The 144,179-nt window shown below is 43.6% G+C and overlaps 1 protein-coding gene across 1 annotated transcript; it reads right to left on the minus strand.

Moving 5' to 3' along the window:
• Positions 1-50,045: 50,045 nt before the first annotated feature.
• On the minus strand, positions 50,046-107,406 carry MAPK1 (mitogen-activated protein kinase 1). The gene is made up of 9 exons (XM_040416353.1): positions 107,073-107,406; positions 67,504-67,686; positions 65,383-65,572; positions 63,722-63,838; positions 63,113-63,227; positions 62,894-63,025; positions 58,112-58,221; positions 56,174-56,301; positions 50,046-53,405 (listed from the first exon to the last, which is right to left on the minus strand). Exons 1-8 carry the CDS (start codon positions 107,201-107,203, stop codon positions 56,191-56,193), a joined length of 1,089 nt encoding a protein of 362 aa, XP_040272287.1. The 5' UTR covers positions 107,204-107,406; the 3' UTR covers positions 50,046-53,405; positions 56,174-56,190.
• Between the last annotated feature and the right edge of the window lie 36,773 nt (positions 107,407-144,179).

Raw genomic sequence — 144,179 nt, forward strand, 5'->3', positions numbered from 1 at the left:
TCAGGATCCTAGATCCCTTAGATCACTTTGTGCATTTAGGAATCAAGATCGGCGGTAGACTACAGGATTTTGATAGTTTCAATCTCTCACCATTAATCGATAAAATCAAGGGTAAAATAAGAGTATGGCAGAAGTTAACATTAAGTCAATCTGACAGATTGACCTTAATAAAAAATGGTCCTCCTTCCGCAAATTTTGTATACACTTACTGTTCTGCCCATTTTGTGCATAATGAATGTGTGTAATGTGCTGTAAAGATTATACTGAAATGTTATGTTTGACGTTGCTGCCATCTAGTGGTCAAAGTTAGTTTCTACTTCGCCAGAACTTTACAGGAAGTGTATTTTTCTCAGAGTCAAAGGCAGTAACCTTTAACCTGGAACTGTATTTCCTCCATTTCATGACTGCTCCTGGATCTAGCAGGCTGCATGCAGAGGAGCTCTTGATCTATTCCTGGACTAATGATGGAATTGTCTGTGAGTGAGGCTGCTGTATTATGTGTAATGTACTGACACATATGTTTTGTTTATGTTTATATTGTAGTTTTACAAAGTTATTCAGAAAAGAGAAAACATACAGATCTGATGTCTCACGTTTCTTGACTTCTGAATTATTGTTAAGCTGTCTGACTAGTGTTATACAACAGTTCAATAACGCGAAGCAGAACACTTACCGCTTGTCCAATTTGGATTAAAGATTCTTTCTTTAATCTACTTGAACAGATAATAAACGACTTAATTTGGGGAAGAAAGACAGTCCAAATTAAACAGATATTCCTCTGGCTTGCAGAAGAGCAAGGGGGGTTATCGCTCCCATATATGCAGGAATATTTCCTAGCGGCCCAAATCCAATCTTGTATGGGACAGGGGTTGGGTAGCCCTGTTTAATGTCTCATAAGGGACTTTGAGGGTTCTCAACGAGATATATTTAGTGTACTAGAATATGGGTATTTGGGCCTCATCGGAAAACAATGTCCAATTTGCAGTGTGCTTCATAAGGTTTGGCTAAAAATCAAGGGTGTTCTTGGTATCTTAAATGGTTTAAGTTTTTCTCCACTATGGCATAATTATAATTTAAGTGAGCTCAGGTCTTTAGATTATAAATTTTGGGAAAAGAAGGGTATTGTTCGACTATCACAAAATGTTAATTCATAAGGTATTAGACCTCTCGAGGAAATCTGGGTAGATAGCGAGATTAACAAATTAATCAAGTTTAGATACGCACAATTAAAACATGCTTTTAGCTCTATAAAAATAAAAATTACACTCTGATCAAATATGATGAATTCACTCATTTTTGTTATAACTTTAAAGATACTAGGGTTACTAATTTACAAATATATAAGAGAATAAAGATAGGATTGGGTAGGGTTACTAAATTTAAGAGTGAAAATAAATGGCAAGCAGAGCTCTGGCATGATATTGCACTTAACGGGGGTGTTATTTATAGGAATAATAAAAGGGCACCAATATCCAGTAATTATAGACTTATTCAATATAAGATAGTCCATCGTTTATATTACAATCCCTTGCTACTCTCTAGGAAATATAGAAACTCGGATTATAGATATTTAAAGTGCCAGAGTGAGCAAGCAGATTTCATGCACTTGATATGGAGCTGTCCTAGAATTCAGCTGTTTTGGGCCAAGATATTTGAGGAAATGGGTACTAGGACCTCTCTAAAATATCCCCTAGGAACGAAATTAGCAATATTTGGACAATTTTCTCCTGCAACCTCGGGGAAGAAGTTAAATAATCTTTGGCTTAAAGGCTTGTTTATTGCCAGAGTGGTAATTGTTCAAAATTGAGGATCGGATAAATATCCCGAATTTGATATGTGGAAATGATTAATGAATAAGATCAAGAGTTATGAAAGGGTTCGATAGGAGGGCAAACAACAGCTTAGACCGTGGGAAATGATTTGGGCAAATTGTATCTAGCGATATATGTGTGGTGTTGTGCATGCTGGATTGGATCAACCGGAGCAGAAGTAAACTCTATACAAAAGTTTATAGTGGTGCTCACGGACTCTCGAGTTGACGATGGGTAATTGGGTGGGAGGAGAGGTTTAAATTTGAGGACACAAATGGAATGGATTAAAGTGGAGGGTAGTCTGGCGCTCATTGTTTTTGTTATATAATAGCAGTGAGGTGATATGCTAGAAGTATCTTTGCAATGAGTACTAGTCCCCTATTTATGAGCTTTTCCCTTTTGTGTACAAGTATATTGTAAAGCTATTTGTAATGGTATTTTTCTTTAATAATAATAAAAATAAAATAAACACAAGACAAACATGCATTTATTTGTTATGTCGTTTTTTTCCGATTGAGGTGCATTTTTTCATGTCAGTGGTGTTTTTTTTTATTACACCATGCTCTGGGTCTGGAGTCTTTCCCTCATTGCCTGGCATTTTTCTTCTATAGTCCTCCATTTTTTAAAAATTTTTTTGTGCCTTCAAAAAACACATATGCAATGTGTGTTGGCAATCTGTCAGCAGATTTGTACCTATGAAACTGTCTGACCTGTTCCATGTGCGCTGGGAAGCTGAAGGCATCTCTGTTGGTCCCATGTTTATATGTGTCCACATTACTGAGAAAAGCCTAATTCACATGTCAGTGATTTTCATCAGTGATTGTGAGCCAAAACCAGGATTGGAGCCTCCACAGACATAAGGTATAAGGGAAAGATCTGCACCTGTTCTGTGTTTAGAGCCGCACATGGTTTTGGCTCACAATTGACCACGGCATCTAGAGGGTAAATGTCTGTGATCACAGACATTAGCCCCAGGCGTCTACTGGGGAACAGCAGAAATGCGGTGGCTATGGCATGCACTGTGCTCACGAGAGGGTGCCATCTTTAAAGACCCCTTCTGCCGTACATGGTGGTCGGAAAGGGGTTAACTTGTGAACAGTGATTTGTATATATCACCATCAAAGTTGGTAAGTAGCTGTTTTTTGTGGAGGGGGCAGTACATGTAATTTACACTGGGGTACTGGGTTGAAATCCAACCATGGGAAAACGTTTGCATTGGATTTGTATGTTCTCCCCGTGTTTGCAGGGCTACATTGGTTTGCCTCTATACCTCAAAAACATAGTGAGAGGTTACTTGGCTTTCTATATATGTATATAATTAATGGGAATTAGGAACTGGAAGCCCCACTGAGGACAAGGACTAATATGACGTGAACTGAGAAAAACTCTATAAGGTTGCAGAATATCAGCAACAGGAAATTAAAAAAAACTATAGTTAGGAGAAAAATGTGACATAAAGGTCCTTCTATCATTTTAAAACACAAGACTAAAATAAAAATGTGACAATATTAAATAAAATTTTCTGAAGATGCACATGAAGTAATGCGTGCTTCTTTCTCACTGCACGGACCATCCTGTCAGAATTTGGGTAAGGGTGTGTTCACACTACCGTTAGGGATTCCGTTATGGCTTTCTATAACGGAAAATAATGGAATCCATAAGATGGAAGGACGGATCCGTAAGACTTGTATTATGAAGGAATGCAGAACGGAAGCCTTTAAAAGGCATTCCGTTTGCTTTCCATCCTAATAAAAGTCTATGGGAAAGCATAACGGATCCGTCTGTGTCCCGTTATGCAAGACGGAAAAGAAAGTCCTTTATAAAGGGCTTCTGTTTTTCATTCCGTCATAATACAAGTCTATGGGCGGAAGAACAGATCCGTCCTTCCGTCCTATAAATTCCACTATTTTCCGTTAAAACCATGTTATAACGGAAAGCCATAACGGAATCCCTAGCGCTAGTGTGAACCCACCCTAAGATTCTTGACTTTGAGAAAGGATTGCCCTAAATCCAAATGAAAAGCATGTGTTATAGCTAAATGGTTTGTTAGTTTGATCTTCACCGTATTGAAGTAAACCCATTTTTTTTCTTTTTAGGACACTAAAGTGTTAAGATATGAGTTCTCAAGCAGCTTGAAGTCTCAAGGATTACACACTACATTCTTCTGTGACTATTAACCCTGCTGCTTATCAAAGGTGATACAGGACCTGACACCACTTCCGACATGGCAAATAATGGTAATAATTGGTAAATAATTGCATTTCTCATGAAATTACAATTCTGAGGCATTTTTTTATGACGGTATGTTGTGCAGTCCCTCTATTATTCCTACAATAAGTTTACAAATAAATGGACAACTGGGTGTTACCAGTTGGGGATATGTTCCTGCACAGCCTAAGGCCCCTTGCAGACGAGCGTGTCCGGATAAGGTCCGGATGCGTCGCGGCAAACCTGCGCGAGTAGGTACCCAATTGCAGTCAGTTTTGACTGCGATTGCGTTCCGTTGTTCAGTTTTTATCGCGCGGGTGTAATGCGTGCAATGCGTTTTGCACGAGCGTGATAAAAAACTGAATGTGGTACCCAGACCCGAACTTCTTCATAGAAGTTCAGGTTTGGGTTCAAGGTTGTGTAGATTGTATTATTTCCCCTTATAACATGGTTATAAGGGAAAATAATAGCATTCTGAATACAGAATGCATACTACAATAGGGCTGGAGGGGTTAAAAAATATATATCTTTTTCTTTGAGGAATAGGACCTTTGATGACGGCACTGCGCTCATCACATGGTCCATCACGTGATCTTTTACCATGGTGATGGATCATGTGACGGACCATGTGATGAGCGTAGTGACATCACCACAGGTCCTTTTCCTGTGCACAGCAAAGATGAAGACAGAAGAGAAGCCGGGCTGCTAGAGCAAGTGGATTAAGGTGAGTTAAATTATTATTATTATTATTATTTTTAACCACTCCAGCCCTATTGTACTATGCATTCTCTATTATGAATGCTATTATTTTCCCTTATAACCATGTTGCTTGCGGATGCTTGCGATTTTCACGCAGCCCCATTCACTTCTATGGGGCCGTAAAAATCACCGCTCATGTGCACAGCCCCATAGAAATGAATAGGTCCGGATTCAGTGCGAGTGCAATGTGTTCACCTCACGCCTAAGGCCCCTTTCACACGAGCGAGTATTCCGCGCGGATGCGATGCGGGAGGTGAACGCATTGCACCCGCACTGAATACCGACCCATTCATTTCTATGGGGCTGTGCACACGAGCGGTGATTTTCACGCATCACTTTTGCGTTGCGTGAAAATCGCAGCATGCTCCTCTTTGTGCGTTTTTCACGTAACGCAGGCCCCATAGAAATGAATGGGGTTGCGTGAAAATCGCAAGCATCCGCAAGCAAGTGCGGATGCGGTGCGATTTTCACGCACGGTTGCTAGGAGACGATCGGGATGGAGACCCCATCATTATTATTTCCCCTTATAACATGGTTATAAGGGAAAATAATAGCATTCTGAATACAGAATGCATAGTAAAACAGCACTGGAGGGGTTAAAAATTAAATAAAAAATCATTTAACTCACCTTAATCCATTTGCTCGCGTAGCCGGCATCTCCGTTAGTCTCTTTTACTGTATAGGACCTGTGGTGAGCATTAACTATAGTTCAAGGACCTGGGATGACGTCATTCCGGTCATCACATTGTACGTCAGATGATCTTTTACCATGGTGATTCACCATGGTAAAAGATCATGTGACGTACCATGTGATGACCAGAGTGACGTCATCCCAGGTCCTTGAACTATAGTTAATGCTCACCACAGGTCCTATACAGTAAAAGAGACAAACGGAGATGCCGGCTACGCGAGCAAATGGATTAAGGTGAGTTAAATGATTTTTTATTTTTTTTTAACCCCTCCAGCGCTGTTTTACTATGCATTCTGTATTCAGAATGCTATTATTTTCCCTTATAACCATGTTATAAGGGAAAATAATACTATTTACAGAACACCGATCCCAAGCCCGAACTTCTGTGAAGAAGTTCGGGTTTGGGTACCAAACACGCACGATTTTTCTCACGCGAGTGCAAAACGCATTACAATGTTTTGCACTCGCGCGGAAAAATCGCGGGTGTTCCCGCAACGCACCCGCACATTTTTCCGCAACGCCCGTGTGAAAGAGGCCTAAGGCTCCTTTCACACAAGCGAGTTTTCTGCGCGGGTGCAATGCGTGACGTGAACGCACAGCACCCGCACTGAATCCTGACTCATTAATTAAAATGGGTCTATGTACATGAGCATTGCATCAGTTCTGCGTTGCGTGAAAAACGCAGCATGTTCTAAATTCTGCGTTTTTCATGCAGCCCTTGCCCCATAGAAGTGAATGGGGCTTCAGTGAAAAAAGCATTGCATCCGCAAGCAGGTGTGGATGCATTACGTTTTTCACTGATAGTTGCTAAGAGTTGTTGTTTGCAAACCTTCAGTTTTTATCACGCGCGTGAAAAACGCATTGCACTCGCGCAGAAAAAACTGAACGCAATCGCAGACAAAACTGACTGAACTTGCTTGCAGAATAATGCGAGTTTCACTGAACGCATCCCGACCTAATCCGTATAGTTCGTGTGAAAGAGGCCTAAGGCCTCATGCACACCGGTCGTGTGCTCACCACATCCGGAAGATGAGGGGCGGAACAGAGGCACGGAACCACTACTGCTTCCGTGCGGTTTCTTTCCGTGCCTCCGCACTGCAAAAAAAATAGAAATTTTTTAATTTTTTTGCGGTGCGGACGGCTTTTGGACCCATTCAAGTTGAATGGGTCTGGATCCGTCGCGGAAGCTGCATGGATAGTGCCTAATGTACGGAATGACTGGCCAACAGCCGTTTGCATGAGGCGTAACGCTGTCCAGTCAGTGGTAGCAGTATCAGACTGGACAGGGACACAGCCCGTTGACAATTTATTCTTACATTTATAGTAGGAACAATAGAGGAATATCACAAAATAAAGTGATAAAAAAAAGATGCTCCAATTGTTATTACATGGGGAATGCAATTACTTACTAAAACAGATATCGCAGTAGAGGAGACAGGTCCTCCTTAAAGGAACACTGACAGGCCCAATAAGCATAATTATCTATATATATGCATGCACAGGTCTTCTAATATGTATTAAAAACATATAAGTATAACCCCTGTCCACCTTATAAATACAGCAAAATCATGTTTTATAACCTGATGTAATCGCTTTTCTTTCTGCCCAAGGGGCGGCGTTTCAGCTTCACTTCAGCCCAGCCAGCCGCCTCCCAAACCGCCATTTTGAAGCGCCGCCCAGCTCATCAATATTCACTTCGCTGGGCGGCTTCTGCTGTCCCCGACGTTCCGAGATCCCGCGCATGCCCAATAGAAAGCTTTTAAAAAAAAAACAGAACCAAGCAACGAGAAAAAACCAATAACCCCAGAAAAATAGGAGAACACACATATAAAATATATACGTAGTTTATTAAGACACAATACAATAAATATGACATGAAGGCACAGGGTAAAGGACGGTGGGACGCCCCGTGTAGCGGGACCGTAAACAACCACCCTCACATATACCCGACTAACAAGGAAATGTCATAAACACTGGGTATAAAAACACATGAGAATGGGAGAGCTGTAAGTTTGCCCAAAGTAACATATAGACATATGTATGTTGCATGTATGTAAAGGATCAATAAGGTCACACATAGCAAACTTGCCCACCACTAGTAACGTACATGGCCATCACGTAAATACAGACAACCAAACCACTTCATGAAGTGGGGCGAGGCAAGGATGCTATGTGCAAGCAGTGACACTACAATAGCAAACTAACCATACATGGAACAAAGCATAAGTTACCCATGATGTGCTGGAACCTAAAGTGTATGACCAGAGCTGCACCTCTGGTCACTCTAGCGGTGCATCAGGGGGGCTTCAAATGGGACATGGTGTCAAAAAAACAGTCCAGCAAAATCTGCCTTCCAAAAACCGTATGGCACTCCTTTCCTTCTGCGCCCTGCCGTGTACCCGTACAGCAGTTTACAACCGCATATGGGGTGTTTATGTAAACTACAGAATCAGGGCCATAAATATAGAGTTTTGTTTGGCTGTTAACCCTTGCTTTGTAACTGGAGAAAATCTGCCAAAAAAGTGACATTTTGAAATTTTATCTCTATTTTCCATTAATTCTTGTGAAACACCTAAAGGGTTAATAAAGTTTGTAATATCAGTTTTGAATACCTTGAGGGGTGTAGTTTGTAAAATGGGGTAATTTTTTCGGTGGTTTCTATTATGTAAGCCTCACAAAGTTACGTCAGACCTGAACTGGTCCTGAAAAAGTGGGTTTTAGAAATTTTCTGAAAAATTTTAAGATTTGCTTCTAAACTTCTAAGCCTTGTAACATCCTCAAAAAATAAAATGGCATTCAGAAAATGATCCAAACATGAAGTAGACATATGGGGAATGTAAAGTAATAACTATTTTTGGAGGAATTACAATCTATTATAAAAGTAGAGAAATTGAAATTTGGAAATTTTTCTAAATTTTTGGTAAGTTTGGAATTTTTTTATAAATAAAAAATAAAAATTTTGACTCAATTTTACCACTGTCATAAAGTACAATATGTGACGAGAAAACAATCTAAGAATGGCCTGGATAAGTAAAAGCGTTTTAAAGTTATCACCACATAAAGTAACACGTTAGACGTGCAAAAAATTGCCTGGTCCTTAAAGGGTTTCTGTCACCCCGCAAAACTCATTTTTTTTTTTTTTGGATAGTTAGATTCCTCATAGTGCGATATAGGAGAATATAATGCTCTTACTTACTTTCATGCGGCCGATTCTTTATAAAACGAACTTTTATAATATGTAAATGAGGGCTCTACCAGCAAGTAGGGCGTCTACTTGCTGGTAGCTGCTGCAGAAATCCGCCCCCTCGCCGTGTTGATTGACAGGGCCAGCCGTGATCTCCTCCTCCGGCCGGCCCTGTCAGTAATTCAAAAATCGCGCGCCTCGCGTCATTCGGCGCAGGCGCTCTGAGATGAGGAGGCTCGTATCCTCAGCACTCCCTCAGTGCGCCTGCACGTCTTCTCTTTCGGTGATGTCATCGGCGCAGGCGCACTGAGGGAGTGCTGAGGAGACGAGCCTCCTCATCTCAGAGCGCCTGCGCCGAATGACGCGAGGCGCGCGATTTTTGAATTACTGACAGGGCCGGCCGGAGGAGGAGATCACGGCTGGCCCTGTCAATCAACACGGCGAGGGGGCGGATTTCTGCAGCAGCTACCAGCAAGTAGACGCCCTACTTGCTGGTAGAGCCCTCATTTACATATTATAAAAGTTCGTTTTATAAAGAATCGGCCGCATGAAAGTAAGTAAGAGCATTATATTCTCCTATATCGCACTATGAGGAATCTAACTATCCAAAAAAAAAAAAATGAGTTTTGCGGGGTGACAGAAACCCTTTAACCGCCTCACGTCCGCCCATAGGATATAAACGTCCTATGGGTGGACGTCTATTTCTGACAGCACGTTTTAAAACGTCCTGTCAGAAATAGCAGCTGCACGCTAATCGTGCAGCTGCTGATCGGGTTGCCCGCTGTCAGTGACAGCAGGGCAACCCTAAGACAAGGCAGGGACAGTGCCCAGGTGTCCCTGCCTTCACGATCGCTGCAGACACAGCGCTCACCGAGCGCTGTGTCTGCAGAGCAGGAAGCGCTGTGCGCTTCCTGTTCCGGCCCGGCGGTCATGTGACCGCCGTGACCGGAGAGTGCAGGGGCTGTGTGAGGTCTCTCAGAGACCTCGATCAGCCCTGCTGTGAGGCTGTACAGCGCTGGATTGCTGCTGTACAGCCTCTATAGGGGTGCATTTGTCCTGTAACTGGGGCTACTATGTCAGCCCCAGTTACAGGAGAAATCAACTGTGAAAAAAAAAAGAAAAAGTGAAGTAAATGTCCCCCAGAGGTCTTGTATGACCTCATGGGGGACGAAAAGTGTAAAAAAAAATAAAAAAAATAAAGGGTTGAAAAAATAAAATAAAATAAAGTTTCACATGTAAAAAAAAAAAAAGTTCCCAAGTTAGGAATAAAAAAAAAAAAATTAAAATAGAAAAAATAAAGTAAAATAGACATATTTAGTATTGCCGCGTCCGTAAAAACCAGCTCTATAAAAATATCACATGACCTAACCCCTCGGATGAACACCGTAAAAAATAAATAAAAAAAACTGTGTCAAAACAAGCAATTTTTGTCACCTTGCATCACAAAAGGTGCAACACCAAGTGATCAAAAACGCGTATGTCCCACAAAATGGTACCAATAAAACCGTCACCTCATCCCGCAAAAAATGAGCCCCTACATAAGAAAATCTCTCAAAAAATAAAAAAACTATAGCTCTTAGAACATGGAGACACTAAAACATAATTTTTTTGGTTTCAAAAATGCTATTATTGTGTTAAAGTGAAACAAATAAAAAAAAGTATACATATTAGGTATTGCCGCGTCCGTAAAAACCAGCTCTATAAAAATATCACATGACCTAACCCCTCGGGTGAACACCGTAAAAAAAAAAAAAAAAAAACTGTGTCAAAACAAGCAATTTTTGTCACCTTGCATCACAAAAGGTGCAACACCAAGTGATCAAAAACGCGTATGTCCCACAAAATGGTACCAATAAAACCGTCACCTCATCCCGCAAAAAATGAGCCCCTACATAAGAAAATCTCTCAAAAAATAAAAAAACTATAGCTCTCAGAACATGGACACATTAAAACATAATTTTTTGGTTTCAAAAATGCTATTATTGTGTAAAACTTTAATAAATGAGAAAAAGTATACATATTAGGTATCGCTACGTCCGTAACAATCTGCTCTATAAAAATGTCACTTGACTGAACCCCTAAGGTGAACGCTGTAAAAATAAATAAATAGAAACTGTGCTAAAACAACCAATTTTTTGGTCACCTTGCCCCATAAAGTGTTATATTGAATGATCAAAAAATCATATGTACCCAAAAATAGTACTAATAAAACTGGCACCTTATCCCCTAGTTTCCAAAATGGGGTCACTTCTTGGGAGTTTCTACTGTGAGGGTGCATCAGGGGGCTTCAAATGGGACATGGCATCTAAAAACCATGTGGAGTTCCTTTCCTTCTGCGCCCTGCCGTGTGCCCATACAGCAGTTTACGACCACATGTGGGGTGTTTCTGTAAACCGCAGAATCTGGGTAATAAATATTGAGTTTTGTTTGGCTGTTAACCATCGATGTGTTAGAGAAAAAAATTGATTAAAATGGAAAATCTGCCAAAAAAGTGAAATTTAAAAATTTGATCTCCATTTTCCTTTAATTCTTGTGGAACGCCTAAAGGGTTAACAAAGTTTGTAAAATCGGTTTTGAATACCTTGAGGGGTGTAGTTTCTACAATGGGGTCATTTATGGGGGTATCCACTATGTAGGCCCCACAAAGTGACTTCAGACCTGAACTGGTCCTTATAAAGTGGGTTTTGGCAATTTTCTTAAAAATTTGAAGAATTGCTTCTAAACTTCTAAGCCTTCTAACGTCCTAAAAAAATAAAATGACATTTCCAAAATGATGCCAACATAAAGTAGACATATGGGGAATGTTAAATAATAAATATTTTATGAGGTATCACTTTCTGTTTTAAAAGCAGAGAAATTGAAATTTAGAAAATTGCAATTTTTTTTACATTTTTGGGTAAATTTGGGATTTTTTCATAAATAAAGGTGAAATATTTTGACTCAAATTTATGACTATCATGAAGTACAATGTGTCACGAGAAAACAATCTCTGAATGACTTGGATAAATAAAGGCGTTCCAAAGTTATTACCACATAAAGTGAGATATGTCCGTTTTGCAAAATTTGGCCTGGTCAGGAAGGGGGCAAAGGGCCCAGATGGGAAGTGGTTAAGGTGAAAAATGGCAGGGTCCTGCAGGGGTTAAAGATTAATTCAGCGAGGGCTCACATCTGTACTTGAACTCCTAAGGCCTCTTTCACACCAGTGAGTTTTCCATCAGGGCGTGATGCGTGAAGCAAACACATAGGACCCGGACTATATTCTGCGTTTTTCACGCAACGCTGGCCCCATAGAAGTGAATAGGGCTGCGTGAAAATCGCAAGCATCCGCAAGCAAGTGCGGATGCGATGCGTTTTTCACAGATGGTTGCTAAGCGATGTTGTTTATATACCTTCAGGTTTTTAATCATGCGCGTGCAAAACACATTAAATCACATTGCCCCCGCGCGATAAAAGCTGAACAACTGAAATCAATCGTAGACAAAACGGAATGAACTTGCTTGCGAAATCGCGCATAGTTCACTGAACGCATCCACAACGCATCCGGACCCAATCCGCTCACGCTTGTCTGCAAGAGGCCTTAGGGCTGTTTCACACGAGCGGATGCCGTGCGTGGCATCCGCTCCGTGAAAGAGTGCCAACACCCGATGCAGACTGCAGAGGCACGGAGCATTATCAGTCATGTTAATGCTCCGTGCCTCTGCAGTCTGCATCGGGTCTTGGCACTCTTTCACGGAGCGGATGCCACGCACGGCATCCGCTCGTGTTAAACAGCCCTTATTCTTCCAGTTTTTTTCACATGCGTGGAAAAAACTGAAACACTGAACGCAATCGCAGGCAAAACTGACTGAACTTGCGTACAAAACCACATTTTTTTCCTGAACGGACCCTGAGAGAGTCTGTAACGCTTGTGTGAAAGAGACCTAAGGGTGCCCATACCCAGTGTGGCCTGTCCAATGGTAACTACATGTGCATTACCACTGATTGCTGGGATGCCCCTGTACTTTCAACTTAGGATAGGTTCACACCTTCGTTTCACTGATCCGGCAGACTGTTTCACCAGTTACATTACATTAATGTAACTCTATTTTATAATTACTATAATTCAGTTTTGCTGTGTTTTCCCTTTGCTGGAAGAAGTTGAATTTTTTTAAATCCACATGTGTTCTTTATGCCATATCCAAAACGCAGCACAGCCGCGACATGTGCCAGCACCATAAGGCCTCTTTCACACAAACAATACGCAAGTTCTGTCAGTTTTGTCTGTGATTGCGTTAAGTGTTTCAGTTTTTTCCGTGAGGGTGCAATCAGTTTAGGGTCAATTCACACGTCCGTAGTGTATTGCTGATCTGCAATACACCCGGCCGGCACCCCCATAGAAATGCCTATTCTTGTCTGCAATTGTGGACAAGAATAGGACATGTTCTATTTTTTTCCGGAGCCGCAGACCGGAAGATTGGCGGCGCGCTCCGGAAATGTGGATGCTGTCCGCATCCATTCCGTCCCTATAGAGAATGAATGGGTCCGCACCCGTACCGCACAATTGCGCAACGGATGCGGACCACAATTGCGGACGTGTGAATGGAGCCTTAGGCTGAGTTCACACGGGCGAGATTTCCGCGCGGGTGCAATGCGTGAGTTGAACGCATTGCACCCGCACTGAATCCGGACCCATTCACTTCTATGGGGCTGTGCACATGAGCGGTGATTTTCACGCATCACTTATGCGTGGCGTGAAAATCGCAGCATGCTCTATATTGTGCGTCTTCCACGTAACGCAGGCCCCATACAAGTGAATGAGGCTGCGTGAAAATCGCAATCAAGTGCGGATGCGGTGCGATTTTCACACATGGTTGCTAAGATGATAGTCTATTCACTGTATTATTTTCCCTTATAACATGGTTATAAGGGAAAATAATAGCATTCTTTAATACAGAATGCTTAGTAGGTGGTCAATTGAGGGTTAAAAAATAAAAAATAATTAACTCACCTTCTCTTCTTGATCCCGTAGCTGCCGGTCTCTTCTTACTTCTTTAATCATGAGCTGCCAGCTAAAGGACCTGTGGTGACATCACATGGTCCAATCACATGGTCCATCACCGTGGTGATGGACCATGTGATCTGACGTCACCACAGGTCCTTTAGCCGGCAGCTCATGATTAAAGAAGTAAGAAGAGACCGGCAGCTACGCGATCAAGAGGAGAAAATGAGTTAATTATAAAAAAAAAATGTAACCCTTAATTGACCACCTACTAAGCATTCTGTATTCAGAATGCTATTATTTTCCCTTATAACCATTTTATAAGGGAAAATAATACAATCTACAGAACACCGATCCCAAGCCCGAACTTCTATGAAGAAGTTCGGGTCTGGGTACCACAGTCAGTTTTTTATCACGTGCGTGCAAAACGCATTGCACCCGGGTTTGCCGCAACGCATCCGGACCTTATCCAGACACGCTCGTGTGAACTCAGCCTTAGGATGTGTTTTCCACACGCGTGGGAAAAAAAACTGAAGAATAACAATCTACCTCTCCTAGCAACCATCAGTGAAAAATGCATTGCATCCGGATGGAATGCGTTTTTCACGCAAGCCCCATTTATGGAGCCAGAAAATAGAACATGCTGCGATTTTTCCTGAACGCAGAAATCATGCGTGAAAAACAATTCTCGTGTGCACAGACCCATTGAAATGAATGGGTCAGGATTCAGTCCAGATGCTATGCGTTTGCTTCACGCATTGCGTCTGGACGGAGAACTCGTTCGTGTGAAAGAGGCCTAAATGTGGACGCTCATTATTCCTAAAATACCGCTGCCCCAGGCTGGAAAGCTTACACATGTAGGCCTAGAGGTTTTCATAGTTAATTATCCCCATTTTCCAAATTAGAAAGCAGAATATCGGGTTCGCTTTGATGTATACTTGGTTTCTATACCAACAGATTTGCTTCCCACTGCAGTTTCTTCAGCCAATCTGTCGCCAGCCACCTGTTTCATTTATCTTGTATCTAATCAAGCTCTGATGCCACTTTCTGGCTTCGCTGCATTATCTGCATGGGTTTTGAACATTTAAAAAAAACGTGGCGATCGGCGGTCAGGTTTCATTGAACGGTAAACGTAATCTCCCTCTTTCCATCCACTTCACACCTTGTTTCGGGCAAATAATAAAAAAAACGTACAAAATAAAAAGCACCTCTGAATGTAGACAATTCCCTGATGCAGCTGCTGTATCCAAGGACATGACGCTGCCACAGCAACAAGTGCCGTGCTCCAGCCTCTAGCAACAAAGACTTGTAACCCAGTGAGGTCCGGAAAAGCCACCGCTCTATGGCTCTGTGCTATTAAGTAAAGGATAGAGCGGTAGAGAGTTAATCCATCTACAGAAGAAGAGGAGGCTGCTTTTCTTTCCCTCATGTGACAGGTTTTTTTTCCTGCAGCGTGTTGCCATGCCAGCGAACCATTTGTTGAAAGTGGCAGTATTATTTGGTGTAATTCAGAAAACTGCAAAGCTATTGTGTTCCAGGACACCCCCTCCACACTTTATGAAAGTGCTCAAGCTGGTGCCTGTATCACAACAGATTTTCAATATAGAATTTAAATAAATATTATTTTACACATATATATGCAAACCATACCATACAACCTACATGTTTATACCAGCCATATGTTCTATGCATCATATACACCGCCGAAACTGTACGGTATTTAAATGAGGATGAGGAATGCAGGACAACTACAGGACACAACATGTCAAAAACGTCACCGTTTAGCTTTCCGTTCCTCTGATCCGAAAAAAAAAAATGGATCCTTTAGGCCAAACGCAAACGCCCATGCTCCGTTGGCGAAAGCGGTCCGTGGTATGCCGGGCTGGATTCCTGTTCAGAGCAGGAGCGCACAGAGTCATTGGTTGCTATACACTATACGAGTGTATTACTGTAGTGCAGCGGCGGCATGAAGCGCACAGCGTCATAGCAACCAATGACGCCGTGCGCTCCTGCTCTGAACAGGAATCCAGCCCGGCATACCACGGACCGCTCTCGGCCGCGGGAACACGGCCGTGTGCATTCAGCCTTATTTTGGGCATCAGTTTGCACTTAAAATAACTGATGCCTATTTTTTTTTGAGCATCAGTTTTGATCCGTTTGTGTCATTTCCATCACAGATCAGTTATTTTTGATGGAAGAAAAAGTACTGACTTTTTCTCCATTCCAAAATAACTGATCTGTGATGGAAATGACACAAACGGATCAAAACTGATGCTCAAAATAAGGGATCCATTATTTTTTTTTGTTCTTCTGACAGGTCAGAAGATTGGAAAGCTAAACAGTGATGTGAACTGAGCCTTAGTGCCCCTACACACATGATTTTGCTCTGGCAATTTTTATTCAATAAAAAAAAACACCACTGAAGATGGTTTTTCAGTGTGTTTTTTTTTTTCTAAACAACTGTGTGAACACAGTTTTTTTTTTTCTGCCAGAAACTTCGCCTCCAGAACTTTCAACATACAGGGCCAGATTTATCATTACTCTGACAGCTCACTCCACTTTCACATATGGCTAAAGTCACTTTTGGCTAAGGCTACTTTCACGCTAGCGTTTTTCTTCTCCGGCACTGAGTTCCGTCCTAAGGGCTCAAATCCGGACAAGAACTGATCAGTTGTATCCCCATGCATTCTGAATGGAGAGCAATCCGTTCAGGATGCATCAGGATGTCTTCAGTTCAGTCTTTTTGACTGATCAGGCTTTTCAGAAAACCGTAGCATGTTGTATTTTTACCTCCGGCCAAAAATCCTGAACACTTTGACTGAACGCCGGATCCAGCCTTTTTCCCATTGACTTGCATTAACGCCAGATCTGGCGCTGTGTGTTCCGTCAAACCGGATCCGGCTTTTGCATGTTAAACCCGAAAAATGTGAAAAAAAAGTTAAAGTCCATAAATGGCGGATCCGTTTTTTCCAATGCATTTTTTTCATTGTGATCAAAATCCTGATCAGGATTCAAATGTAATCCGTTTTCACACGTTTTTCCGGATCTGGCGGGCAGTTCCGGTGTCGGAATTGAACGACGGATTCAAACAACGCTAGTGTGAAAGTAGCCTTAGTCAGATTTATGAGCGGGCCTTTAAGACTGTAATAAATGTGGTTTGACGGTAGCAGTTTATCCGTCAGTAAGAAGCTTTACAAAAGTCGCATGTTCTAATAAAAAGTCTCCCAAGATAAGCATGGTCCTCACTGGAGTGAAATTGCGCATTTTTTTGCGACTTTTTAAATAGTCGCATCAGTAAATCTGTCTAGAGATTCATTTACATAATAAAACACGCCCACTTTCAGAAAACTGGCGAGCATAGTGCAGAGCAGAAAAAAGTCTAAAATTTTTGCGCAGTTTTAGCGATTGTGCAAAAATTTACAACTTTTTCACTCCATTATTCTGACTTGAGCTAATGATAAATCTGGCCCACTGTGTTTTAAACCAGTGTCGGAAATCCATATATCCAGCTTACCAGTATTAACAAAAAGACTAGTAACAGAATAAAATCTTTGCGTTTCATATTTCCCGAAGATTTTCAGCTAACATCTGAAGCTGTTTTTATTGAACCTGTGTGTGAACCCACCCAAAATGAGATGCATAGCATGAATTAAATGGGTATCCCATCTCAGTTATTAGGCTACGTCTACACGACGACATTTGTCGCGCAACAGATAGGGCACAACTACACTGCAACATTTGTAGCACAACATTTTGTTGCACTAATGTCGCGCGACAATTTTTATAATGGCAGTCTTCGGTGTCGCACTGCAACATGCTGCGACGCAACAGTCGCAGAAAAATCCATCTCGAATGGATTTTCGGCGACTGTTGCGTCGCAGTCGCAGCATGCGTCAGTGCGACACCATAGACTGCCATTATAAAAATTGTCGCGCGACAAATGTCGTCGTGTAGACGTAGCCTAACAGCTCATGCACACAGCCGTAGTTTTGGTCGCATCCGATACACATTTTTGGCAGATCGGATGTGGACCCATTAATCTCAATGGGGATGTAAAAGATGCAGAATACACACCTGTGTGCTGTCCGTATCCGTAAGTCCATTCCGCAGCCCTGAAAAAAAAATAGAACATTTCCTATTCTTGTCTGTTTTGCGGACAAGGATAAGACATTTCTGCAGGAGTTAAAAAAAAAATGGTGGCATGCACTCGGCTGGTATCTGCGATTTGCGGACCGCCCCTTTCACACAAGTGAGTGCATGAATTGAACGCATTGCACCCACACTGAATCCTGACTCATTCATTTCTATGGATCTGTGTACATCACAGTTGTTTTTCACGTATAATCTCTGTGGTACGTGAATATTAGTGTTGGGCGCGAATATTTGAATCACGAATATTCGTATCGCAAATATCGCTACTTCGAGAATTTGCGAAGATTTAGAATATAGTGCTATATATTTGTATTCATGAATATTTTTGATTTTTTTTCATCTGAACCCTCTCTGCTTCTTGCTTGTGGGCCAATGAGAAGGCTGAAATGTCTTTGTCTGAGCTTAGCAACATCCCTAGCAACCAATAGGAAAGTTGCCTACAAGTTGCCTACCCCTTACTATATAAGAACCTCCCAAGCCGCCACTTTCTGCAATTTTTTGCAGTTCTGAGAGAGACAGCAGTGTCATTGCTGTGCTCTGTGCTTTGCTGTGTCATTCCATTAGATAGTTAGTTAGCTTATATATATAATACAGATAGTCAGTGTAGGTTAGAATGTGATATAGTGTAGCTCATAGGTTCTGCTGTCCATACATACATGCTACAGACATAGTGCAGTGATGTCACAAGTTCACAACAATACTTAGTGCACCAATCAGTAATAGGTAGTCAGACCTGCTAAAATGTGAAGTTTCACGTATTGCGCCAAAATATGCGCATCATTAATTGTCGATTAACGCAGTCTCGAATATATTGGAGCACTCTAACTGCATATAAAGCCATTTTTAATGTTCTGCCGTGCCAACCATTTTCTCCAGTCTCAGGAAACTTCGAGCAGCTTGCAAAATGTAGCAAAAGTGACCCACGCCTGTATTGCGCGTGCATTACGCGAATATTACATTGCCGATTTTCTCAATCAAGAAAATAATCGCAAATTCTTGAATTCGCGAATATATGATGAATATTCTACAAAATATTCGCGGAATATTGCCCCTGCCGCTCATCACTAGTGAATATCGCAGCATGTTCTATATTCTGCGTTTTTTCACGCAGCTCTGGTCCTATAGAAGTGAATGGGGCTTCAGTGAAAAACGTATTACATCCGGATGCAAAGCATTTTTCACTGATGGTTGCTAGATGTTGTTTGTAATTCTTCTTTTTTTTTTTTTTAACGCATGTGTGAAAAAAAAAAAACTGAACCACTGAACGCAATCGCAGACGAAACTTAAATAATTTGGTCCCAAAATTGCGCGAGTTTCACTGAACGCATCCTTGAGGCAATCCGTAACGCTCATATGAAAGAGGCCTTAAAGCCTTGTGCATGAGCCCTAAGTCATAGTTAGGAGCTAGAGCTAAGTGAATGAGTTTCCAGAACTTGGGGGCTACAGAAGCAGTGTAGCTTCGATTCAATTCTATGGGAGTTACGGAAAAAGCATAGCACAGCCGCCTCTGTTGTTTGCGTAACTCTGGCCACCGTAAACGACACAGGTATTCCCATCTCAGCGATAAATGGCTAAGATATGAATACCACACACTGCTTTTTGTGGCAGTTTCTGTTGTTGTTTTTTGAGCCAAAGCCAGCCGTGGATCCAAGAGGAAGTAGGAGTTCTCCTTTTTTTCTCATTCTCCATCTCCTCCAACCCACTTCTGGCTTTGGCTCAAAATACTTCCACAAAAAGCTGTGTGTGACACGAACATGTGTGCCCCATTCTGCGGGCCGCTATGCACGGGTACTGACCGAGTGCACGCCATTTGTGGACCCATTCACTTGAATGGGTCCTCGATCCACAAGATACGTTACCCACTGCAAAGAAATAGAACATGCAGTATGGCCTACACAGGGCCAGTGCCTGTATATTGCAGACCCACTGTTTGCGGGCACGGGGCACTCACAGTTGTGTGCATGAGACCTTAGGCTACTTGTACAAGTTGCAGATTAAACATGTTTTTCCATGCAGATTTTTGTGCGGAAAAACCGTACCATAATACAGCACCAGCAAAGTGAACGAGGTTTGAATATTTTCGTGTACACATTGCAAATATTTTCCATGCGGAAATTGATCTGCCGTGCAGGTTTTGGAATCTGCAGCATCTAAATCTTTTCTGCGGATCTTTAGTGCAGATTTTACCCTTTGCAATGCAAAGGGCAAGATCATGGCAAATCCACATCAAAATCTGCAAGTAAAACGTGGATTTTGGTGCAGAAATGCAGAGAAATCCACATGGAAAATCTGTAAATACGCTCGAGTGTGCAGGTAGTCATACACATTAGATAGAGCTTGGTTGATGGTTGAACAGTAGTTGAACTCTGGTGAACGATCATTGCGCAGACACATTTTAGTCCATGTTGGCCATCACAGTTGACACCAGAAAATGGACAAAAGATCTTTCTGGGAATATTCTTTCAAAGAAAGATATTTCATCTATTATTGGGTGAAAATATTAAACACGGGCGACTTCTTTTCAGACAATTCTGGTCTATCATCAGCTGGCTAAATAAAACAAAGGCTGTTTGTTCAATTTCAACTGATGACTGTTCAATTTGGTTGAAATTGTCAACTTTAGACTAAGGCCTCTTTCACACGGGTGAGATTTCCACACGGGTGCAATGCGTGAGGTGAACGCATTGCACCCGCACCGAATCCGGACCCATTCATTTTCACGCATCACTTGTGCATTGCGTGAAAATCGCAGCATGCTCTATGTTGTGCGTTTTTCACTCAACGCAGTCACCTTAGAAGTGAATGGGGCTGCGTAAAAATCGCAAGCAAGTGCGGATGCAGTGCGATTTTCACGCATGGTTGCTAGGTGACGATCGGGAGGGGGACCCGATCATTATTATTTTCCCTTATAACATGGTTATAAGGAAAAATAATAACATTCTTATTAAAATAGCGATGGAGGGGTTAAAATAAATAAATAATTTAACTCATCTCATCCAGCCGCACAGCCCGGCTTCTCTTCTGTCTTCTTCTTTGATGACAGGAGGAAAAGGACCTGTGGTGACATCACCACAGGTCCTTATCCTCCTGTCATCAAAGAAGAAGACAGAAGAGAAGCCGTGCTGCGAGAACAAGTAGATAAGGTGAGTTAAATTATTATTATTATTTTTTTAAACCCCTCCATCCCTATTTTACTATGCATTCTGTATTAAGAATGCTATTATTTTCCCTTATAACCATGTTATAAGGGAAAATAATAAAATCTTCACACTTCTGTGAAGAAGTCCGGGTTCGGGTTTGGGTACCAAATATGCAGATTTTTCTCACAAGCGTGCAAAACGCATTAAAACACTTTGCACTCGCGGGGAAAAAAATCACGCATTTTCCCGCAACGCACCTTCATCTTTTCCCGCACGTCACCTGCAACGCCCGAGTGAACCCAGCCTAAGGCTTTCACACTGGTGTTGGGATTGCCCGGCAGGCTTTTTCAGCAGGGGAACAGCCTGCTGGATCCGTACTAACGTTTGCACATGTGTGCTGTCGGAAGTCCGCCCCGTCCCTGTTCACTATAACGGGGACCTTCAGCCTGATCCTATTATAGTGAATGGGGCCGGGGCAAACTTCCGGCAGCACACATGTGCAAACGTTAGTACGGACCCGGCGGGCTGTTCCCCTGCTTAAACAGCCTGCTGGACAATCCTAATGCTAGTGTGAAAGAAGCGTAATGTATATGGCCACCTTCAGGCCACCTGTACACGGGTGTGGGCTGTCTTGCATAAATTTGCATTGCAAAGGCTGAAAACTGCATAAAGAATCGACATGCTGCGGATTTCTAAATCTGCACGGCAGGTCAATTTCAGAATAGAAGAAAAAAAACTAATTGTACATGAGATTTGTCTGTTACTTGATTACGCAGTTTTTGTTTTTTTTTGCATGAAAATCCACCTGGAAAAAACGTACATAATCCGCAAATAGAGCAGGTACCATTAGGGGGTGTAAGGGTCCATTCAAGGGTCCGTGTGTGTTTTGCGGATCAGCGGATCCACAAAACACGAACACCGGCAATGTGCGTTCTGTATTTTGCGAACCGCACATCGCCGGCACTTAATAGAAAATGCCTATTCTTGTCTGCAATTGCAGACAAGAATAGGACATGCACTATTTTTTTCGCGATCGGAATTGCGGACCCGGAAGTGCAGGTCCGCATTTCTGGATCCGGGCCACACATCGTGCAGCCCCATAGAAATGAATGGGTCCACAATTCCGTTCCGCAAAATGCAGAACAGAATTGCGGACGTATGAATGGAGCCCGAGGCCTCTTTCACACGACCGTATGGCTTTTTCAGTGTTTTGCGGTGCATTTTTCCGTATGGCATATACAGTAATTACATAGAAAAAATTGGGCTGGGCATAACATTTTCAATAGATGGTTCCACAAAAACAGAACGGATACGGAAGGCATTTTTTGCGGACCCATTGACTTGAGCCACGGAACGTGATTTGCAGGCAATAATAGGACATGTTCTATCTTTCAACGGAACGGAGAAACGGAAATGCGGAAACGGAATGCATACGGAGTACATTCCGTTTTTTTTGCGGAACCATTGAAATGAATGGTTCCGTATACGGAATGCAAAAAACGGCCCGTAAACGGAAAAAAAAAACGGTTGTGTGAAAGAGGCCTAATACAGTAACAGAAATTTGCCCAATCTCATGTAAACGTTTCATATTTTTATACGTGCAGACACTGACCTGCCGTGCAGATTTAAAAACCTGCAGCATATCAATTGTTTCTGCAGATTTTTTATGTGGATTCCATCCTTTGCAATGCAAAAGGTGAGATGAGGGCAAATTCACATCAAAATCCTCAACAAAAGTGACAGGTAAAACGTGTCTTTTAGTGAGGAAACGCAGAGAAATCTGAAAAAAACATCCATGTGGAAAAGCTGTAAACATGCATGTTTTCTGAGATTTCTTTTTTTTTTTTTTTAACTCTCAAAACGTGTATACCCTAAAGAATATGCATACACCATTGCTCAAAAATAAATACAAATCATTTTTACTGCTGAAATTAAATATGGTGAATTTAATTGTATTGTTTTCATACTCACATATCCACTCAGTTTTTCCCTCTGTCATTAAAAGGTTTGGGGTGTTGAGGACGTCAAGTGCTGTTTCCACTACACGCTACTGAGAGCTCGCACCACATGCAGTACGTATGATCCTGACAACTCAAGGCTCCATAACTGCACATCATTCATGATGTTCAATGTACTAGGGAGTTATTATCAGGAACTGTGGAATGTGACATCTTCATGGAGATGGTAAAGCAGCGGTCACAACAGCAGGTGGTTTTATTAAACCAAGGGGCACTATCACTACAGTGAGTGCATTGAAAAGTTGTTTTGCACACTTTAGGTACAGTGGTATGTGAAAGTCTGATCTTGGAAAAAAAAAACTTTAAACAGTAAAAATCATTTTCTCAATGAAAAGTTGTAAGTGCTAGAAAAAGTGATGTGTATGGGGGAGGCTTTCAACATGAACACTATACTTTGCAGAGTACAGTTCTTATGCATTAATTTTCCCAACTGCTCCACAAATACTTAAGGGGGTTGTCCCATGAAAAATATTCTAGTTTTCAAACCACCACCTGGATCTGAATTCTTTTGTAACTGCATGTTATTTAAATTTAGCATAGCCACTGAGTTATTCAATAAAATGTATCTGTGTAGCGCCACCTGCTGTTTGTTTGTTTTTTATGTCTTTGTCCTGCTCACTGAGAAGGCCGCACATGCTCAGTTTTATCCTTCAACTGCCTCAAGAGCTGTGATTGGGAGAGCATGGACACGCCTCCTTAGCTGCAGCAGAAAAGACACTCCCCTTGAGCTGCCAGCTTGATAGAAATCTATAATCAACCAAATAGGATGGTGCTTCCCCTTTTTTATATTTGTGAATTATTTTAATTGTGGATTTAAGAAAGCTTATATATTTTTAATACATTTATGGTCGGTGCATTATTTATAGGTTGGGGTTGATTTAAATCTAGCAGAGCAATGAATGTGGAGATTTCTGGACCTAGGTGAGGTACAGGGCTGGTTCTAGCTTTGTTAGAAAGAGATTGTCATGTACTGTATGATGTCTGATTTTTACTTTTTACATTAGTAAAACTGGATAGCAGTAGACTTGTAAAAGTTGGACAGAACCGGCACTCAAACAATTCGGAATACACGTGGGAATCAAATAAAATTATTTATTAAACAATCAACGTGTGTCCTGTGTGCACCAGGGTAAAATTCATAAAATGACATAAAACGTATATATAGCTTATGTGTAAGCTAGAGAGATGGGTATCTCTAATGTATCAAGTTCTGACTGCCAACCGCAGCAGGCTGCATCCGTGTCCCTCCTATTAGGTAGGGCTATTGGATCACAGTCGTCTGCGAAGCAAACAGAAGCCGATAGATATTGCACTTCAAATAAATTCAATAATGATTATCTGATACAGATGTATTCAACACTTCATAGTCTCATATGAAGCCACACAGTCCTAAATGCGTAGCAATTGAGGTCTTATAACATCATCTGAAATATTGAATGGTCTAGGATGAAATATTATTTTAGACCGAGATCAGATTGTCCATCATCTATAGCGGTATTGGGGTCTCAGTATGTTAGATGTACAAAGTCAATTGTCCAGCACGTTTGTAATCACAGTGCTGATACCGCTTTTCTTGTAGCGTTTTTTTCCACTTGTATTTAATATTACTCACTGCGTCCTCTGTGGGCTCACTCACTCAGGTCTGCGGGAGGACTTCTGCCGTGGCGTCCCACGCTTCAGCCTTTCTCCGCTACGCTTGTCTCGAGTCCGGTCTTTGCTTGGATCCCGTCTCAACTCTCGTGAGAGACCTGGATTGCCTACTGCGCTTGCGTGAGTCTTCCAACACTTCGTTTGTCTTTCGTGGGTAAGTGGATATCGTCTCCGTCCTTTAGTACATGGCCATGTACCGCTGATATAATTTTTCACAGGTAATACGTCCAGACGCGTTTCGAGATACCTTATCTCTTCCTCAGTGGGTATGACCTGTGAATGTTAGTCTCGTATCTTATATACTCTCTTCTCAATTGGCTAATTGAGTACACCTGTTTCGAAGTTTCTATGGGAGAATGGACACTTTGCTTTTCATTAACCTATTCTTTGCCATGTAGTGTTTCTATTTCAAAAGTCCTCTTTCAAAGAAGGTTATAATACTTCCAGATATCTTAGGATAAATATATATGCACATATAACAGCCATATATTCGAATATTTAAAATAGATAAATAATTACACAAGTTTATTACACAGATTTAAAACATAAAAATATAAAAATAATAGTGTGTCGATCCCGACATATACCATTAATATTATAAAATATATTGCCAGACATTTGACATCCTATAATACAGGGAGATATCTTTCTATCAGTCTTCTAAACTAAAGAACAGTCTACATGTTCCAATATATGTATACCAGGTCTCTAATTTTGAGGTGTAACTATCCACAGTTATCTCATAAGAGATCTGTTACATGTCAGTGCTATGGGTTTGTATCGTTCACTATCCTCTTGAGGGCTGATTACCTCATTCTAAAACTGCTGTGACAGCCTTAACAATTTTCTTTCCTATATATTTCTTTTGCCGTAACCTTTATTTCTTAATTTCAATATGATTTGTGTATGCAACTAATCCGCAATTTTTATGCATATTGCGTTTTCGTTGCGTTTTTTTTCTTGCGTTTTTTTTTTGTTTGCGGTTTTTTGGGATGCGTTTTTTGAAAAAAAAAATTTGAAAATTTTCAAAAAATAATTATTCCATTAGTTATCTTATCTCCTTTCGATTTGTTAGATCTTTTTACTTTTATATTCTATTTTTATTTTTCTATTTTTCTCATTATCCAGATCTTTATTTATTTTTCAACTTTTTTTGTTGTTTTTCATCTATACTACTAAAGGAGAATTTCGCCCTAACAATTTAAATAAAACCAAAAATCTCCAAATCTGAATTTAACCCTGCAGGGAGAAGACTGCCAAAGTCATAAATTCTTCTGGACTCAGCCCGCGACATCCTCATAATGTGATTTCCTCCTCTCCAGTGTACATCTACCTTCTCCAGGGCCACAAAAGAGAAACCCCTGGGGTCACTATTATGCGACACTTTAAAGTGTTTGGATAGAGAGTGGTTCTCATATCCTTTTCTGATATTATTTAGATGTTCCGTAATTCTCACTCTCAGGGGTCTCTTGGTTCTGCCAATGTACTGTTTTTGGCAGGGGCACTGGAAAAGGTAGATTACACTGGAGGAGTCACATGTCAGGCAACCCTCAATATCCAAAGAAAATTGATTTTGAGTAGATTGGACCCTACTTGTCTTTTTTGGGAATGTTGAGTTTTTACACCCCGAACACCTCCCACCTCCCGTTTTATGTCATTTTATGAATTTTACCCTGGTGCACACAGGACACACGTTGATTGTTTAATAAATAATTTTATTTGATTCCCACGTGTATTCCGAATTGTTTGAGTGCCGGTTCTATCCAACTTTTACTATATCCATTAGAACCAAGGGGGTGTTTCTTTGAACCTGTGCACCTATCGTGACAAATCAGAGTGAGCCACCTGCTTATCACTTTTTGTATAGCAGTAGACTTGTGTTGTAGTACTCTGTGGTACTTAGTATATGGGAATAATCTGGCAGGAGATTATCACCTCCAGAGTCTTTGCTGAAACACGTTGAGGTGGACATCATCCTTGTTGGTAGCTATACTTTACAATATGGTCCATATCTGCTGCTGTGGTATAATTGCACTGATGTACTTTATGTACCCTGTTGCATGTTAATATTAGAGAGGAGTACATTTCTTGAAATTAGTTTTGGTTCCAATTCTATGGATTTGGTCATCATATTCGATTTGGGCTGAATGAATTTGACCCAAATCGAAAGTGCACCAGTGGCCCTGAAAAGCTGTGTATGACACTGTGGGGTATCGTAGGAGCGATCTACCCACTTTCAAGCTCTTTATCGAAACATTAGTAATGTCAAAGTGACAACAACATATGGCTGTGGGAGCCAATTAGAGATGAGCGAATTTCCGCTTATGGGGAGACAAAGTAGAAGTACTCTACCATGCTAGCTCAAGGCGTCTACGGACATCAGAAGAAATGTGGCTCACTTCATGGCAGGTAATTTAACACCACCAGCTACCACATTTAAAATCTATGTATGTAAATGTTTGCTATATGGAAACTTCCAAAAATTGTGAGCCAATAAATATACAATAAGAGTCTGTGCTCATAATAATCACCATGCAAAAAAAAAGTATGTGCACCCTTTGGAATGATATGGATTTCTGCACAAATTGGTCATAAAATGTGATCTGATCTTCATCTAAGTCACAACAATAGACAATCACAGTCTGCTTAAACTAATAACACATGAAGAATTAAATTTTACCATGTTTTTATTGAACACACCATGTAAACATTCACAGTGCAGGTGGAAAAAGTATGTGAACCCTTGGATTTAATAACTGGTTGAACCTCCTTTGGCAGCAATAACTTCAACCAAACGTTTCCTATAGCTGCAGATCAGATGTGCACAACGTTCAGGAGTAATTCTTGATCATTCCTCTTTACAGAACTGTTTCAGTTCAGCAATATTCTTGGGATGTCTGGTGTAAATTGCTTTCTTGAGGTCATGCCACAGCATCTCAATCGGGTTGAGGTCAGGACTCTGACTGGGCCACTCCAGAAGGCGTATTTTCTTCTGTTTAAGCAATTCTGTTGTTGATTTACTTCTATGCTTTGGGTCGTTGTCCTGTTGCAACACCCATCTTCTGTTGAGCTTCAGCTGGTGGACAGATGGCCTTAAATTCTCCCGCAAAATGTCTTGATAAATTTGGGAATTAATTTTTCCTTTGATGATAGCAATCCGTCCAGGCCCTGACGCAGCAAAGCAGCCCCAAACCATGATGCCCCCACCACCATACTTCAGTTGGGATGAGGTTTTGATGTTGGTGTGCTGTGCCTCTTTTTCTCCACACATAGTGTTGTGTGTTTCTTCCAAACAACTCAACTTTGGTTTCATCTGTCCACAGAATATTTTGCCAGTACTGCTGTGGAACATCCAGGTGCTCTTGTGCAAACTGTAAACTTGCAGCAATGTTTTTTTTGGACAGAGGTGGCTTCCTCTGTGGTGTCCTCCCATGAAATCCATTTTTGTTTAGTGTTTTACGGATTGAAGATTCGCTAACAGGGATGTTAGCATATGCCAGAGACTTTTGTAAGTCTTTAGCTGACACTCTAGGATTCTTCTTCACCTCATTGAGTAGTCTGCACTGTGCTCTTGCAGTCATCTTTACATGATGGCCACTCCTAGGGAGAGTAGCAGCAGTGCTGAACTTTCTCAATTTATAGACAATTTGTCTTACCATGGACTGATGAACAGCAAGGCTTTTGGAAATACTTTTATAACCCTTTCCAGCTTTATGCAAGTCAACAATTCTTAACCGTAGGTCTTCTGAGAGCTCTTTTGTGCGAGGCATCATTCACATCAGGCAATGCTTCTTGTGAAAAGCAAACCCAGAACTGGTGTGTGTTTTTTATAGGGCAGGGAGCTGTAACCAACACCTCCAATCTCATATCATTGATTGGAATCCAGTTGACTGACACCTCACTCCAATTAGCTCTTGGAGATGTCATTAGCCTAGGGGTTCACATACTTTTTCCACCTGCACTGTGAATATTTACATGGTGTGTTCAATAAAAACATGGTAACATTTAATTCTTCATGTGTTATTAGTTTAAGCAGACTGTGATTGTCTATTGTTGTGACTTAGATGACGATCAGATCACATTTTATGACCAATTTGTGCAGAAATCTATATCATTCCAAAGGGTTCACATACTTTTTCTTGCAACTGTATATGCCAATGGTAAAAAAATTTATATAATCCAATAAAAAATTACCAACCACATATGAAATACAATTACTCCTTAATATATATTACATAAAAGAGATCATTACATAGAAACAAGTGCAGGAAAGGCGGCATCCTCATGAGGAAAACACCAGGGCAATGGTTCAATTTCTTCATTGGATACTATTTTTAAAGAAACCGATGCAGGTGGAGTTGCAGATCCGGGTAACACCAGAGAGATGCAAGCCATTCTAAATAACTTACTTCATAAACGCACCAAGACATGGTGGAACAAGGCATTTCTGGGAAAGTATTTAGAAAATAAGTTGATTCAAAGGGGTTTAAGGATACAAGTTTTTCCTTCGTTTGATATTACGGATGAAACATTTTTGATCAAATGGTAAGAGGTATGCAGTGATGCATCTTACAAGCTTATGGGTCTTTTTTTTTTTTAAATCAAATCGTTTTTATTAAACAATAAATACATAATAAAACATTACGTTGTGTTTCCTTTTCTTTACATTATCCACCGTGTGGAATCAGTGAACAACAGTAATCATAAATATATCACCACTCAGTTTTAACACGAATCCGTACAATACGTGTACACTTGCTAAAACAAATATTTTAGACATAGAATTACCAATAACTTAACCTTCCCAACCTCCCTCCCCCCTTCCCCTGCCCTAACCCCCCCAACCCTAACAGCTGGTCTTGACCATCACAAGCCTATATAACCACATGGGTATGAGATAACCATTCACTCCACATTTTATCAAACTTCTGAGGACACCCTCTCTTCACATACACCCCTTTTTCAAGTATCAGCATGTCATGCACCTTCCGTTCAAACTCACTCAGTGTGGGCGGACTCCCCTGGATCCACCTCATAGCAATCAGTTTCCTGGCCACATATAGCAATCTCCCCACAACGACCTTAACCGGTTCAGTCCCTCCAATTTCAGACACATACCCCAGAATACACACCTTAGGATCTTTTTGAATTTTCAATGTCAGTTTACTATTAATCATATTTCTAACTTCCTCCCAATAATTACCAACTACTGGACAAGACCACAGCATATGCAACAAGTCTGCACCATCTTCCATACACTTTGGGCACTTGTCATCACTTCTTACTCCTATCTTTTTCAGGAACACCGGTGTTTTGTACACTCTATGTATGATAAATAGTTGGGACAGTTTGCCCTGTTCACTTAAGGACACCTTGGGGACTGCTTCTAATATATCTTCCCACTTATCCTTAGACATATCTCCCACGTCAGCCTCCCATTTTTTCATTCTTGCAAGCGGATATCCCTCTAAGAATTTTTCCAGTAAAAGAGCGTACACCTGTGATATTAACCCTCTTTTTCCCCCACCTGTCGGAAGAACAAGCTTATGAACCACCTCCATTTGAGCTATCTCACATCCTTTCCGCAACATGACCTCAAGGGCATGTCTTATTTGAAGATATTTATAGAACCACTCCCTAGGGATATTAAATTCCTGCTGCAGGTTTTGAAATGACTTACATATCTTGTCCTTAATTAATTGTCCAATTCTCGTCACTCCATAAGTTTCCCAGTTCCTAAGTCCTGGTATGGCAAATAGTTCTGGCAACAAGTGGTTCTTTCCAATAGGAGAAAGTTCACTAATACCTCCCACTCCTCTTAGCAGCTTCACTTTTGCCCAAACTTTTTTCATAAGTTCAATAAGAGGGAGTTTATCCCTCCCTGCATGCATTCCTGAGCCTTCCAGAATGCCCATGAGGTCACGACTGCCCAGCCAATGCTGCAATATCTGCCCAGTCATGTCCGGTGCTTGTAGATCAATCCATCCCTTAAAATGCTGACATTGGGAAGCCAAAAAATAAATCCATGCGTTAGGGACAGCTAGGCCCCCTTCCGACTTAGAATACTGTAATGTCTCCAGTTTGATCCTAGCCTGTCCATACTTCCAAGTAAGATCTCTAAATATAGAGTGAATTTTCTTGAATCTATCCAGAGGGATCCAAACTGGAGCATTATTCAGTATATATAGCAACTGGGGCATCATAACCATTTTTAAAAGGTTAACTCTACCTACCACCGAAAGAAAAAGTCTACACCATGACCTCACTTTAAGCCTAAAAGTAGCCAGCAATGGGGACAGATTAAGTTCTTCAAAATCCGATAGCCTCGGTGTTATATGTAATCCCAGATATTTAAATTTATCCACCCAGGGCACCAAACTATCTACTTGTCTGCCTGCCAGGGCCTGCCCATCAATTGGCATCAAAGAGGATTTTTGCCAGTTTATCCGCAGTCCAGAAAAGCTACCAAATCTGTCAATCAATGCCATGGCCGCATCCAGAGACGCACCAGTATCGCCCATGAAAAGTAGAGTATCATCAGCGTACATAGCCACTTTATTGTGCAGCTCGCCGTATCTAAACCCCTCTATACTTGTTGATAAACGAATATGTGCCGCAAGCGGCTCTATTGCAAGAGCAAACAATAAGGGCGACAGTGGGCATCCCTGCCTGGAGCCCCTGGCAAGGGGAAAACAGTCTGACAACCCTCCATTAGCTCTAATTCTCGCCTTAGGACTAGAATACAGAACCTGTACCCACTGAATGAACCGCTCACCAAAGCCCATAGTTCTCAGGACCCCCCACAAATACCTCCATTCCACACTGTCAAACGCCTTAGCGGCGTCAAGCGCAAGCAAGGCCCTGTCTCCACTGTTATCCGCCGGAATATTTAAACTAGTGTATAGCCTACGAAGATTAATAGCCGTCGATTTCCCTGGCATAAACCCCGTCTGATCCGGGTGTACTATGGTCAGAATTACTTTGGACAGCCTGTTCGCCAACACCTTCGCCAGGAGCTTAACATCAGCCGTGAGAAGTGAAATTGGCCTGTAGGAATCCGGTATTTTAGGATCTTTTCCAGGTTTAGGTATAACCACAATTATAGCTTCCTGCATCGAATGTGGTAACGAACCTGCCTCCAATGAGTGCTCAAACACCTTAAGTAATTCAGGGAGTAATATCCCCTGCAGCTTTTTGTATACCTCTACTGGGAGGCCATCAGCTCCAGGCGCCTTACCACTTGCCATGTCCCCAAGTGCAGCTTCCAGTTCCTCAAGTGTAATCGGCTCCTCCAGCCTCTCTCTATCCTCTTCTGACAGCACCGATAACTGTGCCTCCCCTAGGAAATCATTCAGGGCCTCATCAGAACTAGATCCAGTGGAAGTATATAGAGATACATAAAAGCTTTTTAAAATATCTAATATTCCTTTCGTGTCCTGGCTACTGTTCCCCATGTCATCTCTCAATTCCTGAATGCAAGAGGAGCCCCTCTGGGCCTGCGAGACCACCGACAACAAATGACCCACCTTCTCTCCTTCCTCAAAAGATCTCTGACGATAAAAGCTTCTCTTTCTATCTGCGGCCTGGACCAAATGACATCTCAACTGCTCCTGGGCTACCTCCAACGCCTCACTACTAACCGTGGTGGGGGATCTACTAAACTCTCTCTCAGCCTCAGCCACTAGTACATGCGCCTTGACATCCGCCTCCCTGGATCTGGATTTACGCTTGTTAATTTCTTTCATCAGAACTCCCCTCAGGAATGCTTTCATGGCGTCCCATACACCTGGTATCGAAGCCGACCCTGTATTGATATCAAAAAATTCCTTAATTTCCAGAGAAATCCCAGACAGGTCATCCAACACATTCAGCCAATGAGGATTACACTTCCACAGCCTCGGTCCCTGTCTGAGCACCCCCAGGCACAAGTCAATCTGCACCAGGGAATGGTCCGACAACGACCGAGGATGATAAACGACATCCTTAACTAGTGGTAGCATTATGTCGTTAACAAGGGCCAGATCTATACGCGATAGCGAATGGTGCGTGGCGGATCTACACGAGAATTCACGCTTATCTGGGTTACGCAATCTCCATACATCCTGTACTCCTACCTCACCCAAAATATTCCTGAGAGCCGCACTCCCCGGTGAACCACCTGCTCCCTCCACCCGGCATCTATCTAGGGAGTCATTCAGCGTGCAATTAAAGTCCCCAACCAACAGCCACGGCAACCCAGGGAAGTCCGCCACAAAGCCCATGATCTCTCTTATTAACGGAGAAGCAAACGGCGGAGGCACATACACAGACACCAACACCACCTGTATTCCATCCACCTTACACACAACACACACATATCTACCCTCAGCATCCACACAATCCTGCATATGTTCATACCTGATACTACTATGCACAATCATGCTTACACCTCTAGAATGAGAGGAATGAGTTGAATGTAACGCATGGATCACCCAATTTTTACTCATCCAGTGTAAATTTTCTCCAGTCAAATGCGTTTCCTGAAGGCAACATATAGCCGGCTGAAACCGCCCCAAATACTGAAAAATACACTGTCTTTTCCGTGCATCAGCCATCCCTCTCACATTCCAGCTTAAGACTCTAATCACCTGTGACATGGTAAAACTTCAAACCATATTTGAATCTCACAGCCCACTCAGATAACATTCGCTCATAGTTCAAGACCTTAACCCTTCCCCCCAACCTTTTCCCTGCCCCCCCACCCCCCTCCCTCTCGTAGTCAGGTTACTGTAACTGGGGATCACTGTCCCCTCAGTATCCACTTCACACATTAAAACAGGGCAATCTAAGAGCAACCTGCCCCCCAACCTACAATAAACATAACAGTTTATAACACATTTCCTCAGGTAGAGAATCCTCCCCACATCTGAGAAATACATTTTACTATCATTACCGCCTGCTCCCTCCTCAGGAACTACCATGTGGTAGCACTACATAATACACTCCCTAACTGGTGCAACATTTAAAGCAATCCTAGAGTGCAAATGCATATATAAAGTGACCATAAGAAACGTATATCTGCCTCCTTCAAGTGTCCAGGGCTCCACTTCTCAATTGTCGCTCGTGGACGTCCAGCCACTGCGCCGCCTCCTCCGGATCTTCAAAAAATCTAGTGGATCCCAATGCCACCACACGCAGTTTAGCAGGAAACAGCATAGCGTACTGGACTTGTAGAGCTCTCAGCCTTTTCTTTATATCCATAAATCTACTTCTCCTCCGCTGCACTTCGTTGGAATAATCCGGAAATATGGACACTTTAACCCCATTCAGGACCATCTCCTCATTGTCCCTTGATTGCCGCAGGATAGTGTCCCGGTCTTTAAAATGGAGTATCTTCGCCAGTATGGGACGGGGAGGTCTGCCAGGCGGAAGCGGCCGCATGGGGACTCTGTGCGCCCGCTCCACCGCATATAATGAGGATAGACCTTTTTCATGAAATAGTTGGTGCAACCATTTTTCCACAAATTCGGTGGCATTATCCCCCTCCGTCTTCTCTGGCATACACACAATCCGCAGGTTATTCCTTCTGGACCTGTTCTCCAGATCATCTGTTTTGGCGTATAAGGCAGCTATATCTTTAGCAGTTGTTTTTGCCGCCATTTGCAAAGGCTGAATAACGTCCTCAATAGTGGACACCCTCTTCTCCAATTCAGAGGTGCGTTCTGTGATTTTGTGTAGGTCATGCCTAATTAAAGACACAACCGACCTCAGGCTGCCAACCTGTACTGTAAGCACCTTCAGTGTGCTGTTACAACTGGCCATAGCGGCCATAATATCTTTTAGAGTAGGCTCTGCATCAACCACAACTTTAGGGCCTACCGCGTCCATCTCCTTCTCCTCAGCCCAGTCTCCCCCAGCGCTATCCGTGCGAGCAAACCTGCTCAGCTTTGCGGCCGCAGTCTGTCTCAGCTTGGGCTGTAAGGCCGGCCCCTCTTCTTCCTCGGCGCCATGTCGGCTCACCTCTGGCCTGTCATATCGCGGCCCTTTACCGGACTTCCTCGGCATGTCGGCTCTCAGAAATTTAGCACAGCACCCTCCTGTCGCCTCTCAACCACCAGGTAGGAAAGGATCGGCGATATAGGGGGTTGCTACCACTCTAGAGTCAGGATGTCTGCAGGAGCTCAGTGCGGTGCGACCTACTCCATGCGCTCTCAGGCCACGCCCCCCAAGCTTATGGGTCTTTTAATCGAGTACAATATTACCACCCTGAGTACTTTGGATGAAGAAATAGAGAAGATTTAATTAACCCTTAAGCGGGAATGTAATCAGCAATCATTGGAGGCCTTAGATTTTGCACGTAATAAAAACTTTGAAAAGTGGGAAAAAGAAATTCAGGATATCAATTCAAAAAAATGTATCCGTGACTCCAATGATTTCCAATCTGGAAGGGTGTATAAATGGAGGTGGAAGGAAAATAGTTCCGCAAGGTATGAAATTGTCACATTCCGTAATCGTACACCTTCCTTTTCATCCATATCTTAAATGTCTGATCATTTGGAGCCTGCAAGTAGAACGATGAGATCTATGTCATCACATAAGAGGAAGGTGGCCCCTTCAATGACATCCGGGGTGAAGAGACTAAACTTTCTTGCGAAAAATGGGGGGACACCACATGACAATCTGAAGGTAATTAACCTTTCAATTCATGTGTTGTCCTCTCTGGAAATATCAGTGCTTGAAAAATGTCTAACTTTTTCTCCTTGTGCCTCTTTTGATCGATTTTTAGCAATAAAGGACCTGCACATGTTTGCTCGTTCTTTACTTTTTTTTAAATGGCACCATAAGGAGGAAGATCTAGAGCACTTTGTTACCAAGGAGTAACGTGAGGCAGTACGTACCCTGGAGGAACTACTTGAGGAAGGTGAACAAGCTAGGGATTTAGAGATACCTCCATCTATTAGATGTAAGTCCAAGAAATTTTCTCCACTTTCGTTATGTCCCCAATTGATCTATTTGTTAAACTGGTCTCCAAGGAGTTTGCTACCATTTCTACTACTGTGTTGAGGGACAATTTGTCCAAAGCACAGCATTCTAGCTTGAAGAAACTTTCAAAGTTACCAGATGTTGTTTTTAAACCCTCGGATAAGGGGGGCAACATCGTGGTATGGCCCCACTATGTATGAGAAAGAGGCCTATAGACAATTGAGGGACAAGGATTACTACAAAAAATTGACATAACTCTCTGTCCTGTTTTGAAGCTGGTTTGCAAAACATTCTAGGAAAAGCTGTGGACGAAGGCATCATTTCCAAATCTCTACACGATGCCCTGATGGTCAAAGAGCCTACTATATCAACCCTGTACCTTCTGCTGAAAATTCATAAAAACGCCCAAGCACCTCCAGGTAGGCCCATCATATCAGGGAATGGCAATTTAACAGAGCGGGTGGGGCGTTATTTGGATTCCAAATTTAAGGGTATTCAAGATACTACGGATTTTCTACGGAAAAAATCGACAGAATCCATCTGGAGGAAGATATGGTGACATGTGACGTGGAGTCACTGTACACCAGCATCAGGATGGGATCCAGGCTGTCGAGCATTTTCTGGAGAGGGAAAATGTCCAGGATGGCAAAAGGAGATTTTTGATTGACGTACTTGAATTTGTGTTGACACAATTTATTTTTATTTTTGATGGGTCCTTCTACCTGCAGCTCTGAGGGACAGCGATAGGGGCACCTTGTGCGCCCTCTTATGCCAATTTGTTCTTGGGGCTGTGGGAGGAGGACCTATTCTTGTCAGATCAACACACATTGATGGACCATGTCATTTTTTCGGGCACGGTACATCGATGATGTGTTTTTGATCTGGCAAGGTGGTTTTTTTCAGTAATATACAGTTTTTGCCATTTTGAATGACAATAATAAAAACCATCAAACTCACATATAAATGTGATAAAGAAGTCATTGATTTCCTGGATGTACAACTCCGGAGAGGAATGGATGGTTCAATTATGACCGTCTTTAGGAAATCAACTGCTGTAAACTCCTATTTACATGCTTCTTCATCTCACCCTCCTCAGATGATCAGATCGATCCCGGTTGGCCAGTTTCTACAGGCGCATTAGGATATGTTCCACTGATGAATTGTTTGAAGAACGAGCAGAAGAATTGAGACATCGTTTCGCCAGCAGAGAATACAGTCAACGATCCATTAAAACGGCCTATAAAAGGGCAAGGTTGTGCACCCTTTTGGTCTGCTGTATTCCCAGAAAGAAAGATTGGAGGACAATAAAGTAAGATTCATCATAAATTATCATTCAAGATGGCATGAGATGAAAGCCTGCCTGGAAAAATTTTGCCCGATTCTACTTATGAATCCAGTGGTTGTGAAGTATGTTGCCTCTGGTCCCTCACTGGTAGCAAGAAGGTCAAAAAATTTAAGGGACCATTTGGTGAAGAGCCTTTATGTGAGACAGGTTCCTCCAGTCTTTCCTGGGATCTGTAGACCTTAGTGGGGTTTTGTACCATGTGGAAGGTGCATAGCCTGCACCAACATGGTGAGGGCTGTGAATTTTCACGATATCACTGGTGAGAAAACTTTTTGGATCACTCATCGCTTGACGTGCTCAAGTACTGCGGTCGTATACTATGCGAACTGTCCATGTTCGAAAATATATGTGAGTCTTACCACTAGAGAATTGAAGACTCAGGGAGCAAGATGAGTCTAAATTGAAACCAGTCACCAGGCACTTCAAACTCCACCACAGTTGTGATCCAAAGGGTCTGTAGGTACGGGCCATTGCCTGCATACCGAAAAATATGTGAGGTGGCGATACCTCCAGAAGACTTGCTCAACTTCAGTGCAAGTGGATCTGGATGTTAAATACATTACGTCCAAATGGCCTTAATGAATCTGCTGGCTTTTCGTCCTTCTTGTAGGTGTTCCCCGGATCTGCATACTCCTTGGTTTTAATTTATTGTTGTTTTTAATATTTTATCGTATGTATTGATATTATTGTTTATAATCTTGTGTCACAGTGGTGCATGTCCCGATTTGGTTGATCTTGTACTCTGGTTGTGAGAGGCTATAAGTGTTTTCGATTACTTGTCCTTTTTTCATACATTTGTCATTCCATGGTTCATGTAGCTTTTTATGATTATATTGTGTTATATAACTTATTATTTTCATGGCTACATGAAAGCATAGATTTAATCATGGTTTGGTTTACTATGTATGGGAGCTATGTATAGGTGCTTCTTTTTGGGGGATGTAATTGGTTTGTTATGACCATATGGTTTGAGATTATGTGAATGCTATTATATTTATTATGGTTTTCTCCCCTTTAGGTATTATTTATTATACTATTTCTTATCACTACATGTGTTTTTTTGGTTAGGACAATGTGTTGTCCTATTTTCAGTGTGGCACGGTTTTAATACTTTATCTCATCACACTATATATATATATATATATATATATATATATATATATATATATATTTTATCGTCTATTTATTATCTATCTTTTTATAATATGTGATTAATCATGTTTTTAGGTATGACATGGTATAATATTGTAAGGTTTGGGAATCATGCACTATTCCTAATTTAAATTCACTTTTACACATTGTTTTATATTTATAACCACTTGGTTTATTTTTGGAACATACATCACTGATCATGCACTTGTTCATCATAATTAATTATATTGTAATAATAATGTGTTTTCATTTATTATTTGTGATTTCTTCACCTTCCTTTCACCCCTATTTATTTTATGTGTGATGTTGTGTTTATTTATGCTTTCCTTCGATTACCCCCTTCCTTTTTCTTCTGTTTCCCTAAGTACTTACACGTTTTCTTTGGTTATACATATACCGTGCACTGCATAGCAAATGCATTTGGGGTTTCCATGGCAATGTGTTGGGCCTACGCATGTGCTGTTTTATAGTTGAGGTCACCAGCACTTCACAATCATGGTATCCCGATGTTGCCGTGGTCATCACGTGTCCGCATTGCGGTCATGTGACTTATTGTCACATGACATACTATTTGATAGGAGATGTCAGCAAGACTTAGCGCGCAATGCGCTTGTATACAGGTGTCGGAAATTCTGTGATTAGCTTCTTGGGACATCATGATTGGCCAACTGGGATATTTTATGCGTGCCCCTCTGTGATGACGCCACCCCCAGACGAAGGTCCACCAAAACGCACGTCGGTGCTGGCGCCCTCCCAGAGGAAGCACAACATGGGGAATGGGTTCTGCCACATTATGTATTTGTGATGTCTTTATTGCACTTGCACTTTAGTACTACAGGTGAAACTCAAAAAATTAGAATATCGTGCAAAAGTTCATTTATTTCAGTAATGAAAATTAAAAGGAATTGCATTGATGCAGCTTAAAATTAGAATTTTGTGAAAAGGTTCAATATTCTAGGCTCAAAGTGTCACACTCTAGTCAGCTAATTAGTCCATACCTACTGAGCAAAGGGTACCTCAAAATTGTAGAAAAATTATGAATATAGTAGCTCACCCCTCCTGATATCATGAACAGGTGCTCACACTAAGGTGTGGTTCACCCCAACCACAATATAGTATAGAGAAGATAATTGTATAGTGGGCACTCAATATCTGCAGCTACACTCAGGGTACAACACGTTTATTACATATTATAATATTAAATAGCATTTAATAAAACACATAAGAATTATTTTAAGAGTTAATGGCAATTTTGGTTAAAAAAAATTTTTTGGTTATATAAATGACAATCTAATAATACAATCTAATAAAAATTCATAACCTATATTGTTAATTCATTAAGACCATCCTAAAAGTTCCTTAAAAATCCTTCACACTAATTGATATAGTGTATAAAAATGTGGTTTTTCTAGTCCCGATGTTTCAAGCACTTATTGTGCTATGTCCGTGCTGTTCACAGGTTAAAAAGTCTCAAGTATAGATGATCAGGGTGGTATTTAGGGGTTAATTTCATGCAGTGTATAGGTTGTACTCACTGTCTGTGGTCCGGTCTTTTTCTATTACTGACTGTAATGGCGTCCCACTACAAGTCAGGGCACTCACCCCTCTTCTTCTATCCAGCAACGTGTGTAGATCTGCGGTTTGTCCTAGTCACAGCTACCGCGTCTGCTTGGTAAGGTAGTTCCGGTTTCTGCTCAGCGTCCCACGTGTTGATGGTATCTCACGTGATCGGAGCTTGAGGAAGTTCCACGTGATCTGTGTTCTGTTCCGGAGGCGGTACCAACCTCCGTACGGACAAATGTTTGCACAGATATTTCCTGGAATTTTTCGCAATAATGCCGGTAATTGAGATGCTGTACAGTGTCTTCTTAGTGTGGGGATCTCATCCGCTATCGCTATACGCGTTTTGGGGTCACCTACCCCTTCATCAGTAGCTAGTTTATGAGATCCATCTTACTTCCTTATATAGTCATATAGGTTCCACCCTTTGTTTTAATTGAAGTTCTTTGTAAAATCTGGTTCGGAACTTATAGGATTTTGAAGTTAGTTTCGTTCTTCATATCGGAACATATTCGTACAATATATTCTTATAATATGTTATAATATATTTGTACGATTTTTTCATTTTTTTCTTTAATATTCTTATGTAAACTATAGAGCTATAGATTTCCTAAAACTATAAAATTCCATATTTATTATATTTACTATCTCCATCCACAATCTATTGTCAAGATTGTGGGTATTCCCTACTCCATATATAATTGCTATCTAATATTCATTAAAATTATGGGTATTTTCTGCCACCGTTCATAAAATTACTAATAAAATGCTAAATAGATAAATTTATAAAAAGTTTTATTTTATTAGAATTTTTATAAAAAAATTTCATTCCATGGTATATCTTCATTTGTCGGCTATATATTTTCTGAGGGAGTAAAGGTGAGGGGCCCCTCATCAAGAGGAAATCGGATGTCCATAATATAGTAAGAACACCGATATCCAATCAACGAAGGGCACCACACCCATTATAGGAATCCAAATATCTCGAAGTCCGCATTTAAACCTTCAGGTTGCAAGGTGTTAAAATCGTATATACGCCTTGCTTCCTGTCGCGACATATTCGAGATATGGTCCCCTCCTCTCCAATGTATATCAATCTTTTCAAATGCCATGAATTTCAACAAAGTAGGATCTTGATTATGAAAAATTTTAAAATGTTTAGACAGTGAATGTTTCTCATATCCTGACCTGATTTTCGTCATATGTTCTCCTATTCTGGTTTTCAGTAATCTTTTCGTACGTCCTATATATTGTTTCCTACAAGGACATTCAATTAAATATAGGACGTTAGATGTATTGCAGGATAAAAATGTGTCAATTTCATATGAAAATGTACTTGTAGTAGAAGAGGCTTTGCTTGTTTTTTTGGGAAATTTCGTATTCTTACAATTATTGCACTTGTTACATCTGTAAAATCCCTTTAAATTAAATATATTCTGTTTAGTATTCTTCCTATTTTTTATTGTTGGTGCTACCTTTAAAGCTAGGTTTGGGGCCTTCGTATATACCATTCGCGGACCATTAGTTAAATATGGTCCTATTATTTTATCTTTCACGACATGGTGCCAATGATTTTTTATGATGGTCTCAATTTTCTTATATTGTGCGCTATAGGGTAGGATGATCCTCATTAGATCATCTGTTTTCTTATCTATTTCTTTATCTATCCCTAAGCTTTCTTTTTCTTCAAAGAATACTCCTCTGTTCATATTACATACTTCTTTCAGGGATTTATCCACCTGTTTGATGGGGTACTTCTTCATAAGGAATTGTTCCTTCATATCTGCCGCCTCCCTGATGTAGTCTTCTTCCTTTGTGCAATTTCGCCTTAGCCTTCTAAACTGCCCCTTGGGAATGTTCAGCAGCCACCTTGGTAGATGGCAGCTAGTGTATAGAATATAGCTATTTCTAGCCACCTCTTTCTGATATGTGTGACATATTAATCTTTCATTTTCCACTTTGATAGTCAAGTCTAAAAACTCTGTTTCTTGCTCGTACTTAGCTTAAATCTTATATTATTTTCATTCATATTTATTTCATTGAAGAACAGTATTAGTTCTTCCTCTGTTCCCTGCCATATAAAGATCACGTCATCTATAAATCTTCGCCAGAGCACCAGGTTCTCCCCCATCTTTGGCGCTATGTGTTGATCCTCCCAATGCGCCATAAACAAATTAGCGTAACTGGGGGAGAACCTGGTGCCCATGGCGGCTCCCCTTATCTCGAGATAAAATTCGGAATCATATGAGAAATAATTATGAGTAAGGATATGTTCAACTCCTTCCATTATAAAGCTTACTTGTTCCGATGCATATTCCCCGTATACTGTTAGTTGTTGCATTAACGCTTCTAATCCTTGGTCATGTCTTATTATTGTGTACAAGGAGGTAACGTCAAGAGTACCAAGGATCCACTTAGGGTTATATTTTAGACTCTCAATGATTTGTACAATCTGAGTGGTATCTCTGATGTATAAGGGTGTTTTTCTGACTGCTGGCTGTAATAACCTATCTAGGTATTGGGACAGGTTAGAGGTGTATGATCCTATACCTGAGATGATAGGTCTTCCTGGGGGGTTAAGTGGGTCTTTATGTATTTTTGGTATCGTATAAAAGACGGGCATGCGTTGCAGGGTTCCCATAATGAACTTAGATTCCTGTTCATTAAGGAATCCCCTTTTGCGGCCCTGCTCTACATATAATCCCAAGCATTCATTGTATTCCTTTATTGGGTCCTTTTTCAATTTCTTATACGTCTCATTGTCTCCCAATTGTTCCTTACATTCACTGTCATATTTACATGTGTCTAAAATAACTATAGCTCCTCCCTTATCTGCAGGGCGTATAGTTATATTGTCATTCTGTTGTAATAACTTAATTGCCTGAATTTCATGTGGTTTTAAATTGTTGAATCTCCTAGAGTCTCCTTTAATTTTTCTTATGTCCATTTCTACATTTTTCTTAAAAGTAATTAGGTCATGTCCCATTTCGTGTCTTGGGTACATTTTACTTTTTAATTTTAAATCCGTGTGTATATACAATTCCTGTTTTTCCTCTCTTGGTAATATGGGATTCCTTAGGAAATACTTTTTTAGGCAAAGTTTCCGTACAAATTTTTCAATACCAATATAGGTGTCAAATTTACTTAATTGTGTTGTGGGTGCAAATTTTAAACCCTTATTTAACAGTGCATATTGTGCTGGTGATAACATAATTGAACTTAAATTAATTACTGAGTTCTCTTCCTCAGTTAGTGTCTCCTGGGGTTCTCCCTTTCTCTTCTTTCCCTTCCCTCGTCGTGTTGTCTTTTTTCGGTGTTCTGACTGTGATAGTGTTTGTGCTAATTCCCTATATATATTTCCTTGTTGGAGTGAGGTGTATATTGGTTCTTCCCTTGGTGTGTTCTCTGAGGGTGATATTCCTGATTCATTTTCTGCATCTCCTCCCTGTGTCTCAAATTGTAATTGTGCCCCATAACTGGTGTTGTGTAGTGTTGGTCTTGTGGTGATTGTCGGGAGGATCTCGTCCGTATCCTGTGGTGTGGGGGTGTACGGTCTAAAAAAATGGGGGTTACTTAGTGCCTCATATCTATTTGTGGTTTGGATATTGTATTGTACTGATCTTTCTTCATTTTGCTCTTTATCTTTCTCTTTTTCCCTTTGATTTATAGTTTTATTGATCTGTATTCTATCCTCTTTTATATATTGTCTGTCCACTGGTTTATCACTCTTCATTAAATTTTGTATTTTTCTACTCTTTTTTGAGATAATTTCTTGTTCAACTATCCCTAATTGTTTGCATATTCTTTCATGCTAATTTTTAGGGAATTTGTCCAGGGTTTCTCTTAATGCTTCAATTTTCCCTGATACTTCCTCCAATATTGACATCCTTCTTTTTACAACCAGTTGTACAAGTGCTACCGATTGTGATTTCAGTAGATCATCCCATTCTTTATCAAAAGTCTCACTACACAGATCCTGTGCGGGGGTCCTAGATAACCTGAGTCCTCTTGGTATGATTCCCTGTTCAAGGTGGCGATTCAAAGATTTAATTTCCCACCTTTGTTTAAGTTGTTTTATAAATAGGAACTCAAGTTCTCTAAAGATCTCCGTCACAGGTCTGTCTATCGTTTCTTCTATTGTATTAGCGTCATCAAATAAGTTATTGTCTAATCTTGATTTTTGACCCTCTATGAAGCTCCAGATATCCATGCTTATCTGGGGGGGGGAGCACAGCTATTGGGTGAAAACAGTTGCAGAAAAATTATGAATATAGTAGCTCACCCCTCCTGATATCATGAACAGGTGCTCACACTAAGGTGTGGTTCACCCCAACCACAATATAGTATAAAATTCCAGGAAATATCTGTGCAAACATTTGTCCGTACGGAGGTTGGTACCGCCTCCGGAACAGAACACAGATCACGTGGAACTTCCTCAAGCTCCGATCACGTGAGATACCATCAACACGTGGGACGCTGAGCAGAAACCGGAACTACCTTACCAAGCAGACGCAGTAGCTGTGACTAGGACAAACCGCAGATCTACACACGTTGCTGGATAGAAGAAGAGGGGTGAGTGCCCTGACTTGTAGTGGGACGCCATTACAGTCAGTAATAGAAAAAGACCGGACCACAGACAGTGAGTACAACCTATACACTGCATGACATTAACCCCTAAATACTAAATACCACCCTGATCATCTATACTTGAGACTTTTTAACCTGTGAACAGCACGGACATAGCACAATAAGTGCTTGAAACATTGGGACTAGAAAAACCACATTTTTATACACTATATCAATTAGTGTGAAGGATTTTTAAGGAACTTTTAGGACGGTCTTAATGAATTAACAATATAGGTTATGAATTTTTATTAGATTGTATTATTAGATTGTCATTTATATAACTAAAAAAATTTTTTTAACCAAAATTGCCATTAACTCTTAAAATAATTCTTATGTGTTTTATTGAATGCTATTTAATATTTGCATTTGCTTTGCATGTAATGAGTCTCTCATATTAGTTTCACCTTTTAAGTTGCATTACTGAAATAAATGAACTTTGCACGATATTCAAATTTTTCAAGTTTCACCTGTATATCTTAAATGGACATTGTAATTGAACCATTGCCCTGGTGTTGTCCTCCTGAGGATGCCGCCTTTCCTGCACTTGTTTCTATGTAATGATCTCTTTTATGTAATATATAATAATGAGTAATTGCATTGCATATGCAGTCTGGTAATTTTTTTTTATTGGACTATATGGAAACTTGTAATTAAAATAGATGATCCAAAGTTTATTGCTTTCTGCTGGAATGCTTAACACCTCTTTATAGGATTAGTACATTATTTTCTGGATGACACACATTTGGATTAAATATTCACAGTTTTTGATGCAAACTATAAAACTCAATTTCACATGGATTTGGATGAGATGTAATACTAGACAGCCAAGGTACAACAGTGGTGACGGGTTCAGGCAAGGGATGGAGAGTATTAAAGGGGTCGTTAGAGATTAGAAGATTATGAATCATATTTACAGGCAGAATTGTTGCAGAAAAATCCCATAAAAGATTTTGCAACAAGATCCTAAACTGTGTTCTATAATGCTTGTGTCTTGCACAGACTACATCATCCAACTTTATTCAGAAATAAAAGTATAAATGAAGTATGAGTTTGCCATCTTTGTTGAGCATCCAAACATAAAAAAGGCAAAACCAAAAATTCAGATCTGTAGAAACACACCAGTGTCAGATTACTTTCAGAATAAACTGTTGCGTGTATACATGAGGAATAATTCCTGGCCATTATAGGACTTGTATCACACTAACACCAGTTTTTCCCCTCAGCAGTCTATCTCAAATTGTCCGTTTTCCAAATCTCAGCTACCAAATGGGTGGAGACTATCTACTGTGATGTCTACCATACACATTATACAGAAAAGGAAATCCCACTTCAATATCTATCTGCAGCACACACTGAATGGTGTAGCTGTAATCCCAATATTGGCGTGATATATAAAACCTACTAGATGCTGCAGCTATGTCTATATGCCTCTGTCCACTATCAGCACCAGCTTCCCACCTCTTGGACTACTCTGGGCTGCAACTGTGACGTGATTTATCAGTTTTCTGTAACCCATTGTAAACAGTGAATAATTAGTGCTGACGGGGGTCCGAGAAAAGGAAGCCGACAGGTGGAGGAAGAGGGTTTTTCTTTTTTTTTTATAAGATATACTTAAAAGATTCTTATATTTGCTTTTTCGATTCATTTAGAAATAAAAAAAGACCTCTTTAAAGGGAACCGGTCACCTCCCAAAACCATCCCAAGCCGCCAGCAGTACCTGCGTGTAGCGAGCAGCCCGTTTCTGATGATGCCTTTCTTCCTGAAGTCAGATTCAGCAAAAGTACTGAAAACGTTTTATCCCCTGCCCGGCGCGCTTTTCCACACATGCTTGAAGTCAAGGAGGCAGCGGCCTCCTTGCTTCACATCACGGTAACCCCTTCCCTGCCCCTTTGCTGTGACTGACAGCACTTTGCTGAACTCTGCATAAGTCAGCCGAACTGCCAGTCACAGCGAAGGGGGCGTGGTTTCCGTGAAGCAAGGAGGCCGCTGCCCCCTTGACTTCAAGCATGTGTGGAGAAGCGCGCCGGGCAGGGGATAAAACAACGTTTTCAGTACTTTTGCTACATCTGCCTTCAGGAAGAAAGGCATCATCAGAAACACTGCTGGCGACTTGGGATGGTTTTAGGAGGTGACAGGCTCCCTTTAAAAGATATATCAAAAGGAAATGTGTCACCAAAAATGTTTTCTGTCAGTTAAAACCAGAGAGCATACATATACTTTTTTTTTCTGAGCTTTAAATTTTCTGATTGCAGATTTATTCTTTTTCCTGAACACGATTATAGGGCCGGCAATAGTTTCTGACCTGCTCTTAACAGCATTTAAAAAGTATTAAGAAAATTGCTTTACAGCAACCCCATAGGCCATAGACACCTCATGTCTTCTATTGGAAATTTTCTAGGCATGCTCTGTGCAGAGGTCATTGTACAAGGGAAGACTAGATAAGCTCTGACAATCACCTATTGTGAATGGTGGATCCTGTCTTATCTGTCATTCTAATCCTACATGTAATAATATCACATGTACAGGAAAGCAGATAATTGCAGTAAAATGATCTGTACAGGTCAAGAAGTGGCATCTATTAGGCTTAAAGGCCAGTGCAAAAACTGCAGGAATTTGTGGTTTTGTTTAAATATAGTGTCATGGAAAATAAAAATAAAATAAAAAAAATCTTAAAAAATAATGTTAAACATTATTTCAACAAAAGATCACAGGTCAGCAACATTCGGCACTCCAGCTGTGAAACTACAATTCCCAGCATGTGTCATTAATTTCTATGATAATTCTTATAAGAGCAGAGCAAGTATGCATGCTGGGAGTTGTAGTTTCACAACAGCTAGAGTGCCTGAGGTTGCAACAGTTCATTTTCAATATATGTATATATTTTTTTATATAATCTTGATTGGAATTTGTGCAATTTTTCAAATCCATTACATCAGGTTAGATCTTTACATATGTCATTTTTCCATAAAGAGATTGAACATTCCACATATAATCCCTCTAACAATCCCACCCCCCTTCCCTTTGGTGCTCTCTCCGCTCGGTACCCCTCCTCTACCTTCTTTAAGTCCAGCTGTAGCCTCCCCAAGTTATTGGCAGTTTTTCTTTTTAAGTACCATTCGGAATTTATAAAGGGCTTCATCAATTCTAATGTCTGTAAATACTGTGTTAATAAAAGCATCCCACCTTCGGAAAAATGTGCTAATGTGTTTTCCCTTATATTGTTTAGCCTCTATTCTTTCCATATCAAAACAGGTCTTAATATGACAGAAAACATCAGTCGCTGTGGGGGTTCGGGGTTGAAGCCAATCCCTAAAGAGACACCTTTTGGCCGCTCATATAGAAATATGTACTAGCAAGGATATCTTATTTGCTTCTGGAGCTACGTGAAACAAATTGAGCTCGGGAATCAAAAGGTATTGATACCTTGAGGTGCTGTTTAATTTGGTGTCTGATTGTCATCCAGAATTTCTTTGTTTCCAGGCAGGACCATACACCATGGCATAAATCAGAGCCCCTTAGGTGACATTTGGGACAGTCATTTAGCTTATTTTGGGATTGTGTGTGTCACAAATTGAAACCCATATATAGCTTTGTGTATCATCCTAAAGTGAGTTTCCCTCCATATCTCATTGGGGACTGCATCTTGTCCCAACCTTGCAGAATCACTTTTCTAGTGTCCACAGATGGAAATTCTTTGCACCATTGAGAGAACAGTTTTTATGCAACTTTTTTTTGTCTCCGATTCCCTGATAAAGTTCTGATGCGATTTCTTCCTGAAATATCAGATCATCATAACCATTTTAGCTGAATTCTTTGGTAAGATTCAACACTCTACATTTGAGGAACCCCTTTATCTGGAGATATGCCAATAGGTGTTGGGCGGATCCCAACTGGTATTTTTTCCTGAACTCTGTGAAAGAGTAATATCGTCTATCTTGCGCATTCTGTCCTTCACACATTTTATACCTATGTTTCTCCACTGCCTAAAATGCTTAGATTCCAGACCAGGTGAAAATTCCAGGGGGCCCTATATAACCATATGTTTTGAGAGTGTGAAAGGCAGGTCGAATATCTTGTGTGTCGCCTTCTAGGCAGACACAGTGTCCCTAACCATCAGACTATGTCTTAGTAAAAGAGGAATTGCTCCAAATTTGGTGTGTAATAGTGCGCCCAACTTCCATGGGTGTACCAGTTGTGTCTCCAGTTTGATATTTGTATAGAAGTTGGTGCCAAATATCCAGTCTGTGCAATGCCTCATAATGCTGGCCAGGTTGTAACTTCTTATGTCCGGAAATGTTAAACCTACCATATTTTTGGGTAATTGCAACTTGGGCAGCGATATTCTAGGCTTTTTCCCAGCCCACAGAAAAGACCTGAATGCGGTTTCCAAGGTGTGAACATCAGAATGAGGAGGACAGGAATGGTTTGCATGGGATATAGGAGGTTTGATATGCACATAGTTTTTAATAATTTACTTCTTCCCCCTATGGATATTGGATATTTCATCCATCTTTCTATATCTATTAGAATTTTTTTTAACCAATGGAGCGTAATTTAACATATACACAAATTCAGGTTTCTTTCCTATGTGAATACCTAAGTATTTTATAGATCTGGGGGAAATCTGAAGTGATACCCCCAAGGGTTGCTTGGTTTGTGATTGAGCCCCACAACCCAGATACAAGAGCTCAGATTTGTTTGAGTTTATTTTGAACCTTGACAGGTTGCCAAATTCTGTTAAGCGCTGAAATGTTTCACATCTCTGTGTGGGTGTTCAAAAAACACCAGTAGGTCATCCGCGAATAGTGCAGGGTTGAGCTCAAAGTTGCCCATTTTGATACCCTCAATTCTATTGTCTTTTTCCAATTTGCGGGGAGAGCGGGCACCCCTGCCTGGTGCCTTTGTTCATGTGTATGGGGCTAGATATGAAACCAGGAGCTTTAAGGTATTGCCGGAATGGGCCTGTAAATCCCATTGCGTCAAACACTTTCCATCCAACCCCAGTCTAAGTTGTCGAAAGCCTTTTTAGCATTGATCGTAATGATAGCCGGGGATGGATGCAACATAGGCCTCATCTTGACTTTGTCAAGGATTGCTAGGACCTTCCGAATGTTAGTGACTGCTGCCCTCCCCTGGACGAAACCCACTTGTGCAGAGATATCAGCCTCGGCAGAATGCATGCCAGTCTATACGCAAGTATTTTAGATGTTATTTTATTTTGAGATCTATATTGATTAGTGAAATCGGACAATATGATGCTACAGAGGTTGGGTCTTTATCAGGTTTCAGTAATACTTTAATATATGCCGTATTAGTCTGGGTAGGTATTTGTGTACCCTGCATGTAACCCGTATAAATTTGAGAGAGTATTGCGGCTATATCATGTAATAAGATACGATAAAATTCCCCAATAAATTTGTCCGGGCCAGGGGCCTAAAAAATAATTTTCTGATGACCCATTTCCTTTCCAGCAGCCCTGGTCAGTCATACTGTATACTAGTGGTGCCTAACCAGTGGTATGCCATATGAGCCCTCAGTTATTACCATATGCACCATAATACAGCAGACACCTCCTAATGATTAAACATTTCATCAGTTGCATGGCATAACACTAGTCAAACCTTACAGTATAACATCTGCAGCTCTTTCCCATTTCAAGCTTTATTATATATATTAGTCAATGTGGTTCTGGACCACTACTCAAAGTTAAATGTAGCTCAACATACAAAGGGATAGGGACTGTTGTAGACCACGAAAGAAGCAGTAAAGTTATTACATAAGAATACAAAAAGGTAGAAGATAGTAGAACTGTTTGGTAATACAGGAGTACAATTTTAATGATTTTATCTGCATTTGTGGAGTCTTACAAGATATTTTCTTTTTATCTTTTTTTTTTTTTTTTAATCTTTTTTACACAATTTTTAAGCCAGAAATATAGAACATCCATCCAAATTGAGAAAAAAAAAAAAAAAAAAGTTAAATACATCAATAGAATTAACAAAAAAAAAAAATTATAAACCTTTCACAATTTGTTTCTTAATTGATTAACCAGGTTACATACCTTTCACAATAAAATACATGTTCAGCTGTTACATTACATTTTAAAGGAACATACAGGAATTTGTTATAAAATATTTCATTCTTATTTTATTCACTGCTCACAGACCAGATTAACTTTTCAAATGCTTTTATCCAAACCAAAAGGATTCATGATCTGAGCAGTGAATCCTCTAACTTTACAACCTACTTTAATCAGCTACACACATTTTGAATACAAGACTAAAAAGGCACCAACAGTACAAAGCAAGTACAAAGCTCTTTTAGTAATCTGTTAAGAGTGTTCGTGTATGGACAACACAAAAGGCAATGAGAGAGGGGAGGAGGGGGAAAAAATAAATCTGTTTTAAAGATCGGTTGCATTTTAGTTAAACATTTTTTAGCAAATGCCCTTTGTGCAAGAAAGGGGGGGAAGAGGGGGGGGGAGAAAAGCTAGGGTGCGAGTACAGGAAAAAAGAAAACTTACACTGGTGTGGTTATTGCAGGATGTTTATGGGAACAAGAGCAGATCTGAAGGCAGTGGGTGAAGTGCATTTGTAGTGAGAAACCTCTAAAGGGGAAGCAGCAAGCATTTTTTGGCCATTCATATGAATTATGCAATAATAAAAACTGGAATGGAATATGTTTGCCAAAACTAATTTAAAGAAACGTTGAAAGAACGTTCTTGTGAATTTAGGAAACAAACTGAAGACTTTTAAACAATTAAAGGCGATATCAACAGCATGATTAATTCACATGTAATTTAAGGATTTTTTTTCATATACTTAAGAAATTTTTCGACATGCCTTTTAAGATTTAAATATGGCTTCTACTTTCCCTGATGCAATATGCATGACTAAATGACTCATGCATTACACTCATAAAAAGGGAAAAGTTGCTAGTGCATAGTACATTTCTTTCCCTGTTTAATGCGCTTTATGCAAAAATTAACTTTTTTTAAAAATAGGATTCTTAAAGCATTTCTCGTCATAATCGGGGGTTACTCGGGAGGTGGGGTTATGCGGAAGAAATGTTTAAAGACTCTGGATCTCGAACTGATAACCAGTACAGTTTTATAAAGCACAGTTTTATAAAGCATTCTTATAAATAGTAGCCATGATTCAGGAACATTGACAGCCGCAAACTAGTTAAATAAAATATAAAAAAGGAATTCCTGGTTAATACCTGCAGTGAAGTATGGCTAATGGTTCCCTCAAATACTAAAAGAATGAGGAGCGACTAGTTCTGCTTGTCCAACATTACAGCAAAGCCATCCCTTTTTTTCATGTACGGTAAAGCAACTACATGTCAAGCATAACTTTTAACCACCTTCAAAATACAGCAGACTACCTTAGAAATGTATACATAGACATATTGTGCACAACGTTTTAATAAAACATAGCATCTTATCTAACAAGTAGTATGAGAGATATGCAGGTAAACCCATTCACCAAGTTAACGTAAAATCTTTACAAAACCCACATCACAGAAATTAACCAACTAAGCAAAAAAAAAAAAATTTTTAAATTAAAGAAATATATAAAATGAAGAGTCTTTTCCCAATTTATTTTCAAATACAAGTGCAATTTTTGCTCATTTCCTAGGCAGTTCAGACAAGTCACTAGAATTTTTGCTCGAGAGAGAGGGAAAAAAAAAAAAAAAAAGGTTAAAAGAGCCATTTGATTTTTATGAAGGTCACAGGATAACAATTCATGTACATGATTCAGAGGTAAGAGATTTTGTTTCAACCAGTCATATGCATGTGGCACTTAGACAATCTCTGCACAGAAAAGCTTAACAGTCATGCGAGGGCACGGTCATTTTAAACAAGGCAAGTCGTTCACCACAGAGCAGTGAGGAGAGGAGGAGGCACTGCACAGCGACATAACATCTAGTCAACTCCACGGAATACAACTCCAGGAACAAATACCAGAAAAGAGAGGAAGTAATGGTTACAGTGTAAAAGAGTTTAGTGCTTGCTTGATTTGCTGCTCATTGGGAGGCTGGGAAAGAAAGTGGCTTAAACCGCCAGGACTTGGTGCGGTAATCTAGCTGTAAGCCTGCAGAATTGAAATTGCCATCAGCGATCGCATACACCCATCAGCACATCATGATGCAGTCTACTGCTCAAGTGGTGTGTATTCGTATAAAGGAGGGAGGACTAATGCAAGTGCCTCAACAGTCAATGAGCACGGCACCATTCAAAAGAGCATTAGCATGCTGCTTCATTGGAAAAATACCAAGCTTTGCGTCAAGTCTCGAAACGGAAAGGTAATATTTCGAGTGTTTCAGGTGGGGACTACGTCTCCACTGTGTAAATTCATCTTCCTCAAAACGCAATCAATCATACATGATAAGCCAGTGCATAGCACATAATCACCAATTTAGATATTTATATTCAGGCATTATATATATATATATATATATATATATATGAGCAGCTTTTCATTGTTAGAAGTTGAATGTGATATACAAAGTAAGCTGTGTGTGTGTGTAAATGTATTCAATTTTAAAGGTCCCTCAAGCACATAAACGGTTAAAATTGTTAATTCAGTTCAAAGTGCTAGAGAAAACTGGAAGCTACAGTAACTTCCAATGGGTTTTTAAAGGTTTTGCAAACTGTTTAAAATGATATGTGTAAGTAAATGGGACTTTCAAAACACCTAAAGTGCCCAGAGTAATAATTTTTACAAGGGGGGAAAAAAAAAAAAAAGACAAAAATATGACAAAAATAATGCCAGTTACCACAGTCATCAGTAACGTGGGATTAGACACAATATGTAAAGCCCATGAAAATAAAGTACACAAATTTGTCCACTTAACAGGAGGAAAAGAAATTAATGTAAAAAAAAAAAAAAAAGAAATTATAATATACAAGCAGTGAGTTAAGGTTTCAGCAAATTTGCTGCGGCACCGTACTGCAACTGGGCTTTACAAAAGGAGTGTCAAGAATACTTCTCCAGACTGAAAGAATTCATCATAAGCAGAAAAGCCACAACTACCAGAAACCGCCCTCCTTAATGGCTCAAAGGAGTTAGACTGGACAAGCTGAGATGGGTCACAGGACACGGCCAAGGAGGAAGAACTGTCAAGAACACAGATGTCGGAGTGCGAAGTCCTTCACAGCCTTTCCCTTTATATAAAAAAAAAAAAAGCACCAAGATTAAACAAGTTTATTAGAAAACAGTTATGTCATAGTGTCTGAGACGCATGATACTTCTATAACTTTCCAGTATCCTAAACTAAGCCATACACCTGAAAGCGGCTCATCTCCCTGGAGAACAAAAGAATTGGGTGTTAAACATTCAAAGCATCCAATCCTTTTCTCCCCAACATCATCTGTTGGGGCAGAATCAGGAGCTCCCAAATACACATTAGATTGACGGCAGGTCTCACCAAAAGAAACTAAATCTGCCAATAGCTTAAGGCCGAATGCACACTGCCGTAGAACACGGACGTGAGCGGTCCATGGTATCCCGGCCTGGCATCCTGCTGACAGCAGGAGTGCACTGCGTCATTGGTTGCTATGACGCTGTGCGCTTCATGCCGCCGCCGCACTACAGTAATACACTCTTATAGATCATACCAGTGTATTACTGTAGTGCAGCGGCAGCATGAAGCACACGGTGTCAGCAGGATGCCAGGCCGGGATACCACGGACCGCTCACGTCCGTGTTCCACGTCTGTGTGCATTCAGCCTAATGTAGATAGGAGGCCTTAAAGGGAATCCATCAGCTCCAAAACACCCTCTGAATCATAGTATAGTGTCAATGATTAGTCCAATTATGTAATTTTTATCTTCATACTCACTCGCATTCTGATGCTGTGCACCTAAAAACCAGAAGAAACATGCATTGAGAGGACTCCTCTGCTCATGCACATAATGGAGAGGACTCAGAAGAGTCCTCCCAATGCATTTTTACTGCTGGTTTGTAGGAGTATAAAGATAAAAACACCACACCCCCACTTATCAGCTTTTCTGCAGTAGCTCTGGCATTGGAACTACCACAGCTTTAAATGTTGTGCAGTGGACAGGCTCGGACTGGCCCACAGGGGAATCCCCCGGTGGGCCCCTGAGCAAGGTGGGCCCTTAGTCTCTCACCCCCTGCACAAGTGCACATAACACAGACTTACTGCACTACATACATATATTCAATGCACAGCACCTCAACCAGCCTATGTTCATATAAAAAAACTTGCTAGATTATTTATTATATTTGAATGTATTTGTACGGTGGGCCCCCAAAATAAATTTTACTGGTGGGCCCTAGGCATCCCAGTCCGACACTGGCAGTGGACATTGCTGGTGAATGCAGTGCTGCTCCCACTGAAGTGAATAGGAGCAGTGCTGCAGTAACCAGGTCCATCCACTGCACAATAGAGCTGTGGTAGTTCCAATGCAGGACAGCTAAATGGCAAAAGTCGGGGGTGTCCGCCACACGTGGATCAGATAGGGATGGCCTGCCACAAGGATAGGCCATCTCTTGTAAAAGGTTGGACAACCCATTCAAGGAGCTAGTAATCAAAAATAGTAGAATGTAACTAGCAAAAGTCACATGCACACTTGTCAAAACTTTAGCTCTCCAATGTGAGATTTACACAAAAAAAACATAAGTGTATGCTTTATATAAAAACCATGTTTATGCTCCGAAAGGTAGGAAAAAATATGGGACAAAATGCTACTGCCAAATACGATGAGGACTCTACCCACACATGGATCACACTGTCACTGAATTTCACATTTGTGCATATTTTGTTTCTATTGGTGCCAAAGAACAAGACTCAACAGTTGGTTGAAAAAATAAATATAAAAAATAAACACTATATTCACAAAGCAGAGCAGGATGATTCACCCGAATGGTAAATGATTAATATAAATGCTACCCACTACCATTTTAAAGGCAAGCAACAGGAGGGCCATTTCTTTCCATGGTCTATACACAGGGTACTGCACACTGTACACAAGAGAACTGTGCTCTGCCTCCTTGAGACTTGGCAAGGATACTTGCTTGCCATACAATGATGTCTCTCCGCATCAGATGCCTGATTGGGCAGGAGAGGCTGGACAACCCCAACAAGTCCACGTACTTAGCTCTAGTCTGAATTAGAGAAGGTTGAAGTGAGGGCTTCTAGTACTGTACTAGTAGCTCTGACTTCAGCCTGGGTGGAGGAGGACAGGGAAGCTGGAGGGTGCTGAGCGGCAGGCAGGATTAGCTGAGTGGAGTGGCTCCTGCCTGTGCCTGCACCGCAAAGCTACGAGTCCTGTATGTCAGCTCTTAACTTAGCGAAGCAGGAGACCGCTCAGCTAATCCTGGCATAGCACATGGTTACAGGGTACCCATGTGCTATGCCAGCATTTAGTAAACCTCCGCAGAGAAGTAGATTTAAAGAGCACAGCGAAACGTGCGCTTTAGGGAGGGACAAGTGTAATACAAATACAAAAAACCTTAATAGACTATATTACAAAAAGTATTATTAGGGCATTAGGGACAGGTTCACAAAAATGTATACAAAAGTTTAGTTACTCTGTTTGCAACATGAGCCATCACTGGTGCCATTTTGGGGGTACAAACTACTTTTTAAATGCCTTTTTATAAAAAATAAAAAAATTTGGGGGGAGGTGAGGTTGGCAAATTTTGGAATTGCAAGCAACATGCAGATTTTGGTAAAAAAATGCACTGAAATTTTTCTTTAACCAAAAGGTGGCAGTCTTAATAGAGTTAAATAACTATATAGAAACCGAATCAATTTGTGACTGGTCATAGGGGAGACATGGAAATTCTGGAATCTACGGTTACTACAGGCATAGCACCTAAGGATTCTTTACTCCATCTAACATACAGACATCTTTTACATTACAGCCTACAATAACCATGCTCAAACAAACTAATAGCTGCTTACCTGTGGTCATATTACAGTCAGTACCCAGGCTGGAATCTAGCAGTTTCTTCAAAAATTAACTCCTTCAGTGTCTCCTTGGGCAAATCATCTAACTCCATCTCAAACTTAAAGGGTGCTTCTGCGACAGGCTAAGCACAGGAGATAAAAAGTGTTTGTTTTTTTGAATTTTTGTTAATTTTTTTTACATTTCCACATGTTCTGTGACCTGTGCAGAGGTCTGGAGTGGGTATATAAGCTGTGATATATATTGTGATTATACAAATGTGTTATCTGTTATTCTAGCTCTGCCTGTGATAATGCGATGGCTACTGAAAAGTTAGCTGTACAGAACAGGACGTTTAAACATATTAGGCCTTGTGGCCAGTGAGAAAACTGCACACTTAGTCATTTTTTTTTTTTTTTACATGGAAAATGAAAACAAAAAAAACAAAATTCTAAAACATATTTAACATAAAAATATGATCTAAAAAGAATCTTCTTCAATTAGCTGAATGTATATGATGTTTTCTGTTGTCTATAAGGTGTCAAGACATAAGGATGTCCCTATACAAAACCAAGAATGGTGAAGAAGCCTAAGATAATCAAATCATTTGAAAGAGTTCTTAGGATCAGCATATTTTTCTAAATTTGTGTGGGAAGTAGTATGTGCCCAGCTAGTCCAGTAGTTACACCAAAACCTCATCTGGAGCAACCCAAATATAACCCACTGACCCAGGGAATATGTCATAACAATAAAAGCCTGGTGGGGAGGGAACATAGCAGAAATGGGGTCATTACGTTAGCCTCCCATGCCTTCATTTTCATGGTAAGAAGGCCTTGAAAGTTCGTTGCTAGCTCTGAAATCTGTTTCATGCTAGAAGAATGAATCCTTCAAGTCAAACAAACTAATAACCAATTCAAAGGGAAGCCAAAGTTTAAGAATAAATTAAAATCCCATTAAGAAAATTGAAAAAGAGCATTAGTGGCTGATAAGATGCAGGCATCTCAGAGTTTCACAAATAAAAACCTTGATGCTTAAGAATCTGGTTGTGATACAGAACCACCTCCTCACAATATAGTATTATCAATGTCCCAGCTGACTAGCTCAGAAACTCTAAAGTGATATGGTGTAAAGGCAGACCATTAATCCTTAAAAGGGGTTGACTCAACTCGAAAATTGGTGACATATCGTTAGGATATGCCACAAATGACAGAGGTGGGACCTACACCTATTTCTAGAAGAAAGGTCCCAAATAGTATGAGAGAGCGCGCACGCTGCTTAGCTATTTTCAGAGAAATGTAGAGAGGGTGGCCACCCATCCCAGAGGTTGGGCCCACACCTATCAGACATTGGTGGCCTATCCCTTAAGGCCCTTTTACACAGGCCAATCATCCCACTGATCAGCCAAAAAAACAAGTGCTTCTTGTCTGCTGATTGCACTTTTATGCAGGCATGAAACTAATGCGGGTCAGCAGCACATCTTCCCATGTAAATAGCTGATGTACTGCCAACAAATGCAAACTAAAACGGGTACGAACAGTCGTAATAGTTTGCACCCATATACTTTGCATGCACAATGAATGCTCCATGTGAATGGAGCTTAAAGTTAGTGCAATCAATAAGCTGTATGGTTGATTGTTGTAGGAAATCTGCCCATGTAAAAGGACCTGAAAGACATCCCTAAAAGCAAGACGAGCAATAAAGACATAATCAAACACCAATTAATGTGAGGCAATATACTGTGTCTACATTCACTTTCTTCTTTACAAAAAAAAGTAGAAAATTAATGTGGATGGCAAGTCTGAGTAATTTTACTAGTCGGACAAATGCTGGAACAGCAAGCAATATCTCTGATAAATTATACTCCGTAAACTGATGTCAACATTTTACAATGAAACGTACAAATGCATTTGGGATTCTTTACAGCAAAAGGTTTCATAATGAAGAAGAAATCTTACCTCATCACTTGGGTCATAATACTGCTCCAAATAAGGATGGGCCAGAGCTGCCTCTACTTCAATTCGTTTGTGAGGGTTGAAGGTCAACATTTTGTCCAACAAATCAAGAGCTAAAACAATTATAAAGTAATTTTAGGCATCTTAGGACATATCCCTTTCAGACAGTGCTCTGCTGTACCTCGTGGGTAAACGTCTCACAAAATTCTCAACCCCTTAGTGACCAGCAAAAGAAGCAGTATATGGATAATCACAATACATTGGTAAGTGCCTTGTATTAACGTCCTCTACATGATTAATGCCATTTGCTTTAAACCCCTTTAAAGATGCCACTACAGACATAATACAGAGCAGGAAGCCATATGATCTAGACCAGCAGTATGAGCCAAAGCCAGAAGTGGAACCAGAAAGGAGGAAAAGTATAAGTACTTCCTTTATAGCTCTCATTTCGTTTGAATCCTTCTGTGGCTTTGGCAAAACACCCTGCACGAAAAATGCTACAAAAAACTGTTTTCATTTACAAAAAAAATGCTTTGGTTGAATCCACCTTTACCCCTTCAGGACCCTGCAATTTATTTATTTTATTTTTTGTTCTTTTACTATCTAACCTCGAGCCGTAACCTTTTTATTTTTCTATTCACTTAGCTGTATTAGGGCTTGTTTTTTGAGGGACAAGCTGTACTTTGTAATGGCACTATAAGGCTACTTTCAGAAAAGCGTTCAGAGAGGATCCGTCTGGTGTCTGCACAGACGGATCCTCTCCTATAATGCAGACGTTTGGATCCGTTCAGAACGGATCCGTCTGCATTATAGTTTAGAAAAAATTCTAAGTCTGAAAGTTGTTCAGACGGATCCGTCCAGAATTTACATTGAAAGTCAATGGGGGACGGATCCGTTTGAAAATTAAGCCATACGGTGTCAACTTCAAACGGATCCGTCCCCATTGACTTACATTGTAAGTCTGGACGGATCCGTTTGCCTCCGCACGGCCAGGCAGACACCCGAACGCTGCAAGCAGCGTTCAGGTGTCCGCCTGCTGAGCGGAGGCTGAACGCTGACAGACTGATGCATTCTGAGCGAATCCGCGTCCACTCAGAATGCATTGGTAGCTGGACGGATGCGTTAGGGGCCGCTTGTGAGACCCTTCAAACGGAGCTCACAAGCGGAGCCCCGACGCTAGTGTGAAAGTAGCCTTACAAAGTGGGAAGCTGGAAAACAATTCCAAACGGGTTGGAATTGAAAAAAAAAACGAAACTAAATTCCGCCATACTTTTATGGCTTTCATTTTTATGGTGTTACCTTCATTCTCTGGATCAGTACGATTACAGAGATACCACATTTACAGTTTTTCTTGTGTTTTAATACTTAAGCTTTCAAAGAAAAAATTTTATATTTTTTTTATTTTTTTTGCATCACCATATTCTGACTGCCATAATTTTTTTTAAATAGTTACGTCTATGGAGCTGTGTAGGGTCTTAATTTTTTGCATAGCAATCTGTAGTTTTATATTGATTTTGGAGTTTTAATAAAATTTTTATTAAACATTTTCCAAAACCGTAAAAAGGTAAAAACTAACAACTGCAGCATCACAAACGTTCAACTATATCACAGTAAAGAAACATAAAATAAAATAACTAAATAATAATAATAAAATAATTAAATAATAATAATTATTATAATTATAATAATAATAATAATAATAATAATAATAATAATAATATTATTATAGGGAAGGAGGGAGGGGAGAGAAAGGGGGAAAGACTGCTGTGGGCATAAGAGATTCCATACTAGAGCGTCTGTGGCTGGTACTCCCACCAGTTTCTCTAGGTTGAGTCGCTAAGCGCCTAGAAGGAGGCTTGATTCAAGAACAATGCCGTTACCGAGTAAGGCTACTTTCACACTAGCGTTCAGAGCGGGTCCGTCTGATGTTTCATCAGACGGATCCGCTCCTATAATGCAGACGTTTGCATCCGTTCAGAACGGATCCGTCTGCATTATAACTTAGAAATTTTTCTAAGTGTGAAAGTAGCCTGAGCGGATCCGTCCAGACTTTACATTGAAAGTCAATGGGGGCGGATCCGTTTGAAGATTGAGCCATATAGTGTCATCTTCAAACGGATCCGTCCCCATTGACTTACATTGAAAGTCTGGACGGATCCGCTCGCCTCCGCACGGCCAGGCGGACACCCGAACGCTGCAAGCAGCGTTCAGGTGTCCGCTCACTGAGCGGCGCGGAGGCTGAACGCTGGCAGACTGATGCATTCTCAGCGGATCCGCCTCCACTGAGAATGCATTAGGGCCGGACGGCTGCGTTCGGTGCCGCTTGTGAGCCCCTTCAAACGGAGCTCACGAGCGGACACCTGAACGCAGGTGTGAAAGTAGCCTAATATGGGGGCTTTCGCCGCCGATAACATATGTATAATCAACAATCTGTGCGATCTAATGAATCCCTGATAGTCGATTCCCAGGCATATCAATTCTGGTGACAGGACAATCCCAAACTTGCACACTTTATTGTTCCCACGCTCTATTTCTTTCCAAAAATATCAAATTGAGGGGCAAGTCCACTGGATGTGCAAGAGGGAGCCAACCCCCACCTTGACATCTCCAGCAAACATTAATGTCCATTAGTCCCATAAGAGGAAGTGCATCAGGGGTTTTAGACCACGAGAAAGAAGTTTGTAATAGTTCTCTTGTAATCTCACACAACTGGAGTAGCCATAAGAATGGCGTAAAACAGACTCAGCCACAGGCCGAAATTTGAATGTCCTGTTCTTGTTCCCACGAAGCAAGAAAAAGTGGTATATTTTAGTCGTAATGGCTTCCAATAGAAGAACATGTAAAGTAGAGATCAACCCAACCCAGGTAACCCCTTCTGAAAAACCTTTGCAAACTTTTGTCAGAGTTCTTTCAATTTAAAACTTCCCTGAAGGGCTCAAGTCGCAGACTTAAATTGGTAGAAGGCAAAAAAATAAAAATATATATATAGCTGTTCACTTCCAGGTAGAGTCCTGAAAACTGATTGACAAATAGGGAAATTTACAAAAAAAAGATGTCTTTAATGCTAAATCCAGCTAGAGATTTCCAGAAACCCACTTGTGACTTGTAATTGCCACCTAATAGATTGGGTATGAGATGGGCCAGGAAGTGGATCAAGCTTAATTTAACATGCCCCTCCATCATACTTAAAGCATAGCTTCTGTCAGGTCAGAAAATCCAGCAGGAAATATATCATGTTCTAGTGATGAGAGAACGGGTTCGGTCTGCTGTGGACTCATTCCTAAAGAATCCCTTGTTCCGTACATGGCTATAATGTATTGCCTCTGCTGAGGCTCTTTCAAGATGGTGGCAGGTAACGCAAGGCTACAGTGCTTTCGCGCATGCACCATTACTGTAGTTGGGACAAATTCAAACCTGGGTTTGTGGAGGTGCGCTACAATCAACGATCCCGGGTTTAGTTTGTAATGTAATACATTAATATATACGTCCCTACTACAGTAACAGAGCATGCACGAGACTACTATAGTCTTGCGTTACCTGCCACCATCTTGAAAGAGCCTTATTGGAGGCAATTAATTATAGCCATCTACGGAGCTAGTGCCTGAGGGTGCCACAGAAAGCAAATGGCTCCCTTGACCTCAGTGTGGGAGAGCAGTTTGGGCCCTGGGAGCACTGCACTCTTAGGCCGAGTTCACACGAACGTGTGTGACCCGTGCCTGTGCTGCAGCCCGCAAATAGCGGGCCGCAATGCACGATCGCCGGCCGTAGGTCAGCCGCATCGGATCGCGGACCCATTCACTTTAATGGGTCCGCGATCCGGCATTTCCGCTAAAAGATAGAACAAGTCCTATCTTTTAGCGAAACGGAAGTACGGGACGTAACCCCACGGAGGCACTCCGTAGTGCTTCCGAGGGGTCCCGTGCGGCCGTTCCGCGATTCCGGATTTGCGGACCCATTGAAGTGAATGGGTCCGCATCAGTGATGCGGAATTCACACGGAACTGTGGCCGTGTATTGCGGCCCGCAATACGGCCACAGATCACACACGTTCGTGTGAACTTAGCCTTTGGGAAAGACTGCTTAGATGCCGTGGGTAGTTACTTTGGATCATGAGCACAGACTTAGGCCTCTTTCACACTACCGTTTTTTTTTTCCGTTTTGCGGGCCGTTTTTTGTGTTCCGTATACAGTACCATTCATTTCAATGGGTCCGCAAATAAACGGAATGTACTTCGTATGCATTCAGTTTCTGTTTTTCCATTCCGTTGAAAGATAGAACATGTCCTATTATTGCCCGCAAATCACGTTCCGTGGCTCCATTCAAGTCAATGGGTCCGCAAAAAAAACGGAACACATACGGAAATGCATCGGTATGTCTTCCGTATCAGTTTAGTTTTTTTCTGAACCATCTATTGAAAATGTTATGCCCAGCCCAATTTTTTCTATGTAATTACTGTATACTGTATATGCCGAACGGAAAAACGGAACGGAAACACAACAGAAACAAAAAAAAAACAAAAAACGGATCCGTGAAAAACGGACCGCAAAACACTGAAATAGCCATACGGTAGTGTGAAAGAGGCCTTACAGTGTCTCCTGTGAAAAATGGCAGGCACCAGTGGCTATGGCGCCCACTCAACTTCTGAGCGGGCTCCATCTTTAAAGCCTGGACTTCTGCCGTACATGCACAGTGGAGGTCTGGAAGCGGTTAACATCATAAAAACATAAAAGTTGTTTTTTATAACAAAAAAACTAAACTAACATTCTCATACAGACATTAAATATACCTTTAGGGTCTGCATTTGGGAAAAGTCTATTCCAGGGCACCTTATTTTTGTGTGGAAGTGAAAGCAGGTAGTTTCTAGCTTTCAAATTGATTATACAGTTCAGATCCTCTTGAGAAGGTGATCCAAGAATTCCTGCAAAAACAGAGATGTTTACATAAAAGGTTGCACTCCAAAACCTTCGGTATAATCTTCTGGCCTCGCTGTTCCATCTGCCCTTACCAAGGATATGATTGAGTTGATCAAGGTAATGCTTTCCAGGAAATATGGGCCGATTTGAAAGCATTTCTGCGAGAATGCAGCCAACAGACCAGATATCAATTGACTTGGTATAGCCCTAAAATAAAAAATAATATATTTAGGTTCCAGAACATCACTATGTCACCTTGAATGTTAATAGCCGGATATCATAGTCACATGTTGTCAGTATAAATAATTTACATTAAAATTCAGCTTAAACTTAAAAACACATGGAATTCACGCTATATTTGTGACTTTAGGACTTGACTATTTAGGAGGCTACAAAGCCGGGAGTTTCAACTAGAGATGAAACAAAGGTGCAGCCTATAGGTTATCATTCAATGACTCCTCACCAGTCATTTACTCAAGCAAGGCTAAATTCACATTTCAGTTATTTGCTCAGTTATTTTGAGCCAAAATCAGGAGTGAAGCCTACTCAGAGATAAGGTATAATGGAAAGATCTGCTCCTCTTCTGTGTTTGACACGCACCTGGTTTGGGCTCACAATAACTGACGGAAATAACTGATCATATAACTGAAGTGTGAACTCAGCCTAGCTAGTCAAATGGATGTAAAATGTAGATGGACTACCTTGGAATTTAACATGATTTCTGGAGCTCGGTACCAACGAGTGGCCACATATTCTGTCAGAAAACCAGTGTGGTCATGATCTGGGTCTGCAACACGTGCCAATCCAAAATCACAGATCTGTTTAAAAAAATAAAAATAAACAGCTATAAATTACTGAATCAAAATGTATTAAAATCAATTTGATGAATAAGGAAATTCTCAAACATTTTTCTACATTAACATTCATACATTATCGGATAAAATATCGTTTTTGCTGAGATGTATACAATTTTTATAATTAAAACAGCTGTAAAATCTGCAGAGACAAAATGTTTGATCCTGGCCATTAAAGCAATGAACCATGTTAATATACACTGTACTATCCCCTATAGAGACTGCACACAAAAAAAACCAAGAGACATCCATAAAGTAGATAAGGAAATGTCAAACTGCTAAGGACGCCTCCGATAACTAGAATGGGGGAGCTGCACCCTCTAACTGAACTGCGTTGTACAGAGTGATGTCTGAACATGCCTGATCCATAGAACTATGGCAGATACGAAAATGGCGAGCATGCTCATTAAGCTGGAAGGGGTTGGCAAGTTTAGAATTACTTTCAGTTAAGCGCTCAAAGCAATATAATGTGCCACTTGCACAGCAGTTCTGTGCACAGTGTCATTCAAGGAAGCTACTGATGGACAGGTCTTGTCACATGTCCCTCCATTAGCAGCCATGTTTAGGACCAGAGCCCCTTACAACAGTAAAGACTATACAAACAAGGAACAGAGCTCCTCAGACCTAGAGATTAGGGATGAGCGAATCGACTTCGGGTGAAACATCCAAAGTCGATTCACATAAAACTTAGTTTAAATATTGTACGGAGCAAGCGATCCGTACAGTATTAGGCTACTTTCACACTCTCGTTTGTTGCGGATCAGTCATGGATCTGCACAGACGGATCTGTTCAGATAATACAAACGTCTGCATCCGTTCAGAACGGATTCGTTTGTATTATCTTTAACATAGCCAAGACGGATCCGTCTTGAACACCGTTGAAAGTCAATGGAGGACGGATCAGTTTTCTATTGTGCCAGTGAAAACTTCCCCATTGACTTACATTGTGTGTCAGGATGGATCAGTTTGGCTCAGTTTCGTCAGACGGACACCAAAATGCTGCAAAGTGGAATGGAGACGGAACAGAGGCAAACGGATGCATTCTGAGTGGATCCTTTTCCATTCAGAATGCATTAGGGAAAAACTGATCCGTTTTGGACCGCTTGTGAGAGCCCTGAACGGATCTCACAAACGGAAAGCCAAAACGCGAGTGTGAAAGTAGCCTTAGAATGTATTGGCTCCGATGAACCGAAGTTATGAGACTTTGCGTAATAACTTCATAAATTGATTTCTACTGAAAAAAAAACATTTCCCGAACTCTGGTTCTGTTGCAAGGTACCACTTGCTTTCATCTGAAGTCGATTCGCTCATCCCTACTAGACATTGGTAATGAACTGGTAAAAAAAATAAAACACGTTATATTAGTAAGTGGCCCATAATCTTGTTTTCAGCACATCTTTGAAAATAAATATTAAGTGGTCAAATCTATTAAAACTAAGCAAAAGCTATTAAAAAGACTTACTAGACAATACTAACACTGTACGATATAACTATAAAATACAACATACCTTGAGATCACAGGTAGTGTTAAGAAGCAAGTTTGATGGTTTAAGATCACGATGTAAAACATTGGCTGAGTGAATGTACTTCAAGCCTCTCAGAATTTGGTACAGAAAATAACAAATGTGGTCGTTGCTAAGGTGCTGGGTCTTCAGAAGTTTGTACAAATCAGTTTCCATAAGATCCTGAACAATGTACCTGAAGATATTTATGTAAGGTAAACGGCGCCAGTACATGAAAAGAACTGGATAACCTTTTCAGAACACAATGCACATTAGCACGTCAAATATAAAAGTTTTAAAATAAACACTAAAATGTTGTGTAATTTAGTGCTGAAGCCCCTTCACTGTACTCCAGAGGTCTGGCTGTGAGTTGAACTGCAGCAGGCCCTATTCAGTTAAATAGAGCATTGCTGAAGTTCCCCGATACAGTGGGTGGCTAGAAGTGGCACTGTGTCCAAATTGCAGCCCTCAAGATTGCTGGGGATTCCAGAGGTCAGACCCCAATAACCACAGAGCGATAGCATATCCTAGCAATATGCTATGACTTTATGATATGGAAATATCCTTTTAATATACTTTGATTAATCAGGCCCGCTACATTTCAGAGACAGAGCTTATGACTACTGCCTTCCAGCGCTGACTCTCCAGTGCTCCTGGTCTTTGCTTACACTCACCCAGCATGTGACCATTATAGCCGTCACATGCCGTATTTTGCTGTTAGACCATTTTCATCAAGGATCATTGGATTGTGGCATTAAAAGGGTTTTCTGGGACTACTATGGTTTAACACATATGCTCGACCTATTTTTTCCATATAAATCCCTCTGGTTTGATTCCATCCTGTATCCAAACCCATAATGCACTTCTCCTTTCTCCACCACCGTCCCTCCCACCCAGCTAGTTAACATAGACGCTCCTCTACCCCTGCCCCTATTGCTGTTTTGACATGCCCATGGACATAACATCACTAAAGAAAAAGCTGCATGGACAGGGTCATATACAGTACAGACCAAAAGTTTGGACACACCTCATTCAAAGAGTTTTCTTTATTTTCATGACTATGAAAATTGTAGATTCACACTGAAGGCATCAAAACTATGAATTAACACATGTGGAATTATATACATAACAAACAAGTGTGAAACAACTGAAAATATGTCATTCTAGGTTCTTCAAAGTAGCCACCTTTTGCTTTGATTACTGCTTTGCACACTCTTGGCATTCTCTTGATGAGCTTCAAGAGGTAGTCCCCTGAAATGGTTTTCACTTCACAGGTGTGCCCTGTCAGGTTTAATAAGTGGGATTTCTTGCCTTATAAATGGGGTTGGGACCATCAGTTGCGTTGAGGAGAAGTCAGGTGGATACACAGCTGATAGTCCTACTGAATAGACTGTTAGAATTTGTATTATGGCAAGAAAAAAGCAGCTAAGTAAAGAAAAACGAGTGGCCATCATTACTTTAAGAAATGAAGGTCAGTCAGCCGAAAAATTGGGATAACTTTGAAAGTAAGGGCTATTTGACCATGAAGGAGAGTGATGGGGTGCTGCGCCAGATGACCTGGCCTCCACAGTCACCGGACCTGAACCCAATCGAGATGGTTTGGGGTGAGCTGGACCGCAGAGTGAAGGCAAAAGGGCCAACAAGTGCTAAGCATCTCTGGGAAGTCCTTCAAGACTGTTGGAAGACCATTTCAGGGGACTACCTCTTGAAGCTCATCAAGAGAATGCCAAGAGTGTGCAAAGCAGTAATCAAAGCAAAAGGTGGCTACTTTGAAGAACCTAGAATATGACATTTTCAGTTGTTTCACACTTGTTTGTTATGTATATAATTCCACATGTGTTAATTCATAGTTTTGATGCCTTCATAGTCATGAAAATAAAGAAAACTCTTTGAATGAGAAGGTGTGTCCAAACTTTTGGTCTGTACTGTAGGTAAAAAATATACACATTAAAAAATGAAAGCTTCCTCCATATATGATTTAAGGGATGTTGATGGAAAACCCCTTTAAAGCAGCCCCTTGCTTCTAATGCGAGATAATCCCTTCAACAATGGACCTCTACAGGACCTGCATAACTATTTACAAAGAAAAAAAAAACAAAAAAAACACTGTAGATGAAATAAGGATACACATCTTTCATCTGCTCAATGGTTGGCGCTCGAATAATGTCGTTTATTCCAATAATATTCTCATGTTTAAAGCGCAGCAAGATTTTAATCTCTCTCAATGTTCTCTGGCAATACGTTTGATGCTCAAAGGGGCTGATTTTCTTGATGGCAACTCGTACTTTGTTGACGTTGTCATATGCAGAACTAAAAGAAAGAACAAAGGAGAATTGCGGAAATGTCGACATTTTGCAGGTTTTAAATAACCCAATACATTTGCATATAAAGGATGAAACATTTGCAGATGTCAGTGAATGTTTTGTGGCGCACGCCCCCTTCATAAACCGCACCTACCTCTCTACACTGGGAAAGGACAATGGCATTGCTGAGCACTGTCTGTGGTACTGCAGGCACCATAACTGCTCATGATCATTTCCAAATAAGCATTTTATCACAAGAGAGATGAATTTCACAAGTTTTTATAGGGGAGGGTGACAAAAAACAAATAGGTGGAATAATAATTTTATCCACCGACTCAGCACAGTTTTACAATTACCAAATTTTGGGGCAGATATACTAAGACTGGCGTTACAAATGCCAATTCTAATATAAAGTCTGTGGGCGCAGAATTTGCCAAATTTATCAAGAGGCCCAGGCCCCTTCATAAATTTGGCACATTTTTCCAAGCAGTCTGTTGCACCAGACTTTCAAATCTACACCAGCTATGAGCCGGCATAGATTTGAACCATTATTTACGGCAGTTTCTGGTGTAAATTATAGTAAATCCATCAGGCCGTGGGAGGCCACAACATTTATCCTCTATCCATAAAATGCTGGATTGTTCAGGGCTCATCGTTAATTCAGCAAAGCTGCAGATATTCCTTGCAAACCACAGAAAAACGAATCTAGCACCGGAAAGGAAAAAAATATTGAGAAAGTGACATCAGTAGAAAGTAGTGCGTGAAATGCGTTTGTCTGGTGCAGCAAGACTTCTTTGCATTCCGCTTAGAAGAGAACGTCTGCGTGTCTCAAGCTATCAGCAGTATAATCTGGATCTGTAATGTAATCCCCTCTGTCCTACATCTATCTACAGCCTGCCAAGGTCTTCCCCCGCTCCTGCAACCTTACCTCTCAGCCTTGTATGTAGGACTATACACATAAGCATATCTCCTCCTTGCTTGGGTGCATGTTACTACATGCTGTGCAATGTATCTGGATGTCACACATCCAGGTCTGCCGGTGGCACATGTAAAGACCTGCTCTACCAATAGGTGTAGCTCTATCTGGGAGTTTCCACATTATATCGGCCATTTGAGTAATCTCATTGGGATTTTTGCAGCCTCAGGCAGAGTGAGAGCCGAAGAAAGAAAAGGGAACATTCAGGCGGCTGTTACATTTTACTGCTGGATGCTTCTAGGCACAGCAATCCAAGAGCAAATATAACTTTGCTAGTGGCCAAATAACTTTTCTAGCACAAATTAGCTCCACGTTAGCAACCACTGGGGTACTACAATAGCTGTACAAATCTCCTCATTCAGGTAGCATTACTAGATAAACAGATCTTTACCAACTTGATCCTCGTTATGTAAAGTCATGCTTCCTGTGGCTTAAGAAGTAAAGAGAAAGAAAACCACTTCCGGCTAAGACACTTTCTGCTTTTTATCCCCCTCATTTCTTAACATAAAGGAGGCTTCATTTGCAGAAATCTGCCCCAATAACCCTACATGCATATGCTGCAGATTTGGATGCAAAAATCCACACCAATGCCACATTTAAAAAAACGCACAAAAACCACTATTTATTGTGGGCTTTGGCGCAGATTTTCAGGTTATGTTGAAGTCTGTGGAGAAAATCAGGCTACAGAAGGTGCGGAATTGAACATTTGACATGCTGCAGATTTCAAAATCCGCACAGAAGATAAAAAGCACTTTTTGAACACAAATAACCGGGTTGCGGGGTCGGGAACCTGCATAATCTGCATCGTGGTAACTACACTAACAGACAACGTGGATATACCCTAAAGCATAATAATATGTATGAGAATAGTGTGCCCTTTAATATACAGTATCCACTTTTTTATAGCACCCACATTTGGATATTGGGGAAGGTGGTCACATTCCACGGCATCAGTAGCTCATACTACTCCATCTAATAAATGAGCATGATTGCCTGTGAGCTTCTAGTTCTGCTGAAGGAACGCGTGGTAGTGGTGCAGACATGCATGCCCGTGGTCCTAGTTACTATAACAGAGCTGCAGATGAGAGGAGCATACACACTCAATATGTGAAGTGCATTTCCACCGACATGACCCAAGGAGACTGACTGATCAGTTTATTCACAAATAAAACATTTGTGTAAATAAATATATTATATATATATATATATATATATATATATATATACACACACACACACACATACAGTACACCCCTCACATTTTTGTAAATATTTTATTATATCTTTTCATGGGACAACACTGAAGATATGACACTTTGACACAAATGTCAGTGTACAGCTTGTACAACAGTGTAAATTTGGTGTGCCCTCAAAATAACTCCACACACAGCAATTAATGTCTAAACCGCTGATAACAGCGAGTACACCCCTAAGTGAAAATGGCCAAATTGTGTCCAGTGTCAATATGTTGTGTGGCCACCATTACTTTCCAGCACTGCCTTAAAGGGGTTATCCAAGTTATTTTTTTGTTCTATGTTCCTAACTGGGCAAATGTAACAGCTTTCCAATTAACTCACTTTATCTCCAGTGTCTTGTTTCTCAGATTTTACTGAGGGTCACATGACCTGTGATGTCATCTTTTCTCCCTGCTTTGATAAAGGTCGTTTATGTAAACGTCACTGTGCTTGCCACGCCCCCTTCACTCTGCTCGGAATTAACCCCTTCAGCTGCAAAGACTCAGGGCTGAAGTGTTTACTGTGTAGCTGCAGGCATTGAGGAGACAAATGCTGGGCACAGGAGCTGACAGAAGTTCTGCAAAGCTTTACAGGTAGGGGGAAGATCCTGTGTGTATTAGCAGTGTCATTATATAAGTGGAACTTGTAGTTCTACACTTACAAGTTGCTGTTTTCTCCCAGCACTCAGGGCAGCTCTTGTATCCACTCCCTTAGCAGTGTCATTATACAGCTGGGACTTGTAGTCCCACACATACAACATGCTGCTGATTCTCCCAGCACTCAGGGCAGCTCTTGTATCCACTCCCTTAGCAGTGTCATTATACTGCTAGGACTTGTAGTCCTACACATACAACATGCTGCAGAGTCTCCCAGCAGGCAGACGTCACTCAGGGCAGCTCTTGTATTCACTCCCTTAGCAGTGCAGGGGAAGGGGCAGAGATTGTTTTTATTGCATGTAAACAAAGGGCCAGAAAAGAACCAGGGAAATGAGGAAATATATATTTTTTTTGCATAAAACTTGCTTAGCTCAGTTATATATCAGATATTCAGTGCTATATAATTTTTTTTCATAACTCGGATAACCCCTTTAACCCCTTAAGGACCAGGCCATTTTTTTGCAAATCTGACCAGTGTCACTTTAAGTGGTGATAACTTTAAAACGCTTAAACTTATCCAGGCCATTCTGAGATAGTTTTTTCGTCACATATTATAATTCATGACACTGGTAAAATGGAGTAAAAAATAAATAAATAAATCATTTTTATTTATAAAAAATACAAAATTTTACCCAAAATTTTTAAAAATTTGCAAATTTCCAAGTTTCAATATCTACTTCTATAATACATAGTAATACCTACAAAAATAGTTATTACTTTACATTCCCCATATGTCTACTTCATGTTTGGATCATTTTGGGAATGACATTTTATTTTTGGGGGACGTTACAAGGCTTAGAAGTTTAGAAGTAAATCTTGAAATTTCTCAGAAATTTTCAAAAACCATCTTTTTAAAGGACCAGTTCAGGTCTGAAGTCACTTTGCGAGGCTTACATAATAGAAACCACCCAAAAATGACCCCATTCTAGAAACTACAACCCTCAAGGTATTCAAAACTGATTTACAAACGTTGTTAACCCTTTAGGTGTTCCACAAGAATCAATGGAAAATACAATTTCAATTACAAAATTTCACTTTTGGCAGATTTTCCATTTTAATATTTTTTTTCCCAGTTACAAAGCAAGGGCCAAACCAAACTCAATATTTATGGCCCTGATTCTGTAGTTTACAGAAACACCCCATATATGTGGTCGTAAACTGCTGTATGGGCACACGGCAGGGCACAGAAGGAAAGGAATGCCATACGGTTTTTGGAAGGCAGATTTTGCTGGACTGGTTTTTTGACACCATGTCCCATTTGAAGCTCCCCTGATGCAACCCTAGAGTAGAAACTACAAAAAAGTGACCCCATTTTAGAAACTACGGGATAGGGTGGAAGTTTTGTTGGTACTAGTTTAGGGTACATATGATTTTTGGTTGCTCTATATTACACTTTTTGTGAGGCAAGGTAACAAGAAATAGCTGTTTTGGCACTTTTTTTTGTTATTTACAACATTCATCTGACAGGTTAGATCATGTGGTATTTTTATAGGGCAGGTTGTCACGGACGCAGCGATACCTAATATGTATACAATTTTTTTTATTTATGTAAGTTTTACACAATGATTTCATTTTTGAAACAAAAAAAAAATCATGTTTTAGTGTTTCCATAGTCTGAGATCCATAGTTTTTTCAGTTTTTGGGCGATTATCTTGGGTAGGGTATGATTTTTGCGGGATGAGATGACGGTTTGATTGGCACTATTTTGGGATGCATATGACTTTTTGATCGCTTTCTATTACACTTTTTGTGATGTAAGGTGGCAAAAATCTTTGCAGTTTTTATTTTTTTACGATGTTCATCTGAGGGGTTAGGTCATGTGATATTTTTATAGAGCCGGTCGATACGGACGCAGCGATACCTAATATGTATACTTTTTTTATTTATGCAAGTTTTACACAATAACAGCTTTTTTAAAACAAAAAAAATTATGTTTTAGTGTCCATATTCTGAGCCATAGTTTTTTATTTTTTGGGCGATTGTCTCAGGTAGGGGCTCATATTTTGCGGAATGAGGTGACAGATTGGTACTATTTTGGTGGGCGTACGCCTTTTTGATTGCTTGCTGTTGTACTTTTTGTGATGTAAGGTGACAAATGGTTTATTTAGCAGTTTTTATTCTTTACAGTGTACATCTGAGGGGTTAGGTCATGTGATATGTTTATAGAGCCAGTCGATACGCACACAGCGATACCTAATATGTCTTTTTTCTCCCCCCCCCCCCGATTTTTTATAACTTTATTTGGGGAAAATGACATTTTTGTTTATTTTTACTTGAAACTTCATTTTTTTTGGGGGGGGGGGGGGACTAGATTTTTCTCAACTTTTTTTTTGTCTCACTTCGGGTCTTGAACTTTTGGGGGTCTGATCCTTTACAATGCATTCCAATACTTCTGTATTGGAATGCATTGGCTGTAATACAGTGTGCATTACTCCTACAGCTTCCTGCCTGTGATATTCCCCCCCCCCCCCCCCCCGCGCATTTAGCCGAGGTTTTGAGCAGACACCGGCTTCCGATCACCGCCCGCCGCGTAGCGGTGATCAGAAAGTACCTGTGTCCTTAAGTACCAGGACATCAGGGCGTACCTGTACGCCCTGTGTCTTGAAGAGGTTAAAGGGAACCTGTCACTGGGATTTTGTGTATAGAGCTGAGGACATGGGTTGCTAGATGGCCGCTAGCACATTAGCAATACCCAGTCCCCATAGCTCTGTGTGCTTTTATTATGGGAAAAAAAAACTGATTTAATACAAATTTACCTGAGATGAGTCCTGTACGTGAGATGAGTCAGGGACAGGACTCATCTCAGGTTAATTTGCATATGTATCAAATCGTTTTTTTCACACAATAAAAGCACACAGTTATGGGGACTGGATATTACGGATGTGCTAGCGGCCATCTAGCAACCCATGTCCTCAGCTCTGTACACAAAATCCCGGTGACAGGTTCCCTTTAACTCCTCCACCTTCCGTTTAAGGATGCCCCACAGATTCTCAATAGGGTTTAGGTGTGGAGACATGCCTGGCCAGTCCAGCACCTTTACCCTCTTTAGCAAGACAGTGGTTGTCTTGGAGGTGTGTTTGGGGTCGTTATGTTGGAACACTGCACTGCGGCCCAGGTTCTGAAGGGAGGAGATCATGCTCTGCTTCAGTATGTCACAGTACATGTTGGCATTCATGGTTCCCTCAATGAACTGTAGCTCCCCACAGCGGGTAGCACTCATGTATCCCCAAACCATGACACTCCCACAACGCCTGACTGTAGTCCTCACCAGGCTGCCACCCCACACGCTTAACACCATCTGAACCAAATAAGTTTATCTTGATCTCATCAGACCTGGTTCCAATAATCCATGTCTTTAGTCTGCTTGTCTTCAGCAAACTGTGGGCTTTCATCTTTAGAAGAGGCTTCATTCTGGGACGACAGCCACGCAGACCAATTTGATGCAGTGTGCAGCTTATGGTCTGAGCACTAACACGCGGACCCCCCACCCCCTTAACCTCTGCAGCAATGCTGGCAGCACTAATAAGTCTATTTTGAAAAGAACATCTGGATATGACGCGGAGCACGTGCACTCAACTTCTTTGGTCGACCATGGCTAAGTCTATTCTGAGTGGAACCTGTCTTGTTAAACCGCTGTATGGTCTTGGCCACCGTGCTGCAGCTCAGTTTTGTTTTTTCAGATCTTCAGAGTGTTCTTTGCCATGAACGTGGAATGTGGCGCCTAAACTTCCAGTGACCAGTAAGAGAGTGAGAGCGATAACACTAAATTTAACACATCTGCTCCCCATTCACACCTGAGACCTTGTAACACTGACGAGTCACATGACATCGGGAAGGGAAAATGGCTAATTTGGCACGATTCAGCCATTTTCACTTATATCACATCTTCAGTGTTGTCCCATGAAAAGATAGAAGAAAATATTTACAAAAAATGTGTGTACTTTTGTGACACAGTACAGCATGTATACACAGCTCTGTTCGAAATTGGGCTTGTGTGACGCTGAATTATACACAAGTCTGTTGTCAGCTCCCAATGTAAAAACCTATATTGTGCTACTTGCGCTGAAAAACTATGGTCTATGGTTTTTATTATGTTAACGTATGCTGATAAATTGCCCAAGCACATGCCAAAAAAAGACACTCTTGGCATATGGCATAGTTGGCAAAGGAATGAATGCGTCAGACCCCCACTGATCTGATATTGAAGATCTATCCTGAAGATAGGTCATCAGTACTAAAAAGCGGACAACCCCTTTAAAAGCATTAAGAATTTTCATTTTGTGCTTTCATATTTTCCTTTCTGCTTTCCAACAACCATAATTTGTTGAACGTCCTAGTCACAGACATGAGGGCTTATTTTTTTTTTTTTTGCAGGACGTATTTTTAAATGGCATCATTTAATTTACTGTAGCTTGTATAAGGAAAATGGAAAGAGTTTCCGGCAGGCTCACACATACATATATGTGATTTTGCATTGGGTTTATACCTTGAACAGCCTTTAATGGCCGCCCCTCCAACTGCTAGGATGTGCCTGTGAACGGAGGCCCAGGAGTCCCTTGTTTTAACAGCGCAGTAGTTTGTCAACTGCTCCATTCACTTCTATGGGGCTGGTGGATCACTGGTAGCCCAAATGGAGAGCAACTGCATCAAAGTATTAACCTTTTTAATGACCAGACACTTTTTCGTGATTTAGAACATGTGGTAGTTTAATGACCCTAAAACTTTTTTAGCTTTTGGACTACCAAAATAGTTTTCACACCATTTGACACCTAGAGGTTTTTTTTATACATTTTTTGAGAATGTCTTTTTTAGGGTTAATTTGGGGAAAACTGCAAAAAAGGCTTAAAAAATGATTTCAAATTATGGCTTTTTATTTTTAAAATACATGTGACCAGCAGAACTTCGCCCAGTAGGTGGATGTGCACGTTGCAATTCACTTTAAACACCAGATGGCGCCATGCTATGTAAGTAAAAGTCATAACTCACTGGTTCTGTTTTTAACCCTTTCATGACTTGCTCGCGCAGCCTGGCTTCTCTTCTGTCTTCTTCTTTACTGTGTACAGGAAAAGGACCTGTGGTGACGTCACTCCGGTCATCACATGATCCATCACCATGGTAAAAGATCATATGATGGACCATGTGATGACCAGAGTGACGTCACCACAGGTCCTTTTCCTGTACACAGCAAAGAAGAGAAGCCGGGCTGCGCGAGCAAGTGGATTAAGGAGAGTTAAATTATTATTTTCCTTTTTTTTTTAACCCCTCCAGCGCTATTGTACTATGCATTCTGTATTAAGAATGCTATTATTTTCCCTTATAACCATGTTATAAGGGAAAATACAATATACACAACCCCAATCTTCTGTGAAGTTTGGGTACCAAACATGCCGATTTTTCTCACGCGCGTGCAAAACGCATTACAATGTTTTGCACTCGCGTGGAAAAATCACGTATGTTCCCGCAACGCCCGTGTGAAACCAGCCTAAGGGTTATGGCCAGCCTGCAACCCATTAGCGGTGGCTACGCTTGCACACTATAGGAAAAAGTGCCGGCCTCTAGCGGCCGGGAGTGAGCATAGTCCGACGCTTTTTCCTATAGCGTGTAAGCACGGCCACCACTGATGGATTGCAGGGTGGTCGTAACCATGGAAACAAGCAGTGTATAATGTGATGGAAAAATGAACCCAGCCATCAAAGGAGGCAATATGGAGAATCACAATACATTAGTATTAGGCTGGGTTCACACTTGAGCGTATGTGATATGCGCGTTTAACGCACGTTTTTGTCCATAATCAACACACGTATTACGTGCGTTTGTGTGATTGACAGCAGTGTCCTATGGCCGCAAACTCGCGACAAAACACCCCAAAGAAGCTCAAGAACTTTTTTGAGCGTAGGGCGTTTTTTAGCGCGTTCAAACGCGCTGTAAATTGCTCAAGTGAGAACCAGGGCCGTAGGGAAGCATTGGTTTTCATGTGTTGAGCGTTTTACAGCGCGTTTGAACGCGCTGTAAAATGCTCAAGTGTGAACCCAGCCTTAACATCTTCTACATAACAAATGCCATTTACTGAAGTGAGACAATCACTAAGGATGCAGACAATTTTCATCTTTCCTCCCCACCCTACGCCATAACTTCTTACTTTTCTACTAATAAGGGATTTCCCCCCCCCCCCCCCCACAGGACAAGTTATTTTTAACGGCACTGTTTAAATGTACCTTATATTTTAAATTTTTTACAGTTTTGTCTTTACAGCATTCACTGTGTGTTGAAAATGACATGACAAACATTATGCAGGCCAGTATGATTGCAGCAATACCAAACTTACCGTGTTTTTCACTCTATAAAATGCACCCCCCCCCCCCCCCTCCTCCTGCACAGTGGGACGAAAATGTCAGTGAATCTCATGGGGCAAATACTAATGAGCACTTCCATTATGGAAGCGCTTATTAGTACAGGAGGACTGGGAAGCAGTGAATGCAGCGCTCCCCGGCTCTGTACTTACCACTTCCTGGTGACTGCGCACAGCGTGAGGATGTTGACACTGACTTCACACTCTGCACGTTGGGTCACAGCACGTGGCAGGAAAAGCAGGAGCTGGGTCCGTGGAGCGGAAGTGGCGTCTGAAGCAGGAGAGGTTAGTTGATTTATTGTTTTATTTCTGATCTGAGGTCTGAATGCGGGTATTATTTCTGATCTGAGGTCTAGTTGTGTTTTTTTTTTTTATTAACACTGGGGGTCTGATGAAAAATATTTCCTCCTCTAAAACCTAGGTGTGTCTTATAGGGAGTAAAATATGGTATATAGTTTTTATTTTGTTAGGATGTTAGGCTCTATTTTTTAGGGATGAGCGAATTGACTGGCCTGTCCCAATTCTGAAGCAGCCAATGTTCATGCTCCGCTACCTGGAAGTGTTGGGGTGCAAGCCCAGTCACTGCTCCAGTGGCACCAAGGTGCCTGGGGCTGTCATTTAAGTTGTAGGGGGAGGTCCCCACAGGTGTAAGTTGATGAGACTATTTGACTGGTACAAAATTGGTTTTCGCTCATCCCCATTTACTATTGTTATTTAAAAATAAAACCTTTTTTGGGGGGGGGGGGTAAACTGGAAATCTGCAATTTTTTTCCCTCACTGTGCTTGAGAAATCTTTTTAGATTTAATAGTTCGGACATTCTCAGATGCAGGTACCAATTATGTTGTTTTTTTTTTTTTTGTATGTGTCATATTGGGAAAGGGGGTATTAGAATTTACTATTTTTAAGGGATTTCTTATTGTTATTTTAGTCCTCCCTAGAGAACTAACATTCTCAGACGTTTGCTATGGCAGACCTGGGAGCCTGCACAAGGCCAGAGGCTGCCATAGTGACCAACTGCAAGTCGGCAATTTCACCATGGGGGCTCTGTTTGGTAGACAGAGGGAGCTCCTTCCTTCAGTCTAACCTTAGATGCTGCTGTTGCTATTGACCGCAGTTTCTGAAGGGTTAAATGACTGGGATTGGTGTCATCGCCAATCTTAGTCAATGTGGTCAGGTGACAACTGTATTATGCCTCATTCACACGTCAGTGTTTTCCATCAGTGATTGAGCCAAAACCAGAACTTATTACTACACATATCAGGTAAAAGGGAATGATCTGCACCTGTTCTGTGTTTAGAGCCGCACCTAGTTTTGGCTCAAAATCACTGACCAAACACTGACTGTGAATGAGGCATTACACTGCGTATGGAGTGGGCTCCGCTTGTGACCTTGCTCCACACACTCTTGCACCGCCCCCATGCACCTTGGATGTAAAATCCGGGGTCATGAAGCGGTTAGGAGAACACATGGGCACAGCAAAAGGGAGTTTCCCACAGCATGTTTCTTGTCAGTGGAATAAATCGATACCATACCTCTCTGGTAGTGTCTTATCTCCTCTGGCAACACAGGACTGGACATCTTGACATCCAAGCTGTCACCTGCTTCTTATCTCTGCCATTAGGGGAGAGGGCAGAAACCACCATACATAGTCAGCCTACCTAGTCATGGCTACCTTAAGTAAACCAACTTTATTTTTTAATTTAACTTTAAAAAAAAAAAAAAAAAAAAAAAAAAAGTAATCCAGAGAGGTCTGTGTAAAAGTCAGTATTCTCTTCCAAGCACAGCAACTGCACTGCCAAATGTTAATGTTTAACATTGCCAAAGATAAACTACAAAACATACAAGCACGATACTTATATGACCTGCTAGCAAACATCCAAGGGTGTGGTATGCCATTAAAAACACAAATTCTCTCTAGTATCAGTACAATGATTTCATTTTCACTGCAGAACATGCTGATAAACATCTACCAATATTAACAATTTCACTGCAACGTCCAGGATTAGAAAAGTATGGCTGCGTTCTCCTACAAACCACACTAGGATTGTGTCTGGTACTGCAGCTCAGCTCAAGTGAAAGAGGCCAGGCTGCAATAGCATAGACAACCTGTGGACAAGAGGCGCTGTTGCTGGAAGAAAGCAGCAGTGTTTCCTGTAATCCCCGACACCACCTTGTGCCAGTGTAGAGCAGATATAAGCAGACTCAGTAAGGCCTCATGCATGCAAACGGGGTTTTAGTCAGCATTCAATCCCCATTTTTTGCGGATCAGATGCAGACCCATTTATCTCAATGAGGCCACAAAAGTAGTAAGTCCGCCCTGCAGTCACGCAAAAAAATAGAACATGTCCTATTAGTTTTGCAGACAAGGATAGGACAGTTCTATAGAGGGCAGGATGTACCTTTCCGCAAAAAAGAAGAATGGAGATTGGGGGAGCTGGAGTTTGTGTGCAGCAGCCCCTGTCTTCCTGCAGGACAGGAGGCTGCTGCACATTAGTTCCTATGGAGCCCTTGCCTGTGGTAGGGTTCTATAGGAAGTAGGAACATGGTGTAATTCTCATAATATTGGGGTATACGAGAAAAGCAATCTTATGATTGCTTGCTATAGATCCCTAGGGAAATCATAAAAGTGTAAAATATATATATATATATATATATATATATATATATATATATATATAAACACACACACACATATATACCACTAACACTTGAAATCTCGGCTACTGGTACCTCAGAACCGAAGCAAAGTTCGGTTTCAAAGTAGTTTTCCACTTTGAAAATCAATTACCGATGTTAATCAACGAAGTGATGCCTGACTGAGCAAATAACCAACTCTGGCTTATTGGAGCCCATACATTTTAACACTGAACGGAGACGGATCTACATACAGTATTATTCCGAAGTCTTGAACAAAGCGACTTTGGATGTGACATCTGAAGTTCGCTTCACTCATCTCTAATTACATCCAGCACATGCAGAGATGAAGACAAGATGAATATACCTCGCTTCATAGTGCATGCACTGGGTGACATTGGAGATGGCTTCAAAGGCAGGTCATGTCCACAAACCATCATAGTATTACGCAATGGTGATTGCACGGTAGCTTGCCTGAAACACCAGCAGGTGCTGACTGCACACATCCTGCCATCATGGCTGGGATCAGAGAGAACTCCAACTGCAGCCCTTCAGTGCTTTAGATGCCAATGGTCAATAGCAGCCATGACACCTGATGCATTTAACATACCGTAGGAAGGAGATTCCAATTATCATCCTTGCAATACAATCGCAGAAGTGTTGATGGGATGTGATCTCAGGCAGCCTGGAGGAGGAGGGGAGCAGTGGTGGACATGCTGGCAGGCTGCAGGAAAAGAGATACAGATCCGACTCTCTCGCTGTCTAAGTGTAGGGGAAGGGTAACATGGACTTCTGTGCAAGTTATCAATCCCCCTGCTCGCATTAGAAAGCATAATTTCACCTCTTCTTCCTACAGCCTGTCACCATGTCCCCCACTGACCCCCTTTTTTCCCCCCACACTGGCTGAGATCACAGCTGGCTTAAGGAGGGTGCTTTAAGGGGTATATCTCAGACTGCACAGCAGACAGAAGTATTTTAAAGGTGGGAATCTAAGCTTTAAAACAAGGAGGTAGCTGCAATAAACCAGAGCTCAGTTGTACAAGGGACAGTCTTAGTGATTGCATAAAATAAATAATACAGGGAATGAAATCACTTATATAGCACTACTATATTCCGCAGCGCTTTACAGACATTGGCATCGGGCTGTCCCCAATGGGGCTAATGCACACAAACTTTCTTTGCGTTCCGTATACGGAGCGTATTTTGATTCCGTATATAGAACCATTCATTTCAATGGGTCCGCAAAAGATGCTCCGTTTCGTGACCCCGCAAAATTTTTGAGACATGTCCTATTCTTGTACATTTTGCGGTCAAGAATAGGCTATAATGCATCCGTACTGCCCTAATGCATTCTGAGTGGACGTGGATCCGCTCAGAATGCATCAGTCTGGCAGCGTTCAGCCTCCGCTCAGCAAGCGGACACCTGAACGCTGCTTGCAGCGTTCGGGTGTCCGCCTGGCCGTGCGGAGGCAAGCTGATCCGTCCAGACTTACAATGTAAGTCAATGGGGACGGATCCGTTTGAAGATGACACAATATGGCTCAATCTTCAAACGGATCCGTCCCCCAATGACTTTCAATGTAAAGTCTGGACGGATCCGTTCAGGCTACTTTCACACTTAGAATTTTTTTTAAACTATAATGCAGACTGATCCGTCTGAGCAGACATCGGACGGACCCGCTCTGAACGGTAGTGTGAAAAAGTAGCCTAAATATATAATTTGCTCAGCCCCTCCTTCTCTATATCATGCTGCTTGCAAGACTGCACTGCATTTTGTGCTGAAAGGTTCTCTTTAATGATGGCATGCTAGTTCCTTTAAAGAGGACCTTTCACCAGAATAAAACATCTAAACTAACTATACAGACATGTAGAGCGGCGCCCAGGGATCTCCCTGCACTTACTATTATCCCTGGGCGCCGCTCCGTTCTCCCGGTATAGGCTCCGGTATCTTCATAGTTAGGCTCCAACCAGGGGAGCGCCTCATTCTCCCATGCTGTAGCGCTGGCCAATCGCAGCGCTCAGCTCATAGCCTGAGAGAAAAAAAAAACCTCTCAGGCTATGAGCTGAGCGCTGCGATTGGCCAGCGCTACAGCCTGGGAGAATGAGACGCCGTCAGGTTCCCCTGGGTGGAGCCTAACTATGAAGATAACGGAGGCTATACCGGGCGAACGGAGCGGCACCCAGGTATAACAGTAAGTGCAGGGAGATCCCTGGGCGCCGCTCTCCATGTCTGTATAGTTAGTTTAGATGTTTTATTCTGGTGAAATCCTCTTTAAATATGTCTTCTCTCACAATACATTTCTTCCTAGGTGGTAGGGAGGTCGACAACTTTAAAATAGATGTTGTAATTTAGAACACTAAGGCTCCATTCACACGTCCGCAAATGGGTCCGCATCCGTTCCGCAATTTTGCGGAACTGGTGCGGACCCATTCATTTTCTATGGGGACGGAATGGATGCGGACAGCACACAGTGCGCTGTCAGCATCCGCATTTGCCGAGCACGGCCCCGTTCTTCAGGTCCGCAATCCAGAGGGTGCAGTACGGAACAGAGGCACGGAATCCCAACGGAGTGCTTCCGTGGAGTTTCCCTCCGTGCCACAAATTTTTTTTTTTATATAATATAATATAATATATATATATATATATATATATATATATACACACACACATACACATACATACATGTTCTATTTTATTGCAGTGGTGACTGATCACAGACCCCATTCAAGTTGAATGGGTCTGGATCCGTCAGCAGCAGTAGCTACACAAATGTCGCCCGTGCATGAGCCCTTAAAGGGGTTGTCTCACTTCAGCAAATGGCATTTATCATGTAGAGAAAGTTATTACAAGACACTTACTAATGTATTATCAGCCATATTCCTTCGTTTACTGGCTGGATTCATCTTTCGATCACATTATACACTGCTCGTTTCCATGGTTACGGCCATCCTGCAATCCATCAGCAGTGGTCGTGGTTGTACACTATAGAAAAAGCACCAGCCTATGTGCACTTCCATGGTCCCAGAGGCTGGCGTTTTTTCCTATAATGTGCAAGCACGACCACTGCTGCTGGATTGCAGGGTGGTCGTAACTATGGAAACAAGCAGTGTATAATGTGATAGAAAAATTAATCCAGCCAGCAAAGGAAGCAATATGGATAATATATTAAGTGGCTCGTATTAACTTTCTCTACATGATAAAGGCCACTTGGCGAAGTGAGACAACCCCTTTAAATTTCACAAACAGACTTGTTAGGCCAGTTTCACACTAGCGTTTATCTTTTACTGCAGGCTGTTCCACATTTTTCCAGCCGCCTCTTGGAATATTTGCCATGCTGCGGCTGGATAAAAGCCGCTCGCCATTATAGTAAATGGGGCCGGGTGGACTTACAGCAGCACACTGTAGCACAGATCCAGCAGGTTGTTCCCCTGCCGCAAAAGATAAATGCCAATGTGAAACTGGCCTTACAATGGTAGCATCCTATTTAGGGGTGCACCGAAATGAAAATTCTGGTCCGAAACCGAAAATTCAGGATGCCCTTGACCGAAAACCGAAACCGAAACTGCCTTTTTGCCCAAATACTTTTAAAATACTTTTTTTTTTAATGATTTTATTAATAATTCTTTTTCATGAATGAAATTCATCTGTGGGTGGCGCTGTTATGGAGAGGGGGATCTGTGGGTGGCGCTGTTATGGAGAGGGAGATCTGTGGGTGGCGCTGTTATGGAGAGGGGGATCTGTGGGTGGCGCTGTTATGGAGAGGGGGATCTGTGGGTGGCGCTGTTATGGAGAGGGGGATCTGTGGGTGGCGCTGTTATGGAGAGGGGGATCTGTGGGTGGCGCTGTTATGGAGAGGGGGATCTGTGGGTGGCGCTGTTATGGAGAGGGGGATCTGTGGGTGGCGCTGTTATGGAGAGGGGGATCTGTGGGTGGCGCTGTTATGGAGAGGGGGATCTGTGGGTGGCGCTGTTATGGAGAGGGGGATCTGTGGGTGGCGCTGTTATGGAGAGGGGGATCTGTGGGTGGCGCTGTTATGGAGAGGGGGATCTGTGGGTGGCGCTGTTATGGAGAGGGGGATCTGTGGGTGGCGCTGTTATGGAGAGGGGGATCTGTGGGTGGCGCTGTTATGGAGAGGGGGATCTGTGGGTGGCGCTGTTATGGAGAGGGGGATCTGTGGGTGGCGCTGTTATGGAGAGGGGGATCTGTGGGTGGCGCTGTTATGGAGAGGGGGATCTGTGGGTGGCGCTGTTATGGAGAGGGGGATCTGTGGGTGGCGCTGTTATGGAGAGGGGGATCTGTGGGTGGCGCTGTTATGGAGAGGGGGATCTGTGGGTGGCGCTGTTATGGAGAGGGGGATCTGTGGGTGGCGCTGTTATGGAGAGGGGGATCTGTGGGTGGCGCTGTTATGGAGAGGGGGATCTGTGGGTGGCGCTGTTATGGAGAGGGGGATCTGTGGGTGGCGCTGTTATGGAGAGGGGGATCTGTGGGTGGCGCTGTTATGGAGAGGGGGATCTGTGGGTGGCGCTGTTATGGAGAGGGGGATCTGTGGGTGGCGCTGTTATGGAGAGGGGGATCTGTGGGTGGCGCTGTTATGGAGAGGGGGATCTGTGGGTGGCGCTGTTATGGAGAGGGGGATCTGTGGGTGGCGCTGTTATGGAGAGGGGGATCTGTGGGTGGCGCTGTTATGGAGAGGGGGATCTGTGGGTGGCGCTGTTATGGAGAGGGGGATCTGTGGGTGGCGCTGTTATGGAGAGGGGGATCTGTGGGTGGCGCTGTTATGGAGAGGGGGATCTGTGGGTGGCACTGTTATGGGCATAACAGTGCACAGATCCCTTTCCCCATAACAGTGCACAGATCCCTTTCCCCATAACAGTGCACAGATCCCTTTCCCCATAACAGTGCACAGATCCCTTTCCCCATAACAGTGCACAGATCCCTTTCCCCATAACAGTGCACAGATCCCTTTCCCCATAACAGTGCACAGATCCCTTTCCCCATAACAGTGCACAGATCCCTTTCCCCATAACAGTGCACAGATCCCTTTCCCCATAACAGTGCACAGATCCCTTTCCCCATAACAGTGCACAGATCCCTTTCCCCATAACAGTGCACAGATCCCTTTCCCCATAACAGTGCACAGATCCCTTTCCCCATAACAGTGCACAGATCCCTTTCCCCATAACAGTGCACAGATCCCTTTCCCCATAACAGTGCACAGATCCCTTTCCCCATAACAGTGCACAGATCCCTTTCCCCATAACAGTGCACAGATCCCTTTCCCCATAACAGTGCACAGATCCCTTTCCCCATAACAGTGCACAGATCCCTTTCCCCATAACAGTGCACAGATCCCTTTCCCCATAACAGTGCACAGATCCCTTTCCCCATAACAGTGCACAGATCCCTTTCCCCATAACAGTGCACAGATCCCTTTCCCCATAACAGTGCACAGATCCCTTTCCCCATAACAGTGCACAGATCCCTTTCCCCATAACAGTGCACAGATCCCTTTCCCCATAACAGTGCACAGATCCCTTTCCCCATAACAGTGCACAGATCCCTTTCCCCATAACAGTGCACAGATCCCTTTCCCCATAACAGTGCACAGATCCCTTTCCCCATAACAGTGCACAGATCCCTTTCCCCATAACAGTGCACAGATCCCTTTCCCCATAACAGTGCACAGATCCCTTTCCCCATAACAGTGCACAGATCCCTTTCCCCATAACAGTGCACAGATCCCTTTCCCCATAACAGTGCACAGATCCCTTTCCCCATAACAGTGCACAGATCCCTTTCCCCATAACAGTGCACAGATCCCTTTCCCCATAACAGTGCACAGATCCCTTTCCCCATAACAGTGCACAGATCTCTTTCCCCATAACAGTGCACAGATCCCTTTCCCCATAACAGTGCACAGATCCCTTTCCCCATAACAGTGCACAGATCCCTTTCCCCATAACAGTGCACAGATCCCTTTCCCCATAACAGTGCACAGATCCCTTTCCCCATAACAGTGCACAGATCCCTTTCCCCATAACAGTGCACAGATCCCTTTCCCCATAACAGTGCACAGATCCCTTTCCCCATAACAGTGCACAGATCCCTTTCCCCATAACAGTGCACAGATCCCTTTCCCCATAACAGTGCACAGATCCCCCCTCCCCATAGCAGTGCACAGATCCCCCCTCCCCATAGCAGTGCACAGATCCCCCCTCCCCATAGCAGTGCACAGATCCCCCCTCCCCATAGCAGTGCACAGATCCCCCCTCCCCATAGCAGTGCACAGATCCCCCCTCCCCATAGCAGTGCACAGATCCCCCCTCCCCATAGCAGTGCACAGATCCCCCCTCCCCATAGCAGTGCACAGATCCCCCCTCCCCATAGCAGTGCCATAGACCGATCCCTCTACCCATAACAGCCCCGGCCCTGCTGCTCACAGCATCACTCACTGCATCTTTATTTTACCTTACAATCGTGAGGCTCCAGTAACTAACGACTCTGCAGGCAGAGCGGAGGGCGGCGTAACGTCACTTACTCACGTGACGCACCTGCTCCGCCCACTTTATGAATGAAGGAGGCGGAGCAGGCGCGTCACGTGAGTAAGTGACGTTACGCCGGCCTCCGCTCTGCCTGCAGAGTTGTTAGTTACTGGAGCCTCACGATTGTAAGGTAAAATAAAGATGCAGTGACAAAGTAAACCGCCCGCCCAGCGCCCGCCTGCAGATGGTGGGTGACAAATCCCACACCCCATATTTTCGGCCGATATGTAACAATATCGGCCGAAGTGGATTAGGTGCATTTTCGGCCGATATTTTCGGCTGCCGAAATTTCGGTGCACCCCTAATCCTATTACAGAACCACGCAGGAATTCAGTGAGCTGAATGACCCATTATTTCATAAATGTCTGTAAAGGCTGACTGCATGGCTAGGGGCTGGATTTTATATTCCTGTGGCAATGGGACTGAAAGAAACAACTGAATTCAAGGATAAAGAAGTGTCCCCCAACAGTTTTGTCCATACAGTGTAGTTTGAGTGGATCTTTCCAACCAGAGGTCGCAATAACACCTGTACAAGCGTCATTGACGCCTGTTCAGGCCATTTTACTCCCTGGAAAAAGTCTAAGGCGTACCAATGCGCCTTAGACTTTTCCCCTACATTCAGCACTGTGAACGGCACAGGCAGCGCAGCGATGCAGTCTGTGCCTGCAATAACCAATAGCAAAGCTCCTCACAGCACGGAGCTTTGCTATTGGTTAGTTTGGACGGGGGCGGGAGCAATACAGACCTCTGCAGCAAGGGAAGTGGGGGGGAGAAGAAAGGAGGAGGGGCCGGCCCCCGAGGATGGCTGTACCAATGAGAGCAGGGGCGCGCTGCTCAAGGACCACAGCAGATATGTCCCAGACATCAAGAAGACTATGGGCCAGATTTATCATTACACTTACATCTTACTCCTCTTTTACATATGTCCAAAGTCACTTTTGGCCAAGTCAGATTTATTAATGGTCCTTTAATACGGTGATAAATGTGGTTTGACGGTAGCAGTTTATCCTTCAGTAAGCTGCTTTACAAAAGTCGCACGTCTTTACGAAAAAGTCGCATAAGATAAGCATGGTCCTCACTGGAGTGAAATTGTGCAATTTTTTGTGACTTTAAATTGTCGCAATAGTAAATCTGTTGAGATTCATTTACATAAGAAAACACGCCCACTTCCAGAAAACTGGCAAGCATAGTGCAGAGCCAATTAAAGTCAAATTTTTGCGCAGTTTTAGCAATTGCGCCAAAAATTTTCAACTTTTTCACTCCATTATTTTGACTTGAGCGAATGATAAATCTGGCCCTATGACTGAACAAGGTGACAGGGGCAGCGTGTGTAATGTATGTGGGGCAGCGTGTGTAATGTACAGTCGTGGCCAAAAGTTTTGAGAATGACAAATATTAGTTTTCACAAAGTTTGCTGCTAAACTGCTTTTAGATCTTTGTTTCAGTTGTTTCTGTGATGTAGTGAAATATAATTACACGCACTTCATACGTTTCAAAGGCTTTTATCGACAATTACATGACATTTATGCAAAGAGTCAGTATTTGCAGTGTTGGCCCTTCTTTTTCAGGACCTCTGCAATTCGACTGGGCATGCTCTCAATCAACTTCTGGGCCAATTCCTGACTGATAGCAACCCATTCTTTCATAATCACTTCTTGGAGTTTGTCAGAATTAGTGGGTTTTTGTTTGTCCACACGCCTCTTGAGGATTGACCACAAGTTCTCAATGGGATTAAGATCTGGGGAGTTTCCAGGCCATGGACCCAAAATGTCAATGTTGTGGTCCCCGAGCCACTTAGTTATCACTTTTGCCTTATGGCACGGTGCTCCATCGTGCTGGAAAATGCATTGTTCTTCACCAAACTGTTGTTGGATTGTTGGAAGAAGTTGCTGTTGGAGGGTGTTTTGGTACCATTCTTTATTCATGGCTGTGTTTTTGGGCAAAATTGTGAGTGAGCCCACTCCCTTGGATGAGAAGCAACCCCACACATGAATGGTCTCAGGATGCTTTACTGTTGGCATGACACAGGACTGATGGTAGCGCTCACCTTTTCTTCTCCGGACAAGCCTTTTTCCAGATGCCCCAAACAATCGGAAAGAGGCTTCATCGGAGAATATGACTTTGCCCCAGTCCTCAGCAGTCCATTTACCATACTTTCTGCAGAAGATCAATCTGTCCCTGAGAAGTGGCTTCTTTGCTGCCCTTCTTGACACCAGGCCATCTTCCAAAAGTCTTTGCCTCACTGTGCGTGCAGATGCGCTCACACCTGCCTGCTGCCATTCCTGAGCAAGCTCTGCACTGGTGGCACTCCGATCCCGCAGCTGAATCCTCTTTAGGAGACGATCCTGGCGCTTGCTGGACTTTCTTGGACGCCCTGAAGCCTTCTTAACAAGAATTGAACCTCTTTCCTTGAAGTTCTTGATGATCCTATAAATTATTGATGGAGGTGCAATCTTAGTAGCCACAATATCCTTGCCTGTGAAGCCATTTTTATGCAACGCAATGATGGCTGCACGCGTTTCTTTGGTTAACAATGGAAGAACAATGATTTCAAGCATCACCCTCCTTTTAACATGTCAAGTCTGCCATTTTAACCCAATCAGCCTGACATAATGATCTCCAGCCTTGTGCTCGTCAACATTCTCACCTGAGTTAACAAGACGATTACTGAAATGATCTCAGCAGGTCCTTTAATGACAGCAATGAAATGCAGTGGAAAGGTTTTTTTTGGGATTAAGTTAATTTTCATGGCAAAGAAGGACTATGCAATTCATCTGATCACTCTTCATAACATTGTGGAGTATATGCAAATTGCTATTATAAAAACTTAAGCAGCAACTTTTCCAACTTCCAATATTTATTTATTTCTCAAAACTTTTGGCCACGACTATGTGGGGCAGCGTGTGTAATGTATGTGGGGCAGCGTGTGTAATGTATGTGGGGCAGCGTGTGTAATGTATGTGGGGCAGCGTGTGTAATGTATGTGGGGCAGCGTGTGTAATGTATGTGGGGCAGCGTGTGTAATGTATGTGGGGCAGCGTGTGTAATGTATGTGGGGCAGCGTGTGTAATGTATGTGGGGCAGCGTGTGTAATGTATGTGGGGCAGCGTGTGTAATCATCACACCCTGCCATCCATACATCTCACACTGATGTATGTGGTGCAATGTGTGTAATGTTTGTATTGAATGCAGGCAGGCTATTATAGCCAAGTGATAACATACAGGGAAGATCCAGTATATTGGACTGTACTTAATCCCTTTGCTATAATTGCCTGCTGTTTCCCCCACATAAATACCCACCTCTTAGGCCACGTTGGCGGTGTCTGTTAACATATATATGTTTTTTGTGTGTAGATTAAATGTATGACAAAAACTTGATCGAGTCCGTTCAGGATCTGTCCTTTTACCAGACAAAAAAGTCCTGCATATAAGACTTTTCTCTGGTCTTTTTGACAGAATCTGCAACAGAGGCTCCAAACGCAGCCTCCATTGCAGATGTGAACAAGTGCAGGCCTATATATTATGTATTTGAATTACTGCAAATTTCATATTCCTCCTCGGGTAAAAATACTCCTCAAAAATGGCAAGAGGAGTATTTTTACTCTTCCGGAAAAAAATGTGGGCGACCTCTGTTTCCAACAGATCAGAACTAATCCAACATGGATCCTGTAAAATGAAAAACATTGTGATGTTCGTTATGCTTGTTACTGAACAATAATCATCAACCACAGTAACAGCACAAAAAGATGAATGTTAATTTAAGGCTGATCAAAATCGATTGCATTAAAAAAAACAAATGTCATCAGTGGAAGCATCCATAAATACAGTCTGTAGCGACATTTACAATATATATGCATGCCTCACAGTTCAAGCAAGAGCAGTCGCTAGGCAACAATGTGGCTCCCAATGGGCTTCCTGATGATCGCTTTGATGGAAAAGCTCATCAGATACTTGGAATGATTTTTCATGTGTGGCTTTAATATGCTGCTCTGTGTAATCCAGTTTATAGAGGCTCTGTCAGCACCTTTAAACCTGGAATACTTTCTGGTAGGGATCATCATGCTGATTAAAACTCCACCTTTCGTTTTTCTGTATGCTAAATATGCAAATGAGCAGGTTCGAGCACCAAGGGGTAGGGTTGAATCCTTTGAGCACTGCTTTTTAACGGGACTCCACCCCTCCTCCCCTTGATTGATAGGACTAGACATGCTGAGGGCAGAGCTGTGTCCTAGCATCTACATACTCTATGTACTATAACTTTACTACATTGAAATCTGCTTAAAGGTAATATACATATTACTACTTTATTCACAGGTAGAATATAGGATTATAATGACACCAGTATTGTGTTAGCTGTCTGAGCACAGTAAAACCATTCTTCTCTATGTAGAAAGGCTATAACTTAGGATGTTTACATACAAGACTGAGCACTTATCACTAAGTTCAAATCCCAGGAGAGATGTATTCAAATTTTTTGTCTGGTAATTTTTTCTCTCTCTCTCATCTAACCTGTAAGGCCTTAGATATTTGAAACCTATATACACTGCTCAAAAAAATAAAGGGAACACTTAAACACCACAATGTAACTCCAAGTCAATCACACTTCTGTGAAATCAAACTGTCCACTTAGGAAGCAACACTGAGTGACAATCAATTTCACATGCTGTTGAGCAAATGGGATAGACAACAGGTGGAAATTATAGGCAATTAGCAAGACACCCCCAATAAAGGAGTGGTTCTGCAGGTGGTGACCACAGACCACTTCTCAGTTCCTATGCTTTCTGGCTGTTTTGGTCACTTTTGAATGCTGGCGGTGCTTTCACTCTAGTGGTAGCATGAGACGGAGTCTACAACCCACACAAGTGGCTCAGGTAGTGCTGCTTATCCAGGATGGCACATCAATGCGAGCTGTGGCAAGAAGGTTTGCTGTGTCTGTCAGCGTAGTGTCCAGAGCATGGAGGCGCTACCAGGAGACAGGCCAGTACATCAGGAGACGTGGAGGAGGCCGTAGGAGGGCAACAACCCAGCAGCAGGACCGCTACCTCCGCCTTTGTGCAAGGAGGAACAGGAGGAGCACTGCCAGAGCCCTGCAAAATGACCTCCAGCAGGCCACAAATGTGCATGTGTCTGCTCAAACGGTCAGAAACCGACTCCATGAGGGTGATATGAGGGCCCGATGTCCACAGGTGGGGGTTGTGCTTACAACCCAACACCGTGCAGGACGTTTGGTATTTGCCAGAGAACACCAAGATTGCCAAATTCACCACTGGCGCCCTGTGCTCTTCACAGATGAAAGCAGGTTCACACTGAGCACATGTGACAGACGTGACAGAGTCTGGAGACGCCGTGGAGAACGTTCTGCTGCCTGCAACATCCTCCAGCATGACTGGTTTGGCATTGGGTCAGTAATGGTGTGGGGTGGCATTTCTTTGGAGGGCCGCACAGCCCTCCATGTGCTCGCCAGAGGTAGCCTGACTGCCATTAGGTACCGAGATTAGATCCTCAGACCCCTTGTGAGACCATATGCTAGTGCGGTTGGCCCTGGGTTCTTCCTAATGCAAGACAATGCTAGACCTCATGTGGCTGGAGTGTGTCAGCAGTTCCTGCAAGACGAAGGCATTGATGCTATAGACTGGCCCGCCCGTTCCCCAGACCTGAATCCAATTGAGCACATCTGGGACATCATGTCTCGCTCTATCCACCAACGTCACGTTGCACCACAGACTGTCCAGGAGTTGACAGATGCTTTAGTCCAGGTCTGGGAGGAGATCCCTCAGGAGACCGTCCGCCACCTCATCAGGAGCATGCACAGGCATTGTAGGGAGGTCATACAGGCATGTGGAGGCCACACACACTACTGAGCCTCATTTTGACTTGTTTTAAGGACATTACATCAAAGTTGGATCAGCCTGTAGTGTGTTTTTCCACTTTAATTTTGAGTGTGACTCCAAATCCAGACCTCCATGGGTTGAAAAATTAGATTTCCATTTTTAAATTTTTGTGTGATTTTGTTGTAAGCACATTCAACTATGTAAAGAACAAAGTATTTCAGAAGAATATTTCAATTAATTCAGATCTAGGATGTGTTATTTTTGTGTTCCCTTTATTTTTTTGAGCAGTGTATATTACCAGGGCTTTTTTTCTCTGAGAACTCCCCCCCCCCTCCCCTGGCCACACCCCTAGGACTGCCCCTTTAGAGAACAGGGATGCAAGTAAAATTTGGGGGGGGGGGGGGGCTATAAAAGTCCAGCCCAGCAAAGAAACCCCCCAGATGGTGATGGCACTGTTAATGGGGGATCTGGGGATGGTACTGTTAATGGGGGTCTGGGGATGGCATCCACAGATCCCCCCATCCTATAACAGTGCCATCCACAGACCCCCCCCCCCCCCCATTGCCGCTCCAGTACAGTTATAAAATGTGTAATTCAATTAATAATGATTCATGCTGCCCGCTCTGTAGTATAACATTCAATATATCCTACTCACAGGGCTACTGTTATATCGTAATGCAGGCCGGCCGGGCAGACGAGCGGCTGAGTGACTGACTGACGTCACGTGCCTGCGCCGCCTGCTTCATTCATAAAGTAAGCCGGGCAGGCACGTGACGTCAGTCAGTCACTCTGCCGCTCGTCTGCCCGGCCGGCCTGCATTACGATATAACAGTAGCCCTGTGAGTAGGATATATTGAATATTATACTACAGAGGGGGCAGCATGAATCATTATTAATTGAATTACACATTTTATAACTGTACTGGAGCGGCGGGGCCGGAGCACAGTACAGTTGCGATGTCAAAAGGTGGCGGAACGCCGTTCCGGTGTGTTCTGCCAGAAAAAAAAAAAAAAGCCCTGTATATTACCGTATTGTTCTGGACTCATCTCAGGTTAATTTGCATATGTATCAAATCGGGGTTTTTTTACACAATAAAAGCACAGAGAGCTATGGCGACTGGGTATTGCGGATGTGTTAGCGGCCATCTAGCAACCCATGTCCTCAGTTCTATACACAAAATCCCTCTTGGTGCTTGAACTTGCTAATTTGCATATGAAAAACGCAAATCTTTGCAGCCATTTAAGCATACAGACAAAAGTAAAAAGTTTTAATCAGTATTAAGAGCCCTACCAGGCAGTACACCAGGTTTAATAGGGTTGACCATGCTGACAGAGCCGCTTTAAGGGTAGATTTTGTATAGTTAATCTACGGCAAATTACAGCACCAGCAAATTGGATCACTTATGTGCCTGATTGAGGTCTACCACAAGCCCATAGAAGTGAATGGAGCGGTAGACTGAAATGCATTCAGATGGGGCCCTCAGGTCCAAGTGAACCAACATTTATCTCATTCTGTGAAAAGGATAAATGCTGTCCATGGGATAAACCCCCCCCCCCCCTTCCCCCCTCAAATGGGACGTAAGATCAGAAAAGGATATATTGTTAGAATTCAAGTTTAGGTTTAAAGGGATTGTCCAGAATATTTCCACTGATGGCATATCCTTCGGACAGGCCATCAATATCTGATCTGCGGTGGTCTGACAACCCGCACCACCACCACCAACCAGCATTTCAGAGTAGCTCCACTGCCATTGATGATTTTCTCTCTTTTTTTCCAGTTTTCCGTAGTCATCTCATTTCTAAAGACAGTGTCATAATCAAAGGCATCACCAAACAGAAAACACAGGCCCCACCAATAACTACGAGATGGACGTAGCTCATCTACTTCCCCACCCTGCACAATGACCTTTGTGCAGGACACAGAGCATGTCCAGAAAACTCCCCCACGGAGGCGGCCAATGAATATAAACAACCTGCAGGTATCTACGGTCCATGTAGCTGCTGTAAAGTATATAACTGAATGCTATTAACTGCAGACCAGAAAAATGATGTCATCATGCCTCTATGTGCGCTCTCCCAATGCGGCTAAGAGAAGATTTCATTAGCAGCTTTGCTCGCTCTGTATCACACTATAGACCTGCTCCAGTGCTAATGTGTACACCCTGGAGCAGTCCCATTGAAAGCTGAGGCAGGATCAGGATCTGCCACATATGTATGCCACTGCAATCCCAGTCACCGAAGTGACGCTCAGTTCACACAACCATTAAGAGACCCGCCAGACCTTTCCAGCATAAATGCTGAGTGTTAGGCCTCATGCACACGACAGTTGTTCTGGTCCGCATACGAACCGCAGTTTTTGCGGCTCGGGTGTGGACCCATTCACTTCAATGGGGCCGCATCCGTTGCTCCGTTACGTAGCCCCGCAAAAAAAATATATAACATGCCCTATTCTTGTCCGTTTGCAGACAAGAATAGGCATTTCTACAATGGGGCACCTGTTCCGTTCCGCAAACTGCGTAAGGCACACGGGTGGCTACAGTGTTTTGCGGATCCGCAATTCGCGGACCAGTTGTGTGCTTGAGGCCTTAGCCATACCAAAAAAAAAATTAAATTTAAAAAAAGTGAAAAACCCAGCATTTATGCCAGAAGGCAGCTAGATCCCCGCCGGATGCCATTATAGTCTATGGGGATCCGGCAGTTCCTCACATTATCCATTTATGGACAATATGGTGAATGCGAGCAGGCTCTTCTGGATTTTGAAAGCTGATATGAATGTATCCTGAGTAGTAGAGTGGCTGACACTGTGCAAGCGCAGACACCGCTGCAAGATCACAGCAGTGGCCACAATCCGACAACAGAACAAAAAAAAGGAGACAATTCGAATACATTCAGTAATGCTAGGGTCACATCTCTGTCCTGCATACTATCAGAATCACTGTATCGCGCATAGCTGGACACTGCCAGATCCCCCATTTACTATAATGGGATCAAGCATCAATGCTGGCTCTCTCCTGGAAAAATTCTTCCGCATGCAGCCGTATTTTTCTAGCAGTAAACCGGTATGTATGCCAAAAACCCGTCAGACTCCATCATAGTGAACGAGGACCCAGCGGTGTCTGGGTACGCCAAATACAGCAATTCTGGTAATCTACTCCTCTGCTGGAACAGACTACCAACGCTGAACAGAGAGGAATCTAGCATAAAGTGTCTTTTCAGTTTTTCTGCAGGCACTTAAAGAATACAACCTTTAAGATTTAAAACAGACGGGGGAAAAAATAAAAAAATAAAAAAAATTCCAGATTTCTATGAAGCCGATTTCTTATTTTCTCAAAGGAAACAGCAACAGTTATTTTATATATTAAAATTGGCTCAGGTTTCACACTAACTTCATTTACATGATTGACACAGAGCTTGTTCTCTAATTAGGCTACTTTCACACTTGCGGCAGGACGGATCCGACAGGCTGTTCACCATGTCGGATCCGTCCTTCCGCTATTTCGCCGTGCCGCCGCTCCGTCCCCATTGACTATAATTGGTACGGGGGCTGCGCTCCGGCGCAGCACGACGAAAGCCGCCGGACTAAAAAGTCGGACATGCAGGACTTTTTAGTCCAGCGGCTTTCGCCGTGCACCGCCGGAGCTCCGCACCGTCCCCGTTATAGTCAATGGGGACAGAGCGGTGGCACGGCGAAATAGCGGAAGGACAGATCCGACATGGTGAACAGCCTGTTGGATCCGTACTGCCGCAAGTGTGAAAGTACCCTTAGGCAACTCCAAAAATAAGACAGCCAACATACCAAGAACATGAAGTAGTGAGAGACATGCTGATTTCAGAGGACTGACAAGTCCGATATATTAGAATATAACTGCCAATAAGCAGCTGGAGCCTTTATATCATGAATACATCAGACTCTGTACTGGCCGCACTCTGCAAGGATTAAAGCAAACCTCCAATTTAGGCCTCATGCACATGACAGAATCCGTTTTGTGGTCTGCCAAACACAGATTCGCAGAATACAGATGTCCGTTTGCGGATCCACAATTTACACACCGCAAAACAGATCCGGTCGTGTGCATGAGGCCTTAAAGTAATAGACATGTCTATTATATGGCATCATTTATAATTAGCTGCATTTACAAGCAGCAATCCTTCCCTGTGTATGAGAAGGAACGCTGTTTGCCCCTATGCAGAGTCAGCTAATCCCCGTTCACACAGTAAGATGTGGTGCCAACAAATTATTTTATGTGCCACATAACAGACCACTGACCTCCAAAGTACAAGTAATATGGTGAATGCGTGGGCACTTACAGTAAATGGACTGAAATTTTGAGTACCCTACTCCAAAGTACTGTAAGTACCCAATCACCATATTCTCCCTTGTACTTATTGTGGTTTATACATTAAATGTGTTTGGTTTGACTAGTGATGCCTCGGTATGTTTATCCACTAGCCCCATCCTCCTATTCTAGGGACTCCTATGCCTGTCTTGTCTTATTTTTTTGGTTCAGACTGACCTCAATAGTAATTGTGCCCCCCCCCCCCCCCAGTACCTGCAATTATACTTATGCCCTCCATATTGTGCCCAATATTAAAAATGACCCCAGAGGGCATTAGTGTCACCATTTATATAATGTGCTCCCCTAGTATAATGCTTCCCACTGCAGAATACTGGCCTCACCTATAATGCTCTATAAGTTGTAGCCCCCAAACAGTATAATGTCTCCTTGTGGCCCTGTAGAGCATAATGTCTTCTTGTGGTCCCAAGTGTTTTCCTATAAATAGGTATTTATCACAATAAATTTCTTAATATCGTTATCGTGGGAATATATTTGATATCGCCCAACCCTATGTGCTGCTGCGTTGTCATATATGCTTGGTAGTGCAGAATGTAAATTAAAAAGTAACATTCATCCATCATGGGTGCAAATGTGGTGTCTGTCATTTTCATGTGAAGATTAGTGCTGCATGCTGCACCATTCTGTCAAGTCAGAAGGAAATGATGACAGTGGCTTAGAAAAGAGCCTATGACAGCAGCGTAAGGAATTATTTTATCAAAATGTATTACTGTTTGCACATCTTGTCATGGTGGGGTTCTTGGTGTGAAAAGCACTGCCATGAAGAATGAAAGGAGCGTCAGGGAGCATGCTCAACCTGCCGCTCCATCAGATGAGGGGGAACGGTGGGGTCCTAGCAGTCGGACGCCCCAGCAGTCAGCTAGTTATCCCCTATCCTTGTATATAGTATTCAGCACGGACTTCAATGGGGTTGTCAAACAGAAAATCCCTAAGGCTGGGTTCACACTTGAGCGTATTTGATATGCGCGTTTAAGGCGCGTTTTTGTCCATAGTCAAGGCGCGTATTACGCGCGTTTGTGTGATTGACAGCAGTGTCCTGTGGCCGCAGACGCGCGACAAAACGCCCCAAAGAAGCTCAAGAACTTTTTTGAGCGTAGGGTGTTTTTCAGCGCGTTCAAACGCGCTGTAAAACGCTCAAGTGAGAACCAGGGCCATAGGGAAGCATTGGTTTTCATGTGTTGAGCGTTTTACAGCGCGTTTGAACGCGCTGTAAAACGCTCAAGTGTGAACCCAGCCTAAGACTACCTGCACATGTTGCAGATAACATGTGATTTTTGTACATGGGTTTCTCGCGTGGAGACAGCAGCATAATACGGTACCAGCAAAGTGTGCGAGATTAGACAAATCTCACGTACACTTTGGTTTTTCGTTCCGATTTTGAAATCCACAGCATGTCAATTCTGTGTGTGGATTTCATTATTTTTAAAGCAAAGGTGAGATCTGAAGCAAAATCTGCACCAGGGTACACGTAGCCCAAGGGTACCAGCAAAAACTGGATATGTGCAGAAAACCTCAGCATAAGGCCTCATGCACACGGCCGGGAATCCTTCTGACAGCAGGAGCGCACGGCGTCATTGGTTGCTACGACGCCATGCGCTTCATGCCGCCGCTGCTGTACAGTAATACACTGGTATAGATCAAACGAGTGTATCACTGTACAGCAGCGGCAGCATGAAGCGCACGGCATCATAGCAACCAATGACGCTGTGCGTTCCTGCTGTCAGAAGGAATCCCGGCCAGGTTACCACGGACCGCTCTCGGAACACGGCCGTGTGCATGAGGCCTAAGGCTACATGCACATGACCGTATGTGTTTTGCAGATTGCGGATCGGTAAAAAATATATATATATAAAAAAAAAATAAAAAAAAGATGCCATCCGTATGCCATCTGTTTTTTTGGCGGATCCATTGTAACAATGCCATAGGACATGTTCTATTTTTTTTGTGGCGCTACAGAACGGACATACGGATGTGGACAGCACAGGTGTGCTGTCCGCATTTTTTGCGGACCCATTGAAATGAATGGGTCCGCATCATACCTACAAAATTTTTTTAATAAAAAACAGAACGGACATGGAAACAAACATTCGTGTGTATGTAGCCTAAGGCCTTATGCACACGAACGTATTTTGTTTCTGTGTTCGTTCCGTTTTTTTGCAGACAGGATGCAGACCACAAAACACATACGTTCGTGTGCATGTAGCCTAATAGTGTACCAGCAAAGTGAATAAGATTTGCCAAATTTCATGTACACATTGCGTTGTACAAGCGGAAGCTAACCTGCCATGCAGAGTTTAAAAACCACAGCATATCAATTGTTTGTGCAGATCTGCGGCTGATGTATGTGCTTCCCCACAGACTTCAATTAGGTTGTTTAAATAAAAAGAAAATCTGCACGAAAACCAGACTAAAAACTGCACAAAAAAAAACACACAATCATGATTAAGGCCTCTTGCACACGAACGTTTTTTTTTTTTCCGTTTCTTTTTTCTTTTTCTTTTTGTTCTGTATACGGAACCATTCATTTCAATGAATCCGCAAAAAAAAACAGAAGGTACTCCGTATTCCTTCGGTTTCCGTATTTCCGTTCAAAGATAGAACATGTCCTATTATTGTCCACGTAACGGACAAGGATAGTACTGTTCTATCAGGGGCCTGCTGTTCTGTTCCGCAAAAAAACGGAATGCACACGGAAGTCATCTGTATTTTTTGCAGACAACAAAATACTGAAAAAGCCATATGGTCATGTGCAAGAGGCCTGAAGGGGTTCTCCAGGTTTTTAATACAGATGACCCATCCTCAGGATAGGTCAAATATCAGATTGACAGGGGTCCGACACCCGGCACCCCCACCGACCAGCTGAGGAGACAGCACGCGCAGTGGGCACGTGCCATCTCCCGTCTCTATTCCTGCTGCTGCCATGTATTTGGCAAAGCAGTGGATGGGAGATAGCACATGCACATTGTGAGCTGATCGTCGGGGTCCTGGACCCCCGTGGATCTGATATTGATGACCTATCCTGAGGATAGGTCATCTGTATTAAAAGCCTGGAGAATCCCTTTAAATAGTGCAGATTTATGTGCAGGTTTCATTGTGATTTTGAAGCGGATTTTCTGCATACAAAACTGCAATTTTACCCTAAAGCACCCTAATATAATATGACATTATCTAACAAATGAAGCAAGGTACAGTTTTCCAGGGTGAAAAAAAAAAAAAAAAAGGTAATGCCAGAATCACAATTTTCAGCAGAGTGCTTGTTTAATTAAAGAAATTAGGTAAAATCTGTGAGAAAGCTCAGCATGTGTGAATATGGTTTAGAAAACCCTATTCAAGTGACGTGCATAACGCTAGGGTTACACGGCAGAAAGTGAATGGGGTCGTGAGGCAACCCACAGGTTAAAAGAAATCCACACCCGGCCCCAATGCAGACAGCGCTACACTGCAATATTCAGCTGTGTGACTTTTTCCAAGTCAAAATCACCATGTAGCGCTAGTCTACAATTTGCATGTTTTTGAGGGCGCGCTGCGGATTTTAAAAACCACAGATATTTGGCAAACCTGACCAACTATTAAAAAGGAGGTGCAAATCCCTAAGTAAAGCCCCATTAATATAGACATGTTTACCAGTGACTTTCCAAGGATTCTGCTGCATCCTAAAATACAGACTCCACCGAATCAGCAGCTTCAGCAAAACATAACTCCATAGACATAGCTAAGACTGCTATACACATTAGATCAGTGTTGGCCAGACTTGGCTCACCACCTCTGTAGTGTATCGGGCCTACTAACAGGGGAAATAAGGATTGGGCACATCAGCAGGAGGCGCCTTACAGTGGCTTCCTATTCACTACAAACGCATGCTTGGGCGAGGCACTGCTAATTATCTTATGTGTATGCCCAGCCTATGTCACAGCCATGCCCCTTTTACTAACACCCCCAATATAATGACCTGTCTGAAACCAATGTCCAGAGGAAATTTGGTCTTAGGACACACGGCCGTGGCCGTATTGCGGCCCACAAACAGCGGGTCGGCAATCCACTGCTGGAGATGCGGAACGGAACACCGGAAGCACTACGGAGTGCTTCTGTGGTGTTTCTTTCCGTTGTTCTGCACCGCAAATAAATATGACAAGTTCTATTTTTTTACGGTGCAGACAGATCACGGATCCATTCAAGTTGGCCGCCGCACGGATGTTGCCCGTGCATTGGGGACCGCAATTGCGGTCCCAATGCACGGAACGGCCGCGTGCATAAAGCCTTAAACAGCAAAACCAATGAAAGACTCAACAATTCGTCTCTGCATTTATAATTTACATTTTACAAGAGGGGGGGGGGGGGGGGTGGGCGGGGGGAAACACTGCAACAAAATAAGCTTGATGGAGGCATGCTAGGAACAGCAGAGCCCGAAACCAGTGCCGACACGACAGTGCATTCCACAGATCTCAAATATTTGGCAAACTTACCATTTCACATTGAGCTATGAAAACTGCAATCTGAACATACCAAATACCACCAAAGGAACAGCGAACCTTCACCCACCTACTGTAATCAACTGACAGACACGGAAAGGTTTGGACAATCAGACCATCCAGAAGGAAAACAAAACCAAATCAATGCAAAAAATTAAATAGTTCCAAGGTAAAATGTAGCCAAATGAATCTATGGTGACTGCTCATAGTTTCTGTGTAACATTGTATCAACAAGCCACATAGTAAACATAATATGCTAAAAGCAACAAACCTATTGGATTGTACTTTCCAAGAAAGTTACAGCATTGGAAGCACCTATTACCTATGGACAGTCTATAAATCATCCACAACAGGTTAGGGTACTTTCACACTTGCGGCAGAGAGATCCGGCAAGCAGTTCCGTCGCCGGAACTGCCTGCCGGATCAGGCAAAACGTATGCCAACTGATGGCATTTGTAAGATTGATCAGGATCCTTATCAGTCTTAAAAATGCCTGATCAGTTGAAAAAATGCTTTGAAATGCCGGATCCGTCTTTCCTGTGTCATCCGGCAAAACGGATCCGGCATTTATTTTTTTCACCTTTTTTTCAGTCTGCGCATGCGCAGACAGGAAGGACGGATCCGGCGTTCCAGTATTCTGAATGCCGGATCCGGCACTAATACATTCCTATGAGAAAAAAAGCCGGATCCGGCATTCAGGCAAGTCTTCCGTTTTTTTTCGCTGGAGATAAAACCGTAGCATGCTGCGGTTTTCTCTTTTCCCTGATCAGTCAAAACGACTGAACTGAAGACATCCTGATGCATCCAGGACGGATTGCTCTCCATTCAGAATGCATGGGGATAAAACTGATCAGTTCTTTTCCAGTATAGAGCCCCTGTGACGGAACTCTATGCCGGAAAAGAAAAACGCTAGTGTGAAAGTACCCTAAGGCTACTTTCACACTGGCGTTTTGGCTTTCCGTTTCTGAGATCCGTTTTGGACCGCTTGTGAGAGCCCATGACGGATCAGTTTTGCCCTAATGCATTCTGAATGGAAAAGGATCCGCTCAGAATGCATCAGTTCAGTCTCAATTCCGCTTTGGAGATGGAACCCACAATGCGGCCTGCAGCTTTTTGGTGTCCGTCTGATGAAACAGAGCCAAACGGATCCGTCCTCGCTCACAATGTAAGTCAATGGGGACGGATCCGTTTTCACTGACAATAGAAAACGGATCCGTCCTCCATTGACTTTCAATAGTGTTCATGACTGATCCATCTTGGCTATGTTACAGATAATACAAACGGATCCGTTCTGAACAGATACAGACGGTTGTATTATTGTAACTGATCCGTCTGTACAGATCCATGACGGATCCGCACCAAACAAGAGTGTGAAAGTGGCCTAAGGGCTCTTTCACACTTGCGTTGTTGGGATCCGGCGTGCACTTGCGTTGCCGGAGGTGCCCGCCGGATCCGGAAAAACGCAAGTGTACTGAAAGCATTTGAAGACGGAGCCGTCTTCAAAATGCTTTCAGTGTTACTATGGCACCCAGGACGCTATTAAAGTCCTGGTTGCCATAGTAGGAGCGGGGGAGCAGTATACTTACAGTCCGTGCGGCTCCCGGGGCACTCCAGAATGACGTCTGAGCGCCCCATGCGCATGGATGACGTGATCCATGTGATCACGTGATCCATGCGCTTGGGGCGCCCTGACGTCACTCTGGAGCGTACGGGGAGCCGCACGGACGGTAAGTATGCTGCTCCCCAGCTCCCCGCTACACTTTACCATGGCTGCCAGGACTTTAGCATCCCGGCAGCCATGGTAATCACTCTGAAAAAGCTAAATGTCGGGTCCTGCAATGCGCCGAAACGACGTTTAGTTTAAGGCCGGATTCGGATCAATGCCTTTCAATGGGCATTAATTCCGGATCCGGCCTTGCGGCAAGTCTTCAGGATTTTTGGAGCAAAAAGCGCAGCATGCTGCGGTATTTTCTCCGGCCAAAAAACGTTCCGTTCCGGAACTGAAGACATCCTGATGCATCCTGAACGGATTTCACTCCATTCAGAATGCATTAGGATAAAACTGATCAGGATTCTTCCGGCATAGAGCCCCGACGACGGAACTCTATGCCGGAAGAAAAGAACGCAAGTGTGAAAGAGCCCTTACCTGATGAAAGGTTTATGATTTCAGTAGGCCTGTAATATTTCTGTCATCAGCAGCAGCAGCCCCCTGCACATGACCATATAACAACCCGATAGTTTTTATTTTTTTGAGCGTCACTACAGCTAATGATAAGTGATGTGCCAATTGAGGGCGCCACTGAGGTTAGCGATTGGCTACATCATTCCACGCGAATCTGGTCCATCCGAAATCTTACAGATGGGGGGACAGAAAGACCAGTGTAAACAGCCAAGAGGATGGTACAAAATGGCAGGGAAAAAGTGAGGATGGATTTTTCCACTCACACTGGGATGGAAAGATGAAAGGATTTTCCCCTAGAACAGAGTATTATCACATGGCGCTACACAGTGCAAAAATAAAAAAGTAGAAAGGAACCGAAAAGCCACATACAGCGGATCACCTGAAACTATTCCATCCTATTTGGTTTGTCCATTGGACGCAGACCACATTCTTTTTAGGGCATGTTCACACATAGCACATACACTGCAGTCTTCCTGCTGCGGTTTTACAGGAGCAGCAAAGTTTTTAAATCTCATCCACACCCCGTGCACATAATCTGCAGCACCAATTGTCCTGCAATTTGAAGTCTGTGGCAAATTTGCACCAAAATCTGCAACACATCCACAGTGAAATGCAGCAGAACCGGTTATATGCGGCCGAACCCTTATTCTATTTATTTATTTTAAACACCCCGACCTAGAGATTTGCAGTTTTTAGAAACCAGATATCTGGACATTGCCTGGAAACTATTGATAAGATTTTGGGCTGGTAATATATATATCTCAATCTCAGCAGTGTGACGCTGGCATTTGTTTTTCCCCCCGTGTCAGACTACCTTCATTCTGAATACAGTAAATGTCAATTAACAGCGCAGAACGTCCTCGGCTGATATCTGGTATGGAGCGCAGTAAGCTGAGAGTTCAGACCATGATTGCCATAGCTACCACTACTGAAAGCGTTCCCGTTCTCCACCCTCCTCTGCTACCTTTTATTATCTCTTCCACTACACCGATGGCACTATCAGAATAGAAATACAGCAGGACGCTACAAAGGGCCAGAAGAACGCAACCAAAAGCAGTAGTTATAGCAACAGAATGGACCCAACGAAGCTGCAATGAGTTTTGCCCGACGTGAAATAGATTTGATCAATGTTTCTTTGAGCATGTGATCGCAACAGACAGGACGGAGTGACCTGCTGCTAGACATCTGACAGCGGCTTGTCTCACAAGAATAAAAGGATCGGGCATGTTGGAGTCCAACTGCCCAAAACTACGTCCCCATGAGCAGATTATTTGCACAAATGCTAGTTTCTGATAACTGGCTCGTGCAAATGTGCCGATAACCTGAAAAACCAGAAAACATCTCTTCTCTGCAATAAAGACTCATGATCAGCCAGGTGGTGCCAATGTTCGTTGGCCCATGTAAAAGGGCCTTTAGATGGTAAGCCGGTCCAGTGTTAGGCCAGTTCCAGATGAGTGTGGGGGAGCGTGAATTCCCATAGCGGCCTCTGCGCCTTGGACTAGACGGCACAGCATTAGGGCTCATGCACAAGACCATATTTTGCAGTCTACATATCCGTCTGACGTCCATTGTACATCTGTTTTTTTTGCGGATCCATTGTAACAATGCCTGTCCTGGTCTGCAAAATGGACAAGAATAGGACGTGCTATTTTTTTGCAAATGGACATATGGATACGGATTGCACACGGAGTCATTTCGTTTTTATTGAGGCCCCATTGAAATGAATGGTTCCACATACGGGCCGCAAACAAAAAAATTAATAAAATGCACGTTTGTGTGCATGAGCCCTTATAATGATTTATAATGCTGCGTGTCCCTACCCAACCTCCACTGTAGTGATCTGTACTCACATAATGCCATCATTACAACTCATAAGGGTACGACCAAACAGCGCAGTCATATGGGCAGCCGCCACCTCTACACTAATGAGACTGCACTGTTTAGCTGGTCAGTATTGTTAATCGCCGGACGGCACCGCCAACACTGCGCAGCCACTAAATACAATTCCACTGTACAGTACAGTCGGCGTGGCCTGTCCGACTGCAGCAGTACTTGACCGCAGCACAAGCACGCAGTTTACGCTACTTTCGCACTGGCGTTCTGGTTTCCGTTTGTGAGATCCGTTCAGAGATCTCACAAGTGGTCCAAAACAGATCAGTTTTGCCCCAATGCATTTTGAATAGAAAACCATTCGCTCAGAATGCATCAGTTTGGCTCCGCTCCACCTCCACTCTGCTTTGCAGCGTTTTGAGGTCTGCCTGATGAAACTGAACCAAACGGATCCGTGTAAGTGAATGAGGACAGATCCGTTTTCACTGACAATAGAAGACGGATCAGTCTCCCATTGACTTTCAATGGCGTTCAAGACGGATCCGTCTTGGCTATGTTACAGATAATACAAACGGATGCGTTTGTGCAGATCCATGACCGACCCGCACCAAACGCGAGTGTGAAAGTAGCCTTAGCCACACCCTTATAATTTGTACTAATGGCATTATGTGAGTACAGATCATTACAGCTGATGTCAGGCAGAGACACACTGCATTATAAATCATCATAATGCTGTGCGGTCGAGTCCACTATGCACGCTCCCACAGCCACTCCTTATCACTTGATCTCCTGATAGAATTTCTCCTTTGCAGTACAGCGCATCTGTTAATCTGGAATCCTTAGGTCTTGTTCACACATCAGTTATTTCCATCAGTTTTTGAGAGCCAAAACCAGGAGTGGAGGCTACACAGAGATAAGGTATAAGGGAAAGATCTCTCTTCTGTCTTTTTGGTGCACACCTAGTTTTGGCTCACAACCCCTGATGGAAATCACTGACGTGTGAACAAGGCCTAAGGCATTCAAATCTAATGGAACCTGAGACGTACTGTAGGTAGACAGACACTGGTCCAAGTCTCCGATCCTCCTGATGAGGATGTCCCGTACAGACCCGCTGCCCTCCAGGCGCTGCTCATTGGCCCAAGTCTCTAATGTTCAATGAGGCCGATTCCCCAACATTCCTCATGCTGACCTATACTTCAATACATCGGCTTCCCCAAATCAGAGGCGAGGATAATGACGTCACTGTTCTGATCTCAGATCACTGACACATTGGGCCATTCTCTATAGCAATCCCCCAAATGGACGAGGACAGCGGAGGGAATTTCAGAATCACCACAGTTGCGCCAATTACCTGTCAAAAGGGGGTTATCATCACTAGAGCCTACTGGCGGACAATCGGGAAAACCGCACAGAACCTGATCTTTTCCTGGCTCACTCCCATAGCCAATCAGAACAATTGATTAGAGAATTGTAATTTAGAGAGGAAACCTGAGCCAGATCCTCCATAAAGTTCACTAAAATATATCAGCCCTGGGGGCTGTGGCCTCCGCCTTTAAGACGCTCTGTCACCTGGTTCAAGCCTAGCCTACCAGGCACATGGGCTTCAGCCTGTCATCAGCCCTGCAGTAGTACCAGAAGCGACGCTAAATGGCCACCACAACATGGAAATTAGACTGCGTTACGCTTTATTTACGAGGTGTGGTCTAGCCTCCAAAATAACAGCAATAACCCAGTCTAAAAAAGCCTTTACCCACTTAGGCTGAAACACAGCCATCATGACTCCTTAGAAGAGGACGCTCCCATTTCTACCAATGTCCCTTTAAAGGATACAAGTACCTCCAATATCCTGGGTGGGATGTATGGAGCCTCAGTGCTCAGATTGGTCAAAACAAATACAATTAGCAACATTCTAGAAATATTTGTGTCCGATTTCCATAACAGCCGATTGAGTTCCTAGATGACGGAGGAGCACAATGACAGCGCCATAGTACTGAAGGCCATTGCTGCATCCAGATTAGGAGCAGATCCTGCAGAACTATGGGGCCCCCTGCACTGACAGGGAGGCGATCGATACGTCTTATGACAACTGAAGCCCAATGTGAACGCAGGCATCAATCACGTCCGCAGTGACAGGGCTCCCCTGCAGCCATCACGGACAGGGCAGTGCGCCGCAGGGTCCCATCTCCGCCCTCCTCACCCTACGACGAGCAGCGGGCTCCAGCGCTGTGTACTCAGGGAGGGGTAGTCTGGGGAGGGAGTGCAGGCCCCGGGACAGGCGCAGCACGCTGCAGGCTCTCCGAGAGGGGGAGACACACCCGACACACCGCACTTACCACACCATGCCGTAGGCGCCCTCCCCGATGTACGACAGGTTAGTGTATCGCGGGCCCACGTCAAAAGCCTGTCCTCGCACCATTTCAGGTCCCCCTCCGGGGTTCGACGAGGCCCCAGCCGCAGCCGCCATATTTTCTGTCAAGAGAGATTATCTCCTGCTGTCCCCTGCAGGGCTGCCGTTCACTCCCTCCGCCGCCGCGGGTGTTGTCCTGCTTAGGGGCTGAGGGCGAAGTGACGACCAGGACACACTCTGTCGCTCGGTCGGCGGCTGTGTGAGGCGCTGTCTGGCTGACGCCTTCCCGCCCGCTGGGTGTGTGTGGGGAGGGGCATATGGGCGGGGCCACAGAGGCGGAACCTCCCTCACGCTTTGCTGCAGTGGGTGTGGACTAGTAGTTTTGTTTTTGTTTTGTTTTTTTCGTTCAAGCTTTATTAGAATATTTTTCGTGGACATTTTTCCACACCGCCATGGCTAAGGCGCATATAATGGTACTAGCAATGTCTGTAGAGTAAATGACGTGCTCGTATATACTGTCTGCCACACTGCTGGAGGAAGGGTTACCATAGTTGTGAGCAGGAGGTGCTTCCCTCCACAGGCTAGTGCCCTGGCCCTGAAGCATTGGCAGAGGAGGTAGGTAGTGGTATCTGCCCCTTCTGCCCCTACCCCTTTTGGAGTAATAGACCACCTCTTCGTGGACATAACTATGGCAACCAGAACTGTAAACATTACCTCCTAATTAACCCATTCAGGACCAAGCCAGTATTGGTAAGGGTATTTTTCATTTTTCTTCCTCACCTTTGCGGAACCATCACTTTCTTTACAGCCAGCTTTTTTTCTGTGGGGCAAGTTGCAGGCTATAAATTTTTTTATTTTTTTGGGGGGGGGGGAGGGTGAAATAAAAATAAATAATGTTCTGTGGTTGTTTGAGTTTCATTTTAATGGCATTTGTGATGCACCTTTGTGGTATGTACGACTTTTCGGCAGGGGTCAGCAATACCATAGTGCAAAGTACCGTCCCATACGAACCATATACCACAGCGCAGCACAATATATTGCCCGAAAAGCTGTCCCTCTGTGGTGGCCATCAATAGATGCCATTTTCAGTTCTCTCTAATTAAGATTACATTTTTTTTAACCCCTCCAGCCCTATTGTACTATCCATTCTGTATTCAGAATGCTATTATTTTCAGATCATGAGTAAGAACGATAGCGTTCGAAACGCGTAGATCGTGGGGAGCAGTGGGGTTCGCGTGTCACTGTTTGCTGTCTGTACCTGTATTTGGGTGAAGATAATAAAGATCGGGATTCCTTGCACAGAACGTCCTCGAGTGCCGGAGCATTTTTTGATCATCTATTTACCACTGGACTGGCTTGAGTCCGCCCCGTGCACCGCTATATAGGATCGGAAGGTGAGCTGGCTGTAACCTCTTTCTATATATTTTCACTTATAACCAAGTTATAAGGGGAAATAATACAATCTACACAACCTTGAACCCAAACCTGAACTTCAATGAAGAAGTTCGGGTCTGGGTGCCACATTCAGTTTTTTATCACGCGCGTGCAAAACGCATTGGACCCTATCCGGACACGCTCGTCTGCAAGGGGCCTTAAGGGGAAAAAAATTCCTTCCTGACTCCAATCAGGCAATCAGAATAACTCCCTGGATCAGCGACCCCTCTCTAGTAGCTATATCCTGTAATATTATTATGCTCCAGAAATACATCCAGGCCCCTCTTGAATTCCTTTATTGTACTCACCATCACCACCTCCTCAGGCAGAGAGTTCAATAGTCTCACTGCTCTTACCGTAAAGAATCCTTTTCTATGTTTGTGTACAAACCTTCTTTCCTCCAGACGCAGAGGATGTCCCCTCGTCACAGTCACAGTCCTGGGGATAAATAGATGATGGGATAGATCTCTGTACTGACCACTGATATATTTATACATAGTAATTAGATCTCCCCTCAGTCGGCTTTTTTCTAAAGAGAATAACCCTAATGTTGATAATCTTTCAGGGTACTGTAGTTGCTCCATTCCAGTTATTACTTTAGTTGCCCTCCTCTGAACCCTCTCCAGCTCTGCTATGTCTGCCTTGTTCACAGGAGCCCAGAACTGTACACAGTACTCCATGTGTGGTGTGACTAATGATTTGTAAAGTGGTAGGACTATCTTCTCATCACGGGCATCTATGATGCAACCCATTGATGCAACCCATTATTTTATTGAAACATCCAATATTACCAAAACACAAGGAGCTGAATATGTGTGTATAAATAGAATAGCTCACCAAAAAATGAGAAAACACACATATAACGTAACTTCATCCTTTATTAATAAAAAATAAATAAAAAAGAAAGACATACAGCACACAGTATCTGACATAATAAATAAACTAGCAGCAATACAGGAAAGTGCCATGACAAAATACGGTTCCCCCTAACCACAATAGATCAGCACATATGAGTCTCAAAGGAGTGTGCAATCTATGTATGTAACAAAAGACACAAGAAATGTCAAGTATTAGTTCTAACTACACATGGTCCTCCATTATGCTACAAACATACTTACACAAGCCCATAAACTCAATGCCAATAATCATTTGCAAAGGATCCCAACCCAGAGATACCTAAATAGGTGATAATACACACTACAGGCAAGAAAAGGCAATGGAAGGGCAATAAACAGTATTAACAAGTAGCACAATAAGAGAGACATATAAAGACCAAAGGCTCGGGAACACCAACCCCGACGCGCGTTTCGCCTCGCTTCCTCTTGGGGGCGTACCTTACCCATTCAAACACATGCTATTTACACCCCTTATAATTAGATCCTTTGCCCTGTTACCTAATTTTAATGATACCCATCTGTAGACTAGAGGAGGAGCTCTGGTTTATGCTGCCGATAACCATCCTGTTCCCAAAGATGGCCGCCAAATCCCGCAAGACTGGTTACGATCACATACTTGTTCGTGATCGCGTGACTGTACGCGATCACATAATGACTCCAGTCACGTGACCTGCGATATAGAGGTACCCAGCGGCTGATGCATGTTTACGCTCTGCTCATAGGGGGCGGATAAACTACGAGTCCTCCAACAGAGTCTGAGGTGTTCTGAGCTACACAACTCAGGCTCCAAACGCCGCCGACTCCGTAATGATAATGGGCAACTTGCCCATATCCATCCTTTGGGAAGGAATATATATTATATATAAATAGCACACTGGATATTACATTTTTTTAAAAATACCATCTGTACATTGATTAAATCAGTATGCTAATCCTGACATTGCCCCTAAGCACACTGATAGACCCATGATGATATTTCAACCTCAATCACCATATAGGGATAATATTAATCTATATACACTGCTCAAAAAAATAAAGGGAACACAAAAATAACACATCCTAGATCTGAATTAATTAAATATTCTTCTGAAATACTTTCTTTACATAGTTGAATGTGTTGACAACAAAATCACACAAAAATAAAAAAATGGAAATCACATTTTTCAACCCATGGAGGTCTGGATTTGGAGTCACACTCAAAATTAAAGTGGAAAAACACACTACAGGCTGATCCAACTTTGATGTAATGTCCTTAAAACAAGTCAAAATGAGGCTCAGTAGTGTGTGTGGCCTCCACGTGCCTGTATGACCTCCCTACAACGCCTGTGCATGCTCCTGATGAGGTGGCGGACGGTCTCCTGAGGGATCTCCTCCCAGACCTGGACTAAAGCATCTGCCACAGTCTGTGGTGCAACGTGATGTTGGTGGATAGAGCGAGACATGATGTCCCAGATGTGCTCAATTGGATTCAGGTCTGGGGAACGGGCGGGCCAGTCCATAGCATCAATGCCTTCGTCTTGCAGGAACTGCTGACACACTCCAGCCACATGAGGTCTAGCATTGTCTTGCATTAGGAGGAACCCAGGGCCAACCGCACCAGCATATGGTCTCACAAGGGGTCTGAGGATCTCATCTCGGTACCTACGTTCTCCACGGCGTCTCAAGACTCTGTCACGTCTGTCACATGTGCCCAGTGTGAACCTGCTTTCATCTGTGAAGAGCACAGGGCGCCAGTGGCGAATTTGCCAATCTTGGTGTTCTCTGGCAAATGCCAAACGTCCTTTACGGTGTTGGGCTGTAAGCACAACCCCCACCTGTGGACGTCGGGCCCTCATATCACCCTCATGGAGTCTGTTTCTGACCGTTTGAGCAGACACATGCACATTTGTGGCCTGCTGGAGGTCATTTTGCAGGGCTCTGGCAGTGCTCCTCCTGTTCCTCCTTGCACAAAGGCGGAGGTATCGGTCCTGCTGCTGGGTTGTTGCCCTCCTACGGCCTCCTCCACGTCTCCTGATGTACTGGCCTGTCTCCTGGTAGCGCCTCCATGCTCTGGACACTATGCTGACAGACACAGCAAACCTTCTTGCCACAGCTCGCATTGATGTGCCATCCTGGATAAGCTGCACTACCTGAGCCACTTGTGTGGGTTGTAGACTCCGTCTCATGCTACCACTAGAGTGAAAGCACCGCCAGCATTCAAAAGTGACCAAAACATCAGCCAGGAAGCATAGGAACTGAGAAGTGGTCTGTGGTCACCACCTGCAGAACCACTCCTTTATTGGGGGTGTCTTGCTAATTGCCTATAATTTCCACCTGTTGTCTATCCCATTTGCACAACAGCATGTGAAATTGATTGTCACTCAGTGTTGCTTCCTAAGTGGACAGTTTGATTTCACAGAAGTGTGATTGACTTGGAGTTACATTGTGTTGTTTAAGTGTTCCCTTTATTTTTTTGAGCAGTGTATATAAAAAAGGACGTATGTATGTGTGTATGTTCCGCGAAAACTCAAAAACGCATCCATCCATTTGAACGAAACTTGGTATACCCATCCCTTGCTACCTGGAAAGAAATCTTGTGGGGGTCTCAGCTCTCTAGGACGTACCGTTCCTGAGATATTACGCAAAAAATGCATTAGCCAATAGAAGCCTGGTCACATGACCCTTATCAGCCAATAGAAGCTCGCAGGCCATTAACCTCCACATACACAGTCCAGGTTTCCATAACAACCCAGCCATTTTCCTTCACTGCTGTAGGTCAGCTTTAGGCTAGGGCTACACGACGACAATAAGTCGCACGACACATAGGGCACAGCACAACTACAGTGCCACATGCATCCACCTTAGATGAATTTTTTGCGACTGTCGCGTCGCAGCATGTCGCAGTGTGACACCATAGACTATCATCATAAAAATTGTTGAGTGACATTGGTGCGACAAAATGTCGTGCGACACATGTCATCGTGTAGCCCTAGCCTTAAAGGGGCAGGGCCCTGTGGAGGTCACTGTTAAAGGGGCAGGGGCCACTGTTATAGGGGCAGCTGCTGTGGAGGTCACTTTTAAAGGGACGGGCACTGTGGAGGTTACTGTTAAAGGGGTGGGCACTGTGGAGGTCACTGTTAAGGGGGCGGGCACTGTGGAGGTCACTGTTAAGGGGGCGGGCACTGTGGAGGTCACTTAAAGAGGCGGCCACTCTGGAGGTCACTTAAAAGGGCGGGCACTGTGGAGGTCACTGTTAAAGGGATGGGCATTATGGAGCTCACTTAAAGGGGCGGGCACTGTGGAGGTCACTGTTAAAAGGGCGGGTACTGTGGAGGTTACTGTTAAAAAAGGCAGGCACCATGGAGGTCACTGTTAAAGGGGTAGTTAGAACTAATACTTGACATTTTTTGTGTCTTTTGTTACATACATAGATTGCACACTTCTTTGAGACTCATATGTGCTGACCTATTGTGGTTAGGGGGGAACCGTTTTTTGGCATGGCACTTTCCTGTATTGCTGCTAGTTTATTTATTATGTCAGATACTGTGTGCTGTATGTCTTTGCATTAATAAAGGATGAAGTTACATTATATGTGTGTTTTCTCATTTTTGGTGAGCCATTATCTTATTGGACTTGGCAGCAGCTGCCTGACACTGGTTTCTACAGCTTAGTTTGCGGTCCACGAAAATTCCTAGGTCCTTTTCCATGTCAGTGTTAGGCCTCATGCACACGGCCGTGTTCCGCGGCCCAGAGCGGTCCGTGGTAACCCGGCCGGGATTCCTTCTGACAGCAGGAGCGCACGGCGTCATTGGTTGCTATGACGCCGTGCGCTTCATGCCGCCGCTGCTGTACAGTGATACACTGGTATAGATCATGTTAAACCTCATCTGCCACTTTTCTGCCGAAGCCTCCAATCTATCCAGATCCATGTGTAGCAGTATACTGTCCTCTTTAAATTAATTTTTTTACACAGTTTAGTGTCCTCTGCAAAAATTGATATTTTACTGTGCAAGCCTTCTACAAGATCATTAATAAATATATTAAAGAGAATAGAGTACAGTACTGACCCCTGTGGTACCCCACTAGTGACAGTGACCCAATCTGAGTATGTACTGTTAATAACCACCCTCTGTTTTCTATCATTGAGCCAGTTACTTACCCACATACAGACATTTTCTCCCAGTCCGAGCATTCTCATTTTATATACTAACCTTTTATGTGGTACAGTGTCAAATGCTTTGGAGAAGTTCAGATATATGACATCCAGTGATTCGCCGCTGTCAATTCTAGAACCTACCTCCTCATAGAAACTGATTAAATTAGTTTGACATGACCGATCTTTCATTAAACCACGCTCATAGAGCGTTATTCACTTATTTTCATTGAGGTACTCCAAGATAGCATCTCTTAGAAAATTTTCAAGCAGTGTACCGACGACAGATGTTAAACTTACCGGCCTATAGCTTCCAGGCTATTCAAATTTTGAATATTGGCAGCACATTTGCTATGTAACAATACTGTGGAACACTCCCTATCAGTATAGAGTCCTTAAATATCAGAAATAAGGGTCTGGCTATGACATTACTTAATTCTCTTAGAATACAGGGGTCCTGGTGATTTGTCTATTTTAATCTTTTTAAGATGCTGCTGTACTTCTTCCTGGGTCAGACAGTGCACTTTTAATTACTTTAATTACTTTTACATTCTGCATTTCATCTGACAGTTTATTTTCCTCAGTAAATACAGTGGAGAAAAAAATATTTAATAGTTTTTGCATTTTCCTCATCTTAGGGTTATTTTTACTCTCTTTGGCAATTAATCTCTCTGTCTCCAGTTTGGCTGCTCTTATTTGTCTTTTACATATTCTATTTTTTTTACTTAAAGTTTTTCAATGCTTCCTTGCTACCGTGTTTTAGTGATTTAAATACTTTCTTGTAGTTATTTATTGCTTCCTTTACATTTTATTTATCTTTTTTTTTTCTTATTCCTCACCCTTTTATAAGGTATGTACCTTTCACAATTACAGTTTAAGATGCTTTTAAAAATATCACATTTTGTCCCAGTTAGTTAGGCCAATGGCCTTTCTTAGCTGTCAAATTTAGCTTTTTTGAAGTTTGGTATGTTTGTGCTTCCCTGTAGAAACAATCTTTTGAATGACAATTGGAAGGTTATTACTTTATGGTCACTATTTCCCAGGTGTCCCCCAACCTGCACGTCTGTTGTTCTGTCAGGTGTATTGGTTAATACTAAGTCCAGTATGGCCATCCCTCCAGTCGGGTCCTGAACCAGTTGGGAGAGGTAATTGTCTTTGGTTATTGCCAAGACCCTTTTTCCTTTATGAGATCTACAAGTTTCAGTTTCCCAGTCTATATCTGGGTAGTTGAAGTCCCCGATAATAAGACCTCATTATGATTTGCCTCCTCATCTATCTCCTTTATTTGTACATTTCCTGTGGACTTTGGTATATTAGGTGGCTTATAACAAATTGCTATCAGTATTTTATTATTGTTTTTGCCTCCATGCATTTTTACCCACAGTGACTCCACATATTCATGTCCCTCACTTATATCTTCCCGGACTGTCGGCTTTAGATAGGACTTTTGACGATCCTTTCTAAATAGACTAACCCTGTACATTAGCCCAGTCATAGCTATCATCCTGCCATGTCTCAGTTATTCCCACTATGTCATAGTCCTCCTCACACATTACTACTTCCAGTTCACCAGTTTTATTAATCAGGCTTCTGGCATTAGTATACATACAATTAAGAGATTTTCTGTGTATTTTTTACCTCTTTCCTATACCAGTTCTTGAGCTACTTGTTAACCTCCCTAATCTCCAGCTGCCTTTCTAGTGTGGCACGTGGTACAGGTAGTATTTTGGAAAACACTACCTTTGAGATCCTTGCCTTAGCTTGGGTCCTTTCAGATATTATAGGGCTAGTTGCATACTAGCATCAGAGATCCAGCAGGCTGTTCCGGCAGGAAACGGCCTGCTGGACCTCTGTGCACTCCAGCATTGCCGGAGGTTTGTAAGGCTCCGTTTGGCTCCTTTCATTATAATGGGGACCTACGGAGATCCGACTGCATTCCAGCAAATATGCCGATAATCACCCGGCAGAAAACTGCTGCGCGCGGAACAGCCTGCCAGACCTCTGACGCTAGTCTGCAACAACCCGTTAATGAGGTTATAAACTCTGATACAAAGTCTTCTCACCCGAGGGCAGGTCCAACAGATATGCCATACGTCATCCCTAAAGCAGTGGGCAGAGTAGCCCGGTACAGAGTGGGCTATTCTGGATGGAACTTGATACCAGCAGAATAACACTTTATACAATGTCTCTAACATTAAGGTGTTTTGGGCACTTTTACCTGTGGAATAGCAACTTTGTTTCCAATGGTCATCAGTTAAGGTTCAGTCCAAGGTGGGTGGTATACATTTCTGTGATGAGACCTTTTAGCATGTGGGTTGCATTTTTGAGAAGGGATTCAATCAAATGTTTTAGTTGGAGGTAACAAAAGGCTTCTGTGGATGGTAGCTCAAATCTGCTTTGTAAGGAAGAGAATGTAGCTACACCATCAAAGGAAATTACATCTTTTATTATTTTATCCCAGTAGGTCTCCATTTTGTACAGAGTCATAGTAGGATGTCATAGATGTGGGGGCTTTTTTGTGCTGCCTGATGAAAGGTCGGAACTAGTGATGAGCGAATCAGTTCACCAGGTAGCGGTGCATGAACAGTCGCTGCTCCTGAAGCAAAGCCTCTGCACTTGCACTGCTGCACAGAGTGGCGGTGCAGGTGTGAAATTGTCAGCCAATCTTCGTCAGCAGCGTGGCTAGACCCTCACAGATGAAAAACTCTTTTTGATGAACTAATCGATTCACTCATCTCTAATGGGAAGTTTTCCTGACACCATACTCTCCTGGGAAAGAGGGCGATCTCCTCAGTCCATTTTGGCTTTGGAGCATTTCAAACATGACATAGCAAGTACTCCTTCGCTGCAGTGATATATTCAGAATTGAAATAGTCAGTACAAGGAGCCTTGTTTACAAGGAGACATCTGGGCTTGCATTTCCCCACAATACTTTTTATTGTCCATGGACACGTCATGATCACTTTTTTAAGGTATATGTATGCCTTTGCATAATTTTTATTTTATTTTACATCTTAAAATAATTTTAAATTGTATCTTTTATTACACCAAATTATTGTCATCTTGCCGGTTTAAATATTTTTAAAAAAATCCTGTGCGGTAAACACTGTAACCTTGTCCCCCCCAAATTTTTTAATAAAACAAGTCGTACATACCACAAAAGTTGTGCCATTCCTCAAAAAAAAATACAGCTCTCTAGACCAAAATATAAAAAAGTTATGACTGTGAGAAAATGGTAATGGTAAGGTTTTTATTTCTGTTTAAAGTAATTAAACAAAACAAAAACTATACAAGTTTGGTATCACTGTAATAATATTGAGCTGCAGAATAAGGACGTCATGTCATTTTTAGCGCACAGTGAACGCCGTGCTGTCACAACCCCAAAAACCTTGACGGAATTGTGGGTTTTTTCAATTTTACCCCACGAAGAATTTTTTCCAGTTTTCCAATACAATACATGGTAAATTAAATGGTGGCATTATAAAATGCATCTTGTCCCACAAAAAATAAGCCCCCATATGGCTATGTGAACAGAGAAATAAAAAAGTTATGGTTCTTGGAACGTGGGGAGGAAAAATGAAAAATAAAAAATGCAAAAATGAAAACAGGCCCGGTCTTTAAGTGGTTAAGCATTATGTTAGACATAGTTGTCTCTGGACTCATGCACATGACCTTGTGGCTGCGGACACATGTACTTGAATGGTGTCCACGATCTGCATCTGATGGTCCGCTGTAGTACTTCCATGCGCTTCTGATCCGTGCCTCTGTTTAACACCGCACCGTATCTTCCGGATTGCGAACTCATTCAAGTGTATGAGTCCGCATCTGTTATATGGTGCACACATGGCCGGTGCCTGTATATTGCGGACCCGCTGTTTGCGGGCCGCAATACGGGCATGGACCTGCTACGGTAGTGTGCATATGGCCTAAACCAGATTCATCTGCCAGACACTGTGACCTTCTGCACTTGGGTATCCCACTTTTTTTAGTTTGCGTGGTCTACCGCTATGCTGTTACTCCTTTCTACTTATAATAATAATAATAGCTCTCACAGCTGACCAGGTCAGATCAGAAATTTCATGAACTGACTTCTGGCAAAACTGGCATCCCATTACAGTGCATCATTTAAAGTTATTGATCTCTTTGGTATGTCCTATACTACCACCAATGTTTTGTAATGGAGAGTGTATTGCTGTGATCTTGATTTCATGCATTTATGCATGGGTTTGCAATGGGTGTGTTATAAGCAGCAGGGATTTTCCTGTTGTCTCGTCTTCTCCTGTTTACTAGTGTTGTTCAAGGCAGTTGTTATTTAACTACCTTAAACTGCCATTAACCTGGGTCCGCTGACCACCTTTCTCAGTTTGGTTCGTTTATGGAAAGGTTTATGATTAGTTACCCTTCCGTGAAGTTGCTGTGAACAAGAACCTGTAGGGTCAGAGACAGATAGGTGTAAATGAACTGCGCTTTACAGTAATGTTAATGGAATTCTAATAAACCGACATCGATTTTGCTACAAGCACTCAATCTAGTTGGACTTTGAGACTGTTTACCACCATTCACAGAGGCAACAGTTGCAAGAAAAAAAGCTGAACATAACTGTCACCTGAGGGAGTCAAAATGTGCAGACCAACAAAAAATCGAATGCCTATAGCCAGCTAAAAAGCCTGGAGTACATGTTCTCTGTCTTTCATTCAATTACCTGACAACTTTGACAACTTTTCACAAATTTTCTTGGTTGAGACTCCTGTGAGCATTTTCACAAATACTCCAAATCAGTGTTCCTCAACTCCAGTCCCCAGGGCCCACCTGTCAGTCATGATTTGAGAATGTCCCACAGATTTGAGAATATGCCACAGAACGAATACCTGTGGTAAGTCCTAAAGCAGGGATGCCCAACCTGTGACCCTCCAGGGCTGTTGCAAAACTACAACACCCAGCATGCCTGGACAGCCTACCGATATCAGGGCATGTTGGGAATGGTAGTTTTGCAACAGCTGGAAGGCTGAAGGTTGGGCATCCATGTCCTAAAGCATTGACACTAACTATATCACCTGCTTAATATAAGAAAATCCTGAAACATGACTGGCAGGTGGGCCCTGAGGACTGGAGTTGAAGAACATAGCTCTAAATTACAAACTCAGCAGAGACAGCTCCATATACTTTATGAAGTAACATATTTCAGTGATGTGTCAGTTATGAGCTAAAGGTAAGTGGATGCCGTGAACCAGCTTTATAATTATTACAGCTCGGGCTCGGGAAACAGTCAGGACTGCCTGAGAAGATTCATGGATATTTAGGAGCTCCTGCTCTTCCCACCTACTTGCTCATGATTGGTAGTTTTCTTTTTATGAGAGAACTGGTAATCTTCAGGATCATGGATACCTGTGACTCTTGTCAGGCATCTGTGACTTTTCTCCAGGCTCATAAGTGGCAGATCGCTGAAATCAGCGGGGGTCATTTATTATTACCCCCTACACCAGAAACTAGCTTTAAAAAGTTGCAAGCCTTTGGTTTACTGCACAGAAAGTTAGGCACATGTGGCATTTGTATGCCACCCTTGCCACTTTCTGAAAAGGGAGTGTGGTGAGGGTGAGATAGGGGCATGATGTGGGAGGGGCCATCAGCCCTGACTCATTTACTGTCATCTATGCCAGCTTATGGTCATAAATGAGGGCTGAAATCTACTCCAGCCAGGATTAGATATCCGTCTAGGTGCACAGATTGCCAGAGGATGTGCTGAACTAATGACGAGGCCTTCATCTAATCATAAATTAAGTGCATCCTGCTGGCGCTGGTCTTTGATAAATGACCGCGGTGTGTCTTTCTCTACATTATGGTGTCTTCAGTGATTGGAACATGAAGTTGATGACAGGTTCCCTTTAAGCCTTCCATCAGAGGTATAGGTCGGGAAAGGCATACATTGGCATGTTGCCCATTGAATATCATTGTAAAATAATATACATGTGATATCCATTTTTTTGATGTCTCAAACCAAAATACGAATGCAGGTCACTGTGTGCAATTCGCAAAAAATGTGGATCAGACATAGGTGCAAAATACAGCCATGTGCATGAGCCCTAAATATCCACTTTTTGACACCATACCGGTAGTAGGCCCAACATTCTCTGCTGATTCTAGAATATATCATTATAATAATATATATTGTGTTTTAAGAGCAGGACTGGCACTAGTCGCATTGCACTTCTGACATGTCTCAGATGCATGCAGGAAGATCAGATTAGTGAAGTTTGTGGTCTTGGAGCCACCACTGATCTCCAGAATGAAAGGGCTCCGTGGCACTAATCATAGATTTTTTTTATACTGAATTTGACACCGCATTCTAAGGAAGCCACCATTGAAGTCAGTTTCCTTTGCAAATCAGCAGTAAGCGCACACATCTCAACAAGTGAGGCATTCTAGGAAATGACATAAAGCTGTGACTCACTTTCAGCTTCCTAGCAATTTGCAACACATTTATCCCTAGAGTCCACAAACAGCATTATCAAAGTGTATCCAGTGCTGAAACACATCATAACCTGCATCATATCAGATGTTTTCAAATTATACTGTAGTACTAACAGGCCTTGAGACACAACTTGAATAATAATTGAGTCAGCATTTTATCTGCTGACCGCTTTGCCCCTCATCAGTGCAGAGCAGAGAGTACTGGCTTTATCTGGGTGAGAGGCCTAGGTTAGGATTCGGGGGGCATTATATCTCCTTATGGAGAGCGCCTTAATCGGTGTGAGGAGACTTATAGGCCATACATGCTCCTCTGGAATTCTGGAAAGGAGAGATGCAAATGAGCTCTTAACAAGCTCTACCTCTGATGCCACCAGATGTAAGGCAGCTATCCTATAAGTCAGTGTTCAACCCTTTAAATGGGCCTTGAGACATGACTCAGATATTAAATAAGTCAGCACCTCATCTGCAGACAACAGGGTGACGAGCAGAAAGTACGGGCTTAACTGGATGAGAGGCCTAGGTCAGGATTTGGGGGAAACTATATCTCCTTATGGAAAGCACCTAAACGACGCGAGGAGTCTTATAGGACAGACAGCGCTCCTCTGGATTTCTGAGAAGAGGGTATGCAAACGAGCTGTTAGCAAGCTCTGTCTTTGATGCCACCAGATGTAAGGTAGCTATCCTATAAGTCAATGTTTGATCTTTTAAGCAGGCCTTGATGCATGACATTGATAATAATTAAGCCCGTACTTTTTGCACGACACTAATGAGGGACAATTACCCCAAAACAGCTGTCTGCAGATGAGATGCTGGCTTAATTATTATCCAAGATATGTCTGAAGGCCTGTTTGAAAGGTTGAACATTGACTTTTAGGATAGCTACCTTACATCTGCTAGCATTAGAGGCAGAGCTTGTTAAAGGGTTTCTACCACCAGAAATACTGTTATGTAGCTGACTGACATTAGCGATGCACTAATGTCAGCACTACATAACAGTATGTTTCTAACGTTAGTCCCTGCAGCCGTTTTTGTTAAAAAAAAGCACTTTTATTATATGCTAATGAGCTCTAGGTGCTATGTGGGCGTAAAATCAGCACCTAGAGGCTCCGTCCACTCACCCATTATGCCGCCCAGGTCCAGTGTTGTGCCCGCCCAGCTCCTCTTGATTGATGGCACGGTCCGCCGCATCGCTGCCGAAATCCCGCGCTTGCGCCGTTCACTTCTGTCTTCAGCGCAGGCACAGTGAGTGAATGATGCGATCCTGGTGCCGGATTCCTCACTGAGCCTGAGCCAACTACGTCACAGTGAGGAAGCCAGCATCAGGAGAGCGGCCTTCACTCACTGCGCCTGCGCCGAAGACAGAAGTGAACGGCGCAGGCGCGGGATTTCGGCAGCGATGCAGCGGACCGTGCCATCAATCAAGATGAGCTGGGCGGGCAGAACAGAGGACCTGGGCGGCATAATGGGTGAGTGGACAGAGCCTCTAGGTGCTGATTTTACGCCCACATAGCACCTAGAGGCTCATTAGCATATAATAAAAGTGCTTTTTTAACAAAAACGGCTACAGGGACTAACGTTAGAAACATACTGTTATGTAGTGCTGACATTAGTGCATCGCTAATGTCAGTCAGCTACATAACAGTATTTCTGGTGGTAGAAGCCCTTTAAAAGTTATTTTGCATATCCTCTTCCAAAAATTCCAGAGGAGCGTTGCCTGGCCTATAAGACTCCTCACACTGTTTAAAGGGAATCTGTCACTAGCAATTTACCAATTTTTTTTTTTCATGAATCCATGTTTAACAGAGTACCTTTTTTCCATCGGTCTTGTTCTTTTGATTGTCCGTCTTGTCATTTCTTCAAAAAATCGATTCTTATGATAGGTAAATGACGCTGTAAGGAGCCCAGAGGGGCGTTCTTCTTTCTCCACGGTGCCCAGGAACGCCCCTCTGAAGTGCCGTGCCCGGCAAAATTTGAAAACTAATAACGCCTCCAAGTTCATCTAAATCGCCTCCCAGAGGCGCGGCTAAGTGCTCGACAACGCCCCCCCCCTCAGCGCCGCGCTCTGCGGCAAACACCCCGATCCTCCTCTCGCCGGCATCCCAAATCCCGTGCAGGCGCAGTGCCGGCGATTGCCTGCGCTATGATAAGATGACTGTCGGCACTGCGCCTGCGCGGGATTTGGGATGCCGACGAGAGGAGGATCGGGGTGTTTGCCGCAGAGCGCGGCGCTGAGGGGGGGGGCGTTGTTGAGCACTTAGCCGCGCCTCTGGGAGGCGATTTAGATGAACTTGGAGGCGTTATTAGTTTTCACATTTTGCCGGGCACGGCACTTCAGAGGGGCGTTCCTGGGCACCGTGGAGAAAGAAGAACGCCCCTCTGGGCTCCTTACAGCGTCATTTACATATCATAAGAATCGATTTTTTGAAGAAATGACAAGACTGACAATCAAAAGAACAAGACCGATGGAAAAAAGGTACTCTGTTAAACATGGATTCATGAAAAAAAAAATTGGTAAATTGCTAGTGACAGATTCCCTTTAAGCACTCTCCATAAGGAGATATAGTATCCCTCTAGTCTAGATTTGCACATACACTATTAGTAAATCTGCCCAACCAAGTTGCATGCAACTTAGGCCTCTTGTACATGAACATATTTTTTCCGTTTCCGTTCCGTTTTTTTTGCATTCCGTATACGGACCCTATGTGGAACCATTCATTTTAATCGATCCGCAAAAAAAAGTAAGGTACTCAGTATGCCTTCCATTTCGGTATTTCCATTCCTTTCAAAGATAGAACATGTCCTATTATTGTCCGCATAACGGACAAGGATAGTACTGTTCCATCAGGGGCCAGCTGTTCCGTTCTGCAAAAAACGGAATGCACGCGGACATCATCCGTATTTTTTGCGGACCGCAAAATACTGAAAAAGCCATACGGTCGTGTGCAAGAGGCCTTAGTCTGTGTCATCTGCAACAGATAGCTCAATAAATGAAAATATTTATAGTAAGATTATAAACTGATGGAAGAGGACTCAGCAACCTTTGGCACTCCAACTACTGTGAAACTACAACCCTCAGCATGCACTCTTGCTCAGCTATTCTTATAATTACCATAAAAGTGAAATGGAAATTCTGGGAGTTGTAGTTTCCGAACAGCTGGAGTGTCTGAGGTTGCTGATCCCTGTCATGGTAGATGGGTGCATTTTTTTTGTTCTTCATTGTATTCTTCCAGCAGTTTGTGTTAAACTCTGTTCACATTTCCTTTGTGAACCTCTTGATGGCAAGAATAGTGAAGTCTAAGGCACCAATTGGTGATCTGTGGTGTGTATGGGCGCCTCACCAGGCAGTCGACCCCTGTACTGGAGTATCAGGCCGTAAGGTGGGAAGCAAAGCTATCAGAAATGTGTAGCATATCTTGTGGATATGTTGTAAATGTCTAAGATAGGAACTATTGGGGAAAATGAAAGGTGGAATCTGATTGGTTGCTATGGGCGACTAAGCCAGTTCTACTTCACACTAGTTTGATAAATTACCCCAATAATATTTGCTTTAGTAGTTATGGATATTTTACCATCATTACTTCACGAATATTGTTTTTTTATGTATACACCATACAGTTTGCAGGAATCAATAACTGTAAAGTGCATTTGTTCAAAGGATTAGGTCAGCACCTAGCAATAGTCAATGGGTTGCTGCGGCTGCCTTAACCATTGATAGGTTTTGTGATGGACGTTTCACAGTAATGTAAGACTTCCCTCATCATTTTTCCACAGGAAGCTTGATGGGTGATCTAAACCTTAAAACTCCAGAAGATTTGCCAGTAACAAGCCCAGCCATAAGCATATCAGATACCTTCCTATCAGTGGCGTACCTACCATATATAGGCAGACCACGCAGCTGCTATGGGGCCCGTGAGGAAGGGGGCCCGCAGTGCAGGAGAGTCCCCGCCCCCGTCTATCTTCCTAACTGTCTCCTGTCTGCTAGCCCCGCCTTCCAGCTCCTAGCCCCGCCTCCCACCTGCTAGCTCCACCACACCTGATTCCTTTAGCTTGCCACATCCCCACCAGTAATGAAGTAAGTGACGACTTGTGCCATGCAGGACAGCAGAAAAGCTGGGTGCTGTTACATCATGTGATGTCACTCACATTTCCTGCTATCCTGCAAGGCATAAATGCAGATAATCCTAACATAAAAAGGCAGGGGGGAGGGGGTCACTCAGCTTTCCCAGAGTCTCCTGTCTCTCTCTGCACATGTAATAGCATAGCGAGTAATGTCAGTGTCTCCCAGCTGTCCAGCATGACACAGAGGATGGGGGAAGGGGGGCACTCACTTCCTCAAACTTTTCTCCTGTCTCTGCACATGTGTCATGCAGGATAGCAAGTAATGTCAGTGTCTCCCAGCTGTCCTGTATGACACAGAGGATGGGGGAAGGGGGGGGGGCACTCACTTCCTCAAACTTTTCTCATGTTTCTGCACATGTGCCATGCTGGACAGCAGGAAAGTTGGGTGGTATTACATCATGTAATGCCCCAGATTCTTGTCAATATATGCTGAACACCGCCGGAACCTACCAGATCCCATTCACTATAATGGGTCTGTTGGTTTCCGGTGTGAGTACTGCCATTTTGTAGAACAAAATACTGCTGCATGAGGTGGAGCAGGGCAGAAGTTAGGGAGGGAAGTGAGAGGTGCCAGGGCGCATAGTGGGAGGGACTAGGAACGGGCATGGGGGCCCAAATTTAAATTCTTGCTATGGGGCCAAATGATTTCTATGTACGCCCCTGCTTCCTGTATCAGCATATTCCTGGATTGTATTTTCACACTTCATATCTGCTGAAGACATTTATTTAAAGATAATCTATAACTTCCATCTAGGGTTGTTTCGGGTATCGAACTTTCGATACCCAATCGATACTTTTATGCCAGTATCGATTCGGTATCGGGATGTTAGTTTTTCCGGTACTAGAAACATAGAAACATAGAAACATAGAATGTGTCGGCAGATGAGAACCATTTGGCCCATCTAGTGTGCCCAATATACTGAATACTATGGATAGCCCCCGGCCCTATCTTATATGAAGGATGGCCTTATGCCTATCCCATGCATGCTTAAACCCCTTCACTGTATTTGCAGCTACCACTTCTGCAGGAAGGCTATTCCATGCATCCACTACTCTCTCAGTAAAGTAATACTTCCTTATATTACTTTTAAACCTTTGCCCCTCTAATTTAAAACTGTGTCCTCTTGTGGTAGTTTTTCTTCTTTTAAATATGCTCTCTTCCTTTACCGAGTTGATTCCCTTTATGTATTTAAAAGTTTCTATCATATCCCCTCTGTCTCTTCTTTCTTCCAAGCTATACATATTAAGGTCCTTTAACCTTTCCTGGTAAGTTTTATCCTGCAATCCATGTACTAGTTTAGTAGCTCTTCTCTGAACTCTCTCTAGAGTATCTATATCCTTCTGGAGATATGGCCTCCAGTACTGCGCACAATACTCCAAGTGAGGTCTCACCAGTGTTCTGTACAGCGGCATAAGCACTTCACTCTTTCTACTGCTTATACCTCTCCCTATACATCCAAGCATTCTGCTGGCATTTCGTGCTGCTCTATTACATTGTCTTCCCACCTTTAAGTCTTCTGAAATAATTACTCCTAAATCCCTTTCCTCAGATACTGAGGTCAGGACTGTGTCAAATATTCTATATTCTGCCCTTGGGTTTTTACGCCCCAGGTGCATTATCTTGCACTTATCCACATTAAATTTCAGTTTCCAGAGTTCTGACCATTCTTCTAGTTTTCCTAAATCCTTTTCCATTTGGCGTTTCCCTCCAGGAACATCAACCCTGTTACATATCTTTGTGTCATCAGCAAAAAGACAAACCTTACCAGCGAGGCCTTTTGCAATATCACTTATGAAGATATTAAACAAAATCGGTCCCAGTACAGATCCCTGTGGAACCCCACTGGTAACATTACCTTGTTTTGAATGTTCTCCATTGACTACAACCCTCTGTTGTCTGTCACTCAGCCACTGCCTAATCCACTCAACAATATGGGAGTCCATGCTCAATGACTGCAGTTTATTGATAAGTCTTCTATGTGGGACAGTGTCAAAAGCCTTACTAAAATCTAGATATGCGATGTCTACTGCACCACCTACTACTATACTGCGCTCCTCTTATATGACAATATGGCGCGTGCCGCGCTCGGCAGACAGTGGAGAACGAGGAAGGGAGGGACAGAGGGAGGGAATCCCTCCCTCCTATGATGCCACCGCTGTGAGACCAATTAAGTGAGCGGGCTCTGAAGCTGCCCGCACCACTTCCACGGTGCGCCAATGAATGTTTGGCTATTAATGAAAGCAGGAGGAGGGACGGGGGAGGTAATAAAGTAACCGCTGCGCCGGCTGAGTTGGTAGGGTCAGCGAACGGCAGCAGCGGCAGAATCCTCCTCCTGAGTGCACAGCTCACTGTCAGCCCCAGAGTCAGTGCCCTGAACAGCCAGCATAGAAGGTACCCCACACCCCCACAGTGCAAGTCTAGAGTGATTAGCCTGCCTTAAAATAAAGGCAGGAAAAAAACATTTGTATCAGGCAGCCAGCAAGATTGGGGTTAATGTGACTCATTAACCCCAATCTTGCCACTGCCATGTTTCAAACATGATGAGGGTCACTTATTTTTAATGTCAGGCTGGGCACATTTGGACTGGACCCCATGTGCCTCAAATTATTAGTAAGTGACCCCCAAAGTAGTTTACCATCTCACATAATGGGCAACATGGGGTTAATGTTGGGGTTGAGTTTGTAAAACATAGAATAAATGCTCCAGAATTATTTGCCTAAAGAGGAGTGGGGCAGAAGAGGTGAAGGCTCCTCATTAGCATTGTAACATCGTCAAATTCAATATCGAACTCTGACAATCTGATATCTGGTGCAGGTTTTTCTGTTTAATTCAATAAATGTTTTATGTTTAAATAATCAAAAGGCTTTTTTGTGTTTTGTTTTATTTTTGCGTGGTATCGAAAGGTATCGAGTATCGCAATACTTTTTTATGGTATCGAAACCGAATCAAAATATTGGTATCGAAACAACCCTACTTCTATCCCTCCCATACTACACTAATCAGTGAATAGCTTAAAGGGGTTGTGTCACTTCAGAAAATGGCATTTATTACTAGAGAAAGGTAATACAAGACCCTTACTAATGTATTGTGATCGTCCATATTGCTTCCTTTTCTGGCTGGATTCATTTTTCCATCACATTATACACAGCTCGTTTCCATGGTTACGACCACCCTGCATCCATCATTTTTTTTCCATGTCCCTACCGTTCCCTTCACTTCATTGGGGCCGCAAAAAAAATGGAGGGTTATAACTGGAACAGAGGCATTAGGGTCACCTGAGGCAGGGTAGTAGTGTGGATCCTGGAGCAGGGGTAACGGGAGAAGAGGCAATATTAGCGGTGCATTTAGAGTGGGGGCATCTGGAGCTGGGGCACTAATGGGGGTGCACCTAAAGCAGAGGCATTAGGGTCGCTTGTGGCAGGGTAATAGTGGTGATCCTGGAGCAGAGGTATTAGTGGTGGCAACTGGAAAAGATGCAATATTAAGGGTGCATTTAGATTGGGGGCATTGGGGGGCATCTGGAGCTGGGGCACTTATGAGGGTGCACCTAAAGCAGAGGCATTGGGGGGACCTAGGGCAGAGGCCCCCCCAATGCCACTCTGAACTCTGCAGAGAGCAACACACATTCATAGATCTGTGTCTGCTATAAACAAATCCTCTATTTCCCCCTTACAGTCTCCTACAGCTGACTACTGTCACACACCTGAGAAATCAGCCCAGCACCGCAGAGGAGTCCTTCTCTCCAGCAGCCAGTATTCTGTCAGCAGGGAGGGCAAGAGGATGGCCAGACACGTTCTCTCCTTCACTGCCAGCAGCCGGGAAGTTTAGAAGATACTGCGGGGCCTCCTGTACAATGTACACCAGTAGGAGGCTGCATCGCTGTGCGATACTGCCACCTAGTGGCTACAATAATTATCTCTCCTGAAAAACAAGAGAAATTATTACTCCTCCGTCTTATATCAAAGGCACAGGAGACTGGGGGCCTACCGAGGAATCCCCCTCCTCCCCGGTGGGCCAGTCCTAGCCTGGCTGGGGCCCTTTGTGATGTCATCGTTCCTGGATTCTGAGCAGCCTCATTGTGACATGTGCAGTGTTCTGTCTATGCACATTTTCATGAAGGATGCCATACTTTGATTTGCACTTGCACACACGTTAATCCAATGAATTAGTGCTGGATTGGATTGCAACAGCGGAAGCCAGCAAGGATGCACCCTAGTTTTTAGACACGATTGCTTGCAGCAGCACTGGAGCGCTGGTCTGGATCCAGCTTTTGGAAACCTAGACCAGTTAGGGCAAGTGCAGTGTTCCTGGGGAAGTACAGCATGTGGATCTTACAGGCATGCCCGTTCTTTGTCCTGACCCAAAAATCCATACAATATACAGTGGTGTTTAAAAGTTTGTAAACTTTTCAGAATTTTCTATATATCTGCCTACATTTGAAACGTCAGATTTTCACACAAGCCCTAAAAGTAGATAGAGATAACCAAATCAAGCAAATTAGCAAATATATTATACTTGGTTATTTATTTATTTATGAAAATGATCCAATATCACATGTCTGTGAGTGGCAAAAGTATGTGAACCTTTGCTTTCAGTATCTGGTGCAGCAATAACTGCAACTAAATGTTTCCTGTAATTATTGATTAGTCTTGCACATCGGCTTGGAGGAATTTTAGCCCATTTCTCCTTACAAAACAGCTTCAACTCTGCCATTGGTATTAAGTAGATGGGTACAAGGCAGGAATGCAATGGTGGCAGCAGTGCAGGTGTTGGGTGCAAGGTAATAAGGAGGGCAGTTTAAGGTAACAGGTCCAACAAGCTTTACTGAGGTAATCTTGTCAAATAACACTTGTGTGGATAAGGTCAGTCAAAGGGAACATATACAATGCTTCCAAGTATATGGGAAAGCAGGCTGTATAGCAGCTATCTCTGAGTCGCTCTCTGTTAAATCCAGACAACTTCCCAAATTGACCAAAGGTGTGCAATTCAGTTCTCATTAACTCTTTCTGCAATTGCCAGGCTACGGGTGCAGATCTTATTTCGGATAGCCAATCCATCTCCAAAGTGTGGTGGGAGCCGACACAATATACCCTTTCCACAAACAGCAAAGTCTAAAACAATAGACCTTTGTTACCTTTGCTATCATGCACTCTCATGTTATGGTCCTAAACGGTCTGTGAATATCTGTTCTCTTTCTCAGAAGTTTGGCATTTTTCCTCAGCATGTAGGGATGGAGAGCCCCTGTAGTAAGTCCCACACTTCAGCTGCCGAAGCTAGACCTACTGGCTGATGCAATCATACTGCACAGCACTCCTGACTCAGGAGTATCTATATCTATCTGTCTTTTTTATCTACCACATTTTTAGCTCTGTAAGATGCACCTGACCATAAGATACACCAAGGCAGGGCCGGCGCCACCTGTAAGGCGACCTAGGCAGCCGCCTAGGGCGCAATTTAGCAGGGGGCGCCGGCCCCATGCGGTTAAAAAAAAAAAGCGTTGCCGCAAGTTTTTTGTTTTTTTTAAGTACGGCGGTGGGCCCTCCCCCGCACCAGGCGGTTGCCGCACTGCCCGGGCTGGTGCGTCTATGATTGTGCACTGCCTGGGCGCAGCCTGAAGAGAGGGACTCACATTCACAGGAGGGAAGCGCCTCTAATGTAGTGTGGCCGAGCTCTGTTCGGTCCGCGGTACAGGAGCTTTTGTTTCCTGTACCCGGCCGGACTGACAGGAAGTGCTCACTTAGTGAGGTACAGTAAACAAATGCTCCTGTACCGCGGACCGAACAGAGCTCGGCCACGCTACACTAGATTGGGGGGGGGGGGGGGAATGAGAGTGACAAGGGAGGGGGGGGAGTAAATGAGAGTGACAAGGGTGGGGGGGAGTAAATGAGAGTGACAAGGGAGGGGGGGAGTAAATGAGAGTAACAAGGGAGGGGGGGAGTAAATGAGAGTGACAAGGGAGGGGGGGAGTAAATGAGAGTGACAAGGGAGGGGGGGAGTAAATGAGAGTGACAAGGGAGGGGGGAGTAAATGAGAGTGACAAGGGAGGGAGGGGAGTAAATGAGAGTGACAAGGGGGGGAGTAAATGAGAGTGACAAGGGGGGGTAAATGAGAGTGACAACGGGGGGAGTAAATGAGAGTGAAGAGGGAGGGGGGAGTAAATGAGAGTGACAAGGGAGGGGGGAGTAAATGAGAGTGACAAGGGGGGGGAGTAAATGAGAGTGACAAGGGGGGGGATAAATGAGAGTGACAAGGGAGGGGGGGAGTAAATGAGAGTGACACGGGGGGGGAGTAAATGAGAGTGACAAGGGAGGGGGGAGTAAATGAGAGTGACAAGGGAGGGGGGAGTAAATGAGAGTGACAAGGGGGGGAGTAAATGAGAGTGACAAGGGGGGGGATAAATGAGAGTGACAAGGGAGGGGGGGAGTAAATGAGAGTGACACGGGGGGGAGTAAATGAGAGTGACAAGGGAGGGGGGAGTAAATGAGAGTGACAAGGGGGGGAGTAAATAAGAGTGACAAGGGGGGGAGTAAATAAGAGTGACAAGGGAGGGGGGAGTAAATGAGAGTGACAAGGGAGGGGGGGAATAAATGAGAGTGATAAGGGAGGGGGGAGTAAATGAGAGTTACAAGGGGGGGGAGTAAATGAGAGTGACAAGGGAGGGGGGAGTAAATGAGAGTGACAAGGGAGGGGGGGAGTAAATGAGAGTGACAAGGTAAGGGGGGAGTAAATGAGAGTGACAAGGGAGGGGGGGAGTAAATGAGAGTGACAAGGGAGGGGGGGAGTAAATGAGAGTGACAAGGGGGGGAGTAAATGAGAGTGACAAGGGAGGGGGGGAGTAAATGAGAGTGACAAGGGAGGGGGGAGTAAAGGAGAGTGACAAGGGAGGGGGGGGAGTAAATGAGAGTGACAAGGGGGGGAGTAAATGAGAGTGACAAGGGAGGGGGGGAGTAAATGAGAGTGACAAGGGGGGGGTAAATGAGAGTGACAAGGGGGGGAGTAAATGAGAGTGACAAGGGAGGGGGGAGTAAATGAGAGTGACAAGGGAGGGGGGAGTAAATGAGAGTGACAAGGGGGGGAGTAAATGAGAGTGACAAGGGGGGGGGGGATAAATGAGAGTGACAAGGGAGGGGGGGAGTAAATGAGAGTGACACGGGGGGGGGAGTAAATGAGAGTTACAAGGGAGGGGGGAGTAAATGAGAGTGACAAGGGAGGGGGGAGTAAATGAGAGTGACAAGGGAGGGGGGAGTAAATGAGAGTGACAAGGGGGGAGTAAATGAGAGTGACAAGGGGGGGGGGATAAATGAGAGTGACAAGGGAGGGGGGGAGTAAATGAGAGTGACACGGGGGGGAGTAAATGAGAGTGACAAGGGAGGGGGGAGTAAATGAGAGTGACAAGGGGGGGAGTAAATGAGAGTGACAAGGGAGGGGGGAGTAAATGAGAGTGACAAGGGGGGGGGGAAATAAATGAGAGTGATAAGGGAGGGGGGAGTAAATGAGAGTTACAAGGGGGGGAGTAAATGAGAGTGACAAGGGAGGGGGGAGTAAATGAGAGTGACAAGGGAGGGGGAGAGTAAATGAGAGTGACAAGGGGGGGAGTAAATGAGAGTGACAAGGGAGGGGGGGAGTAAATGAGAGTCACAAGGGGGGGAATAAATGAGTGTGACAAGGGAGGGGGGGAGTAAATGAGAGTGACAAGGGAGGGGGGAGTAAATGAGAGTGACAAGGGGGGGGGAGTAAATGAGAATGACAAAGGAGTGGGGGGAGTAAATGAGAGTGACAAAGGAGGGGGGGGGGAAATGAGAGTGACAAGGGAGGGGGGAGTAAATGAGAGTGACAAGGGAGGGGGGGGAGTAAATGAGAGTGACAAGGGGGGGAGTAAATGAGAGTGACAAGGGGGGGAGTAAATGAGAGTGACAAGGGAGGGAGAGAGTAAATGAGAGTTACAAGGGAGGGGAAGGAATAAATGAGAGTGACAAGGGAGGGGGGAGTAAAAGAGTGACAAGGGAGGGAGGGGGGAGTAAATGAGAGTGACAAGGGAGGGGGAGGAGTAAATGAGAGTGACAAGGGAGGGGGGAGTAAATGAGAGTGACAAGGGGGGGAGTAAATTAGAGTGACAAGGGGGGGGAGTAAATGAGAGTGACAAGGGGGGGAGTAAATGAGAGTGACAAGGGGGGGGGGGAATAAATGAGAGTGACAAGGGAGGAGGGGAGTAAATGAGAGTGACACGGGGGGGGAGTAAATGAGAGTGACAAGAGAGGGGGGAGTAAATGAGAGTGACAAGGGGGGGAGTAAATGAGAGTGACAAAGGGGGGGAGTAAATGAGAGTGACAAGGGGGGGGAGTAAATGAGAGTGACAAGAAAGGGGGGAGTAAATGAGAGTGACAAGGGGGGGAGTAAATGAGAGTGACAAGGGGGGGAGTAAATGAGAGTGACAAGTGAGGGGAGGAATAAATGAGAGTGACAAGGGAGGGGGGAGTAAATGAGAGTGACAAGGGAGGGGGGAGTAAATGAGAGTGACAAGGGAGGGGGGAGAAAATGAGAGTGACAAGGGAGGAAGGGAGTAAATGAGAGTGACAAGGGAGGGGGGGAGTAAATGAGAGTGACAAGGGAGGGGGGAGTAAATGAGAGTGACAAGGGAGGAGGGGAATAAATCAGAGTGACAAGGGAGGGGGGGAGTAAATGAGAGTTACAAGGGAGGGGGGAGTAAATGAGAGTGACAAGGGGGGGGGAGTAAATGAGAGTGACAAGGGAGGGGGGGGAGTAAATGAGAGTGACAAGGGAGTTGGGGGGGAATGAGAGTGACAAGGGAGGGGGGAGTAAATGAGAGTGACAAGGGAGGGGGGGAGTAAATGAGAGTGACAAGGGAGCGGGGGGAGTAAATGAGAGTGACAAGGGAGCGGGGGGAGTAAATGAGAGTGACAAGGGGAGGAGTAAATGAGAGTGACAAGGGAGGGGGGAGTAAATGAGAGTTACAAGGGAGGGGGGAGTAAATGAGAGTGACAAGGGAGGGGGGAGTAAATGAGAGTGACAAGGGAGGGGGGAGTAAATGAGAGTGACAAGGGGGGAGTAAATGAGAGTGACAAGGGGGGGGGGATAAATGAGAGTGACAAGGGAGGGGGGGAGTAAATGAGAGTGACACGGGGGGGAGTAAATGAGAGTGACAAGGGAGGGGGGAGTAAATGAGAGTGACAAGGGGGGGAGTAAATGAGAGTGACAAGGGAGGGGGGAGTAAATGAGAGTGACAAGGGGGGGGGAAATAAATGAGAGTGATAAGGGAGGGGGGAGTAAATGAGAGTTACAAGGGGGGGAGTAAATGAGAGTGACAAGGGAGGGGGGAGTAAATGAGAGTGACAAGGGAGGGGGAGAGTAAATGAGAGTGACAAGGGGGGGAGTAAATGAGAGTGACAAGGGAGGGGGGGAGTAAATGAGAGTCACAAGGGGGGGAATAAATGAGTGTGACAAGGGAGGGGGGGAGTAAATGAGAGTGACAAGGGAGGGGGGAGTAAATGAGAGTGACAAGGGGGGGGGGAGTAAATGAGAATGACAAAGGAGTGGGGGGAGTAAATGAGAGTGACAAAGGAGGGGGGGGGGAAATGAGAGTGACAAGGGAGGGGGGAGTAAATGAGAGTGACAAGGGAGGGGGGGGAGTAAATGAGAGTGACAAGGGGGGGAGTAAATGAGAGTGACAAGGGGGGGAGTAAATGAGAGTGACAAGGGAGGGAGAGAGTAAATGAGAGTTACAAGGGAGGGGAAGGAATAAATGAGAGTGACAAGGGAGGGGGGAGTAAAAGAGTGACAAGGGAGGGAGGGGGGAGTAAATGAGAGTGACAAGGGAGGGGGAGGAGTAAATGAGAGTGACAAGGGAGGGGGGAGTAAATGAGAGTGACAAGGGGGGGAGTAAATTAGAGTGACAAGGGGGGGGAGTAAATGAGAGTGACAAGGGGGGGAGTAAATGAGAGTGACAAGGGGGGGGGGGGAATAAATGAGAGTGACAAGGGAGGAGGGGAGTAAATGAGAGTGACACGGGGGGGGGAGTAAATGAGAGTGACAAGAGAGGGGGGAGTAAATGAGAGTGACAAGGGGGGGAGTAAATGAGAGTGACAAAGGGGGGGAGTAAATGAGAGTGACAAGGGGGGGGAGTAAATGAGAGTGACAAGAAAGGGGGGAGTAAATGAGAGTGACAAGGGGGGGAGTAAATGAGAGTGACAAGGGGGGGAGTAAATGAGAGTGACAAGTGAGGGGAGGAATAAATGAGAGTGACAAGGGAGGGGGGAGTAAATGAGAGTTACAAGGGAGGGGGGAGTAAATGAGAGTGACAAGGGAGGGGGGAGAAAATGAGAGTGACAAGGGAGGAAGGGAGTAAATGAGAGTGACAAGGGAGGGGGGGAGTAAATGAGAGTGACAAGGGAGGGGGGAGTAAATGAGAGTGACAAGGGAGGAGGGGAATAAATCAGAGTGACAAGGGAGGGGGGGAGTAAATGAGAGTTACAAGGGAGGGGGGAGTAAATGAGAGTGACAAGGGGGGGGGAGTAAATGAGAGTGACAAGGGAGGGGGGGGAGTAAATGAGAGTGACAAGGGAGTTGGGGGGGAATGAGAGTGACAAGGGAGGGGGGAGTAAATGAGAGTGACAAGGGAGGGGGGGAGTAAATGAGAGTGACAAGGGAGCGGGGGGAGTAAATGAGAGTGACAAGGGAGCGGGGGGAGTAAATGAGAGTGACAAGGGGAGGAGTAAATGAGAGTGACAAGGGAGGGGGGAGTAAATGAGAGTTACAAGGGAGGGGAAGGAATAAATGAGAGTGACAAGGGAGGGGGGGAGTAAATGAGAGTGACAAGGGAGGGGGGGAGTAAATGAGAGTGACAAGGGAGGGGGAGGAGTAAATGAGAGTGACAAGGGAGGGGGGAGTAAATGAGAGTGACAAGGGAGGGGGGAGTAAATGAGAGTGACAAGGGGGGGAGTAAATTAGAGTGACAAGGGGAGGGGTAAATGAGAGTGACAAGGGGGGGAGTAAATGAGAGTGACAAGGGGGGGAATAAATGAGAGTGACAAGGGAGGGGGGGAGTAAATGAGAGTGACACGGGGGGAGTAAATGAGAGTGACAAGGGAGGGGGGAGTAAATGAGAGTGACAAGGGGGGGAGTAAATGAGAGTGACAAGAGAGGGGGGAGTAAATGAGAGTGACAAGGGAGGGGGGAGTAAATGAGAGTGACAAGGGAGGGGGGAGTAAATGAGAGTGACAAGGGAGGGGGGGGGAGTAAATGAGAGTGACAAGGGGGGGAGTAAATGAGAGTGACAAGGGAGGGGGGAGTAAATGAGAGTGACAAGGGAGGGGGGGAGTAAATGAGAGTGACAAGGGGGGGGAGTAAATGAGAGTGACAAGTGAGGGGGGGAATTTATGAGAGTGACAAGGGAGGGGGGGGGGGAATGAGAGTGACAAGGGAGGGGGGGAGTAAATGAGAGTGACAAAGAAGGGGGGAGTAAATGAGAGTGACAAGGGAGGGGGGGGGGAGTAAATGAGAGTGACAAGGGAGGGGGGGGGAGTAAATGAGAGTGACAAGGGAGGGGGGAGAAGAGAGTGACAAGGGAGGGGGGGAGAAGAGTGTGAGAGGGGGGGGGGGAGAAGAGTGTGACAAGGAAGGAAGGGGGGAGAAGAGAGTGACAAGGGAGGGAGGGGGGGAGAAGAGAGTGACAAGGGAGTCCCCAGAGCCAGACTGCAGCCAGAGACCAGATCATCTTATTGTCCTGGTGGTAAGTAGACAATGCAATATGTTTATTATGTAATTGCTTAGTTATTAATACTACATTGGAAACTAATTTACCTCACATGGACACTATAGTCCCAGAACCAGTACAGTTTAATGTAGTGGTACTGGTGCCTATAGCCTGTTCCTGCAGAGAAAAGACACTGTGCAGTACTGGTGTTAAAGGAGCACTATAGTGCCAGGAAAACAAACTCATTTTCCTGGCACTATATAGTTGTTAGGAGTGGGGCACCCTCGTGTCCCCCTCCCACTGGGCTGAAGGGGTTAAAACCCTGGGAACTCTTCTCCCCTATCCTCCTCTCAGCTGCGAATGCGCATGCACAAGAGAGGGGGAGAGTAAATGAGAGTTACAAGGGAGGGGAAGGAATAAATGAGAGTGACAAGGGAGGGGGGAGTAAATGAGAGTGACAAGGGAGGGGGGGGAGTAAATGAGAGTGACAAGGGGGGGAGTAAATGAGAGTGACAAGGGGGGGAGTAAATGAGAGTGGCAAGGGAGGGGGGGGAGTAAATGAGAGTGACAAGGGAGGGGGAGGAGTAAATGAGAGTGACAAGGGAGGGGGGAGTAAATGAGAGTGACAAGGGGGGGAGTAAATTAGAGTGACAAGGGGGGGAGTAAATGAGAGTGACAAGGGGGGGAGTAAATGAGAGTGACAAGGGGGGGAATAAATGAGAGTGACAAGGGAGGGGGGGAGTAAATGAGAGTGACACGGGGGGAGTAAATGAGAGTGACACGGGGGGAAGTAAATGAGAGTGACAAGAGAGGGGGGAGTAAATGAGAGTGACAAGGGGGGAGTAAATGAGAGTGACAAAGGGGGGGAGTAAATGAGAGTGACAAGGGGGGGAGTAAATGAGAGTGACAAGGGAGGGGGGAGTAAATGAGAGTGACAAGGGGGGGAGTAAATGAGAGTGACAAGGGGGGGAGTAAATGAGAGTGACAAGTGAGGGGAGGAATAAATGAGAGTGACAAGGGAGGGGGGAGTAAATGAGAGTTACAAGGGAGGGGGGGAGTAAATGAGAGTGACAAGGGAGGGGGGAGTAAATGAGTGACAAGGGAGGAAGGGAGTAAATGAGAGTGACAAGGGAGGGGGGAGTAAATGAGAGTGACAAGGGAGGAGGGGAATAAATGAGAGTGACAAGGGAGGGGGGGAGTAAATGAGAGTTACAAGGGAGGGGGGAGTAAATGAGAGTGACAAGGGGGGGAGTAAATGAGAGTGACAAGGGAGGGGGGGGAGTAAATGAGAGTGACAAGGGGGGGAGTAAATGAGAGTGACAAAGGAGTGTGGGGAGTAAATGAGAGTGACAAGGGAGTGGGGGTGGGAATGAGAGTGACAAGGGAGGGGGGAGTAAATGAGAGTGACAAGGGAGAGGGGGAGTAAATGAGAGTGACAAGGGAGCGGGGGGAGTAAATGAGAGTGACAAGGGGAGGAGTAAATGAGAGTGACAAGGGAGGGGGGGAGTAAATGAGAGTTACAAGGGAGGGGAAGGAATAAATGAGAGTGACAAGGGAGGGGGGGAGTAAATGAGAGTGACAAGGGAGAGGGGGGGAGTAAATGAGAGTGACAAGGGAGGGGGAGGAGTAAATGAGAGTGATAAGGGAGGGGGGAGTAAATGAGAGTGACAAGGGGGGGGAGTAAATGAGAGTGACAAGGGGAGGGGTAAATGAGAGTGACAAGGGGGGGAGTAAATGAGAGTGACAAGGGGGGGGAATAAATGAGAGTGACAAGGGAGGGGGGGAGTAAATGAGAGTGACACAAGGGGTGTAAATGAGAGTGACAAGGGGGGGGGGTAAATGAGAGTGACAAGGGGGGGAGTAAATGAGAGTGACAAGGGAGGGGGGAGTAAATGAGAGTGACAAGGGAGGGGGGAGTAAATGAGAGTGACAAGGGAGGGGGGGAGTAAATGAGAGTGACAAGGGGGGGGGGGAGTAAATGAGAGTGACAAGTGAGGGGGGAATTTATGAGAGTGACAAGGGAGGGGGGAGTAAATGAGAGTGACAAGGGAGGGGGGGAGTAAATGAGAGTGACAAGGGAGGGGGGAGTAAATGAGAGTGACAAGGGAGGGGGGAGTAAATGAGAGTGACAAGGGAGGGGGGGAGTAAATGAGAGTGACAAGGGAGGGGGACGAGTAAATGAGAGTGACAAGGGAGGGGGGAGTAAATGAGAGTCACAAGGGGGGGAATAAATGAGTGTGACAAGGGAGGGGGGGAGTAAATGAGAGTGACAAGGGAGGGGGGGAGTAAATGAGAGTGACAAGGGGGGGGGAGTAAATGAGAGTGACAAGTGAGGGGGGGAATTTATGAGAGTGACAAGGGAGGGGGGAGTAAATGAGAGTGACAAGGGAGGGGGGAGTAAATGAGAGTGACAAGGGAGGGGGGAGTAAATGAGAGTGACAAGGGAGGGGGGGAGTAAATGAGAGTGACAAGGGAGGGGGGGGAGTAAATGAGAGTGACAAGGGAGGGGGGAGTAAATGAGAGTCACAAGGGGGGGAATAAATGAGTGTGACAAGGGAGGGGGGGAGTAAATGAGAGTGACAAGGGAGGGGGGAAGTAAATGAGAGTGACAAGGGAGGGGGGAGTAAATGAGAGTGACAAAGGAGTGGGGGAGTAAATGAGAGTGACAAGGGAGTGGGGGGGGAAATGAGAGTGACAAGGGAGGGGGGAGTAAATGAGAGTGACAAGGGAGGGGGGGAGTAAATGAGAGTGACAAGGGAGGGGGGAGTAAATGAGAGTGACAAGGGAGGGGGGGAGTAAATGAGAGTGACAAGGGGGGGAGTAAATGAGAGTGACAAGTGAGGGGGGGAATTTATGAGAGTGACAAGGGAGGGGGGAGTAAATGAGAGTGACAAGGGAGGGGGGGAGTAAATGAGAGTGACAAGGGGGGGAGTAAATGAGAGTGACAAGTGAGGGGGGGAATTTATGAGAGTGACAAGGGAGGGGGGAGTAAATGAGAGTGACAAGGGAGGGGGGGAGTAAATGAGAGTGACAAGGGAGGGGGGAGTAAATGAGAGTGACAATGGAGGGGGGAGTAAATGAGAGTGACAAGGGAGGGGGGGAGTAAATGAGAGTGACAAGGGAGGGGGGGGAGTAAATGAGAGTGACAAGGGAGGGGGGAGTAAATGAGAGTCACAAGGGGGGGAATAAATGAGTGTGACAAGGGAGGGGGGGAGTAAATGAGAGTGACAAGGGAGGGGGGGAGTAAATGAGATCGACAAGGGGGGGGGAGTAAATGAGAGTGACAAGTGAGGGGGGGAATTTATGAGAGTGACAAGGGAGGGGGGAGTAAATGAGAGTGACAAGGGAGGGGGGAGTAAATGAGAGTGACAAGGGAGGGGGGAGTAAATGAGAGTGACAAGGGAGGGGGGGAGTAAATGAGAGTGACAAGGGAGGGGGGGGAGTAAATGAGAGTGACAAGGGAGGGGGGAGTAAATGAGAGTCACAAGGGGGGGGGAATAAATGAGTGTGACAAGGGAGGGGGGGAGTAAATGAGAGTGACAAGGGAGGGGGGAAGTAAATGAGAGTGACAAGGGAGGGGGGAGTAAATGAGAGTGACAAAGGAGTGGGGGAGTAAATGAGAGTGACAAGGGAGTGGGGGGGGAAATGAGAGTGACAAGGGAGGGGGGGAGTAAATGAGAGTGACAAGGGAGCGGGGGGAGTAAATGAGAGCGACAAGGGAGGGGGGGAGTAAATGAGAGTGACAAGGGAGGGGGGGAGAAGAGAGTGACAAGGGAGGGGGGGGAGAAGAGTGTGAGAAGGGAGGGGGAGAAGAGTGTGACAAGGAAGGAAGGGGGAGAAGAGAGTGACAAGGGAGTCCCCAGAGACAGACTGCAGCCAGAGACCAGATCATCTTATTGTCCTGGTGGTAAGTAGACAATGCAATATGTTTATTATGTAATTGTTTAGTTATTAATACTACATTGGAAACTAATTTACCTCACATGGACACTATAGTCCCAGAACCAGTACAGTTTAATGTAGTGGTACTGGTGTCTATAGCCTGTTCCTGCAGAGAAAAGACACTGTGCAGTACTGGTGTTAAAGGAGCACTATAGTGCCAGGAAAACAAACTCATTTTCCTGGCACTATATAGTTGTTAGGAGTGGGGCACCCTCGTGTCCCCCTCCCACTGGGCTGAAGGGGTTAAAACCCTGGGAACTCTTCTCCCCTATCCTCCTCTCAGCTGCGAATGCGCATGCACACGCATTCAAAACTATGTTCCGCGTCTTCCCACTGTAATTTTCACAGTGAGAATCGCGGAAGCACCTCTAGCGTCAGGGAGGCAGCTACAAGAAGCTGGATTAACCCTAAGGGAAACATAGCAGTTCTTTTAATTTAAATGCTGAGAAAGGGGTGGAACATATGTGATGTCATGATATGGGCAGATCATCTGATAAGGTGGGGGGGGGGGCAATTTTTATCTTGCCTAGGGCGGTAAAAATCCTTGCACCGGCCCTGCACCTAGGTTTAAAAATATATTTTTCATCAGACCTCAGATCAGACTCCTAGTCATCAGACCTCCAATCTTCATCAGACCTCAGATCAGACCCCCAAATCAGACCCAAAATCTAAAATAAATAAAACAACTTAGCTCTCCTGCTCCTAAAGGAGATCCAGACCGCTCTTCTTGCAGCAATGCATTGTGAGCTGATGTTGCACAGCGCACTACATCCTGCAGGGGCAGACACAGACAGAATAGGGCCCCGCTTCAGGGGCATCAAAGATGTAGAGACCCTTCAGATACTGTGGTCCGTATTAATGCCCCACATAGTAATTATTGCCCCTTTGTGCCAGCACACAGTAGTAATATCCACATTGTGCCCTATTCACAGTAGCTATGGAAAGATATGTGTCCCCTCTCAGTAATTATGCCAGATATGTGCCCCCTCACAGGAGTTATGCCCAGATATGTGCCCCTCACAGCAGTTATGCCCAGATATGTGCTCCTCACAGTAATTATGCCAGATAAGTGCCCCTCATAGTAGTTATGCCAGATATGTGCCCCCTCAAAGTAATTATGCCAGTAGTTATACCAGATATGTGTTCTTCATAGTAGTTATGCCAGATTTGTACCCCCTTCACGGCAGTTATACCAGATATGTACCTCCTTCACGGCAGTTATGCCCAGATATGTGCCCCCAACAGTAGTTATGGCAGATATGTGCCCCCTCACAGTAGTTATGCCAGATTATGTACCCCTCACAGTAATTATGCCCAGATATGTGCTAACTTCACAGTAATGTCATATATGTACCCCCTCACAGTAGTTATGCCAGATTATGTGTCACCTCACAGTAATTGTGACAGATTATGTGCCCCCTCACAGTAGTTATGCCCACATATGTGCTCCTCACAGTAGCGATGCCCAGATATGTCTCCCCTCACAGTAGTTATGCCAGATATGTGCTCCCTCACAGTAGTTATGCCAGATTACGTGCCCCTTTACACAGACCCATTGAAATGAATGGGTCAGGATTCAGTCTGGATGATATGCATTTGCTACACACATTGCATCCAGTAGGAAAACTCGCTTGTGTGAAAGAGGATTTAATCTGACATGACATGTGGAGGGATACCAGTGCATGCCATTTGCCGACACCAGACAAGGCAACCATACGACGCTCAGCAAGTATCGTGCATGGACCCTTCTGATTAATTGCTGGGTGTCGGAAATGTTCTTGCCGTCTCTCCATGTCCGATGTCTGATCAGTAGGAGAAACTGAGGGGGTCATTTATTATCCTGAACTACACTAGGCTTATTTCAGGCACAGATTGTGGCAAAATGGTTAGTTGGGCCAGAATCTGCGACTTCTCCTCGCTCACGCCAGGTCTAAAAAAGTGGACGTGGCGCGAGCGGGAAAGGGGAGGGGTCGGCAGGTCTGTCTCATTTACCATTTTCTATGCCTGTTTTAGGTTTGGAAAATGGTCCAAATGTAAGACAGTTAGGCCAGCTGGCTTACATTTAGACTGGCACTGGATGCGCCGAAGCTATGTAGAGGCCGGTGCCTCTACATAACTGCGGCGGATCCACCGCCAGGTATAGGGGTTATTAAGACTGGAGTCTAAAACGCAGGTCTTAATAAATGACCCCCGAGTGATCTGCAAATTACGGATGTCGTCCATGTGTCATCTGCATTCTTCTGCAGACCCATTGCGGACCAGTGCATGTTGCGGACCAGTATAGGATGTCACATTTTCTATTCTTTGCGGAACAGACATACGGATGCAGAAAGCAAATTATTTCTATGTGCTTTCTGCATCTGTATGTCCGTTCTGCACAAGACAGAAAATGTGACACCTCCTATACTTCTCTACAAAATGCGGACTACAGACCTATTTAAGTCAATGGGTCTGCAAAAATATGCGGATCGCACATGGACCGCATCCATATCTTGCTGATCCGCGGACCGCAAAATACATTGGATCTTGTCAATGTTGCCTCACAGTGTGTGGGTAAGGGACAGTCACAGGAGAGCCAGAAGGGGACAGGGGTGATGGGTGTGTTGTAAAAAAAAAACTAAAAAAAACATGCCATGCCAAGTTCAGTGTTTGGCTGGCGCAGTGGGCACACAGGCAGCCTCCAGTCCTCACTCACTTCCTCCTAAGATTCTGGCTTGCTGCACTGGATGGGGGCCAGGCTGTCATCAACAATAGACGGGGGCAGGGCTACCGGCATCGCTACATGGGAGACAGAGCTACCGACACAGTGAAGTGGCTCAGCACAGGCCTGGCTGGGCTCATTTCAAACTCTTCATCACGCTACCCCAGTGCCCACAGCAGGACTCGGCTGTAAGGAGGCGGGGCGATCGCAGGTGCAGACTAAAGTCAGACAGTGAGACACAGGCTGCCAGGGGGGCCCCTTCTACATGCTGGTTGGATCAATGAATGGTGAAGCAGGGAGCTGGCGGCTCTCTGCTTCAACATTACAATCAGCTGTCTGTGCGTCCTGTAGATGCAGAGATAGCAGAGCTGGATGGCCCCCTCCCACGCTGGGCCCCTGTGCAGCTGAACCAGCTGCACAGGCTGTATCTTCGCCCCTGATGTCCTGACACTGTGCGCTGTGAAAGCACGGTGCAGCATGGCGCTGGCAGAAGACCCAGGAGTGTTGAGTAATACCAGCGCTAGCAGAGCTATACTCGCCACTTGCCGCTCCTCGCACCTCTTGTGTACTCATTAGTATTTGCTTTATAAGATGCACTGCCATTCCCCCCCCACACACACACGCACTTTTTGGTTGAAAAATACAGTATCTGTTATCATATATACTATTTTATATCTGTCTACCTACATACAGTCAGGTCCATAAATATTGGGACATCGACACAATTTTAAAATTTTTGGCTCTATACATCACAATGGATTTGAAATTAAAAAAACAAGATGTGCTTTAACTGCAGACTGTCAGCTTTAATTTGAGGGTATTTACATCTAAATCAGGTGAACGGTGTAGGGATTACAACAGTTTGCATATGTGCCTCCCACTTGTTAAGGAATCAAAAGTAATGGGACAATTGGCTTCTCAGCTGTTCCATGGCCAGGTGTGTGTTATTCCCTCATTATCCCAATTACAATGAGCAGATAAAAGGTCCAGAGTTAATTTCAAGTGTGCTATTTGCATTTGGAATCTGTTCCTGTCAGCTCTCAAGATGAGATCCAAAGAGCTGTCACTATCAGTGAAGCAAGCCATCATTAGGTTGAAAAAACACAACAAACCCATCAGAGAGATAGCAAAACATTAGGCGTGGCCAAAACAACTGTTTGGTACATTCTTAAAAAGAAGGAACGCATCGGTGAGCTCAGCAACACCAAAAGACCCGGAAGACCACAGAAAACAACTGTGGTGGATGACCGAAGAATTCTTTCCCTGGTGAAGAAAACACCCTTCACAACAGTTGGCCAGGTCAAGAACACTCTCCAGGAGGTAGGTGTATGTGTGTCAAAGTCAACAATCAAGAGAAGACTTCACCAGAGTGAATACAGAGTGTTCACCACAAGATGTAAACCATTGGTGAGCCTCAAAAACAGGAATGCCAGATTCGAGTTTGCCAAACGACATCTAAAAAAGCCTTTACAGTTCTGGAACAACATCCTATGGACAGATGAGACCAAGATCAACTTGTACCAGAGTGATGGGAAGAGAAGAGTATGGAGAAGGAAAGGAACTGCTCATGATCCTAAGCATACCACCTCATCAGTAAAGCATGGTGGTGGTAGTGTCATGACCAGGCCCGTCGCTAACAGACAGGCAAAACAAGCAATTGCTTGGGGCCCCGAGCTGGCCCGGGGCCAAC

Source organism: Bufo bufo, chromosome 2 (genome assembly GCF_905171765.1).
Source record: "Bufo bufo chromosome 2, aBufBuf1.1, whole genome shotgun sequence".
NCBI lineage: Eukaryota > Metazoa > Chordata > Amphibia > Anura > Bufonidae > Bufo > Bufo bufo.

What these genes read in the sequence shown, in the direction of transcription:
- MAPK1 (XM_040416353.1), bottom strand. Translation starts at nt 107,203, where the DNA reads ATGGCGGCTGCGGCTGGGGCCTCGTCGAACCCCGGAGGGGGACCTGAA. An exon ending in ACACTACCTGTGATCTCAAG is followed by an intron (nt 63,839 to 65,382) that starts GTATGTTGTATT and finishes TTTTTTAAACAG; the next exon opens with ATCTGTGATTTTGGATTGGC. An exon ending in CCCAAATGCAGACCCTAAAG is followed by an intron (nt 58,222 to 62,893) that starts GTATATTTAATG and finishes TAATTGTTTTAG; the next exon opens with CTCTTGATTTGTTGGACAAA.